At 34.9% G+C, this 126,377-nt stretch overlaps 1 protein-coding gene across 1 annotated transcript; it reads right to left on the reverse strand.

The window, feature by feature from the left end:
- Positions 1-17,994: 17,994 nt before the first annotated feature.
- On the reverse strand, positions 17,995-117,911 carry CDK15 (cyclin dependent kinase 15). Its single transcript, XM_074299044.1, has 14 exons — positions 117,795-117,911; positions 116,887-117,036; positions 116,611-116,705; positions 115,309-115,388; positions 102,469-102,563; positions 92,520-92,582; positions 88,852-88,975; positions 87,742-87,862; positions 81,486-81,579; positions 59,819-59,882; positions 45,237-45,285; positions 33,018-33,157; positions 18,636-18,779; positions 17,995-18,081 (listed from the first exon to the last, which is right to left on the reverse strand). The coding sequence occupies exons 1-13, from the start codon at positions 117,909-117,911 to the stop codon at positions 18,670-18,672; spliced, it is 1,302 nt and encodes a 433-aa protein (XP_074155145.1). The 3' UTR covers positions 17,995-18,081; positions 18,636-18,669.
- Positions 117,912-126,377: the final 8,466 nt, after the last annotated feature.

A 126,377-nucleotide genomic window follows, 5' to 3' on the forward strand; every position in this document is an offset into this window, starting at 1 on the left:
TTCCTTGATTCCCATATTCACATTTTTGACTCATACTGAGTTTACAATCCACCAAAAAACAAAACAAAACAAAACAAAAAAAACCCCCAGACTTCTTAAGTGGAATGGGCTAGGTTACCTCAAGACACAATGAGATCTCTATCACTGGTGGTTTTATAGTAAAAGTTGACTGACCACTAATGGGAGATATAGTGGAAATAATTCCTATATTATTGACTATAACAGATAGTATCTGAGGGGCTAGGCCAAGTGTAAGCTTTTGTAAAATATGAGAATAAATGAAAAAGTACTAATTGTATGCTAATGTGCACATTAGTGTGCTGGGGATATGAATAGAAATGCAAAACAGTCCCTGCTCTCAAGGATATGATATTTTAAAGGAGGAGACAATACATATAGGTGGTTTCATTTGAAAGTTATATAGGAAAGGTCCTGTTATCCTTAGGATCCAACAGCAAAGCAGATGATTATGCATCTCCTTTAATGACCTTTGCACTGATAAAATTATATGTATTTTAGATGTTGCATCATTTGACAATGGCAAGAACTTTGCTGGGAAGAACTTTTTTCCCACAGGTCTTCAATAACTGAGTATGCTGACAAGAAAGAACCTCACATCAGGGCAGAAAACTTTTACATACAATTGTCTATAGTAGATTCTATTTTCATGATCACACAACTGATAGAAAAAAATATGTCAAATACCAGAACCTGATATTTAATGTTTGCTGATTACATGTAAGGATGGGGTCAAAAAAATAGCTCTACCCTATTTAGCCCTAATTCATTTATCAGATGAGACTACATCTCGAATAATCAAAGACTTTTTAGACTATGTGCAAAATCCTTAAGAACTAATGGATGAATTGTAGTAACTATATACAGGAAGTCTGATTAGATGAGGAACTTGATAATGCCTTATAGAGCCTGTTTAAAACAAGGAAACTAATTAGAATCTGAGAGACTTAGATGTCTGATGATAGAAAAAGTAGTGAATTGCCCCAGATGTCCCAGAAAAATCACTTGGAGGGAAAGAGAATGTCTTGATTTCAACCTAGGTCTCTCCACACTCTCTCTTATCCCCTTTGTTCAGAGAAGAATAAGCCTTCTAATATCTTATCAGCGATATCCTAGCATCATCCTCAGAATTCGCAACAGTGTCTACATTGGGGGCTCTAACAAGAATTCAGCAAAAAAGCTACACAATTATGAGTTATATTTTTTCTACATGTATTCTTCATACTTTACTCAATTTCTCTCCTGAACTATATATGTATTTATGGGAAAATATATTACTGATTATGGGGATGTTTTTATACCAACTGTACCAAACTATACCATTGTAAGAAATATCACAACTTAAAAGCTAATTAAGTATGGCTGATTAACTGATAATCAAATGGTAAGCACACCATTGGGGGCTTTTTGGATATCATATTCAAAACACACTGTTCCCCCAATCTTTTCAATTTTAGAGCTATGAGGGGATATAGTTGTTGTATTTTGGGACCCAAATTGGCAGTAAGATTGAGAGTGAGAGTTAGGATGGTTGCACTTCAAAGCATGCAAAAAAGGAAGAAAGAAATTTTATTTTATAGAGCAAAATGTTGCTTTAAAGTCTCTATTCTAACAAAGAACTTTGTATGCATATATTAAGAATCATTGAAATATAACACAGATCGTTTTGTTCAGGGTTTTCTTCATGACAGTAATGAATGCTTGACTTTCAATGTCACAGAATCTCATATTTGGAAGGGACCTCAGGGACCATTTAATCGAATTTGCACTGAATAAGAATCTTCATTACAACATACCCACCAAGCCTCTAGAGTGACTAGACTTCATGGAAAAGGTTCTATTATACCAATGCTAGAGGCCATCAACACTATGTTATCTACAGATAGGATCATTAGAAAGCATTCACCATTTATGGATAATTCCTCTTCTGTTTGGACTCTTCTCTGACAAACATATGTCTCCCTTGGGCTTAACCACAAATTTGCCTAACTGCTCTTTAAGTAAAAGCTAGTCAAATTAATAAGATTATAAATCCTTGAGAGTATTCAAATGTAAGGGACACACATACATACACACAGTGTAAATTTTCATTTATATTTTTATTTGGAGAGATATGTTTATTAAAAGATATGTCAGACAGCCAAATCCTCCCTTTAACTAGGTTTGCTGGCACACTATTCTATCTTCCCTTTAAACAATAGTCAGGAAGCAGTATTTGATTATTATATACTTAAATCTGAGGGGTTTCTGACTGAGGTTTCCCCTAGAGTTCCTGGGAATATTTAAAGATCCTATACATCCCAGAATTTTTAGCAAGACTTAATCTAGTTTCAATTCAACTCAACAAACTTTTATTTTCAAGAGATTTCAAGAATTTCAAGAAAGTTCAAGGAAAAAATGGGTGATTAACAACAGAGGATTTTAAGAATTAATTTTTTCTAATTTTCAGAGAGAGCTCAAAGAAAAAGTTTTAATATTAGCTTCATTGATGTAATGATAGTTTCTATCTGATCAAATTTATTGGGCTTTGTAACTATGCATTATTTTCAGCCAACTTTGTGTTTTGTATATTATGTTGTATTTTAATTTATTTTGTTAAACTTTTCCCAATTACATTTTTTTGCTATGCAGTATTTTTATTGTTTTAAAATCATTATAATAACTTTTTATTTTTCAAATATATGCAAAGATAGTCTTCATTCATCTTGGCAAAACGTTGTGTTCCATATTTTTCTTCCTTCTTTCTTCCTCTTTAGACAGCAAACAATCCACTATAGGTTAAACATGTGCAATTCTCCTAAACATATTTCTATATTCCTCATGCTGCTCAAGAAAAAATCAGATCAAAGCGGGGGAAAAAAGCCACAAGAAAGAGAAAAAAAAAAGCAAACAAATAAATGCCACCACCACAAAAAAAGGTGAAAATACTATACTTTGATCCACATTAAGTCTACATAATCTCTCTCTGGATGTAGATGGCACTTTCTATCACAAGTCTATTAGAATTGCCTTGAATCACCTCATTGTTTAAAGGAGCCAAGCCCACCACAGTAGATCATAAGATGAGCTTGCTATTTGAATTGTTCTCTTCTTGTTACTTCTTGTTACAGTGTTCTCTTGGTTCTACTCACTTCACTTAGCATCAGTTTATGTAAGTTTTTCAGGTCCTTCTGAAATCAGCTTGCTCATCATGTCTTAAAGAACAATACTATTCCATTACATTCATATACTATAATTTATTCAGCCATTTTCTTACTGATGGGCATCCAGTTTCCAGTTTCTTGCCACTACAAAAAGGGCTGCTATAAACATTTTTCCACATGTGGATCCTTTTTTTCTTTTTTGTGATCTCTTTGGGATACAGACCCAATAGAGATTCTGTTGGATCAAAGAGTATGCACAGTTTTTATAGTCCTTTACGCATAGTTCCAAATTTTTCTCCAGAATTATTGGATCAGTTCACAACTCCATCAAAAATGCATTAGTGTTCCAGTTTTCTCACATCCCCTCCAACATTTATCATTATATTTTCCTGTCATCTTGGCCAATCTGAGAGGTATGAAGTAGTAACTCAGAGTTGTCTCAATGTTCATTTCTCTAATCAATAGTAATTTAGAGTAATCTTATATGACTAGAAATGACTTTAATTTCTTCATCTGAAAACTGTCTGTTCATATCCTTTGACCATTTATCAATTGGAGGATGGTTTGTATTCTTATAAATGAGTCAGTTCTCTATGTTCTAGAAACTAGGTCTTTATCAGAACCTCTGGATGTAAAAAAAAATTTCCCAGCTTTCTGCTTCTCTTCTAATTTTGGCTGAAGTGGATTTGTTTATGCAAAAATATTTTAATATAATAAAATAAAAATTATCCATTTTGCATTTCATAATATTCTCTAGTCCTTCTTTGACTATAAATTCCTTTCTTCTCCATAGGTCTGAGAGGTAGGCTATCCCTTGTTCTTCTAATTTGCTTTTAGTATCACCTTTTATATCAAAATCATGAACTCATTTTGACTATATCTTGGTATAGGGTATTAGATGCTGGTGAGTGCCTAGTTTCTGCTATTCTATTTCCCAGTTTTTCTAGCAATTTTTCTCAAATAGTGAGTTCTTATCATAGAAGTTGGAGTTTTGGGGCTTATCAAACACTAGATTACTATAGTCATTGACTATTGTGTCTTGTGAACCTAATCTATTCCATTAATCTGCTATTCTATTTCTTAACCACTGGTAAATGGTTTTGATGACCACCTCTTTATAATATAGTATTAGGTCTGGTACAAGTAAGTCACTTTTGTTTGCATTTTTTCATTATTCCCCTGAAATTCTTGATCTTTTGTTCTTCCAGATGAATTTTGTTATCATTTTTTCTAGCTCTATAAAGTAATCTCTTGGCAGTATAATTGGTATAATACTGAATAAGTAGATTAATTTAGGTAGAATTGTCATTTTTATTATATTAGTTGGGCTTATCCATGAGCACTTGCTATTCTTCCAATTCTTTAGATATAACTTTATTTGTATGAGTGTTTTGTAATTGTGTACATCTAATTCCTCAGTTGGTTTTGGCAGGTAGACTCCCAAATGTTTTATATTATCTACAGTTATTTTAAATGGGATTTCTCTTTCTATCTCTTGTTGCTGGACTTTGTTGGTAACAAAATAACTTTTACAAAATGTTAAACATAGCTGACAGCTACATTTCTATCTAATATCTTGTTCTACTGAGGTCTTTAAGTTTTTTTTCCCCCATAGGATTAAAAGAATCCCATCTTCTTACTATCAGAGAGCTTATTAGATCATTACAATAGATCATCTTGTCTGTGAGAAGTTTTAATTGAAATTCTATATTGATTATCATTGATGTAATTTGTGAATTTATTAGCATGTGAAACTATTACTAAATTTTCTTGCTTATTTCTAACTAACTTTTTAAAAGAGCAATACTATAAAAATGGTTAAGACCTTATTGTCAGAGGCATATCATACAAGGTATTTTCTGAACTTGTTTCCTATTCTTTACTTGTCAAATACTATCACAAGACTCCATCACTCCTGAGCTCACAGTTCCCAATAAACAGAAAATTATTTCCAACGGGCTAACATGCTGTTTACTTTCCAGAAAAATTGCACTTTCCAATATGACATTTGATCAAGGAGTATCCCGCTGCTGTCATCAGGAAGGAGTGTTTAAACACAGAGATGGGAGTTTAAACATTTTCTCATTATCACAGAATAAGAGGGGGGAAAAAACCCACAAATAAATAAATAAAATAAATAAGTAAAAATGGCATTCTGACTTTCTCACCCCCTGCTGGGAGAATAATGAAGCTGTGTCACATGACCAGAAAAAAAGCGCTTTTATCTTTGGCCCCAATATCATCACTCAAGTGACACCTGTCACATGACCCAAGTCAGTTCTTTCATCTACTTTCTCCAGCTACCTTTTTTTGGTTATAAATTTTATAAAGGTGTGCTGCCCACTACTGCTACTGCCAGTGTTATGTCTGGTTTTTATTCAATCTTTCTGATTTTTCTGGAATATAGCAAGCGGACAGATACGTGGCTTCTTGCTTAAAACTAAGAAATCCCAAACCTGGTTTTGTTTGCTTTTTTAAAGACTGAAAAAGGCATTGATAATCAATGCAATTATTACACTTCATATGCATGTTATAAAAATGGAATTGAATAGGGAAAGAGAGGTATTTGATCTTTTAAAATTTATATCTGTTACCTTTTGTTCTGTTTGTTATAAAGTAATAGGCAAAGGGCTTTTCTCTCTGCACTGCTAACCTATCTATGTTCCACCAAACTGGTGTTAGATACTTGCTATGGTCTTGGGGAAAATGAGTGAGAGTAAAGAGAATTGTTCCTTAACAGCAACACTCCTCTCTACCCTTCTATCTCAACTTTGAAGAGCAGAATAAAAATTCCTGAAGGGCCGGGATTATTTTTTGACCCTTGAATCCCCAATCCCACTACAATGCTTTGAATATAATAGGCAATTTAAAATTTTTAAATTTAATTTTTATTAATTTTAATTTAATTTTTAAATGTTTATTTAATCTGGTGTTCTTCTCTTGAAGCTAGACGAAGCTAGCTAGCTTTTTCCAGAAGAAGAAACTCTCTTCTCCTAAGCCCCAGTAGTTCTCTGATCCTTAGGCTGGCCAATGAAGCATCATTCCTAGAGTTTTATTATAGTCAGGCACATAGTATTGGTGCTTAATAATTATATAATGGTTGATTGAGTCTTTCTACCAATAAAGAGAATCTTATGCCTTGACTTCAGCCCTGGGTTATGTCAATTGAAATGAATCATTCCCTAATCAATCTAGCTATATACTCTATTCCTTTCCCTACTCTTCTATCTCTTCCAGGAGAGTGTTTTTTTTTTTTTTCCTAGTGTGACTTTTCCTCAACTTCCTTGCAACTTTTGATGCAGCTGACTGTCCCTTCCACTCAGAAACTTCTTTGGATGTTCTGACTCTCTAAATCCTCTTCTCTGTTCTTCTTCCTACTGCCTAAATGGGGATATTCTTTAAATTTCATCTTAGGCTTTCTATTTTTTCATTCTTCTTCAGTGATCTCATTTGTTACTGTGGCTTCAATGATCACCTCTGGGGGGATGACTCCTCAGTCTATTTCTCCAGTCTATCTCTTGTTGCTGGACTTTGTTGGTAACAAAATATTTAACTTTTACAAAATGTCAAACATGGCTGACAGCTACATTTCCATCTAATATCCTGGTCCACTGAGGTCTTCAAGTTTTTTTTTCCTTTTTTGGTCCTTGAATCCCCCCCCCCTTTTTTTTTTACCCTGGTTTCGAATCATTCACTAAAACATGTTGATTTTAGCTCTCTCTTGGGATTTCAGGATCATTCAGTGTTGATCTATGGTCTGGATTTTCTTAGGAAAGGCAGTGGTAGTCTAGTTTGTAGGCATCACTATTGCAACAAACGAATCCATCAGCAGAACACATTAAATCTACACCACCAAGAAAGGTCAAACATTACTGGGGACTACAAGTTAACCCACAATCTAGTAGGATGACTTGGGGATAAAGAACTGGGATATAAGCAAGAAATATGAATGAGGCTAGAGATGAAGATGGAAAAAATAAAACCGAGGGAGTTAAATACCAAAGTAGACAAAAGCAGTAATAATAATAATAAAAAAAGAATTAACGTGCTTCATTCACCTTTTGAACCTTTTGAAAATGGTTCAAATGTGATCCTAAATTCTTTGATACCATTTATTCCTAATCAAAAGAATTACTTATAGAACAGTATTGCCCAGGAGGTTGTGTGTAGACAATAGCAAAATCCATAGGAATAGTCAATATTAAGAAGAGAGCTATTCTTTTGTGACTCTAAAGGAGGCATTAGATTAAAATACTAAACAATATTGGCAAAAAAAACCTCCAACAATATTGGCAGATGTTAGAAGACAGGATTGCAGGCTCTTATAAAGTCAGAAGATTCATTTTCTCAGGCTCCTCAAAGAAACCTAAGATATCAAATCCAAAGACACATATTCACTATCGATAGTTTAATTTTCTCTCCAGCTTAAAGTACAAGAAAATCTAAAGGTGTTATGCTCTAGTTTGGTTTTCTTTGCTGCATATCACTGTATTAATCTTGTTGCTACTTTTTCTAAATGAAAGGGAATGAAGATCTGAATGACTTTTATGAATCTCTTATGTACTTTTATAAAGTTTTTTTGAAAAGGGGAAATATAGTCACCTTTTGTCATGTCAAAATTCAAAAAGAATACATTTGTTTTATATAAATCAATTAAATTGTCAATTCTCATTTTTTAAAAAAATCCATTTTAATGGAATGAGGTTTATCCCAATTGAGATTTCATCACAATTCAAAGTTCTAGTTTTCCCTCTTGGTAAACAACATTTTAGAAAATGTGAATTTTCCACTAAATCATAGAATGTTAGGCTCCTAGACCAACCTCCCAATCAGGGCAGAAATTTCATCATAATTCAAAGTGTTAATCTTCCTTCTAAGTCTCTTGGTAAGCAATATTTTAGAAAATGTGAAACTTTCCACTAAATTCTAAAATGTTAGGTTCCTAGCCCAACTTCCCAGTCAGGGCAGAGATTGCCTCTCTGCCATCCCTGGTAATTGGTCCTCTAGGTTCTGTTTGAATAAGGAGCATCCTATTCTTTTTTTTTTTCAATTTTTTTATTAATAGTTTTTATTTACCAGATATTTGCATGGGTAATTTTACAACATTGACAGTTGCCAAACCTTTTGTTCCAATCTTTCCCCTCCTTCCCCCCCCCTAGATGGCAGGTCGATCAATACATGTTAAATATGTTAGAGTATAAATTAAATACCATATATATATACATGACCAAACAGTTGTTTTGCTAAACAAAAAGAATTGGACTTTGAAACAGTGTACAATTAACCTGTGAAGAAAATCCAAAATGCAGGTGGACAAAATTAGAGGGATTGGAAATTCTATGTAGTGGTTCATCGTCATCTCCCAGTGTTCTTTCACTGGGTGTAGCTGGTTCAGTTCATTACTGCTCTATTGGAACTGATTTGGTTCATCTCATTGTTGAAGAGGGCCACGTCCATCAGAATTGATCATCATATAATATTGTTGTTGAAGTATATAATGATCTCCTGGTCCTGCTCATTTCACTCAGCATCAGTTCATGTAAGTCTCTCCAGGCCTTTCTAAAATTATCCTGTTGGTCATTTCTTACAGAACAATAATATTCCATACTATTCATATACCACTATTTATTCAGCCAGTCTCCAATTGATGGGCATCCACTCAATTTCTAGTTTCTGGCCACTACAAAGAGGGCTGCCACAAACATTCTTACACATACAGGTCCCTTTCCCTTCTTTAAGATTTCTTTGGGATACAAACCCAGTAGCAACACTGCTGGATCAAAGGGTATGTGTTTGATAACTTTTTGAGCATAGTTCCAAATTGCTCTCCAGAATGGCTGGATGTGTTCACAATTCCACCAACAATATATCAGTGTCCCTATTTTCCCATATCCCCTCTAACATTCTGCATTACCTTTCCCTGTCATTCTAGCCAATCTGACACATCCTATTCATTTTTAGACAAGTCTTTTTTAGAAGCAATATGGGAGAAAACATGGTATAATAACCAGGAAGACAGGCCTAAATCCTGACTCTGATGCATTTATTAGTTATGTGAGAGTAGGAGAATCACTTGACCTCTCAAAGTTCCAGGAAACTCTAGTAGTTACATATGAGTTGCTAACCTGTATCCATGGGGAGAGTTGCCTGACTTGGGATCACAAATCTACCCTCCTCTTCTTTTCATGAAACATTCTTCCTTCTTTAAGTTGAGCTAAAAATCTGCGTTCTTGGCTTATTTACCATTTAGTCCTAGTTCTGCTCCCCTGGAGCTACACAGAATAAATCTAATCCTTTCCCATATGACTTTCAAAGATTTGAACAGAGCTACTACATTCCTTCTAAGTCTTCCTTTATCCAGGCTAAACATTCCCAGTTTCTTCAAAAAGTTTTCATATGACATTATTTCCTAACTTTCCAAAATTCTGTTTACTCTCTGGGTTGTCAATGTCCTTTAAAAATGTCCCACACACATACACACACACAATGAACATGATACATCATATGTAGTCCAATCATTATAGTATAAGTGGAACTATTATTTCCCTCAGTCTAAATAATATAGACTTCTAGCCATGCAGCCTATGAGTACACTAGCATTTTGAGTGGTCTTATTATCAAGTTGACCCATGTTGGGCTTGTGGTCAACAAAAACTCTAAATCTCTTTAGCAGGAATTAATGTTAAGCTGAGTTTTCTCCATTTTAGACTTGCAAGACAAGTAAAAAGTTGAGGGAAATAGTGGTTCCACTTTTACTGTAATGATTGGAATACATCTGATGTATCATGTTCATTGTATGTATGTATGTGTGGGGGATATTTTCCAACAACTTGTAATTGTTGTTGTTTTCAATTCAGTTACAGGAGTTTATACTTTTTTCAATTTTATACTGCTAGTTTTTGCCTATTGTTTCATACTATTGGGATCTTAGTGAATTTCAATTCTGTCATATGTAATATTAGAAACATTTCCCAACTTTGTGTTAACTAAAATTTTTATAAGAATGTTTTGCATGTGTTTTTCTAATATGTTGATAAAAATGAACATGACAAGGCCAAAGATGGAGTCTTCAGTATGCTATTAGCTACTTCTTTCCAATACAACATCATTCATTTAATCAGATAACCAATCTATTTAACTATGCACTTTTTACTATTTAATAAACTTAGTCAGGAAATATTTATTAAGCACCTACTCTGTGGCAAGGTTTCTTCTTATAAACAAGATAGACTGAATACCTTGGAAGACTTTGTCAAATAACTTCCTAAAATCTAGATCCACTATATATTTAAGATATCCCCCTTAGTTCTGATATTCTGTTTAGTTCAGCCTTTTCTCTTATTGAAAAATTGAATTCTTCAGAGTATCTACGTATTCTTTTCCTCCCATCACCTTCTACTTCCTATGATGTCTTCAAGAATGAAGAACAAACAACAACAACCACCTTGTACTTCCTATGGACAATTACTAAGTTTTTATTCTTTTAAAACTAGTTTTACTTTGTTTTTCTAAGGACATGTTGAATTCTCTGGCTTCCTGGACATTACATTTTCTGTGAGCAAAGAGCACTGTCTCTGCAAGTTAAAGAATCTGGGTTTGAATCTCACCTCAGGTTTTTATCTGTAAGACTTTGGGCAAATCACTTAAATTCCCTAAGCCTCCATTGAAAAGGACTGGATAGGTGGCATCTGGCATCTGCGTTTCTTCTAGTTCTAGATCTATAAACTCTTGATTCAGACAAATATATGAGAATACCAGCAATAATGGAATGGAAGTTTGCCTAAGTTCTTCCAAAATCTAGTGTTTAAAATGGTATTGACATGTTAATTAAGAGTTCTCATTTCATTTTAAAATTTTTTTTATTTTTATGGTTTAGTAACTAAGGTAGAAATTAGCTTTTGTTATTTCTTTGAAATGCATTTCCTCCCCACTACTAGGTCTATATCAGAAAAAGATCAAAGGAAAAGGATTTATATAAACAAAAATAATTGTAGTAGCTCTTTTTTGTGGTGGCAAACAATTAGAACTTGATGGAATACTCATCATTTGGAGAATGAACAAGTTATGGCATATAATTGTGATGGAGTATTATCATGCTATAAGAAATGATGAGGGAGTGATTTAAGAAAAAACATGGTAAGTTTAGGTGTAAATACATAGGAAAATCAAGGGAATTTCTGCTACTGGCTGCTTAGTTACCACTTAATAATTCCATATGAACTGATACAAAATAAAGTGAGAAAAACTGGGAGATAAATATACACAGTAAACGCTTTGTATAATGATAACCAACTAAGAAAGACTTGACTACCCTGATCAATACAATGATTCAAGATAGTTACCAAAGAATTACTAATGAAAAATGCTATCCACCTCCAGATGTGCAGTTGTCTCGTTTTATTTTTCTTGCTTTTAAAAAAATATGGCTAATATGGAAATATGTTTTGCATGAGTTCACATGTATAATTAATATCATATTGTTTGCCTTTTCAGTGGGTGGGAGAGGGGATATGAGAGAATCTGAGAATTTGGATCTCAAAATTTAAAAAGAAAAGAATCTTTTAAATAAATATATATTTTTTAAAAAGACATGTCCTTCTGATAATATAATGCTTTTTACTATCAAAATTAGAACTTGGGTTCTTCATCTCTCTTGCTTCTCATCTCTCATCTCACAGTCATTTAGAATTCAGAACAAGAAAGTGGTTTGAAATTCAATTCAAACCAGAAGGTCCACAATGCAAGTCCCAAATGGAATTGAGGTTAGGGGTGGGGGTGGTAGACGAAGGGGGAGGGATATAACCAGTATTCCAATAATCCTGTTAGTGATGGTAGAAGCACCCTCTAGGAACCTATAACAAATAGACTTAAGCAATTCCTTTTGTTGACAACTTCATCCAAGAAATCATCTTCCCTGGAGACTTCACTAAACTTTAGATTAATCCTCTCCTTGCCACAGGAGCTTTTGTCAAGGGAGATTGTAGGCAGGCTCCAGGAGTGACAGGACCAGCTCAGTCTCTACATTCTTTCAATTGTCAGTCCCCCATCTGTCCTGTTGGGAAATCGATCTTCTGGTCCAGGGATCTCTCTATTAGATGATAAAATGGAGAGGATTATTCAGAAGGCCCAGTTCCCAGACTATCCTAATCTGTGTTGATCACTGAACCAATCAGAAACTGAAAAATCCTTTGGAATTATTAAGTGATAAACAAACAGCCAGTAGCAGTAATCTCCTTGATTTCTTTATGTGTTTCCAACTAAAAATCTGAACACTTTCTGCACTGTTGGTTTGCTAGTGAGAGGGGATATTTAATATATGCCATATCTAAAATCTAGGGACAAGAGTAGAGGCAACCTATCAAACAAGGCTGAAATCTGAGGAAAGAACACAAGCTAGGTTAAATAATGAACGAATGAACAAATGCAAAGTGATCATTTAGAATAGCAACACTAAGAAAAGCAGCAAGGCTAAGAATCCATTCAGCAGAACTGAGAAGAGAGATAATGAGTTATCATGAAGAACCTCTTTTCTCATAGTCTTCAGACCATAGTGGGCTGCAGATAAGACCATAAAAACAAAAAAGAACATGGGGAAGAGGAATCATTAGAAACACCAACTCTTCCTGTAAGCTTAAGCATTGCTGATTAGTAGACAACTACAAAGATAGCGTTGAAAAGACTCACTTAGTTATCCCAAGCCCATTTCCATTTATGAAAATAGTAATAAAAAATTTCTCTGTTCTGCCTGTCCACCATACCTGGACCAAAGTCCCTCTTTAGCTCTGCTTGTAAAATCCTATCTCCCTTCAGAACTCAGCTCAGGTGCCATCTTGTATAAGGTGTCTGTCTTTCTTGTCCCTCCCAGCTGCTGGTGCCCTACCTTCAAACCACTGGTTTATCATTTTCTACATGTCTACATGTAGGGCTATTGTCTTCCTTATTAAAGTTAGAATGTAAGTGTGTTGAAGACAGGAGTTGTTTCAGTTCTGGTTTTATGTTACAGTGCTTGGTATATGTTGTTGTTCAGTCATTTCAGTCACATCTGGCTCTTTGTGACTCCATTTGGCAAAGATGCTAGAATGGTTTTCTAGTTCCATCTAGTTCCTTCTCCACTCCAGAAACTGCAGCAAACAGGGTAAAGTGACTTGCCAGGGACACACAGCTAGAATTCAAGAAGATAAGTCTTCCTGACTCCAACCTCAACACTTTATCCACTCTGTCAATTAGCTGCCCATAGGTAATAGGCACTTAATAAATCCCCGTCGATTGATGCATTGGACATAATAAACTGCAACTCTCAAAACAGGTTACAATTTGTTCTCAGATGTTGTAATCAAAATTTTAGCATACATTTAACTTTAAAAAAAAAAAACAACTGATATTTTCCACTTAGAATAACCATCTTTGGATATGAACAATTTTCAGATGAAGAAATTAAAGTCATTTCTAATCATACAAAAAATGCTCTCAATCACTATTGATTAGAGAAATGTAAATTAAGACAATTCTGAACAGGAAATAAAAAATAACAGGAAAAAATAATGACAAATGTTGGGGGGATGTGGAAAAACTAATAAACACTAATACATTGTTGGTGGAGCTGTGAACTGATCCAATCATTCTGGAGAACAATTTAGAACTATGCCCAAAAGACTATAAAATCTGTGGCTCTTCTTTGATCCAACAGTAGCTTTATTAGGTCTGTATCCCAAAGAGATCACAAAAAAGGGAAAAAGGACCACATGTGCAAAAACATTTTTAGCAGGCCTTTTTGTAATTGCAAGAAATTGGAAGCTGAGTGGATGCTTATCAGTGGGGGAATGATTGAATAAATTATGGTATTTGAATGTTATGGAATTTATAGTCCTATAAGAAAAAATCAGCGAGATAATTTTAGAAAGCTCCGGAGAAACTTATATGAACTTATGCTAAGTAAAGTGAGTAGAACCAAGAGAACACTACATGGCAACAATAATATTATGTGATGATCAAGCATGATGGACTTAGTTTATTTCAACAATGAGATGATTCAGGCCAGTTCCGATAAACTTGCAATGGAGAGAGCCATCTGCATCCCAGAAAGAGGATTATGGAGACTGAATGTGGAGCACAACATCATATTTTCACCTTTTGTTGTTGTTTACTTGTTTTTTTCCTTATTTTTTTCCTTTTTGATCTGATTGTTTATGGATACAGCATGATAAATGTGAAATATGTTTAGAAGAATTGCATATGTTTAACCTATATTGGATTACTTGCTGTCTTGGGAAGGGAGTAGAGAAAAGGAGGGAGAAAAATTTTGAAACACAAAGTTTTGCAAGGGTAAATGTTGAAAACTATCTTTGCATGTATTTTGGAAATAAAAAAAAAACCTACTATTAAAAAATTTTAAGAATTCCAAGCCAAAAAAAAAAAAAAAAAAAAAAAAAGAATAACTATCTTTGGTAGACTCAGAAGACCAGAATTCAAATTCTGCCTCAATCGTATTATTTAACTTCCTTTTCTTCTCTGGAAAATGGAGCTGGATTAGACGGTATTTGACAAACTAATTCTATTTTCCAATGAGCAAGATGTTTGTTTGTTTGTTTTTTTCCCTAGGTGCCAATGAGAATATTGGAGGCAATTCAGTTTCATTCAGCTTTCAGGGTTCAATTTCATTCACTATTTTCTTTTCCATCTCTATTTTTGAATATTAAATTCCTGGACAAATAGATTATGCATATTTATTGTCCCTTCTTCAACTTCATAAATCTTGGGTATTAAAAACAATCATTTGCAGTATAGGGGAAAGAACACCATTCCTAAAAAGCTGTAACCTTGGACAAAAAAAAATTCTCAGGGCCTCAGTTTCCACAGTTGTAACTTAAGGATGATTGCTCCCCTCCTCACTATTCCCTAGAGTTGTGACAATGATATGAAACAATGCTTTAAGCCTATACAAAGGTATTTATTATTCATGATAATGGTCCACCTCCAGGGTTTTTTATAGCTAGATGCCTGGATATTGACAAGCACTCATGATTTACAATTTCTTTTAAGCAATTTTCTGAAGGATGATTTTCACAAGCTTCTTGGGATACAGTTGAATTTGCCATTTGGTAACACAGGACCACCTCAGCAATACAGGTAGCATGAAATGGCATCATTCTAGGAAGCAGTATCCTCAGAAACATGTAGTCAAGATGGTCTCAGACTGGTAATGACAATGGCAATAACAATGTTATTTCTATTCTGGCTGAATATTAATACTCAGTAATAATATGGTGCTAATCTAGATACTTATCCTGCCTCTCTATGGTCCTCTGAGGTTTAATAGGAGAGATCCCAGCTTATGATAATGATCTTTTGTTTAGTATATCAGTGAAGAATAATTTAACAAGCTTGTGGTCATGACAGCTTTTGAAACAATTAAATCTCCCCTATACCCCAAACAGTTCAATAATCTCATGCTTTCCCTAAGACCCAACATCAGCCTAGGAAGCAAATTATGAAAGATAGCAAGGAAAAGATCTAGCATTAGAAATATTTAATAAGAGGCAGGTGCAACTAAAATCAGACATCCAGGGCTAAGGGAGATAAACTCATGGGCCATTTAGGAATTGAACATCTTTCCCACAGCATGGAAATAATTCTTTATTCAGATCACTCAAGAATTAGTTTTGGGTACAAGGACTCAGAAGTCATATTTGATTAACATGGTAAACTGCCAAAGATGGCTGCCCTAAGAGATAGGACTTCATAAGACAAACCATCTAGTAACATTTTGACATAAGCTGATGTAGCCCCATAAAGGGTACAACCTTTTTTCAAATCTTTAATTTTATTCAAATCTAAAGGTGCATATCCTCTCCTTTTTTGACCTACAGAGTCAATCTCTTCAATCACAGGATATGCATGTATAAAATCACTTATATCCTGTCTTAAAATGTCAGCTCAGTAGGTAAAATGTATGATGAAATTTAATGAGTCTAAGATAGAAGAACCAGGTTAACCCATTTTTTTTTTTTTGAGTAGCATTCTGTTGTGTTCAAGCAAATAGGAGTTTATTAAATTCCTGATTACTACTATGATAGCAGTGGAGGCCCCATTGCAAAAGTGAAGCATTCCTGTCTTCAAAGAGCTTATATACTTTTTTTTTTTTTTAAGAAATCGTTGTTTTTATGTTAAATCCAATATATGCATGCATATTTATACAATTATCTTGTTGCACAAAAAAAAAATCAAATCAAACCAGAAAAAAGAGAAGCAAAATAAAATGGAAGCCCACAACAACAAAGAGTGAAAATGCTATATTGTGTTCCATACTCAGTTCCCCCGGTCCTCTCTCTGGATGTAGATGGCTCTCTTCACCACTGAACAATTAGAACTGGTTTGAATCATCTCACTGTTGAGAGGTGCCATGTCCATCAGAATTGATCGCTGTATAATCTTGTTGTTGTCATGTACAATGATCTGGTTCTGCTCATTTCACTTTGTATCAATTCATGTAAGTCTCTCTAGGTCTCTCTGAAATCCTCCTTCTGGTCGTTTCTCACAGAATAATAATATTCCATAACATTCATATACCATAATTTATTCAGCCATTTTCCAATTGATGGGAGAGCTTATATTTTAATGGAGGAAACATTCTAATTAATACATAAGCAAGTAGGTATATACAAAATATCATTGAAATGCTTTGGAATGAGGGGAGCAGCAGCTGTGGGGGACAGAAAAGACCTCTTACCCAGGGTGGCAATTGAACTGTGTTCTGAAGAGAGACTAGGGATTTCATAAACAGAGGTGAAGAGAATGTTTGTTCAAGCATGGAGGAAAAGTCCTCTTGCTATTCTTAAACCCGGTTTGGGTAGTTTTGAAAAGTCTTTTTTCAGCTCTGTCTTTGTAGTTGCCTACTAGTCAGCAATGCTATAAGCTCATGGGGATAGTTTATGTCCCTAGTGGTCTGCCTTTCCCCACATTCCTTTACTTTTTTACCTGCAGCTCAAAAAGATGGTAATAGTTTCAAGATCGTGGAAGAGGTAGTATCTCCGTGATAACTCATTATCTCCCTTCCCAGCTCTGCTGAATGTATCCTTAGTCTTTCTGTTTTTTTGTTACTGTCTCTATTCCAGATGATCACTTATTTTGTGTTTGTTCATTCATTATTTATCCTGAGTGTTACATTCTTTTGGTGGAAGATAGACAATTCAATTAGATCCAATTCAACAAGCATTTATTAAGAACTTTCTGTGTGCCAGGTACTGTACTAGGTGCTGAGGACAAAAACACAAAAGTGGAAACAGTCCCCATCCTCATTGGGGCTTACATTCTACTGACAGGAGCCACATGTGTTTACATTATTAAGCACAAAAAATACAGAAAATCAATATAAAGCAATTTTTGGGGAGAAGATTAATATTAGGGAACTCAAGTTAGGGCCTCAGGTAGAAGGTGATACCTGACCTGTGCCTTCAAGAAAGCTAGGACTTGTATGGTTTTCAAGGGAGATCCCAGGTTATGGTAACTTTTGGGTACATAGAATAATTCAATGTGTCTCATTAAAACATTCCTTCTACTAGTCTCTTGTATACCCAATCCCCAAAGGGCAATGAATACTTGAAGGTAAGCCACCCACCCCTGCATTTTTGTCATCATCATCCCCTTTGAAAGACTGGGTGATTCTGGGAGTAGTATGGGGAAATTCCTCAAAGCAGCCAAGTTCCTAAAAAGATCTCCAGTATCTTCAGATAACTTTGCTTTCTCCAAATAGTCTTTGTGACATTAGGTATGTCTGTTTGGAATAATTTTAACCTTTATGAGAGGGATCTCCTTCAGTTTTGTTGAAAGTATCTGTGCCAGACAGAGTCCATGAAAAGGTTACTTCAGCCTTCCAAGCCTTCTGGTTCATTTCTGGGATAGTTGTATCCTAAAATCAGCTCTTCTAAGGCACCCCAGGAAAGAAGAAGAATAAAAAGAGCAAAAGTGAATAAGTACCTCCCTTCTCCTAGGTGCTTAAGTGTCACTTGTCAAAGACACAGAGCACCCCAATTTGGGAATAAAGCAAAGTCAATTCTACTACTTTGGTGGGAACATGTGGATGAAAAATCCCCAAGTCCAGGGGTAAATACTGCTTTTTGAGCCCTCTGTGATCTTCTTTAGGAATGGGGCAAACAGTTTGCACATATCTCCAGAGATATAGGAAAGGGAAGTGAGACTTGAAGTAAAAAAACCTAGGTTTAAATACCAGTCGTGCCATTTTTTTGTGTGAATCATTGATCAAACCCCTTTATTTTACAGATGGGAAACTGAGGTCCAACTCTCAAATCCTATGATTCCTAAGGCAATTCCCGAACCTCCACTTTCTTAGCTGTCAAATAAGTCATCAGTAGTGAGTGGCTAGAAAAGGAACAAGGAAGCTTTGAGTGCAAAATAATGCACAGATATTTGTATTTCAATTTTGCTTATAATAAGCAGAATTGCCCAGAGTTCTGTTACCTGGAAGAATAAGTGATTCTTCTTAATTCTCTTTTCACCAACACTTGCTAAATCGATTGGTGTGATGACTTCTCTGGTAGGAGGCCAAGAGGTTGCAGATTTCGGGTTTAAGTCTCACTTCTGGAATTGTAAATAAAGATTCCACTATGGAAGAAGTGAAAGAGGGAAAGGGAGGAAAGAGAAAAAACACACAAGGATGAATTCTTGAAAGTTTGCTTAGTGTATTTTTTATACATTTTAATATTACATAACTTGAAGATATGTCAAGAATAAGCTGAATTTATCAATAAATTATACCAATACAGGAATATCTCTCTTGTTTTCAATCAATGAATATCTATCCATTATGCTCATTATTCTCATAGTACATGTCACATGGTACTTAGGTTTTCTCAAAAAGTTGATTGTATTCAACATGACAAATATAGAAATATATTTAACCTATATCATACACTTGCTGTCTTGGGGGTGGGAGAGGGAAGAGAAAGAAGGAGAAAAATTTGGAACACAAACCAAATGTTGAAAACTATCTTTACATGTATTTGGAAAATAAAATACTATTGAAAAAACTTTAAAAGTTGAGTACTTAATATAACAAAATATAATAAAAGTTATGTATATTTATATTTATCTAATAAATTAATATTTATGAATATTATTATGTTTATATAACAAATATAAATGTTTATTGTAATATTTATAGATTATATGTTGGATATACTAAAGGATTTCACTGTTCAAGGGAATTTCCTAAGATACATCTTTTGGTGAAGCAGAGTTCTTTTGTAATGTAAATACTGTCTTTCCCTCTCTGGTTATTTATATAGTGAGTTCATATTTTTTATATTTTGGGTTTTTTTTAAGGTAGGTATGGTGTGCCAGGCCCTCCCTATGCAAGGGTCTTGGCTTCCAAGACCCTTTTAAATTATATTTTAAAGGGCTCACCACTTGACTTCTTAAGACTGAGATGAACGGGGGTAGAAAACCCTGTATCAATAAAAAGCATTCCAGGCAGGTTATTGCCACCTACTTAACCAGGGTCAGGAGCAACCTAAAACCCTGACGGGAGAATTTCTCCAGCAGTATGTATTTTTACAGGATAAAAACCTCTACAAATCTGAGCAACTCTAACTCTATTAGCCCTCAACAAATAAATAATTACAAGAGGATGACACTTTATAAGGAGGAGAAGCAAGAAATATTTTAATAACACTACTTACTGAAACTTAGTAGCAGTCAATTTAAAAAAAAAAAAAAAAAAAGAGGGAAATTCCCACTAGGAATTAGCTTCCACTCTACCTAGAATCCTGCACTGGGTAGCTGGTGCCCCCTCCCCTCTGGTATGGAATTTCATCTCTGCAGAGCTGGAGAAGGGAGACATCGGGTTGCCTAGCTAAAATAAACACTATGTCAACTTCACAGATAACTCCCTCTCTAATCAACTGGAGTCCAGATTCCCTTACAAACTTCTTCCTGCAAGAAAGGGTCTCTTTCGCCTTTTGGGCTAGTGGGAGGGGCATTTCTCCCCTTCTTAGGCTTCCCTATCCTTAAAAAGCTCGCTTATGGTTGCAATGAAAAAAAAAAGGGGGGGGGGGAGAGCGCGAGAGAGACAGCAAACCATTATCTGGCAGAACAGCAGTGGGAAAGCAGCTAGTTAATCAAAAGGATTCCAATCCGTCTGTGGGCTGCCGCACTCTCCTTCCCACCCGGTAGAGAAAGGGGAAAAAAAGAAAGAAAGAAAGAAAACCGCTTTGGAGCGGAGGCATAAACCTGCTCTCCTTCAGCAATCTCACAAATGCAAAACCTTCCACTCGAGTGACTCCTCATTAACTTACTGAATCTGACAGTATAATTATCGCAGCTGCTTCGCGCTTAGAATAAATAAATACGAAAGTGGGTATTTAAAAAAAACCGAGAGGGGAAATTCAGTCATCTAGACAGTCAATAGAAAGAGTTTATTTTAAATTTTTATATTCTTATGTATTTGGATCATTTGGGGGAGAGATAATGAGATAGTTGTCTTTCAGCCTAATTGAGTTCCTAAGCTCATGGCTGCTTGCTGTCACCTCCTTTCAAACTTCACTTTAACTTTTGTTCCTTAGAAATCTGAGATCTCTGTGTCTCCATTTACTCCTCCTCCCTGCTGATAACCAGGTGAAGGCTCATTGGACTGAAGTGCGGAAAGTGACTTAATGGGATTGAGGATCTAAATAACCTTTCACAGGAAACAAGATAATCAAATCTCTCACTTGCCTTGAACAGCCTTGAGGAGGAGCAAGCGCGGGTGAGCAAAAACTCGGAAGCAAATGGAAGTTAAACAGTATTCAAAAAAAAGTCTTGTAATTTCCCTTGTCATGTGCTGCCTGTATCGCTCACAGGCATCAACAAACATCAGCCGGAGTTGCTTAACCCATTTAATTTTCCAGAATGCACACTGCCCGATGATTATTCGGTAATTTTAGCTCATGTGTATGTATATGGAGTTTGCATCTTCAAAGCCCAGAGGATCACACAGTGCTTTAAATTGGAGTTGCTATCTAACATGAGCGCACTTATGACTCTGACTGGGGGCACATCATCCAAGCTTCCGATTAAAGCAGATGATCTTTCCTCTTTTAATTAATTAGTGACTATTTACCTTCCCCTCGTTCCTTCCCCCCCCCCCCCCTCAGAGGATCAAATTTATATAGAAACTTTCTTTCAGTGAGCTCAAAGGGTTTTAAAATAAATATCCTCCATCATCCTCCCTTCTAGGGAGGGAGGGAAATTTTTTAAAATTTAATTTGGGGGGGAAAGGAGAGAAAAATTTAAAATTATCATCGTATAAGATGTGGAAACTGAGGCTTGTTGAGTTCAAGGTTGCATGCTAAGAGAAAGTAAAGAATTCTCGTATCTTCTTTTAAAAATAGAGGTAACACGATCCTAACTGAACAGGGAGGGTTAAGAAACCAAAGTGTTTCTTATACAAAAGATAAGAATTTAAGTTTCAAAGAAGCATGTTTTCAGAATTTTTTTTTTTTTTTCTGAGCCAATTGGAGTTAATGGACTTGTCCAGGGTCACACAGCTAGGAAGTGTTAAGTGTCTGAGGTTAAATTTGAACTGGGGTCCTCCTGACTTCAGGGCTGGTGCTGTACCACTGCCCACCTAGCTGCCCCTCAGAATACTTTTATACCTCTTCTAGGATATTTTATGTTGTTATGTAATGAACCCAGTAACGTTTGCATACTCTGCTATCTCCTTCATCCATGCAATGCTTGTATGTACCCAGAACTGCAGTGGAACTTTCCGACACTGTGGGTGATGATATTCTTGGATGTATTTGTGGATGCACTGATGGCCCTTTACATATATTGTTTCAATTTAATCTCACAGATACCCGGGGAAGGAGGTGCTATTATTATTCCCATTTTATAGAGAAGGAAATTGAAATAAAGATTAAATGACTTACCTGGCACCATATAGCTAGGAAGTATTCAAGTTTGAATTAGAACTCCTGTCTTCTTGAATCTAGTACTCTTATCTACAATGACCCCTAGCAGCCTATTTCTTCTACACATTCCCTAGGTGCTTATTAAGTATATAAATACAATACCTCCCAGATCCATGAGGAGGATGAGGGAAGATAGGAAGCAGTGATTAATTAGTGAAAAACTTGTGGGCAATGAAAAATCATGATCACCTAGGCATTAAGAAAACACAATTCTGGACTTTGGGGGAAAGAAATGAGATCTAAGAGGAGGCAGCGGGAAGGGAAGCTACAAGATTTCCACCCTAAAGCTCTTTCCCACATAATTTCAAGGATCCTGGTTGTCTCCGTAAAATAGACCCAGGTAACCAAAAGAAAAGGGGGCTCCAAAATTCTCTTTTCTAGATTGTTTAACTCCACTTTTGCCTAGAAGCCCAAAAATGAGCTCTGGGTCTTCCTTTTAGTACTGTAACTTCTCTAGAGCCCAACACACAGACCCTGCGGTGCTTGAGGAATATGACTAGCCTAAGCATTTCCTGGCAACCATAGTACATGGAAACATATCCCCAGCCCATTCCAAGCAACAGAAGATTCTTAGTTGTGTTAATTTTTCATGTAAAAAGAAAAGGAATGAGATAGTGAAAATAAAGAGATATATCAGGGACATATTGTAGCCACTTATGGAATATATAAGTTCTGATCACATACATACATACATACATACATACATAATGTATTACACAGTTATATGTTTAAAGCTAAGAGGCAATCTGGAAGTCTAAGCTTTGCCCAAAGTCATGATTTTGAACTCATATCCAAAGCCAGCATTCTTTTCACTAGACTAAATAGCTTTCAACTATGTTCCTGTGTATGTATATGCATATATACATATATACATATGTATATATGTCTATGCGTGTTTGTAAACATACACATATGTATAAAATACAAATGCATATATTGTATATATGTGTACATATGTATATAGGTCAAGTAGGTAGCACAGCATAGAACATCAGTCCTAGAGTATGGAAGACTCATCTTTCTGAGTTCAAATATGAATTGATGATGTTTGCTTGCATTTTGTTTTCTTTCTCAGGTTTTTTTCCCCTTCTTGATCCAATTTTTCTCGTGCAGCAATTAAATATGTGTACATATATTAGAGTTAACATATTTTTTAACATATTTAACATATATTGGACTACCTGTCATCTAAGAGAGGGGGTGGGGGGAAGGAAGGGAAAAGGTAGAACAGAAAATTTTGCAAGAGTTAATATTGAAAAATTACCCATGTGTATATTTTGTAAATAAAAAAGCTTTTATAAAATTTAAAAAGAGAAAAAAATCTGAACGGAGACACTTACTAAGCTGTAACCTTGGGAAAGTCACTTAACTCTGCTTCATCTGTTTCCTCATCTGTTAAATGAATTAGAGAAGGAAATGGCAAACCACTCCAGTATCTCTGCTAAGAAAACCCCAAGTGGGGTCACAAAGAGTCAGACATAATTGAAATGACCTAACAAAATGTGTGCATGCACATGCACACATACATATTCTTTTCACTGTACCACATAGCCTCCAAGTATATTTCAGGGTGTATCTATGCATATGTGTATACACATGCATATTTTATATATTTATATATTTATATTCATATATATGATACTCATGATCTGTATGCACAGTGGAAACATTATTTATTATATCTATTATAAAATATATTATGTATATTATATCTATATACATATACAAATGTATATAGGTATATAATATGTGTATATTTTATATGCATTATATGTATATATCTATATATGCAATTATGTATACAATAAATTTTCAAGGCTAGTTACTGACATTGAACCAGACTTGTGATCTTTTTCTGAAATCAACTATAAAGCCAAAAGATTTAAAAACATAAATTCTGAGAATTCAGATCTAGAGCTGGAAGAGATCTTGGTTGCTGTGTCCATCTCCCCTCATTTTACAGATGGGGAAACTGAGGTCCAAGGAACTTAAGGTCAGATAGGTAGAAAGTATTATTTGAACACAGTCTTTCCAATTGCAGAGGCAGAGCTTTCTATTGTATCAGATCTTAAAAGCAAGGGGATGAAAATAATACCTCCCAAGAGGGTTTCTTTCAACCCCACAACAGTGAAGTATAGTTCTTGAAGCAAGTAATAAAAGATCCCTGAAAACCAGGCCCTCTAATGTATAAAAGCACAAAGATGGAGCCATACTCTGCTTTGTTTATGGATGCTTCTTGCTTTGTACTGTGGATAAAGTAGGACTAAGAACATGCCTTTCGAAGACAAAATAAGCCCTAGAAATTGAAGGAGCAGTGGAGGGTCTGAAGTGGGGGGGCAGTCACGTTTCAGGACTGAGCATGTAAACTCAACGAACTGTTTATTTAAGAACCAAGAATAAATAAGTATGCATGCATTATTTTAACTTCTATGTGGAGAGAACACATTTTTTTTTCACTGAGGTACAGAAACTGGAGGCAGGAAGAGATTTTTCATCCCTACTAATCTCGACAAAGGCTGAATATAGTTCCTGCTCATTTCTATGCATCTGTGAACAGCTTCCTATCAGTCCAATACAGAAGAGTAGCCACACAAATGAGGAAGATTTGAAGATAGAAAGTTAAAAAATGTTAGTCCCAAAGAGTTTATAATTGATATCTTCTCCTTCAAAGTTTATATGGTGTCCTTATACAGAGACATCTTAGCTATATCATAAATAGTTGTTTGACTTAAGATTTCACTTTTGAAATTTGTGCTGATACATGCAAGTGCAGAGGGGTATCACACAAGGCCTGGTTTTGGATTTAGTTATTACTGTTTTTTATTAGTGACTTTGATGGAATACAGAACACACTTATTATGTTTGTAGGGGACACAGACACATAATACTGAATCTTGTCTCTCCTTATTTTTTTGCCTCAACATTCTAAATGGAAGGTCACTTCTTTGGGAGGAGGAAAGTAGATAAAGAGTACATTTCAGAAACTTTGATACAGGGACACTGAAGAATGTGGCGATATATCTACACACTGAAATAATACAGTTTACACAATATTTTAAGATTTGCAAAGTATTTCTATATACACTCTTTTATTAGATCCTTCCAGTAACTCTGTGAGTGACAAATGTTGTTATTCCTATTGCATATGAGGAGATTAGGGGTTCAGAGGGACTAGAAGACTTGGCCAACATCATTTAGGTAGTAAGTATCTGAGATAGTATTTGAACAAATATTTGATTCTTGATCCAGTGCTCTGTTCTTTGAGATATACCATGCCTTGAAAGCATTGCTGGGGTAAGGGATGTTTTTTCAGTCTTACCTAGGGAGTTTTCTACCTTTCTGGAGATGAGTTCTCAATTATCTTGGGACTCCTGACCATGGGAAGACATCATGATGGATGAATGTAAAATTAGAATATAAAACGTCTTTATCAAGAAATATGTCACAATTTAAGATGACAGGAACAAATAATGATGAATGTTGGAGGGGATGTGGGAAAACTGGGACACTGATACATTGTTGGTGGAGTTGTGAAAGAATCCAGCCATTCTGGAGAGCAATCTGGAACTATGCCCAAAAAGTTATCAAAATGTGCATACCCTTTGACCCAGCCATACTACTACTGGGCTTATATCCCAAAGAAATACTAAAGAGTGGAAAGGGACCTGTATGTGCCAAAATGTTTGTGGCAGCTCTTTTTGTTGTAGCTAGAAACTGGAAGTTGAATGGATGTCCATCAGTTGGAGAATGGTTGGGTAAATTGTGGTATATGAAGGTTATGGAACATTATTGCTCTGTAAGAAACGACCAGCAGGAGGAATACAGAGAGGCTTGGAGAGACTTATATCAACTGTTGCTGAGTGAAATGAGCAGAACCAGAAGATCGCTGTACATTTCAACAACAATACTGTATGAGGATGTATTCTGATGGAAGTGGAAACCTTCAACATAAAGAAGATCCAACTCACTTCCAGTTGATCAATGATGGACAGAGGTAGCTACACCCAGAGAAGAAACACTGGGAAGTGAATGTAAATTGTTAGCACTAATATCTGTCTGCCCAGGTTACATGTACCTTCGGAATCTAATGCTTATTGTGCAACAAGAAAATGGTATTTACACACATGTATTGTATCTAGGTTATATTGTAACACATGTAAAATGTATGGGATTGCCTGTCATCGGGGGGAGGGAGTAGAGGGAGGGGGGGATAATTTGGAAAAATGAATACAAGGGATAATATTATAAAAAATATATAATAAATAAAAAAATTAATATAAAAAAAGAAATATGTCACAATTAACAGAAAGGACTTGAAGAAACATGTATTCAAAAGAACAGATAAGGAGAAATAAAGCAAGTTTTTAAGCATGAGATGAATAATGTTAAATGTGGCAGAAGTGCCTGGCACATCACAATAGCTTAATAAATACTTTATCTAAATGTGGCATAAAAAGGATATGAAGGGTTATGGTGGCACATGAATCAGCAATATGCTGCTGCTATCAAAAAAAGGAAAAATATGTTAGAAAATATTAAAGTAGTATGACATGCAAGAGCTGAGAAGTCATTCTTTTAGGCAGAGGTTAAAAGTGCTATTAAAAGAAGAGACAGACTAGATATATTTCTCTTTCCTGGGGGTGGAGTAAGAGGAAATACAAAATATTCCCAAAATCTTGCTGCAGTTTTATGATGCTAACAGATTTTGGGGACATTTTTAATTATATAGAGTGTAATTCTCACATGGGAAATCTGGGTTTGGCACAATGAAGAACTTTATACTCCTGGTAATACATGGTTTATATGGCTTCTGGAGAACCCATCCATACAGCTATTTGGCAAATATATAGCTCTTATTCAGGAATGTCCTTCTAGACTCCATCAAACAATTCCAGCTCTTCAGCATTTTTCTAAGACACTCTGAAAGACACTTTGACCAAATCTGTAGATTTGTAGACCACACCGAAATGAAAAGCAGCCTTTTGAAGACTAAGGTACAGAATCAGAACTAGAAACCCAAATAGTATTTACTGCACAATTTTTTAATGCTCCTATGGATCAGGATCTGTGGTCCAAAGTGGCTATGTTTCAAAATTAGTCTTAGGGATCTAAGAACTGTTCCCTGCAAAAAATGGACAGATTCCTTCTCCAAGGAAAAGCTTGGTTATTCTCCCCTTTCCCTTCTCTCTCCCTACCCCTCACAAACCTCCTCTCCCCCAAATCGTTAAAGAATGCTTCTATCCCAAAGTGCAAGTTCATGCTGAGGGCAAAGGGAATTAAATGAAAAGCCTGAACCTGAAGCTAAGATTAGAGAGTTGTGGGGAACCTAATTTTAGGCCGTTGCTACAACAGCTGCCATCCTGAGCTGCTGCCTCAGCCTGGAAGACTATGAGTGTGGCCATAAGCTGGTGTCTGTGTAGGAAGAACAGTCCACCCAGGCCATCTGGAAAAGTAATTAGAGAGCCTTAACTTGTATGCTTTTTTGGAGAGACTACAGATAATTTCTCCTTCAACAAATGTTTCTCCAGGTGTTCTAGAGTTCAGTAGAAGAAAACGCCAGAGCAAACCAAAAGTTACAACCCTCTTGCCCATTCTCATGCTCATGTTTACCCTCTTAAATGCATTCTTGATAAAGGAACTGATCCTGGAATTCTTGGCTCCTCTTATTTTTTTTTTTTTCTCATGGAAAGTGACCTCTAAAAAATGTCCTCTGGCTATATAAACTTACTGCAGCAAATTGCAAAAAGAGTTCAGAACATGGCTGCTTAATGAAAATAGAAAAATAGAGCAATTCTTTAATTTGGTGAGGGTTTTTTTTTTCTCCTTTTCATTGGGATTTAGACTGGGTTTTTTTTTTCCTTTTGATACATCCCCATTCACAGCCTTCATGTTTTAACTTTCTCCTTCAGAGGACAGAAACTAATAGCCGGCATTCTCCAGAACAAAGTGGGGACAGAATAAATTTAAAAGTGACAACTGTGTCAATGTAACAACCAGAATAATAAAATGATACAATTAAGCCCCCAATGATGTAATCCCAAAATCCCAATAGAGGACAGCTACCTTGCACAGTTCTGGCTGTGGAGAGTTCGGAATTACCCGTGAATACCTCTGCAGTCTTTGCACCTTCCTGACAGTTGACTCATTTAGTGCATGAGTGTCTATTCTTATGACATCCTATATGTGTTACCTGAGTACCAAACCAAGAAAGGTTTTGATTTTCTCCCCTTCTGTGTCACTGTTAGAATTCACTGCCCATAGAAGAACCTCCTAATATAGGTGAAACATCATGGGTACTGAAAAAAATAGCATGATGGTACCAGGCAAAAGGAATTTGTCCCTTGGCAGCAAATGTGTCCTTGGTTGGAAATCCTGCCCCAGAGATGGGCACATTGGGCCAAGGTAATCTAAAAGGCTCATCTTTTTAGGCTCAATTCTTCCGGACTTGCTTTTCCTTTCTAACTTCTTAGGCTCAGTGCCCATTTTTTCCAACTGTCTATCTGTCTAGATGTCTGTCTGCCAATCTGTCTGTGTCCCTTTCTTTCTCTCTCTCCTTCCTCTCTCTCTCTCTCTCTCTCTCTCTCTCTCTCTCTCTCTCTCTCTCTCTCTCTCTCTCTCTCTCTCTCTCTCTCTCCCTCTCTTTCTCTCTCTTGGCACTAGCCCTTTCATCTCCTCCCTTGGGGATTTGAGATGTCACTGCAGGAAGTGCTTGTCGGCCTCTCAGGCAGCAGCAGAGCCCCGTGGCTTTGACAAACCTCATTTAATTGGGAGGAAGCCAGGAGGGTTTGAAAGAACTGAAACATCCACGAAACTCCTTTTATCAGGCATAATTTAAACTCTGCATGGAAAAACCCCTATATGTATAAAGAAAAGTCAACTTCCCTCCCGCTGTGAGCGCTCCTCTCCTCCCCCCCAGCACAGGCAGGCTCCTTCGAGATTCCATCTTTTCATTTTTCTAAAAGTGTCAAAGTAGATTTGTGCTCTGTGGCTGGGTGAACAGAAAGGGAAATGCAGATTCTCTCTCTCTCTCTCTCTCTCTCTCTCTCTCTCTCTCTCTCTCTCTCTCTCTCTCTCTCTCTCTCTCTCTCTCTGTCTTCCTCTCTCTTTCTCTACTTCTCTCTGCCTTTCTTTGTCTCTGTTTATGTCTCTCCTTGTCTTTGTATCTCTATTTCTCTCTGTGTCTCTCTGTCTCTTTGTGTCTCTGTCTCTTTGTCTGTTTGTTTCTCCTTTCTTTCATCTCTCTGCCCCTGTTTTTCTCTGTTCCTGTCACTGTCTCCCTCTCCCTCTGTTAATGTCTCTGTTTCTGTCTTTCTGTCACTGTCTCAATCTCTCTATGTATATCGGGTTCTCCCCCTTTCCCTTTGTCATTTTCTGTCTGTCTCTGTCTTTCCATTTATTTCTCTATTTTTCTCTCTATCTTTCTTTCTCCCTTTCTGTCTATTTTTGTTTTTTCTGTCTTTGTCTATTTCTCTCTTCCCCTTTTCCTCTGTCTGTCTGTTATTCTGTTTCTGTTTTTCTCTCTCTCTTTCACCCTCTATCTGTTTCTCCCTATCTCTCTTTGCATGTCTGTCGCTCCCCCTTTCCCTCGTTTGTCTCTGTCTCTGTCATTTCTTCTCTCTGTTTGTCTTTTCTTCCCTCATTTTTTCTGCCTCCATCTCTCTCTGGCAAATGAGCATGTGCTTATACACACCGGGCCACGCATGCACATACTTGCACACAGGTGGGCACAAGCACGTGGGCACCCAGCTTCTCTGTGAGGGTAGCAATTTGGAAGACATAGAAGCTGTCTGGCACTTTCTCTGTTTGGGATCTGTCAGGAAAATCAAAAAACTCAAAGTTTCAAACAATGTGTCAGTTTGGACAGTGACAGTTTCCTCTTAATTACCCTCCCCTAGGCAAGGGATGGGTGCCCAGAAAGCCCTCTTTGAAGAGCCCTGGAAAAGCTCAGCATGATAGACTAATGGGTAGAGGTGGGGCTACAGAGGAGAAGTGCCAGCATGGGGAATGGACCTTATTTCCCTAAATAGTCAACAGGGCGCCCTAGCACGTGAAGATGTACACACATGAGAAAAAGGCACACTTCTTACATATAAGACAAGAATAAAAGGAAAAACTTTTAAAACTCCTTCCACCAAACTGTGACTTTTTCCTCTTCTAAATGGCTCAGACTCACCTCTCTCCATACAGACAATTCCCTGAATCAATATTCCTTCTGGTCTCACTGCTAATTTCCCTGAGGTTTGTACAATAATCACAAAAACTCAAATAAATATTAAACTTTCAGACTTGCAAGGCACATTCCTCACAATAGCTCTGTGAGGTAGGAATTACCAGAATAATCATTCCCATTTTACAGATAAAGAACCTGAGGTTTTGAAAAGTTCAATGTTTACCTCTGGATCTTTGGGTTTGTTTACATAAGCATTTTAAATGTCTATTTCTGTCTTTATGTTTGATAAGGATATTATTGTTCTTACTCATTTGGAGTTTTCTTGGCAAAAATGGAGTGCTTTAACATTTCCTTCTACAGCTCATTTTACAGATGAGAAAACTGAGGCAAACAAGGTTAAGTGACTTGTTCAGGGTCATACAGACAGTAAATATTTGAGGTCAAATTTGAACTCAGGAAAATGTATTTTCCTGACTTCAGGCCTGGCACTCTTTCTACTGTGCACCACCTAGCTGTACTTTCATAAAGATATTTACATTTTGCAAATTTATTTTCGCTTTATGAAGGAGACAATAAAAGTAACATCTCTCTTTTACATGGAAACTTACATTTAAATGAAGGTTCAGCCAATCAAAAGGATTTATTCAAGGTGGCACAATTAGTTAAGTTGGGGGAGCCAAAATTCCTAGTTGAATCTTTTAACAGCAAGTCCATTCCTGAGAAATTCAAGACCCTTTTTCAAGAATGGTAAGCTGGTGTCCAAGATCACACATTACCATATGTAAGCTCCTCCTAAACCTGCATTCCAGAGGGTCATTTGTCCCTTTCTCACCCCTCCCTCCCCCAGGACCTAGACATTCATTCTCAGTAGTAGTTGAAGATATTTTCAGATCTTGGAATAGGGTGATAAAAAAACAAAAGATAAAATTATGAGAAACAGAATGTCATTCAGAGTAAATTAAAATAATTTAAATCATAGAATTCAATGTGTAAATGAGAGTTAGATTGTGACTTTAGGTCAAGAAGGGTGACTCCAACAGAGAAAATTCTTTATAAAGTATTTTAGATGTACTTCCCAAAAGGAATTCTTCCTCTTTTGTCCCACACTCGGTGCCCATTTCCATCTCTTGGCTATGGCAATTTAGTAGTATAATTTTGTCTAATAAAAAGCTTGCATTTATTTGTCCATCTTATCTTTCCTCCCTAGATGTAATAAATATATAAATAGATATATAGTAGTATTATAATATATTCACCAAAAGGGCAAATGATATTATGCTTTTTACTAGTATACTATATAGAGAAGTAACTAGGGTAGCTAGCTGGCTCAGTGGATTGAATGCTGAGCCTGGCACTCAGGAAGAGCCGAATTAAAATCTGGCCCCAGACACTTACTAGCTGTGTGACTCTGGGCAAGTCACTTAACCCTGATTTCTTCATTTTCCTCATCTGTAAAACACATTGGAGAAGGAGATGGCAAACCATTACAGTATCTAATGACCCTAATGAGAATGACACGAGTCATTCACAACCGAATAACTAAAATATATAGAGACAGCTGTGGCTAGAGAGCAGATCTTGAAGCCCTGAAGATCTGAATTAACTCAAGTCCAGTCTTTGAAACATGCTGGCTGTTGGTCCCTGGGCAAAATATTTAATTTCTTGGCATCCAAGGCAATTTTCTAAGACTTGAAGTTACAGAGAAGGTGCTGATATGCTTTGGTAGAGGGAGTTACCTGTGCTAGTGAAATCACAGATCAGCCTCTATTATATTTATTTTACCATATATCCATTAACATGTTCTTTTAGTAAGTACTGATGGCCTTTTCTATCTGTCATGGAAAAATTCATCACCCAAAGATTGGTCCCCAGGTGAAAAATTCTTGTTACTACAGAAGCTAATGAAGATTGTCTTATAAGGCACAGAGGGGCCAAGATCCATCAGTGAAGGAGGTAGTTATGCTGAGGAAATCATGGATCCTTTAACAATGAGGCAGTACAGTACAATGGATGGTGTAGTAGACTTGGAGGCAAAAATCTGGGTTCAAAACCTGAGTAATGGGCAAACCATTTAATTTCTCTTAGGTTCTATTTCTTCATCTTTAAAATAAAGAGGATAATGGCATCTGGATTGTCACAAGGATTGGATCAGAAGAGATAATGTACACAGAATATTTTATCAGCTTTAAAGGACTGCAAAAACATGTGCTACTGTTATTCCTAATGGAATTATCATGTACATATGTAGAATGCCATTTGTAGAATGTTTATATCTGATATAATATATATAAAATATATAGTGTATAATACATACATACATTTGTATATATGTAAACACGCAAAATGGGGAGGGTCAGAGACTGAAAACTTGGTTTTGATTTTACCGATATCCTTAGCAGCAAAGCAACTTTCAGGCATCCTTTCTATCTCTTGGATATAAATGTATGCATGAAATGTTCAGACTATAATTGAAAGCATATTGGATATTATGGCTCAGGAGGGCCTTGTTAGCCCCACTCCATCACTACTTTCAAATTTGATAGGCTCATAAGGAAATCCAACAAGCTGTGGACCCTATCTTGGCTCTCCCAAGAAGGCTCATCTCAAAGGTCTCTTTCCTGCAAATACACTAATCCTTTAGCATCTAAAAATAGTTTGTGTGTAGGTACACACACACACACACACACACACACACACACACACACACACACATACACATACCATCTGGAAGCTGGTATAACTCGGCTGGTAGAGTACTGAAATAATCATGGGCGAGAGCTTCTTGGGCGGAGACCCGATCCCTTGGGAAGCCTCTGAGCATTTGAGAGGCTAGGTCTTCAGCTCCTGGAATTTTGCCCAACCTGGAAAAATAAGAGAGAAAAATGAAGATTCTCTAGAGACCTTCCTTCCAAAAGAAACATCCCTTAGCAAAAGGGGGAAAAAAACCCTAAAAAGTAAGAGGCAGCAAGATTCAGAAGATAGTATGTATGTGTGTGTGTGTATATGTGTGTATGTGTGTGTGTTTTAAGTTGAACTTTCCAGGGATTAGTTAATATGCAAGTGAGAAAATAGCCTCTCATCCCCTTTTCTTCTATATTGCCTCAACCAAATCCTTACCTACCCTATTAATGAGATAGAAGAGTTGACAAGCTTTATTCTTTTATTTCATTTTGTTTCCCCATGTCTCTGGGCACTGACTTGCACGCAGGATTGTAATTATAAAAACAGAAATCTATAATTAACAATTGAAGTGTGACAGAACGTGTACCAGGTCAGAAACCCAATTAAGTAGATGGTCCTGGCACAGGTTGTCAGGGTCAGCAGATTCCATGTTTGCCCAGCTCAAGAGCAGGAAAATTTCCAGATGGCAAATCCCAGGTAAAATCTACAGTGCCTCTGAAATCCAAATCCCAGGGAAGATCAGTAATGAAATCATCTTATTTCCCCTATGATAGAGTAGAGCAATAATAATGAAAACATAATAATAGTACATGTTTCTACAACATGCTAAGGTTTACAAAACACATTCCTTACAGGAGGAATCACCAAAATAATTAGAACCCTATTTATATGATAATGCCTTGATGGTCCACATCCACTGTAACTCAGCCTTGTATGAAGTTAGGTATTCATACTTAATTATAACTTTTGGAAGTGTGTACTTCATTCATGGAATATAATTATTTTTGTACATTTAACACTATGGTTTGCAGATAAATTTAATCACTGAATGCCACGCTAGGAAAACTCTGCTGTCTCCTATAGTCAAAATTATTAAGCATTCATTGACCTCTGAGTCTCAGTCAAGGACTACCTAGAACTAATTTTCATTCCAGTGAAATACTCTAGCAAATGCACAAGTAAATAAAATTAGAGCAACTTTTTAATCCTAGGATTTAGATTTCTATTTTATTTTGATATGGAAGACAAATTAAATATTTTTCCCCTTTCCTGGAATTCCTCTTTCAGTCATGTCAGAACCCTTAGCTCAAAGAGTTCAGATTACATCATCTCATATAAAATTTACCTATTAAACTAGAGAATCTTAAACTCTTAGTAGCCAATATTTTTTTAAGTGTTGTTGTTATACTAAAGTTGTTAACAGAAGTAAGTTGTTATACTAAAAACTATAAAAGCCACATCTCAAAGCCACATTAAGAGTGACCCTTCTGTATGTATGTAATAATTTATAAATTAACAAACATTCTCTTCATCATAGACTGAGTCCATAGAGAGAGGATTATAATTTACAAATACTAATTCATTAGATCTTGCTATAGTCTGATAGGAAGTATACTGGCCTGAGGAATGAATATCAGGACACTGCCTAGGGGCAGTAGATGTGTTACAACAAGGTTCAATTTAATAGAGAACAGGCAGCTTAAGGAAGTTGCAGCTGATCATGTAGAAACAGAACCATGAACTTATTTGACATTTTTTTGTATTATATATATTATAAATAATGATTTTCCCATATTAGATGAAGGAGCATTGAAAATAACATATACTATGCTGCAACCTCAGTCACTCCTCTCACTCCTCTCTTGCATATATGGCCCTCAGAGAAGCTATAGCAAAGTTCAAAGTCCTCTATGGGTCTCAATCCACTCAAAATTCTCTTATTTAAAGAAGTTTTTATTTTTCCTCCCTAGCCAGAAGGTACAATTAGTTCAAAGCCAAAGCAAGGTCATGAAAAAAAACACAGTAAGAAAAATATTGTTGGGACATTGCTCCTCCTAAGCTGGGGCACACATGCAAACAAATACTTACACCATGCGGTCTGTGGACATACCTTGCAGACACGCATACAGGGGCAAACACAAAAGGAAGACATGTGGCCAAATCCCATATGTGAGAGACAATTGTGCTTCAGATGCTGGAGGGTCACCAATGTCTTTTTGGAGATACTTAGATTTCCAAAGGGTAAGTTAATATCTACAGGTGTATTATTAGCCTCCTTTTCTGTCACCATCTGCCACCACTATTACAGAAGCAGATGGAAATCTCACAGAACTACTGACCATTTTATAATTGACTTAATCCTTACTTCTTCCCCATCACCAATTATAGCACTCTGCATAAAGATAGAATGGCACCAAAATTGTGATTGCATAAGTGAGAGAGCTCCCCATAAAGAACTTCCCTATTAATGTATCTTTTCTATAGCCTCTGGATAAAAAAACAAACAAACAAACAAACAAACAAAAAAAAAAAAAAACCCTCATTCTACTGATGCAGTTGCCCCTTATATTCTTAGAGAGTTCTTCACAGCACCGAGAGATTATGAAACTTCCTGAGGGTCATACAGTCAGTTTGTGTTAGATTTAGAAGTTGAAATCAGGTCTTTGTCACTTTGAGGTTGACAGTTCACCAAGATAACCCATTAGATTCTTTGCCTTTTATAAAAGAAGCAAAGTTCCATAACAGTAGATCATCTGATTTATCCCAAGGGGATCAGTTCTGTTTTATGTTTTATCAATACACAGTTTTGTTCTCTCTGATCTAAAGGAAAGATGTCTGCCACTTTCTTATAGAGATTATTCCATGACTTGATTAGAAAGTCCCTGGAGGGTGGTCCTAAAGCCTAGAGGGTCTTTCTTTGATTTCAGACCATCCCTGCCTTTGTATTTTTCAATTGTTTTGATCAGACTCTTATTCCTATAAATCTTTCTAAAATCTTGACTTTTGATAGATAGATTCTAATCTTAAAACCTTACCAATTCAGTTTCTAGACTATTATCTCTATAACCTTTTTCTCTACAATTGTTGTCTTTCTCAAGAATTTTTGTGGGAAGAGAAACTATCAGTGCCCTTTTTTGCTAACCATTGATACTCACAGATTCCATTCATCCTTGCCAATGATCAAAAGAGTTCAGGGAACCCAAAAGTCATTCTGTAGTCAGGAAAAAGTAAGGAAGCCCTGGTGCAGTTACTACTTACAAGTAGTTCATTAAATTAAAATCCTTTGGGAGTTCATCCATTCATTATTGTTTAGACAAGTGAAGAAATAGCAAGCAATATGGAATAGTGAAAATAATGAATTTGGAATCAGAGGTCTTAATTTAAAAATCAGCCCTACCATTCACTTAACTTACTAGGCCTTGGATAAGTCACTTTAAAGAAAGTTTACTCTTTCTTGCTTTAGATGAAGAAGTATTGGAAATGGGCTATACTCTATCTTATATATTTCATGACCTTATGTACTTCAAAATGTCAGCTTGAGTTTCCAGAATTTACAGTCTTCCAGCCAGCCCCAGATCACCAGTACTGACTCCAGTCATGATGCTGGATCTTACAACAGAGATGGTCTTATCTATTGGCTATGTCACATGAAGAAGTTAACTTGGTGGGGAAAATGTTTATGCATTAATCCACTCGCCCCAGACACCAAAGAGGTATAAAGGAGATTATTGTCTTTTTGCAAAAGCTAAATTGTTTGATGATCCCAGGGTGGTAATCATTGGTGATTTGTTTTGGAGAACATATTAGAATGAGGGTCAAGTCAAAAGCATTAAAGAACACACCTCCTAATCTAAGAAGTATTCCTAAGAGAATTAAATTTGGCTGATCTGGTAGATCACAAACTCTAGCCTGGATTCTAGTGCTTAGCCCGTTGGCAACTCACTTTTCTTTCTTTTTGAAGCTGTAAGATTGCAGTCTGGTACATTATATCTTAAACACTCCTTTACCCAAATGGGAAAGAATAGACACAAGAGAAATGAAAACAACAGCAGAGCCATGTGCTTATGGGCCACATGGAGGAGATTCATGTAGAAAAGAAAAAGCCCAAGATATCTATCCCTATCAGGCAGTCCTTACTTCCTCCCTTAAATACAGTCACTCAAGAAAAAGAAAAATGTTCTGTTCTTGTAAATACTCTCAGTTATAGCTAAATATATAAGCAAAAAGATCTTACAGAAACAATATCTAAGTGTGTTCTGGATTCTATATAGAGATTGTATTAGCAGAGCACACTGCATAACAGAATAAAGACGGCTGACTGGCCAGTCCCTTATTAACATCTAAAATTATGAGATAGGTTTAGATGGCTTGTAAAGTCCCTTGAACATCAAACCAAATATTCAGAGTTCATTAATAATGAGGGGGGAGGGGAAATCCTACCATGTATCTTTCTTTCCATTATCATTTCAAGGATTTCAGGGTACTTTAGATATATTTCAATTAGCCAAAATTTCAGAAGTAACAACTAGCAACCAATGATTATAAAACTTCTGATTCAATTAATCAGGAAGTATTTATGAAAACCAAGATAGCAATATAGTGTTAACATTATAACAATATAGAGTAACAGTTAAATTCTTATTACATTTCCCTCTAAGCAACTTTAAAATATAACATATAATAATAATATGTAATATATTACATAAAATAATAAATGATCTCTACTATGGTGATAGGGAAGATCAAGACAAACTCAAAAGAAGATAATGTCAAAACAGCTACAAGCAAAAGCTCAAATTTTAAAAAGTACATTGTTCACAAACCTAATAAGAATTACTGGAAAAGTGAAAAAAATATTTTAAAAAGTCAAATAAGAGTGAAGGGCAGAGGAAAGGCTGGGGGGGGGGGAATGAGAATGGTGCAAAGAAATTATGAAAAAAAAAAAAAACCAATTAACAACTTAGTAAAAGAGGCACAAAAAATAACCATACAAAATAACTTCTTAAAGAACTGGCCAAATGGAAAAAAAAAAAAAGAGAGAGATAAACAAGCTCAATGAAAAATATTATTCCTTAATATTATTCCTTAATTAAGCAAGTGGAAACTAATGACTCCACATGACATCAAGAAATTATAAAACCAAATCAGAAGAATAAAAAAAAGAAAACATGAAATATCTCATTAGAAAAATAACTGACTTGGAAAATAGTTTGAGGAAAGATAATTTAAGAATTATTGGATTATCAGAAAGCCATGATTAAATTAAAAGCCTAGACATCATATTTCAAGAAATTATTAAAGAAGACTACCCAATACCATAGAATCAGAGGATAAAATAAAAATCAAAAGAATCCACTGATTACCTATTAAAAGTGAATTTTATACTCAAATATATTATACTCAAATTCCAGAGGTCCCAGGTCAAAGAGAAAATGCTTTAAACAGCTAGAAAGAAACCTTTCGAATATCATGAAGCTATAGTCAGGATTGCACAAAATTTAGCAGTTTTCATGTAAAAGGATCAGAGCTTAGAGTATGATTTTCCAGAAAGTAAAGGACGTAGGAATAGAACCAAGAAAAACCTACCCAGTAAAAACTAAATATAATTCTTCAGGAGGAAAAATGGATAATCCATGAAATAGAAGACTTTCAAGCATTCTTAATGAAAAGACCAGAGATGAATTAAATATTTGACCTTCAAATACAACACGCAAGAGAAGCATAAAAACATTAAAGGAAAAATAAAAGGGCCTCAATAAGGTTGAATTGTGTATGAAGAGATAATATATGTAGCTCCTAAGACGTTTCTAATTATTAATGCAATTAGAAGGGCTCTACATAAACAGAGAATAGAGGAGTGAATCACTTATATTGGAATGATCACAAAAAATGGATGGGTAAAAAAAAAAGAATGAAGAGGAAGAAGGGGTGAAATTAACTTATTTATAAAAGCCATACAAAGAAGAGCTTTTATAATGGAGAAGAAAAAGTCGGGGTGGGGAGCAATGCTTGAATCTCACTCTCATCTAAATTGGTTCAAGAATATATTTGCACAGTCATCTGGATATAGAAATGGAAATAGAAGGATAAGAGGATAAGAGAAAGTGGGGAAGGAGGAAGCATTAAATGGGAGATTGGATTAAGAAAGGAAGCAGTCAGAAGCAAAGCAGAATTTTGAGAAGGGACAGGATAATGATCAAAAGAGAAAAAGGGGAGAGAGAAAAGAGAGACAGAGAGAGAGAAAGAGAGAGAAAGAGAAAAAGACAGAGACAGAGAGAGAAAGGGAAGGAGGAAGGGAGGGAGGGAGGAGGGGAATAAAAGAAAGAGGGATAATAAATAGTAATGAATAATTGATTTAATTGATTTTAAAATTTAAATAAAATGCTAGCAAGGAAATTGAAGCAATATATCATAAAATCATATACTCTGACCAGGTGGGATTTCTATGAGTAATTGAGGGTTGGCTCAATGTTAGGAAAACTAAAAGCATAATTAACCATATCAATAAGAAAAACAAGAAAAATCATATGATTATATGAATGGAGGTAGAAAAAAGCTTTTGTTAAAATACAACATCTATTCCTACTAAAAAATACTAGAAAGCATAGAAACAAGTGAAGTTTTTCTTAAATAAAATCCATCTAAAATCAAGAGTAAGCATTTTCTATAATGGGAATAAGCTTGAAGTCTTCCCATTAATATCAAAAGTGAATGAAGGATCATTCATTATTGTCATTAGAAATGCTAAAGAAAAAGAAAGAAAGAAAAATAGCCAATGAGGAAAGAAAACTATCTTTGAAGATGATGTGATGGAATATTTAGGGAATTCTAGAAAAGAAAAACAGGAAATGGAGAAAAAATTTACATCAAGTTTCATTGATAAGGACCAAATTTCTCAAATATATAGAGAACTGAGACAAATTCATAAAATTAGGAGCTATTCTCCAACTGATAATAGTAAACGGATATGAACAAGTAGTTTTCAGGAGAAGAAATCAAAGCTATCAATATTTACAAAAAATTGCTCTAAATCAATACTGATGAAAGAAATGTAAATTAAAGAAACTCTGAGAAACCACTTCACAACCATGGGCTTGGCTAACCTGACCAAAAGATAAAAGGACAAATGCTGGAGGGAATGTGAAAACTAATGCATTGTTGGTCTCACCATTCTGGAAAACAATTTGAAAGTAAAACCAAGAGGCTAGCTATAAAAATGTGCATAATTTTAGACTTAGCAATACCATTACTAGGTCTGTATGTCAAAGAGATCAAAAAAGAGGGGAAAAGGACCTATATGTACAAATATATTTTAATAGCTCTTTTTGGTGGCAAAGAATTGGAGATTGTGGGAATGCCCATCAATTGGAAAATGGTTGAACAAGTTGTGCTATATGATTGTGATGGAAAGCTATTGTACTAAAAGAAATGATGAGGGGTAAGGTTTCAGAAAAATCTGGGAAGACTTATATGAATTGATGCAAGGGAAATAAACAGAACCAGGAGAACACTGTACACAGTAACAGCAGTATTATAATGATCAACTGTGAAAGACTTCTACTCTAATCAATATAATGATCATTCAAGACAATTCCAAAGGACCCTTGATGAAAAATGCTACACATCTCCAGACAGAGACGAATTAGTGTAAATTGAAGCATTTTTTCACTTTCTTTAATGTTCTTTATTATTTATTTATTCATTTTTGGCAACATGGCTAATAAGGAAATATGTTTTGCATGCTTTCTTATATACATATAACTTACATTATATTGCTTGCCTTCTTAATAGGTAGCAAAGGTTGAGAGAGAGAAAGAAAAATAGGAACTCAAAATTTTAAAAAAATAAATGTTAAAAATAAATAAAAGAACAGCGTAAGGGAAGACTAATTTGTTAAATGATTATTATGTGCTAGCTACAGTGGTAAGTGCTAAGGATATAAAGAAAAATATAATATTTTTTCTCAAGGATTTCTATTCTAATGGGAAAGACATCAGATAGATAGGTACAAGATAAGTAGGTAGGTAGGCAGATAGATAGACAGATAGACAGATAAATAGATGGATGGATGGATAGATGTAGAAGATCTATGAGGAGTGATATGAAGACTTCTTTTCAGTTCTGTCCATCTCACCTAGGGATATGTCTCATAAAAGTTTTTTGGTACTCTTGACAATAATTCCTAACTTACTCTTACAAATCATTGCTATTATGCACTTATCTCTTCTACCAGGTGACTGCCAATGATAGAGCCATAACTAGGGTAGGACAATGAGAGCTTTGCCCAAGGGTGTCCAAATTTAGAGGGTATTGACAATACTTACATGCTAGGAGTATAAAAACAACGGGGCTTAGCACATAGTAAGAATAATTAGCAAGTTAACAAATGGCATGCTTTCCATCACCACACCTCAGGCCACCAAGCTTTTGCACTTAGGCGAGTTCCTCTTCAATTTTGTTCCATCCACTTCCCTCTTCTCTCCTGTGGTTTTCCCAGCAGCAAATTTGAGGTGGATCAGGGTTTCTTTCTTCCTCTCATCCCATCCCATCCCATCCCATCCCATCCCATCCCATCCCATCCCATTCCATCCCATGAGGCCTTGGGGTCTAGCGTCTTTTTTCTCCCCACAATTTGAATGTTTCTTTAAGAGTTTTTCTAAGAGTGTATTTGTGAATCTTGTGCCAAGAGCCAAAGGATCAGTGTGTATTATTGATGCCAGTGATCTGTGCTTCGCCTTTTTATTTTATGCTTCTCCTCCATGTTTCATGATATGAATAGAAAGCCTTCAGCAAGAGAAGCCCTAATAGGAATTTCATGGGCTAAAATCTTGATCCCATTAGCTCCCTCCAAGTACTATATTCTCTCTAAAGATTATTACCCATAATATATATTATGGCTGCACTTATGGAAAAAAAGTAAATCCTCCTAGGAATAAATCTCTGATCTTGTTTTCTCCATCACTTTTCCTATTGACTTCTTGCTATCATCTTCTGAAATATGTTGTACAAAGAGTAGAAAGTACCTTCTACTTTGGGACTAAAAAAAATGACAAAACTACGGCTGTCATGAAATTATGTCATAAATCACTATAATCAACTCTATCCTCAAATAGCCTTCCTGCTAAATCAGGAGTGGAACCTGCAGGACAAAAAAGTATTTAGCAGGGCAAAGAAGGTCTACCCTATTATTAAAAGTTCATTAATAAAAATTTCAAAAGAATCCTGTCTTGGACTTTTCCTTCCAATATCAACTCAAAGGACATGGCACTCTTTCACCTGGCTAAAATTTCAGAAGTGATAGCATCCAGTGCTTATTAAAATTTGGAAATATTACAATTATACATGTAACTTGAAATTTCTTCTGTGTATAAAGATCTTAGTGTCTCATTTCAGAAGTTAAGAAGAAGAATTATGTGTAACAATAAAATTCAATTCAATCTCAAGTGACTGTGGAAAACACTAGCTGGTTACTACAGAACATATCTAGAATTTGGATACTCTTAAGGGTTTACGGCAATATCCTTGATTTCTTAACAAATAGATTGGCTTCAGATGCAAGGATTTCTCATGGGTATTCAGTGGAATCCCATTGACCACAAAGACACAGGAGCATAGTTTTTAGAGCTGGAAAAAGCCTTGGAAATCATCTAATCTTGGAATTTATAACCTGGGAACTGAGAACCTGTTTTTTTTAAAAAAGTATAAATTTTCACAACTTTATTTTAAAATAATTGATTTTCTTTATAATCTGGTATATTTTATTTTGTACATTTAAAAGCATTATTCTGAGAAAAGGTTCATAGTTTCAGTAAAGTGAATCCATAATATGGAAAAAGGTTTAGGCCCTCTGCCCTAGTTCAAATTCCTCATCTTACACACGAGGAAGCCAGAGCTCAGAGAAGTTAAGGGATACTCGAAGCATTGTCAGAATTTGACTCTAAGTTTCTTGCCTGTGAATGAAAGAGCTCTTTTTCCACCAACCTCGCTCTTGTTTACAGGATCTTTCTTAGTAGGAGATCATTTGTTCTTTGGGCAATCATTCTTCCAAGTAATTCATAGGACCACAGTTTCAGAACTAAAAGGATCTGTAAGTTTCATGGGCCAGAAATTTTGATCATAGGACTATAAATTTAGAGATAGAAAAACACTTAGAAGTCATTTCACATTTCTTATCTTCCAGGCAAAGAAACTGAGGTTATTTGGAGAAGATCATACAGGTTGTGAGGGAGCAAAAGTGAGTCTGGAACCTAGATCCACTCACTCCAAAGCCAGCACAGTACCAGGCTGGAAAGGATGACTTTTAATGCTCCAAATTCTGTAGTATCAATGAAGCAGCTGCTCATAATAAGACAACGAGCCTGTCACACACATTGCTATTTCCCAATCAGAAACAACATGGGAGATGCTTTGTTGTTGCTTGATGGTCAGGGCAAGGAGCATGTGGGTGGTACTTGGTTAAGTATAAAGTGAGTGATTGCTATCAAGCCAGGGGCATTTCACTCAAGAATTTACAGGCTAATTCAGTCCAGTGAACACCATGGCTCCTCTCAGAAGCCAACATGATACCCCAATGAGATCAAATGATGGTGACATTTTTTCTCAGCACACTTTCTAATAGCAGATGTAAAATCTTTTGTAAGCTTTTCATGAGCTCATACATGCATTGTTCCATGAATGAATCAAAAAGCATTTTAAGCCCTTACTATCTCCTAGGTACATCATTAGAACCGAGAATTTGTATTTTTGTTCAAATTCAAAAACAGGTGACGGTCTTTGTTCTTACAATCTAATGGGGAAAACAACATATATAAGGGAGTGGTTGCCAGGGAAAGAAGTTTTGGTCCCAGAAGTCAAAAGGAGTATGAGTGGAGCCTAAAGGATAAAGTATCAATTAGATAGTGCTATAAGCAAGAGAAGATGTTTAGTTCTGATGCTACAGGAGGAATAAAAAGTGGGACAAGCTCAGAGAGGCATTCAAGAAGATGCCATCCTGCCTACCTCTAGGAGCAGCAAAATCCTCTCCTATGTTGTAAGATGTAAATTTTGGGGTGCTTTGTGTTTGGGGGGTGGATTGTTGTTTTTGTTTGTTTTTGGAGAGAAACATCTCAGCAGCTGAGGGAAATAAAGGAATGCAACCTTAACTCCAAGTCAGTGGGGTTAGGCAGCCCAGGCATGCAGACAAGTGGGTGTTTACAGAGCTGTGTTCATGCCATCCCTGGAATGAGATGATAAATGAAAGTCCCTTTGAGCCTACCTCCAAGTTGGCTGTGTAAGTGACACTGGATCTCGGGCCCTACTGAGCTTTTAAAAAACAGTACAGAATCATGATGACATGCTAGCCAGAAGTCCCTCTGATAGCTTTCACTATGTATGTGTGTTTGTGACATACACCTAAGCTGCTGAATTGGCTGCCCCCCTCCCCAGCCCCCACTCTGTGCTCATGAACTTTAAAAAGCCTTCAAAATGCGCAAAGAGCAAACTCAGTTTGCCTTCCTTCAAGTGCACGTGATTTTCAGTGGAAAATATTCCCAGGTTTAGATAGGATCTTTGGCAGATGAAATCCTTTTCTCCATCTCCCCACCTGTGAAAGTGTGCTTTCCTTTGACATCTGAGCTCCTTTTCCCTGGATGTGCTTTCTGTGACTTCAGTGAAGCAAAAAGAACAGGGCCTTGGCTAATTAGTCTCCGATCAAATAATGCCGGTTATTGTAATTGGTCATTGTCCGAAGACGCCGAGTTCTTCTCCAGCCTTTAGGTTGCCTGGCACAGCTTAGTTAGCTAACTATTCTGGGAATGTTCCTATTATCTGTTTTTCTTTGCAAAAGAAACTGGGGTTTGTTGAAAGCTGGTAATAAAAGTCTGCCGTGGTCTGAGCTGAGACTGCGCAGAGAGGGCCTGGGAAAGCATGACCTCCATGAATCAAGTGCCCCCCACCCCAAATAGCCACTCAATGATGTTTAGTTTCCATGTATATGAGAATAATAAACCCACAAGGTTTTCCTGCTAGCTAACACTCCCTCCTCTGAGGATCTAGTGCTCTAAGGAGAGGGCACAAAACAAATTTAATGACCGAAAGCATTGAGGGTAAAATGGTTATACAGAAAAATCAACAACTCACAGACAATTTCCTATCAATCGCCGCCTTCATTTCCATAGTGGCTACGGTCAAAAGATGCAGGTGCTCAGTGACACTACTGGATGCTAGGTCCAGTTCGCTCTTTGGTTTCTGCTTAGAGAAAGGGTGTTCTAGGTGGTTTACCTGTTCCAGACGACCTGAAGACTCTGGGGCTTACTCAGCAGGAACCACTCTGGAAAAGGAATTCCACAGAATGATTAAAAATGAAATGGATGGGGGGGGGAACATTCTCCCTCACCTAAAAACCAACTAATCCTATGCCAAAAACGTTCTTTAAGGCATTGCCAACTATTTTATGAACATTCTAAAGGCTTTAGAGAAAGAATCACTAAATACAGAGCTAACAAGAAATTCTCAAACACCATCTATATGCAGAAGGCTGTGTTGAATGCTATAAGGGACACAAAAGAAGTCAGGCAAAGAAGCATTTATTTATGTCTTCTCTGTGCGAGGCTGAGTTCAACGTACTCGGAATACCAAGGGGAAAAAATGAAACAGTATCCTCTCCCAAGGATTCTATATTCAATTGGGGAAAGGGAGGGAAAGAGAGCCAAAATGCCCATGTATAAGTATTTATCAAAAATAAATACATGTAACAAGGCAATTTGGTGGGGGAAACTAGTAACTTAGATCATTAACCTAGAAAGTTTTCTATTTTGTTGCTGGAACAAAACATGAGTTCTGTTGCAGGGCAAAATAGAAATAATTCCAGTGATAAATGAAGTAAAACTATAGCAAAAGGAGGAGAGGAAGAGAATGAGCATTTACTACTATGTGCCAAACACTATACCAAGCACCATTTACAAATACTATCTCATTGGACCCTCACAATAGCCCTGCAAGGTAAGTGCTGTTATTTCCCCTATTATGCAGGTGGGAAACTGAGGCAAAACAGTGGTTGAGTGACTCATCCAGCTAATATCTGAAGCTACACTGAACTCAAGTCTTCCTGACTTCAGAACCAGCACTCTATCCACTGTGCCACTGCCCCCTCTACGCAATGCAATAAGGTGAGGCAACTTTTAGAAGTTTTCTTTCTTTTTTAAAAAAAAAATAATAGCTTTTTATTTTCAAAATATATGCAAAGATAGATTTCAACATTTATCCTTGCAAAAACTTGCATTCCAAATTTTTCTCCCTCCTTCCCCTTCACCTCCTCCCCTAGAAAGCAAATAATCTAAAATATGATAAACATGTACAATTTTAGAAGTGTTCTTATTATCTTAAGGTAACTGTTCATATAATCTGACCTGCAACAATAGAAAGGCATTCTGCTAGGGATAATCCAAAATGGATAATCAGAAAATCATTTTTATTTGCCTTTGGACAATGTTTGGTACTTATATTTAAATATGGATGAGTAATGGTACCTATATACTGCTTTAAAATGTTTCAAAGCATTTTCCATATGTTATGTCCTCTGAGCTTGACCACAATCATGTCAAGTAGATCCTATTGGTATAGTATTATGTTTATTATTCCCATTTTATAGATGAAGAAACTGAGGCTCAGAGACTGAAGTGACTTCTCTGTAGTCATACAGCTAATCAATATGAGAAATATAATCTGAACTCATATGTTCCAGATTCTAGGTGTGGCACTTTATCTACCATAGTTACCATGCTGATATGAAAAAAAGGAATGGATATAGATTACAACCTGCATTAATGGTGCCTATTCATGGATCTATAGAAGTACTATATAATAGATTTTGCCAGCGTTTTAAAAATCCAAACACCATACTACAATGATCAATTTCTAAAGTTATCACTCAGCTATTCCCTCATTTTTTAAAATCACAGATTAAATAAAGTATTTTCATGCTGTATACTTACAAGTTTTCTCTGATGACACCCCCCCCATTCCATAAACACTCATTCAGTTCCCAGTGCCACATAAACACAATACTGAAGTTCTCATTCCTTCTCTTTCTTTTCCCCTGGATTTTTAGGGTTTTGTTTTTTTTTGTTTGTTTGTTTTTTTTACAATCTGATACTTTTTGCTTTATTATATGACCATACATAACAATTATTCCTCACATTAGCCTTGAGATCTTTGAGGCTTTTTCCTTCCCTTGCCCCTGATACTTTTTATTTCTGACTGAACTTGTATTTTTTTCTCATTTCTTCCCTGCATTTCTACATTTTTTCATCTGCATTAGATCTTTTTACCTTCTTTTCCTCTTCCTTTTTTCCCATTCCCTCCTTTCATTCCCCTAGATGTTCTCTCTCTTCCTCCTCATCATAATATCGTCAAATGAAGCAGTTATTCCAAAGCAAAAACTACACTGGCTTTCTTCCTCTTTTCCTGCTTTTGTGGTGCATCTTTTGTTCTTTTCTAGCTACTGTCTCAGATTTCAAGTGACAGAAGGTGAGTGGGGGAGGTAGAGAAGAAAACAATCTTTATTTTCCCCCTTCTGGAAACCCTCTTACATCATTCTTCAGAAGCTATTTTGCAGTAGGAGAAATGGATCAAGTAATTTAAACTCTGCAAAACAAATGAACATCATATATAAGTACCAAAGTAGAATCCAAGTTCCCAAACTAACTTAATGCTTAGCTATTGTTGTTCAGTCTTTTCAGTCAGGTTCAACTCTTTGGGACCACATTTGGGGGTTTCTTGGCAAAAATACTGGAGTGGTTTGCTATTTCCTTCCGCAGCTTATTTTATAAATGAGCAAACTGAGGCAAATAGGGTTAAATGACTTGCCCAGAGTTACACAGTTAGAACATTTCAGAGTCCTTTCTGACTCCAGGCCTGATGCTTTATCCATCATTGTATGACTTAGCTGCCCTAGGACAGAGTAGTCAATTAATAAATGGTTATTGGTTGATTGTTTCCATTAGCTTATACTAGGAGTACATGCCATTTGATTTCTTATCTATAAAAGACAGAGTTGAGGTAGATATTGAAACTTTGCCTTCTGGAACAAAGATCATTAGAGTTGATTAAAAATTGAGGTTTGTAAGATCAAACTATGCTGAGTAAATCTGAGGCTTGGGTAATTGCTTGAAGTTCATACTTAGAGAATCTCCTTGGTCAAACAATGCAGTGACAGTGATTATAAAAAACGCTATTCTCCAAATCTCCTGGCATGAACTCAATATTTCCAAAGAGGACAATCAGGGTATGCAAGTTATTGGGAGAGAAAGAGGCAGGGCCCTAAACCTGTCTTTCAAGTTCAGGGCTCCAAACTTAATGACTCACCATATTTTCACCAGCCAGGCTTTCTTCTACTTAGTAGTATCATGAAAATGATGTATTTTCTGAATGTGAGCATTTTAAAAAATGAATAAAATAATAATAGGCTGGAGTAATGTGCCTTGAAGTTAAACTTTTGTATCATATCTGATAAACTTAGTTGGTACTCCCAAAGACTGGACTTGAAGTCACATACTCTTGAATTGCAAGGGTCTATGGAGGCTATATAAATTCATAGATTTAGAACTATGAAAACATAGATTTAGAGGTCAGTCCCCTCATTTTATAAATTAACAAACTAAACCTGCAGGTTAGGTGACTTGCCCAGAGTCAGACAACACAGTAAGTGTCAAAGGCAGAATTTGAATACAAGCCCTTTGATTCCAAAATCAAAGCTATTTTCATTGTATGATAGAATAAGCTTTATCTATACAACTTGAACCTAAATAAGATACCCTTCTATAATATCTCTGACATGTGATTGCTCAGCCAACTTTTAAATATCTCTAGTGACAGGAAAGTCATCCCTCAAAGCAATATATTCTTCTTTTAGGCATTCCTAATTGTTAGAAAAAATTTTTCATATTGAGATGAGATCTGCCTCCTGATTGCTGGAACCAGCTCATACTGGTGCATAAGAGATGACTGTTATTTTCAATGAGAACATTTGCACCTCTGCAATCAGCAATCCTTCCTGTAAGATTTAATTTATTTTGTATTGAGGTTCAATAGTAATGGGAAAATGTTAATAACACAAAATAAACTTAAAAGTATGTCATATATACAATTTTTTGGGGGGAGAACCAGTGCCAAACATTTATCTATACACCTCTGCATACACCATAATTCCACTCTAGTTGGCAGGATACATGGCTATGGAAAGGCTCATTGATGTGGCTCAATCATGGTCATGTGATTATATTCATTTTCTATAAAAAGGACAAAATGGGCTTTTTCTTTTTTAAATCAAGTATGCAGATTTTAAGTTGTGTCTAATGAAATGGAAGCATGATATCAAAAGCAGAACCCAATTCTCATAAATTCTTTCAGCAAAAGGGAGGTTTTATGTTTCTTGATGATGATTAAAGCTTCCTAAAATTACAATTTTGGACCTCAAAGCACAATGTGTTGCACATAGTAGAAGCTGAATAAATATTTCTCAGTTTCCTGATTAACTCTGAAATATTTTCCTCCTAGGTCTGTCTCATACTTGGATAAACTGAGGGAAAAAGTACCTGTTCAAGATCTGGGAAGCACAATCAAGTCTTTTAAATCTCAAAGCTTTTATCTCGCTAGACTAGCCCACCCTCCCACTCCCATTCAGATAACCTGATGAAAGTGACCTTGCATCTCTCATATTGATTTTTCATGTAGTTAAACTGCCCCAATCAATGAGAGAATGCTCCCCCAATAGACAAGTGTTTTACCCAACACCATTCCAGGAGGAATTGGTTCTTCTGTTTTCAACCTCTTCTAAAAATAACAGGTCTGTAATGTGGCCTCCTCTTCATTCCTATCACAACTATTTTGTAGCAAATCATTGGCAAGACTTTAGCTCTCTTTCCTTTCCAAATCTTTTTAGGATTCCCTTTGAGAACAATGGAATTTTTGAGAAGAAGAGACATCAAAAATTTGCAAAAAGGAACCAATCTACCATTGAAGACCTTGATAACAATAAAATAAAAACAAAAGTTATACTGTTGCTATCCTAATAAAAGGCTATATTTTACATAAATGTTTAATGAAGTCAAATACACAACTAATGGAAACTTGGTTACTGCTTAATCAACAAACACTTGCTGATTAGTGGCTAACATTACCGTGGTATCACTATTTGAACTCTACTTAAAACATTTTCCAGTTACTATGGTTTTGTCATAGTTGACCAAGGTTATCTTGTCAAACTGTCTCCCACTATTTATCAAATTCAAGACATTCTCAAGATACCATATATTTGAGCAATTAATAATGTTGCTACTCTTCTTTGGCTATATCTTAAAAGTAACTTAAAAAACACCCTTTAAACTACTGTGAAGTGCATATATGTATGCATATCTGAATGTTTTGTTAAAGCTGAAGTAGCATTATGAAAATATGTGGTCTATTTGTGTCTATCAAAGCAATTGCCATATTTCTTGAGTAGATGAAATTGTTTAAAATCTCCTAGGCTTATATAGTCTCTTCTTGTATGGTCAGGATGCCAAAGTATTTTCAGGCAATTTTGAAGAAGGTATCCTGTGGAATGGAGCTAGGGCACTCATGTTTACATTTTCCTCCAAAGATTTAAAATCAACTTTCTTGGGGCATCAGAAAGAAGCTATTGGGAAATTTATGATCTATCACTAAGAACTTGATTCTAAGGAACAAACAGTAGTTCCTATACAGTATAATTGAAAGTGTACTGGATTCAATTAGAGGATGTGATTGGAATCCAGACCCTTCTACTTTCTGAGTAATTGTGGTCTCTCTTTTCAGTCTCATTTTCATCATCTGTAAAATGAAGGGGTTGGACTAAATGAACTATCAAGTCTTTTCTAGATTGTAATTCTATCTGTTCAAATAATGAGGAGATGAGGAAAAATCCTAGGAATAATACCAAGACATCCCTGTTGCCTTCCAACGGGAATCCTGCCTGTTAAATAGGGACTCTCAGAAATCAAACTAATTCCTGGATACATCACAACAACTAAAACCATTTATTCTGCAAACTTTTTAATCAAAAGTTTAAAAATCACAAGTTTTGATGGTCAAATAAAAATTCCTTGAGGACAAGGACTACTTCTACTTTGTCTTTGTAACCCCAGGACCTAGAACAGTGGTTTCTGGATGAAAGAATCATAAATTTAGAACTGAAAGATAAATCATAAATCATCAAGTCTAGTATCTCCATTTTACAGATGAGTAATTGATAAAAACCTTCCTCTATAGAATATTTTGGCATCTCAACCATACAAGAAGAGACTATAAGCCTTGTAATGCCAAACATTCCCAGTATACAATAATATGGTAATGTTTATTCAAAAGGAAAGGAAGCTCATCTTCTCAAGAAAGATAGCAGTTGCTGTGGTAGACACAAACAGGCTACAAATTTTCATGATGCTATCTCAGCATTAGGAAAACATTCTGACTTGCCCATGGTCAATTATACAGTAAACATTTAAAAATATTTGTTGAATCGAATTTATTTGAAGGTTAGCAACAAAGATTCATTTATCAAAACAGTATCATCATGCCTTTAGTATAACACTGAAGGGGGCAATTTAAGATATTTCTTTATTTTAGAGTTTAGTTGAGGATGGAAATTATCTTAGAAATTGAACTAGCACCATACTTTAGGCCCAAAGCACCTCCCTGGAGTTGGAAAAAAACTTGACTGTTTTCTCCATAAAATCATTTTACCTGCTTTTGATTTGCTATGCTTTTTCCCCAACTCTAAAATCATGTACTTCTACTCAATATAAACTAATAATTGCCACAAAATAAATTAAAGATGAGAAAACTAAAAATAAATGTAGGGAATAGGAGAAACTATTAATGAAGATCAAAGTGGAATGTGTATCTAAATTAATTTCAGTGACTGATTTGGGGAATGGGTTAATAAAGATGTTAATAGTAACTCCCCAGGAGCTTTTTTGCTAAGCTCTAGGACTGAAATAGTAATGAGCCCAATCATGGTTCATAGCATCTCAAATGCTAGGCCTTTCATTAGCATCTGGGAGGAAAGGCTGCTGGAATTCTGACTCAAGAGTAGAAAACTATGATTCTACTGATAGGGCATTTTAGAAACCTGTTACCAAAATGTCTTAATCATTTTAGGACAGAGATTTCAAAAGCAGTATGGGCTTAAAAGCTCAAACCACAGAGTAGGTTTTCTAAGTAAGGAGGATGGGAGTTCAAATACGACATCAGACACTTAACACTTACTGTGGAACTCTGGACAAATCATTTAATCCTAATTGCCTGCTCCTGTCCTCCCCACCCCAAACTCCAATAACAACTTGGATCTGGGTGACAGAAAGGAGGACAATTAATTTATAAAATGGGATAATCAGAAGAGGGTGAAAGGAAAATTATCAGCTATTCAAATTGATTTGGTGTTGATATTTGAAGCTACATATACAACTGTATTTCAATATGTTTCCTTTGTCTTCCCATGTATTTTATTTTATGCATTTTAAAATATTAGTCAGAGAAGAGGTTCCTAGGCTTCACTAGGCTGAAAAAGGATCCAAGGCACAAAAAGGTTGAGAATCCCTGTTTTAGACCAAGGGAAGGACTGACAAAAATGATGTCAGTAGTTCAGAGGCAGAAGAGTTGAAGGTGGGAAATGGGGGGAATAGTGAAATAAGAGATAGAAATACTGGGAGGCATTAGATCTCAAACAAGCCACTCAGAGTAGGCAAGAAGAGTTGTATTTCCTGGTAGCATCACATGAATTACAGAATTGGAAGGATTCTTAGTGCCATTTAGTACAACCCATATATATAAAAAGAATCCCCAGTATAACACATCTGACAAATAGTCATTCAGCCTATGCTTAAAGTGGGAGACCAACTCACACAACTCTAATTGTTAGGAATTTTTTTTTTGAGATCAAGATTAAATTTGCCTTTGTAACTCCTACCATTGTCCTTGGTTCTACTCTCTGGGGACAAACAGAACTAGAGGAAACCTTCTGCAAAACAGCCCTTCAAATACTTTTCCCTACTACCACCACTATGACCCTAGGCTTCTCTTCTTCAGGCTAAATATCCCTATTTCCTTCAACTGATTCTCATATATCACAGCCTCAAGGCCTTTTATCCTCTTAGTTGCTTTCTTCTGGACACCCTTGGGCTTATCAGTGCACTTCTAGAGCCATAATGCTCAGAACTGAACACAATATTGCAAATAAGGTCAGCACATAGTGGGACTCCTATCTCCCCATGTAGCCTTAAATCACATTAAGTTTTTGGGCTGCCATATCATACTTCAGCTTCTAATGAGCTTGTAGTCCACTAAGACCCTATTATATCTCTAGATCCTTTTGAGAACAACTACTGTCTCATCTTCCCTCCCTCCTCCCCATCTTTTACTTGTGAAGTTGATTTTTTTAATCTAAGTAAAATTTATTTATCCCCTTGAATTTAATTTTATTATGGAATATTATATTATAATGCTCTAGCTTGTGAAAAATCCTTTCGTTAATCAATGAACATTTATTAAGAGTTTGCTATGTCAACCTAGGCACTGTGCTAAGTGCTGAAGATAGGAAGGTATTCTCAAGGAACTCATAGACTAATGGAGAAACAATATGCAAACAACTGTGTGAACAAACTATATCCAGAGTAAATTTGAAATAATCAAAAGAGGGAAGACACTAGAATTAAATTGGATAAGGAAGTTTTCTTGTAGAAAATGATTTAATTGGGACTTGAAGTTAGGAAAGCCGGGAATCAGAAGTAAGGAAAAAAGAGCATTCCATATATGAAGGCAACCTGCAAAAATACCCAGATTCAGGAGATGGGCTCTCTTTTTTGAGAAAAGGCCAGGGGACTAGTTCAAGAGTTAAGGGGGAAAAAGAGTTAGGGAGCTGGGAATTAAGATATAAGAAGATTACAAACTGAGGCATGCCTAGATTATAAAGGGCTTTGAGTGCTAAGAAGGATTTTATATTTGATCCCAGAGTCATTGTATTTTACTCAGGGATACTGTTTGTAACATGGTTAGAGCTTCCATTTAGGAAGATCATTTTGAAAGCTGAATGGAGAATGTACTGGAGTGGAGAAGCACTCATGGCAGAATCCATAGTTCAAGTGTGGGAAGATGAGGATTAAGACCATAGTAGGGACAGTGCCTAAGGAAAGAAAGGGGATGTGTGTGAGAGATGTTTCAAGAGTAAAAATAAAAAAATCATGGCAACTGATTGGATAAGGGGTCGAGAGAGGGAGAAGTCAAGGTTCTGTACTCTCAACAGTAATAGTAAAGATAGGAAGAGGAGTGGGATTGGGGAAAAAGACAAACTCACTTTTGGATATGTTGAGTTTAAGATATATAGTGGATATCCAGTTCCAGATATCTAACTGACATTCATTGATGCAAATCTGGAGGTTATCAAAGAGGTTAGGGATCCTAACTGTCATTCATTTTGATAACTTCTTGCTATTAATTAATTCCTATAGTTAAAATAGCACACAGCTCTGGTGATCATGAATACCACTGTACTAACAGACCATTCCAGACAGCTATTAGGCAACTTGTGAGCTACAAGTCTGATTGTATTCACATGTATAACCACACACAGAGATGGTCCAAACCCTTTGGGTTCAGAGCATTATGGCTTTTTATCATCACAATAGGGGCTTTCATCATTTTAAATTTCAATCTTTATCTGTCCTATGGAGAGTGAAACATCCATCCTGGAATTCAGATCAAAACTGAACCTTCTGAGAGTGGAGATTGTCACTGACAAGTTGCCATCTGATACCATTTGGAAGTCGCTGGCTATTTCTTGCTTCCATCTTGTGGTAGAAAGCTGAAAACACAAGAAAGGAATCTGGGAGCCTGCTGTAGGTAGGATTCCCTTTGCTTCCCTCTAATACATGTGATTGTCAGTCCCTGCAGAGCCTTTTGTAAAAACTGTTTCCAGGCTTTCAGATTTCCACCAAAATCTTCCCATTTGAAAACTTCCAGGGTGAAGGTTTCCTTCCTCTAACAACTGAAAGAGCACCAACCAGGATAATCCCGGATGCTCCCCTGTTGCTGGACTCATGTCTCCAATCAGTCATGACTTCAGCAGCAGATACTCCTTTAAAAGTTCCAAGGACTCTCTGGACTATACTCTCTTCCCTATGGGAACAAGCATCAAAGAGACTGGAATAAAATGCTTTGCACACATCAGGGACTAATTGCCAATTTGGCAAATGCATTGACTAATGTCATTCACTGTTATTTCTAAATCCTCTCCTGTCCTTGACCCCCACTATCTAGATGTAAACTTGGAACCATTAGTGGAGAAGGATAAAGTCTTCTGGTACCACGAATGGAATTGAGAGGGATTTAAATTCAGTGCTTTTGAGTGTGGTGAAATGAACACAGCAGTACATTAATGCTAGGATTTGAGCTCACACAGCATGAGAGCTTTCAAAAACCATGTTTAAGGAAGCAAACAGAGCCACTACCAACCCTTTCAGAGGAAGCAAAAGAAGTCGGACAAAACAAGTGAGTACAAATAAAAACTGCAACTGTGCTGGAATTAGGTAGGAAGAAAAAAGACTTTCTTTACCAAAGAAGATTCACATATGGGATAATGACAGTACACCCTGCAAAAAAGTTGGTAAGCTTTGGCTGGTTAGATGCTGCTAGATGCTTGGAAGCATCTTCAAACTGCCCCCACATTTGGCTGACAAAACTGGGTCAATTGTCAGGGTGGAATCTGGATTAAAATTCGGTAGGAAAGGAAATTTGGGAAATGTGAGCAGGATACCAGGACCACTGAAGTGTAAATAAAAAAATCAAAAAACCTATACACCCTAATTTTCTCTCAAAATTAACTGTTTTTTATGTTCCCAAGAAAGGCAAATTGCTTAATTTGGGATCAGTTCCCTTTTACTGTAGACTTTTTTTTTTTTTTTTTTTTTTTTTTTTTTGGTTCTAACTGGTTCTTCCAGTCCCCGTGTGAGCTATGATCAAATCAATAATACTTTTTAAATGTAGAATGTTCTGAGAGCCGTAGGTCCTGTGGGAAATAATACTCTTGGTCCTCAAAGGAGAGGTGGGTTCCAAAGTATGAAGCCAGGATTTTCTTGGGGGGAAGGTATTTTGCAAAAAAGGGGAGAGGATAAAAAGTCCCAAAAGTAAATTAATATCGTACTAAAATTCTATATTAGCAAATTTTAATGAGAAAAAAGTTTCAGCTTGCTCTGAACATCTGGATTTCTTTCTCTATGCCAGCCTCCCAGGATCCACTTATCCACCTCTTCCCAGAATTGAGATTTTTAATATCTTCAAATTTTAAGATGATAAACTCTCCATTCTAATCCCATGCCATCCTTGTTTATTTCCCGCTAACTCCTGATAATCTTATTCACCGAAAACCCAAATTCTTCCCCAGTCCTCTTCCCCTCCCCCACCACAGGCTGGTTAGTTCTGGAGACGACACATTCCCAGTTCTCCCCGCCAGTTTGATTAATGTGTCTTGGCTAATTGTGTGAAAGATGGCAGTCCTTTAGCAAGTGTGACCAGTTTATTGTTCAGCCAATCACGGGAGCCTCAGTTAGCATGTGAAAGGGGTGGGGGGAGGGGGGAGGGGGAGTGCTCTATCGGCTGAGTCAAAGGAGGAGCATTTTGGGGGGTCACAGGGCAACACCCACTTCTTTGAGGGGATGTTACTATGCTCTACTAAACCTGTAAACCTCTTACTCAAAGCACTTTTTTCTCCTCCCTCCTTTTTCAAGTAGATCTTTTTTTCCCATGGTGCAAGCAAGCAAGACACTGGCTAGTCTGCAGACGGATTTCACGTTCCAGGGTTTTTAATATTTCACTTTTATATTTCGGTTAGAGAATGATCCTGCTGAGAGGCTGGGAATCCGTGCTCATCAGATCCCCTCGCTGACACTTGGATATATTGCTCTGAAAGCTATCCCAGGAGAAAACATTAAACAAAAAAAAAAAAAAAAGCCTACTTTTCAAAGCCTACTTCTCAATCTGCCCACATCAAAATAAGACAACTGGCCCTTTGAAGTTGAGGACACAGACTTCTCAGCCAGCTTCCAAAAAAAAAAAAAAAAGAAAGAAAGAAAAAGAAAGAGAGAAAGAAAGAAAGAAAGGGAGAAAGAAAGAGAGAAGGAAAAAGAAAGAGAGAAAAAAGAAAAGGAGAAAAATGAATCGTTTCAATTGTATACTCTTCTCTCTTTGCCCACATCAAAATCAGGGAGAATATCCCTTTAAACCATGGCCAGAAAGCCTTTCAACTTAATTCTATTAATAAAGGTCATCAGGAGAGCAGGGAAAAGATGATTTGCCACTCTGTGTTGCCTTGCTATCCAGTGTAAAATGTCCATCCCCTAAACTATGTCAGCCCCCTGTGCGGTACTATCAGTACTACTGAAGACTGATTTTCTTTTTACAAATCAATATTGAAATGGAAGGAGCTGAGTTCCTAGAAGAAGAGGGGGACAAGCACAGGTGCTTATACCTTTTAGTGATTCCTTCAGCGTTTCAAGCAACACCCTGCACCTTTTCTGTGGAGAGGAGAAAGTAAATCTTGGGAAAGTGGAAAGTACAAGGTCAGGGATGATGGTTCTTTGGGGATACTTCTGAGTTGACAATAGATTGGTCTTGGGCTGTGTTGTTGCTCCCTTATAAATTACTACCTGTTGTGAATTGTGGTTTGTGTTACTGATGTCATTGGTCCTGTGTCCAAGACATGACAGATTCTTCAATTTTCAATATACAGAATTTCTTAAAAGTCTTAGTGCTATCATGTTTAAATAGCTTTAAAAACTTAAAATGGCACTAAGACTTCTGGGATACCCTGATTGTACCTAGAATATCTTACTAATAACTTGAGCAGAAGAGTTAAAAAGGTTTCACCTTTTGAATGAGTCATTTTGAATACTTGGTTTTAGTGTGTTACCACAGTCTTAAAACAAAGAAGAATTCTTAACAGTGTGCACCTTGGCCAAAAGAGAGACTGGATAAAAGACTGGATGAGTTACTGCAAATCCACCATCATTATTTGAACAAAATGCCTAGGAGATCCAGAGCCCTTTATAAAACTTAAATCATTACATGAATGTTAGCTATTATAATTATAATAATAATTATTGTTAATTACACTCATCAGGATAATTAATTAATGAAGGGAATCTGGTGGCAGTGATCATTGCAGTGGTTAGAATAATGTTTGTTTTATCTTCCATAAAATAACTGTGCCCCTAAACTTCTATCCAAGTAAAAACTGTGGAAACTTAAAGGGACCATATTTCTGATTGTCCTAGTGCAAGAGAGGAAGCATGAAGGGAGGGAGAAAATGAGGAGCCATTTTTCCTCATTCTTTCTTGGGAAATGGCACTGTTTTCAAGGCCTTGGTTTTTGTGAGGAGCCTGTTAGTGCCTTTCTTCACTGAGCCCTAGGGGCTGGGAGTAGGATTGGGGAAATGGCCCTATTCCAAACCCACTTACTTGCTGGGGTGGAGATTGATTTTTTGTTAGGATTGGAACTCCTGGATTCTAAACTATAGCTCAATTGCTAAGTAATTATATTTAGCATATTATCATTCAGTTTGGATATCATAATTCTCAAAGCAACCAAACATATTTTACAGTTATTCCCTCTCCTTCAAGGCCAAGGAAACCTTATATGAGACTATAAAGTATCTGTATAAACCTTGTTGATTAAACCAAGATGTCTATTGGTTGATGTGCATCTGGTTGAGTTAGGATAGTAGGAAAGCAAAAATACTCAGCCTTCTATTTCTCTCATTCTCCTCCTCACTTTCAATTTGCCTACCCCTCCTCCATCACACACTATTTCCTGCTCTCTAAGAGCCTCTCTCCAGGGTAAGCTCAAACCAAAGGGGGCAAAAACAACATTGTTGAAGTGTCAGACAGAAAGATTAAAGAAATCCAAGTGATCTGTGGGTCTAAGTAGACCTGCTCTGTTTCTCTTCTCCATGAAATCCCAGATCCTTGAAGTATTAAGATGAAGTAATTGCAAATGCACTCCCTCGACTAACAATGACCACAACCATTCCACAACTAGATATAAGCTTTCCCAAACTTGGGTTGATTCAAAAATGATAGACATATGCTATATGATTAGGTCCATAATGGAAGTCTACCTAACTTGATAAGAATCTACAGAACTTACATTTCCACTGGCAGAGCTGCTGAGAATTCAGTGTCCCCTCCACACTATGATGACGAAGAGACCTATAGCTTACTTCAGGACATGCATAGAGGTTTTTTCCTTTAGTTTTCTTTCTATATTTTACATAATGCAACTGTCCTAGGACTTAAACAAAGGAAAATTTAGTGACCTCCACAGGTTTTCCTTAGCTAGATATCTATTCTCTATGTGACCCTTATTAATAGAACTTATTTGCAAGCCTTCTGAGTCATGATTTAAAGGATTTTGCTGTCCCTGATTTTGATATGGGCAAGGTGAAGAGTATACAAATAAAAGGATTGATTTCTTTCTTTCTGAGGTCATATCCTGCCTTCATATCCAAAGCTGAATGAATTAGGAAATGGAGACAGAATTAACCAGTATGTTAGTTTCAAATATCGATCAGCTCCAATTTTTATTTCCTATGGTTGAGAGAAGTCAATTAACTCTACCTCTTGCCACAGAGCTCTTTCTTAGAAAAGTGAAAACTCAGACAAATGTCAAAGGAATAAAAGACCTTGACTAGCCCAAATTTCAATGGACAGCCGACAGAAGACTCATATCTGGTACTTAATGGCCATTGTTGTATTTACATGGTTTCTCCTAAGAACATTTTAAAGTTTTGTCAGTATTACCTGGATTGTAGTTAGGCAGCTTGGAAACTCCAGGCCAAGTATCCTCAGTAGGGACTCCCAATACCTATGAAGCCAAAGGAAGAGAAATAAAAGGCAGAGAGGACAGATGAGTAGGGCAAATTGTAAGGGAAACAGTCTAAATGAGATAGAATGAGGGAAGAAGTTGCTATGAGTTATAAACTCACCAAAAAATAAAACAAAACAAAACAAAACAAAAAAAACAAAACCCAAGCTTTGTATTTGACTTAATTTAGGAAATTATTTCTTTGGAAATACTTATGGCCAATATCAATGCTTGCAAGAATAAATTATATACATTACCACTAATTTGTTGGTTAATCTTGAGATTAAGATCATAGAATCTGTAAGGCTTTATCTCTTATTATTCCTTTTCAGGCATTTTAGCACTCCAAATAAAATGACCTACTAGATATCCCCCAAATTTAACATCCCATCTTCTACCTTCATGAATTTGCAGAGGTTCCCTTCCATGTGTAAAATTCACTTAACTCTTCATCTTAGAATACTTGGCTTTCTTGACTAGCCTCAGTAGTGCTCAGTATGGAAACCTTTCCTAACCCCCAATTGTTAGCACTTTGCCACTTAAATTATCTGTTTTTCTCTGTATGTTTTTTATCTCCACAGTAATAATTACCAATGCATATGAATATGACACACTTGTGTATATGTTTAAGAGAGACAGAGGGAGAGAGAACTTTAAAATTTGTAAAGGACTTTACATGCTATTTCATTTGATTTTTTTTCAACAGTTATTACTATCCCCATTTTACAGATGAGGAAACTGAGGTTGATGTTAAATACCTCACAACAAGCCATCCACATAACAGTCTCATTTGAATGAAAGCCACTCAAAAGCAGAAGCTCTTTCATTTTTGTCTCTATGTCCTCCAAACCTAGTCTAGTAGTTGCTTAACATGTTTGTTGAACTGATTGAATCTATGACATCACACTCAAATTTGATACATGCTCATAAATATAGATATTACTTTAATTTTCCAGCCTGGTTATTACAAGCCTACAATCCACCATACTCAACTCACAATTCCCTTATCTCCTCCTACCAATCACAATTAACATTACAAAGAGTTAATTGGTAATGGTTAACATCTATATTATTGACATGTAGAAATCTCTCAGAAGTAATGAATATATAAGTAGGAGATATTTAATAGCCTTAGACTATTTAAATCTGAAGGCCAATCTGAACTTCTGTAACAGAATACAAGCAGCCTACTTATAGAAGGATATAATAAGTGCAGCTCTTAATGGTTTGGGGCTTGTCTCACAACAAGGTAATAAAATGCTGGGGGTTTTTTGGTGTTTTTTGGTTTTTTTTTTTTTTCCCTCGTTAAAATAGGACATAAATGGTATAGGAGAAAGAGTGCTTGGTCAGCAAGATAGAATATAGAGATTCAAGTCCCATTTCCACTATTTACTCGATATGTGACTGTGGGCAAGTCACTTTTTCTTTTTGAACTGCAGTTTCCTCATCTTAAAAAAAAAATGGGGTAGAAATAGATGATCTTTAAGGTCCGGTCCCCTCACATTCTCAGTTTTCTTATGAAACCTTCTACTCCCTTCACTAAGCAGATGAAAAAACACCTGGAAAACTTATAGGTTTTTCCAAACACCCTCCTCTAGGCTAAGGATAGCTCAGAGAATCTTGGAATCTATTCTGAAAGAAAAAAAAAAAGAATTGGGCCAATTAAAAATGAAAAACATAAAAACAACTACCACGCACTGATTAATCTCTCAACTCCCTTCCAGCTCTAAAGTTCTAAGCTCTCTATGTGTAAACAAGTGGGTGTGGCTCACTTGTGCCCACAAGTTTTCATTTGACTGATGTGCCTACCAGCTGGTTGATCACAATGAAAAGAAACAAGAAAGTCAACTGCTTGACTGTGACAAGATAGCATCAATAGTGAATTCATACTCCTAATGACAAAAACAAACAAGCATCATTTTCATAGTTGTGTTTTGTTAGAATAATTTGAATTGTTATTATTTATTCTTCAGTTTCAAGCAGGAATTATATATTTATTTTTAACTATTAAGGTATGGTTCAGTGATTCCATTTTTTAATTTTAATTTTTAATTATTTTTTTTTTAGGCAATTGGGGTTAAGTGACTTGCCCAGGGTCACACAGCCAGGAAGTGTTAAGTGTCTGAGAGCAGATTTGAACTTGGGTCGTCCTGACTTCAGGGCTGGTGCTCTATCCACTGCGCCACCTGGCTGCCCCAATTCCATTCTTTTAAAAAAATACTTTGTTGTATCATCAAAAATTTTATTGGACCTTTAGGTAATAGTATTTGTACTATTTATATCCACTGCTTGAGAAAATAGCATGATGACAAAGATATAATAAATTCATTAATACTTTAAAGTGAATTTTTATTTTATTAATCATAAAAGCATCTACCTATATTTGGAACACATATATATATGTATATATACATATATATACCAGGTTCATTATTTATTAAGTCTATGAGAGATATGTTTGCTTATGTTTATATCTAGTCTGTACCCTGTAGGTTCAAAAATATGCTATTGTTTTTTAACATGACATTTTAAAGTTCCAATAAGATTTCTAAACAACATTTTCGATCTCTGATAACTTCTTGCCTCTTAACTTTCCCTGAAGATGACATTGAAAATTTTCCTAATGTAATTCAGTAAGAAAAAAATCTTTAGCATGGTTTACAAGAAAAGTTAAAGATCACAGATTAAAACTTTGAGTCAATGAGTAGGGTTTCTTTGTTTTGGTTTTAACCTACTATGAGCTGGTGTAACTAATACTTTTATTTTATTTACATTTCTAAAAATGGGAATTAAAATTAAATGCTAATTTCCATTGATAAATGGAAAGACAGTATAATTCATCTTACTTTTCCTTGAACAAGGACTAGATCTTTTGCTACAATATTTATGCCCAGTAAAATAGTTTGATCAGAAAGACAATGGTGATAGGAATTATGGAACAAGAGAAAGTTGTTCATAGGAATGACATTTTAGGAAGTTAGGTGACTGGAAATACAAGTCTTCTCTTTATATGTGTGCCTCTGATACTGGACATCTTTACACTTACACAGTAAATTAAAAGGGAAATGATAGTTAAAATTTGGGAAATTTGGACCCACATCAGAAACAGTTGATTTAAGAAAAAAAATTGCTATATCAAAGACGATTATTCATTTTTGTCTGTACCTGTGATTTCACTGGTACTGGGAATTATCTGTAACTCAGGTCTAAGAGAGTTGCCTGGTACAAAGGTGTTAAGCAATTTGCCCCTGATCCCACAACTAATATACATCAAAGGAACAATCTGAATCTAGGTTTTCCAGACTTCTAGATTGATATCTACCATATTGCCTTTCTAATATATTACATATCTTGAAATTCCTAGTCTCCTTTGAAACTCAGCTCAATGGTCCCTTCAGCTGTGGGTGTCTTCCTCTACAAGATTATCTTGTATCTGTTTTCTATGAGTCCTGTATATCGTTATCTATGTGCATATTATCTCTCTTGTTTGAATATGAATTCTGTGAGATAGAAACTGTTTTGTTTTTGTTTTTCTATTCCTAGTGCTTCTTACACTGCCAAGCACATAATAAGTACTTAATAAATGGATCTTGATTCATGGCAAGAATTTTTACAAACTTTAAAACTCTATAGAAATGGTAGTTATTATTATTTATCATTATCATCTCTAAAGAGTATTGGGGGAACATCTAGATGGCACAGTGGATAGAGAACTGGCCCTGAAGTCAGGAGAACCTGAGTTCAAATCCAGACTTAGATACTTAATACTTCCTAGCTGTGTGTGACCCTGAGCAAGTCACATAACCCCAATTGCCTCAGAAATTATGCTTCATTTATTTAATCCACTTAACATGTCACATTAAAAAGGATGAGTTTATGACTTTGTCTCATTATATCAAAGATTGAGAGTATAGATCCCACAAGTCTTCTACATCAAGATAGAACAAAATTTGAATAAGCATTTGAATTCCTTTTCTGTGACTTACTCACTCAATATGGACAAGTCATAATTCCTTTTTGGGATTGTTTCCCTATACATAAAATTGGGGGTGGATTAAATTTTTTGTGGTCCTTTCAGCATCTCTGATCTATCTGAAAGATTTAGAAATAAAAACTACTCTCTACATGCTAACTTTATTTTTTGTACAAGATACTGGGGAACAATATATCAAGGAGGAATGTTCAAGAGATATATAATCATTTTTTCTCATGACTTTAAAAGATAACATTATTTTTAAACAATAGTATATAGGTCAGCAATGGGATTTGTGAGTCAATAAAACTTTTGGAGAAGAGCAATTTAATGAGCAGGGAAGGATATTGATTTTTTTGAAAGTGGAAGCTGAGTAATAATAGCATGTACTTTATGCTTTGTTCAGTCTGTTGCTGTTTAAGTGGTCTAAAATTTGGATGCATTTTCATAAACATTGTGTTATCATAAACATTAAAGAGAAGTCCCCATGTTTTATTACATTGATTATAAGACAATTTCCCAAATAGAAATGGCTCTTATGGCATAACCCTGGATATTGGACTGGCCATAATGATATTTATTTATTTATATTATGTATGTATATATATATATATATACACATATATATATATACATATATATATGACTCTATGGTATATGAAAAAGCTTTCTTCACAATGATCTTTTGGAGGAGAAAATGCAAATATTATTATTTCTGTTTTGCTGATGGGAAAATGGAGGTTTGGAGTCTATAACTGTCTTCTGACTTGAGAGCCAATGTGATGAACTTGGAGTCAGGAGATGAATTCAAATCCTACTTCAAAAATTTACCAATTGTGTACAAGTCATTTCTTAAACTCTCAGTTTCCTCAAATAAAATAGTGATGTTAATATTTTTATAGTGTATTTCACAGGGCTACCGTAAGAAAGTGCTTTATAAACTTTGGAAAATGAGAATAATCATTATTTTTATTATTCAGGGCCAGTGCCCTTTCTAATGTTCTATATAACAATGTAGCAAGAGCAATTTACTTTAACAGATTAACATTTAATATCTTTAGACTATTGTCATCTATTTAATTATCTAAAATATACCTTTTACTGGTTCTGTATCCCAAAGAGATGATAAAAAAAGGAAAAAGGACCCACATGTGCAAAAATCTTTTTAGCAGCCCTTTTTGTAGTGGCAATGAACTGGAAATTGAGAGGATATCTATCAGTTGGGGAATAATGGAATAAGTTATGGTATATAAATGTAATGGAATATTATTGTTCTATACAAATTGATGAGCAAGCTGATTTCAGAAAAGCCTGTAACCACTTATATGAACTCATACTAAGTAAAGTAAGTAGAACCAAGAGAACATTGTACATGGCAACAACAGGATTATGTGATAATCAACTGTGATGAACTTGGCTCTTTTCAACAATAAGGTGATTCAAAGGCAATTCCAATAGACTTGTGATAGAAAGAATCATTTGCATTCAGAGAGAGAACTATGGAGACAACTGAATGTGCATCCATTAGAATGTCATTAGAAAGGGATATTTTCACCTTTTTTGTCATTGCTAGTTTCCTTATTTTTTTCTTTCTCATATTTTTCTCCACTTTTGATCTGATTTTTCTCATGCGACAAATTGGGAAATATATGTAAAATAACTGTACATGTTTAAACTATATTGGATTACTTATTGTCTAGAGGAGGGAGAGAAAGGGGGGAAGAAAAATCTGGAACACAACGTTTGTCAAGGGTGAATGTTGAAAACTATTTTTGCATATATTTTGAAAAATAAAAAGTTATTTTATCATCATTAAAAATGTACTTCACAGGGGCAGAGTCAAAATATGTCATAAGAGGAAGCATTTTTGCTTTAGCTCTCCAGCACACCTCCTTTACAAAAACCTATAAAATGGGTCAGCCTGAATTCAGAATGAGAAAACCAAGAAAGTCACAGTGAATCACTTTTTCCAGGTCAGGGCAGCATGATAGGGATAAAGAGAATTCTATTGCCCAGGCTCTCCCAAAAAAAGAGCCAAGAAAGAATAGAGAGGCAAAAAGCAAATCCATAGGACCCCTGAACTAGAGTTAAAAGGTGCTATCTGGAAGCTCTGTTGCCCATTACCCAGATCAAAGTCACAGAAACAGGGGAAAGAGAGTGATCATTAGAAAGTGGGGCCCTTGCTGGTACTAAACACAGAATAAGTTCCAGAAAAGTAGCTGTGTAGTTTTGAATCCAGCATAGAGAAGTGATTCAGTTTTAATCTTTAGCCCAGTACATAAGCTTTCATTAGAAAAACTAGAGTAGAAGACCAAGACCAAAGGAGAGCCAGAAGTTCAGTCACTCTGAACCTGCAGAACCTCCCAGAGAGCTAACAGTCTACTGAAACTCAACTAGAAAACAGATCCAGCTTGCAGAATTCAAATCAGGAAGACAGTGAACAGATTTCTCTCTGGATCACACCATTTTTAGAAGCATCAAAAATTTGTTGGCTCAGGAAATGAACTGTGAAAGCTGAAGAAGGATATAAAAAGACAGAAACTAAGCCAATCATCCCACATCCATTCCCTCCCCGAAGTGAACAAAACCCAAGATTAACATTGTTAGGATTACTAAGTGAGAACTGAGGTTGTCTGGATAGTTACAAGGTGAGAACTCAGGTTGACTTGATAAGAGGGGGCAAGCTCATTGGCTGAGGTGGTTCTTCCCAGAAGCCCTTGCATTATCCCACGCCCATTCTCTGGGAGAATAAAAGAGAGGACAGCACTGGGCGCAGAGCAGATCGGCCTGGAGAAGGATAAGAGCTGGAGGAGATTCAGAGCCACGATTCAAGAAGAAAGACTCTGCATTGCATCAGGCTTGACGGGGCTCTCTGCAGGAAGGGAAGTCACTTCTAAGGACAAGAGTTAACAGCAACTGCCTGGAGACAACGGTTCACTACAGGAAGAAGAATCTGTCGGAGAGATTTGAGTAGTAGACACAGCAGATCTCTTCCCAGAGAGCGATCTGGCAGCTTCTGGAGACGACAGCACGAAAGTCCAAAGTAAAGAAAAATGAGCAACAAAAACACAACCTGACCATAAAGAGCTACTGAGGAGACAAGAATACTCAAAATTCAAATTCAGAAGAAGACATTGAGTTAAAAACATCTCCAAGCAAAATTCAGATTGGAAGTTCAGATTGATCACAACAATTCCTAGAAAAGTTAAAGAAAAACCTAATTATTATTTGAAAAATTAAATGACAGCTATTGAAGAAAGTTATGAAAGGAGAATTAATTAGCAGTGTCGTTTAAAAAAAAAAAAGGTACAAAACTTTACCAAGGAAAATAATCCTTGAAATTTAGAATTGGCCAAATGGAAATTAATGACTCCATGACACATCAAGTAAAAAAAAAAACTGAAAAGAAAAAAGAAAATATTTTTCAAATATAGGAAAAACAACTGATCTGGAAAATAGATCAAGGAAAGATAAGAATCATTGGGCTACCTGAAAACCCATGAAAACTGTTGTCATACAGGAGCCACCTGACAGTGGCTGCTGAAGATCCAACCCAACAACAAAAGAGTCTAGATCTCATATTTCATAAAATCATAAAGGAAAACAGCCCAGATATCTTAGAACCAGAAGACAAAGTAGAAATTGAAAGAATACACCAAAGCTTTTTTAAATGTGCGTTGCAACCACATGTAAGGATCACAAAAAATTTGTTGACAGAAAAGGTTTCTGAATGCTTCACATCCTGCAATATCAAACATTCTACCAAGATTTAATTCTTTATGTAAAAATAAACAAGCATGTTCATTAGTATGCAAATTTGCTTTTAGCTTTAATAAATAGTAAAATTATATGCATACCAAAGAATTATTTTAAAGTGAATTTATGATTTATTATCAGTAAATGTTTTCTTTGTATACTTATTTTATATACCTATATATATATATAACACATGCTGTAACTTTATCATCACCAAGAGTCTTAGAAGGAGTATAATTAGAGGGCTTGAGTGTGACTCTATTATGTTTGGATTATCTCAAAAGAAGAATGGAAGGCTGAAGGTTGCATTGGAAGCAGAAGAAAAACATAGAAAGAAAGGGATAAATGGTTTCACACACAAAAAAAAAGGACATGCAAAGAAAGGTTTCTACAATGGAGATCAGGCAACACTTAAATGTTGCTCACATCTGAACTGGTTCAAGCAGGGAAGAATGCATACATACATTCATATATATATATATATATATATATATATATATATATATATATATATATATATATATATATGTATATATATACCCTATATATATGTATATATACACATATACAGAAACTCATCCAATAGAGAAGTAGAAAGGAAAGGGATTTAGAGAAAGTAAGGAAAGAAAGATAGGAGGGAATATAGCTTAAGGGAAGCAATAGTCATAAGCAAACCCAACTCATAAAAAGGGAATAGTGTAAAAAAAGAAGAAGAAAGATAAGAATAAGAAAATAGGTTTCAGGAAAATACACAGTTTTTGGTCAGAACTGTGTGAATGGGATGAATTCAGTAATACAACAGAATAGGATGGCATAATAGATTAGAAACAAAAATCCAATATTGTTTTTTATAAGAAATTCACTTGAAATAAATATACATATAAATTTAAAATAAAATCTATTATGCTTCAAATGAAATAAAAAAGGCAGGAGTGGGAATGATAATCTCATACAGAACGAAAGCAAAAATACACTTAGTTAAAAGAGATAAACAAGGAAACCACATCTTGTTAAAAAGAACCATAGACAATGAATTAATATCAATACTAATCATGTATATACAAAATGGCATAGCATTTAAATTCTTAAAGGAAAAATTAAATGAGTTATAGGACAGTAAAATATAGACACTAAAATTCTTACAATGGGAGTTCTAAGTACATTTCTCTCAGACTTAGATAAGTATAACTATAAAAGAAATAAGAAAGATTTTATGGAGTTAGGAAACATCTTAGAAAAGTTAGATATGATAGCTCTCTGGGGAATAGAAAGAAATATATGTTTCTCAGCTATGCATGGCATAGTCACAAAAATTGATGATTTAGGCATAAAAATGCCTTAATGGCATGGAAATGGAAATGTTAAGTCATTGTTTCTTGATCATAATGCAATAAAAATTACATTAAATAAAAGGCCTTTGGACTTTAGATTATAAATTAATTGGAAATTAAATAATTTAATCATAAAGTAAAAGTGGGTAAAAAATTATAGAAACAACCAGTAATTTCATTAAAAATAATAACAATGAGACAATGTACTGAAATTTGTAGCCAAATTCTAAATTCTCACATATAGAAAAGAGCAGATCAGCAAATTGAGCATGCAACTAAAAACATTTAGAAAGCCAACAAGTGAACACTAAAATGAAAATTCTGAAAATAAGTGATTAACAAAATTGAAAGCTTAAAAAACATTAAATTCATAAATAGAACTAGGAACTATTAAGTAAATAACAAAATAGATAAAACACACAATAAAAGAGATAAGCCTTTGATTATTAGAATCTTAAAAAGGGAAAAGAAAACAAAATTACTAGCATCAAAAATAAAAAGGTGAATTCACAACCAATGGAGAGGAAGTAGAAGCAATAATTGGCAGTTATTATGCTCAACTATGTGTCAATAAAACTTGCACTCTAATTGAAATGGATGAATATTTGCAAAAATATAAATCACCAATATTAATAGAACAGAAAAATGAATATTTAAGTACTGCTCTCTTAGAAAAAGAAATGACCAAATCATAAGTGAACTTTCTAAGAAAAAAAAAAAAAAAAGACTAGATGGATTTATAAATGATCCTACCAAACATTTAAAGAGCAATTAATTCAAATATCATATAAACTTGAAAAAAATGTAGACAAAGAAAGAGTCCTATCAAATTGCTGCTATGATGCAATTATAATCTTAATATTTAAACCAGGGAGATTCAAAACAAAAAAAGAAAACTATAAACTAATTTCTCTAAAGAGTATTGATGCAAAAATATTGAAATACAATTAAAGATATACAAAATCTTTACAATACAATATACAATATATTGTAGCAATATATCACAAAGATCATATACTGTGACCAGGCTAGATTTATACAACAAAGGCAGGACTAGATCAATATTAGGAAACTTTAGTGTAATTGACCATACTAATGATAAAACAACAAAAAGCATATGATTATTTCAAAAGAAGCAAAAAACCCAAACCAAACTTTTGATAAAATACCATACCCTTTCCTGTTAAAGATAAATAGAAGAGAGCACAGGAATAAATGAGGTTTTCCACAAATTGATAAATAGTGTCTATGTAAACCAAGCACAAGCATTATCTAGGAAATAATAAGCTGGAAACCTTTCTGATAAGATCAGGAAAGAAGAAAAGATGTCCACCATTACCATTATTTTTCAGTTTCATACTAGTAATGATAACTATAGCAATAAAAGAAAAAAAAAAAGTGGAACGAATAGACAAAGAAACAAAGCTATCACTTTTTACATGTATGATAGTTTACTTAGAGAATTCTAGAGAGTCAACTAAAAAAAATTAAAACCACTTGATAACTTCAGCCAAATTGAAGGATATAAAATAAATTCACATAAATCATCTATTCACATAAACCATCTACATTTATGTTTATTTCCAATATAATCCAGCAGGAAGAAATGGAAAGAGAAATTCTATTTAAACTAAGTACAGGAATTATGAAATATTTGGGAATATACTTGATAAAACATACTTAAGAACCATATGAACAAAATTTCAAAAAAAATTCACACAAATAAAAACAGATCTAAATAACTGAAAAATTATTAATTGCTCATGGGTTGACCAATGCAATAAAATAAAAATGATATTATACCTCAATTAATTTCTTTAATTCAGTGACATACCAATCAAATTATCAAAGAGTTACTTTATAGAATTAGAAAAAAATAACAAAATTCATCTGGAAAAACAAAAGGGTAAATATCAAAAGAATCAATGAAAAAAAAAAGTGGAAGGAAATGAGATTAGAAGAAACAGACCTTAAACTATACTACAAAGATAATAATAAAACAATTTGTCATTGGATAAGAAGAATTATAGTGATGGGTCAATAGAACAGATCAGATGTAGAGAAACAAATGCACATAGTAGCATGATATTTGATAACCCCCAAAGATCCTATCTATTGGGACAAAAATGTATTATTTGATAAAAACTATTGCCTGGGAAATAGTATGGGGAGAAACTAGGCATAGACCACTACTGCACACCACATACCAAGATAATCTCAAAACGGATACATTATTTAAATAGATATTAAAAATTATATCATAAATTAGTAGAGTACAGAAGAAATTACCTATCAAATCTATGGATAGAGGAAGAGTTCATGATGAAATAAGAGAAAAGTTCACAGAAAGTAAAATTAACAATTTTGATTACATAAAATTAAAAGAAATTTGAACAAACAAAACTAATGTACCTAAAATTAGAAGAAAAAGAAGAAACTAGAAAAATTTACAGCAAGTTTCTCTGATAAAGGTCTCATTTCTAAAACATTTAAGAACTGTATCAAATTTATAAGAATAAGAGCCATTCCTTAAATGATAAATAGTTGAGGGATATGAACAGTCCATTTTAAAAAGTATAAAATCTATCAATAGTCATATTTTTAAATGCCCTAAATAACTGGAGAAATGCAAATTAAAATGACTCCTAAGGTATTTCCTCATATTCATCAGTTTGGTTAAGATGACAGAATAAGAAAACAATATGTGGAAGGGGATGTGGGAGAATAGAGACACTAATGTACTTTTTCTTCCATAGATCTAAAATTATATTCAATTGGATAAATTTTAGTTGTTTTACCATTAGTGATTTGGAGCATATTTTCAAATGGTAACTTATAATTTGTTATTCTAATTCTTTTTATGAAGATTTTGTATCCTATAAGTAGTTCTCTAATAGGGAATATATATTTTTGTTGATTCTTTATGGATCTTGAATATGAAACTTCTATCAGTGACAATTGATGCAAATATATTTTCTCATTTAACAGTTTTTCTTATTATCTTTGTTGATTTTGGTTATGTAAAACACTTTTTTTTGGCTGTTTTATGTAATCATAATAGCCCATTTTAATCTTTTTGTAATATTCTCTACTCCCTGTTTGGGTAAGAATCTCTCCCAATCATAGCTTTAATTGGTACATCTTCCTGCCTCTATTTTTAAAAAAAATGTTTTGATCTTTCATATTCAGCTAACATATCCATTTTAAGCTTACTGTGATATTTGGTATAAGATATTAATCTAAACCTAATGTTGGCCAAACTGTTTTCTGGTTTTTAAAGAAGTTGTTCTCAAAACAGTAATTCATATTTTTTAGTTTATCAAACACTAAGTTGTCTACCATTGTTTTTGTTAATTACTTTTCTGGTCTATTCAACTCCATCCACATTTTTAAAAAGTTAAATGTTAATAATTTTAATGATTATTGTTTTTTTGTATAGTTTGGCTCTAATAATGTTATACTCACTTCACTGGTAGTTTTTTTTATTTCTCTTGAGAATCTAGTGCTTTCATTTCTCCAAATTAATTTTCTTTTCATTATTTTACCAAGTTCTAGAAATTATCTGCTTAGTAATTTGATTGGCATAGTATTATATTTGTAGATTAATTTATGTGGTGTTATAATTTTTCTTGTTATGTTCCAACCAGGAGCACTGAATATCTCTCCATTTATGTCTTTCTTCATCTCAGTAAAGTGTTCTGTAATGATTATTTTTATATTTCTTACATGTATATTGGTAGATTAATCTTGGTAGAATATTACCATAGAAAGTTATTATGCTGAGAAGGGAAGACCAAGAGACAAACTCAGAAGAGGACCACAATGTCAAAACACCTATAAACAAAACCCCAAAGAAAAATGGGAAGTTGTCTCAAGTGCCAGAAAGAACTCATGGAAGATCTCAAAAAGGAGCTTAAAAATCATTTAAGAGAGGTAGAAAAAAAATTGGGAAAAGAAATGAGAGTGATACAAGAGAATTATGAAAAAATTAATAGTTTGAAAACCTGCTTAAAAAGTAGAATTGGCCAAATGGAAAGGAGATACAAAAATCCACTGAAGAAAATAACTCCTTAAAGAGTATAATTGACCAAATAGAAAAGAAAGTACAAAAGCAAATTTAAAAAAGCAATATCATAAAAGTTAGAATTGGACAAATAGAAGATTAATGACTCTGAGACATCAAGGATCAAACAAACAAACAAAACAAAACAAAACAAAAAAAAACAAGCAAATAAAACTTTCAAAGGAATGAAAAAATGAAAGAAAATGAAAATTTTTGGGGGGTAAAATAATTTTGGAAAATAGATCCAATAGAGATAATATCAAAACCACTGTACTACCTGAAAAGCCATAATCAAAAGGATGAACTGGATAACATCTTTCTTTTTTTTTTTTTTTAATCAACTTTGTGATTTTTATTGATGGGTGACAACTTTATGTTTCTAGATATCACTAAACTGTGTACAATTAGAAACTCAACATTAGAGAAGAGCAGACAGCAAAATTAAACAAAGCAGACAAAGAAATATCAACTCTCATTATTTTGCCCATTTTTAAATCTTGTGTACACAGAAGCATAAATGCAGTTTGAAATCTTTAATAGCAATAAAGTTATAATCACCCATCTATTTAGCTAACATCTTAACTCCAAATAGTTGATCTGCAATGTATACTTCAGCAGTTTCCCATCGCATAATTATTAAAAATTATTTTCCTATTTAGAACCAGCAACTTTATTTTTTGTTCTTTCTGTACATTTTCTTTCAAAGTAAGAACTCTTTCTCCTCTAAGGACTGGTTTATATTTTTATCTTTTATCAAAAACCAAAGGGGGTAGGGAGGAGAAGGTATTTTAAAAAGTTTTTCACTTTTACAAGGAAAGATAAAATTCATTCTCACAGAAATTCACAAGTTTTGTTGCTGGTACAGGATTTCTTCTACTAGGCAATTAAACTGGGAATTAGATGCAAATCCCCCTTTATCACCACAGGAAATCAGCATTATTCAGAAATAAAGGGGCTTTTGTACTTTTTAAATCAAGCAACAGTCTTTCAACCAAATGATTTTGATTTGGAAGTTAAAAAATCAACATAAACTATGCTGTGCACAAACTCCAAGGGAGTTAATTTCTTTTCCATTCTATCCCATAGTTGTAAAGGAGAAATAAAGTTTCACTCAATAGAGCCATTAGAGAGAGGGAAAAAAGTTAGTAAGTGTTGGTATTGTAGAAAGCAGGTATCTTGCACACACAGCACAGAGAAAAGTTTTAGAGCAGGTCAACTCGGCAATAGTACAGGAGGTAGGCTGTGCGTTCAGCAGAAGGCTTCACCACCTGATACTGGTTTGGATAACATCTTTCAAGAAATTATCAAGGAGTTTTATGGAGGCAGAGCCAAGATGTCAGAGAGAACAATAAGGAGGAGAGGGACCTTCTCCTACAATCCTCAGACTAATTAGCAAATCCAGCCTCTGAATAAGTTCTGGGATGGCAGAATCAATGAATATTGGGAGTGTAACAAATTACCAGAAGAATATAATTTTCAAGATCACAAGAAAAGATCTATTTCAATTGGAACTGGAGGGATGTGGGCCAAGAACAAGCAGGCTGAGCACATATGCCAGTGCAGACAGCACAAAGTTCCAGGGTGGTGCAGATTCCTTGGGTTGGAGAATCTATGGGGAGGAATCGACAGCAGTGTTGGCTACTTTACCTAGTTGCAAGCCAGTAGATCATCAGAGACATTATAAAACATCCAACACAAACACAAAAGGTAAATAGTGAACCCTGAAATGCCAGAATCTCATGGGACATGGCCATACCCCCTCAGCACCAGGAGTGAGTCAAGTCAGACTCAACACAGCCATAGCTGCTAGTAGAGAAAGTTGCTGCTGCTTATAGAGGAAATTTGGAAAACCTCCCCTGCCCTAAAAGCAGATCCCAATTAAAAAAAAAAAAAAAAAAAAAAAAAAAAAAAAAAAAAAGAATGAGTAAAAAAAACAAAAAGAACTCTCACCATAGACAGTTTTTATGGTGAAAGAGAAGAACAGATTTCAAACCCTGAGGAGACTTAAAGCAGATTGTCTTCAGATGAAGCTCCCAAAGGTGATATAAGCTGGTCCCCATAATGCAAGGCTCTCTTAGAAGAAATTTAAAAGGATCTTAAAAGAAAGCTAGAAAAATGGGAAAAGAAATCAAAACTTTGCAAGAAAAGGCATATAACTCATTAAAAGATAGATTTGATGAAATGGAAAAAGAAAACAACTCCCAGAAAAACAGAATTTGTGAAGCAGAAAAAAAAATAACTCCTTAAAAAAACAGAATTGGCAAAATGGAAAAAAAATTCCATATAACAAAACAATTCATTTAAAAATTCAATTAGACAAATATGAAAAGAAGTAAAAAAAACTAAATAAAGAAAATAATTCACTAAAATTCAGAACTGAACAAATGGAAAGAATGACTCAATGAGATATCAGAATCAGTCAAGCAAAATTTAAAAAAAAAAATGAAAAAATAGGAAAAAATGTAAAATACCTACTTGGGAAAAAACTGACCTGGAAAATAGATCTAGGAGAAACAATTTAAAGATTATTGGACTCCCTGAAAACCATCATGAAAAAAAATGAGCTTAGATTGATTATATCAATAATCAAATTAACAAAAACCATATGATTATCACAATAAATGCAGAAAAAGCATTTGATAAAATCTAATACCCATTCCATTAGAAAACACTAGATAATATAGGAATAAATGTCATTTTCCTTAAAACAGTCAGTAGAATCTATTTAAAATCATCAGTAAGCATTATGTGTAATGGGTATAAACTAGAACCATTCCCAATAAGATTGGGGTAAAACAAGGTTGCCCACTATCACTATTACTATTCAGTATTGTATTAGAAATGCTAGCTTTGGCAATAAGAGAAGAAAAAGAGATGAAAGGAACTAGAATAAGTAACGAGGAAACCAAATTATCACTCTTCACAGATGATATGATGGTATACTTAGAGAACCCTAGAGAATCAACTAAAAAACTATCAGAAGAAATCACTAACTTTAGCAAAGTTGCAGGATACAAAATAAATCCACACAAATCATCAGCATTTTTATACATCACTAACAAAATCCAACAGCAAGAGATAAAGAGAAATTCCATTGAAAATAATTGTTGTTAGTATAAAATATTTGGGAATCTATCTGCCAAGGGAAAGTCAGAAACTATATGAGCAAAACTACAAAACACTTTTCACACAAATAAAGTCAGATTTAAACAATTGGAAAAATATCAAATGCTCTTGGATAGGTCGAGCATATATAATAAAGATGACAATACTACCTAAGCTAATCTATTTATTTAGTGTTATACCAACCAAACTCCTAAGAAACTATTTTACTGGCCTAGAAAAAATAACAACAAAATTCATATGGAAGAACAAAAGGTCAAGAATTTCAAAGGAATTAATGAAAAGAAAAGCAAATGAAGGTGGCCTAGCTGTACCTGATCTAAAATTATATTATAAAGTAGCAGTCATCAAAACTATTTGGTACTGGCTAAGAAATAGAGCAGTTGATCAGTGGAATAGTTTAGGTTCACAGAACAAAATAGTCAATGACTATGGCAATTTAGTATTTGACAAACCCAAAGACCCCAACTTTTGGGATAAGAATTTACTATTTGACAAAAACTGCTGGGAAAATTGGAAACTATTATGGCAGAAACTAGGCATTGACTCACACCTAACACTGTATACCTAGATAAGGTCAAAATGAGTTCATGATCTAGACATAAAGAATAATATTATAGACAAATTAGAAGAACACAGGATAGTTTACCTATTAGATTTGTGGAGGAGGAAGGAATTTGCAACCAAAGAAGAATTAGAGATCATTATTGATCACAAAGTAGATAATTTTGATTATATTAAATTAAAAAGTTTTTGTACAAAGAAAGCTAAAGCAGAAAAGGTTAGAAGAGAAGCAATAAACTGGGAAAACATTTTTACATTCAGAGGTTCTGATAAAGATCTCATTTCTAAAATACATAGAAAATTGACTCAAATTTTTAATAGTTCAAGCTATTCTCCAATTGATAAATGGTCAAAGGATATGAACAGACAATTTTCAGATGAAGAAATTAAAATTATTCGTAGTCATATGAAAAGATGCTCCAAATCACCATCCATCAGAGAAATGCAAATTAAGACTACTCTGAGATACCACTACATGCCTGTCAGATTGGCTAAGATGACAGGAAACAATAATAACCAATGTTGAAGGAGATGTGGGAAAACTGGGACACTGATACATTGTTGGTGGAATTATGAATGGATTCAACTATTCTGGAGAGCATTTTGGAACTCTGCTCAAAGATTTATCAAACTGTGCATACCCTTTGATCCAGCAGTGTTACTATGGAGATTATATCCCAAAGAGATCTTAAAGGAGGGAAAGGGACCCACATGTAAAAAAATGTTTGTGTCAGCCCTTCTGGAAACTGAGTGGATGCCCATCAATTAGAGAATGGCTGAATAAATTATGGTATATAAATGTTATGGAACATTATTATTCTGTAAGAAACAACCAGCAGGATGATTTCAGAGAGGCCTGGAGAAACTTAGATGAACTGATGCTAAATAAAATGAGCATAACCTGGAGATCATTATACACAGCAATGACAATGCTATATGACACTCAACTCTGATGGATGTGGCTCTCTTCAACAAAGAGATGATTCAAACCAGTTCCACTTGTTCAGTAATGAAGAGAGCCATCTACACTCAGAGAGAGGACTATGGGAACTGAGTGTGGACCACAACATAGCATTCTCACTCTCTCTGTTGTTTGCTTGCATTTTGTTTTCTTTCTTAGTTTTTTTTCTTCCTTCTTGATCTGATTTTTCTTGTACAGCAAGATAACTGTATAAATATGTATACATATAATGAATTTAACATATATTTAAACATATTTAAAATGTATTAAACTACCTTCCAGCTAAGAGAGGGGGTGGGGGAAGGAGGAGAAAATTTGGAACAAAAGGTTTTGCAAATCAATGTTGAAAAATTACCCATGCATATGTTTTGTAAATAAAAAGCTTAATTAAAAAAAGAAAGAAAGAAATTATCAAGGAAAGCTACTATGATGTCCTAGAACCAGAGAGCAAAGAATTCACTGATCGCCTCAGGAAAGAGATCCCAAAATAAAAATTCCAAGGAACATTTTAGCCAAATTTCAGAATTATCAAGAAAAAAATACTACAAGCAGCCAGAAAGAAACAATTCAAATATTGAGGAGTCACAATTAGATTATACTTGGCAGCTGCAACATTAAAGGACTGGAGGTTATGGAGCATGATATTGTGAAAGCAAAGAAGCTAGGACTATAACCAAGAATCATTTAATTCAGAAAATTAAACATAATACATCAAAGAGAAGGAAATGGTTATTCAGTGAAATAAAAGGATTTAAAACTATCATAGGAGATCAGAACAAAATAAAAAATGTGACTTCCAATATCAAAACCCAAGAGAAGCATAAACAAGTAAAAAGAGAAAAGAAAACATAAACAATTCAATAGAGCTTAACTGTTTACATCCCTACAGGGGAAGATGATATTTGTAATTCTTAAAAACTGTGTTATGAATAATACAGCTAGAAGGAATATTCATTGACAAAGTATAAGGTGAATTTGAGGGAATGGCATAACAAAAGTTAAGGAGTGGAAAAGAGTGCATGGGGACAGAAGGAAGGGAGAAACAGAATGGTGTAAATTATTTCTCATGAAGAGGTACAAAAGATCTACTACAATGGAGGAGAAGATGGCAAGGTGATCACTTCAACCTTACTCTAATCAGTATTTGATCAAAGAGGAAATAATATGCACAATCAGTTGAATATAGAAATCTATTTTGCCTGACAGGGAAGTAGGAGGGGGAGAAGATTAAGTAAGGGAGAGGGGTGCTGATGAAAGAGAGGGTAGATCAGGGGAAAGTGATAGAAGCAAAAAACTGGTGAGGAGGAAAAGGATGAAAGGAGAGAAAGGACAAAGAATAAGATGGAGGGAAATACATAGGTAGTCATTGTAACTGTGAATGTGAATGGGATAAACTTTTTCAAAAAACAGAAGCTGATAGTACAGTGAATAAAAAACCAGAATCCTATAATATGTTGTTTATAAGAAATATACCTGAAATTGAGACACACACACATAGACTAAAGGTAAAGGACTAGAGCAAAATCTATTATGCTTCATCTGTCTTGAAATCAGAGAAAGAAAAGGCAAAAATAACTTAAGTAAAAGAGATAGTAAAGTAGCATAGACAATGAAGCAATGTCAATAGTAAACATATATGTACATGATGTAGCATCCAAATTTTTAAACCTAAGTTAATTAAGTTACAACCAAACAAGAGATTGAGAACATTATAAAATGTAAAATAGATAATTTTGATTATATTAAATTAAAATTATTTTGCACGAACAAAACCAATGCAATTAAGATTGGGAGAAAAGCAGAAAGTTGGGAAACAATCTTTATAACAAATATCTCTGATAAAGACTTCATTTCTCAAATATGTGGAGAACTGAGTCAAATTTATAAGAATTGATAAATGGTCAAAGGATATGAACAGGCAATTTTCAGATAAAGAAATCAAAGCTATTTATCCTCAGGCATATAAAGAAGTTCTCTAGATAATTTTTGATTAGAGAAATGTGAATTGAATCAAATTTGAGATATCACCTCACATCTATCACAATGACTAGTATGACAAAAAGAAAATGATAAATTTTGGAAAGGATATGGGAAAACTGTTGATGGAGTTGTAAACTTGATCCAACTATTCTGGAGAACAATTTGGAACTATACTCAAAGGGCAAACATACCCTTTGATCCAGCAATATTATTATTAGGTCTGTATCCCAAAGAGATCATAAAAAAGGGAAAAGACCTATAGTAAAGTATTTATGGTGGCAAAATATTTGAAATTGAGGGGATGCCCATCAATTGGGGAATGGCTGAACAAGTTATGATATATAAATTTAATGGAATGCTATTATACAATAAGAAATGATGAACCAGCAGAGTTCAGAAAAACCTGAAAAGACTTCTCTGAATTAATATGAAATTAAATGAGCAGTACAAGGAAAACATTGTGCATAATATCAGCAACATTGTGTGAATGATCAACTATGAATGACCTAGCTCTTCTTAGCAACACAATGATCCAAGACAAGTAAAAGTACTCATGAGGGAAAATGCTATGTATATCCAGATAAAGAGATGATGGACTTTGAATGCGGACGGAAGCATAAGTTTTTCGCTTTATTCTTTTTCATAGGTTTTCCCCCCTTTTGAGCTGTTTCTTCTTCCACAACTGTGACTGATATGTTATTATGTTTCACATAATAGCATATATAAATGATATCAAATTACCTGCCATTTTCAGAAGAGGGAAAGGAAAGAAGGAAAGAAGAAAAATTTGCAACTTAAAATCTGGCAAAACTGAATGCTAAAAACTGTCTTGACATATAATTAAGAGAAAAAATTAAAATACTATTTTTAAAAATGTATTGTTCTTCAAAAGACAAAACTTTAGAGGCATTAAATAACATTGAGAAGCAAAGTGCTAAAGAAATTGAAAGGCTCTAAGATAACAAACTCTGTTGGGAAACTCCAGGTAATATTCATAATCAAGATGACTACTCAAAAGTTGGCTGCCTCCTTATCAAGTTCCTAAATAACCTGGCAGAAATTATCTAATATAAAACATTTGACCATTTAAATAAATCTATTTTCCCTAAGTTGTATATAACACCAATTGAGGGGAAAATATTAGGCCAATAGAATTACAATAAATAGCACATTTTTACTAAATTCAAATCCTTGTATTTAATAAACAGGAAGCATTTCTGAATACAGGCAATGGTGTGAATGTGTGTGAATTTTAATGGGTGGTACAAATGCTGGGGAAAGAGGCTGGGTAGTATTCTATAGCAAAAAAATTAGTTCTGGGAGAAAAATCACGAGTTGAAGTAATGAAAGAAAACAGGAAGACCTGACCTTCAAGAATAAGGAAGGTTCATGGACCACTGTAAGATCACAATAGGAATACAGTGACCTTACTCTTAGAAGGTTTATAATTGTTGCATATATGACAGTTGCCATTCATTTATTTCAGACTGGTTTTCCCTAGTTTACCCAAGCTGGAAGTGTAGCAGCTCTTCTTTGATTGGCATGGAAACCTTGACCTGCTCCATTTCCAATCAGGTCATTTTCCACTCCCTGGTTCTTCCCTCCATCTATGCTCCCATAGGTTCACCATATTAATGACACAGTGTGACACCTGATCAGCTTTAGCTTAGAATTCCCAGATTCAAGGGATCTACCAATCACAGGCTCATTTAACATAAAATGCATGCATGCCATACTCTTAATCAAGCCCTATATACAACCATACCTTAAATACAATCCTACTAAGGGTAAATTTGGTCCAAAGTTTGAAACTTAGGTTTTCCCCTAGGAATAGGATATATTTTTTTCTTACCGCCCAGATCTTCTCTAGTTGTTCAATGACATCAGAAACTCCAGGAAATAAAGGTTGGCCCTGGAGCATTTCAATAAAAATGCAGCCTGCACCCCTAGAAAAGAGAAAAAGGTGAATTTGGTACCTCTGAGGACAATACATAAATTCCAGGATGTCAGAGTTGGAAGGGATCTCAGAAGTCAAGTTCGTTCCATCCTGAAATGGAAAGTCTCTCTATAACACATCTGATAAGAGGTTACCTGACCCTTCCTTAAAGACTTTTAGTAAGGAAGAACCCACTTCCTTTGAGGTAACCCATTCCAATTTTGAATAGCTCTACTTATAAAATTCTTCTTTACCACAAATTAATTCAGTACTGTCCTAATTCTACCCATTTCTCTTAGTTATGCCCTCTGGGGCCAAACAGAACAAGTATAATCCCTCTGCTACAGAACAGCCCTTAAAATACTTAAAGACAATTTTCCTATTTCCCTCAGCTCTTCCTTTCTCCTTTAAAAAATATTTATTTTAAATTTATAGTATAAAACAAACATTTTTATAACATATAACATTTTATAGCATGTTCTCCTAACAAAATTTCAGACAGTTATTCAAGACTACCTATTGTTAGAAATTTTGGACAAATAGCAATTATGGTAAACAAATTAAGGTTCTGTAAGAAAAGATGACTATCATGAATTTGTAGAAGTGAAGGACATTTCTATGAAGCAATGCAAAGTGAGGTGAGTGGAATCTAGAGAACAATACAGACAAAGCTACAACAATGTAAATGGACAGAAATACCCCTACCATATCAAAAAACTCTAAAACAGAAAGTAATGTGATTATAATGACAAAATGTAGCTCCAAAAAAGATGAAAAAGAGTACTTTTCTCCCTTCTTCACGAAGGTGGGGATTATAGGAGTAGAACATGGGTAATAAGGTGTGTTTATATGTTGACTAGTTTCGCTGAATTTTGCTTCCACTCTTCACCAACCTCCTTCTCCATTTTAAAAATTCTTTATTATTATTTTAATTATAATTTAAATTCTTTATTATTATTAAGTGAAGAAAAATAGTTGTTCCTTGATAATAAAGGACTTATGTCCCTTGAAAGTTCATGTTTTAGAGAATTCTTTAGAAAAAAAAACAGCTAGGAATATGTAACTACAATATGTAACTACAATAACAAAAACAGCAATAATACATTTTTTAATTATTCAATTTCTGAGAAGAAAAGCAAACTGTTTAAACCAATGCAGACAAAATTAGAAGGGAAACAATAAACTGAGGGAAAAAAAATTACATTAAAGGGTTCTAATAAAGGTCTCATTTCTAAAACAGATACAGAATTAGCTCAAATTTATAAGAATTCAAGCCATTCTTTAATTGATAAATTGTCAAAGAATATGAACAGGCAATTTTCAGATGAAAAAATTAAAACCATTTCTAGTCTTATGAAAAGATGCTCTAAATCATTATTGATCAGAGAAATGCAATTAAAACAACTCTGAGTTACCACTACACTCCTCTCAGATTGGCTAAAATAATAGGAAAAGATAATGATGAATGTTGGAAGGGATGTGGGAAAACTGGGACACTAATATATTGTTGGTGGAGTTGTGAACTGATTCAACCATTCTGGAGAGCAATTTGGAACTATGCCCAAAGGACTATCAAACTGTGCATACTTTGATCGAGCAGGGATCGAGCAGGCTTATATCCTAAAGAGATCATACCCGTTCTGGTTAGTTATAATAAAAAATGTTTCCAATAGGCCAAAAGTCACTGGAATATTTTTATTATTAATTCGAGTTCTTCTTCTTCTGAATCTTCTGAGTGATACGGGGAAAGAGGATTCAGGTGATTGACTACAGGAATTAATCCTTAGACATTTGAACAAGACTCAAATAAACACATATGCATCAGTCTAGGGCTTAAACTTGGGTTCTTTTTAATCCTCAAGAGATTTTTGTTGCATGTCTAGGAGAGGTTTGTTGCCTTTTAATATTACTTTCTCATGAAGGTAACTGCTAGGAACTATTCATGAGGCTCTTTTGTTATAGTGTTCCTTAATCCAATTAAAAATTTTAAACTCACTAGGTTTGTTGTGCTTTTTCTGGAACTATTTGATTTTTCACTTTTCATCCAGATATTTGACACCATGAAATTAGTTATTCAGGTACTGCCAAACATGGAGTTGTTTGTACTGGTGAGATATGATATTAATGTTTGATATTTTTTCCATTTTCAACAAGTAAATAGTCACAAGCTTTTGGTTCTTGGTGGGGAGAGTCATGTCGAAGATAATGTTTTCCATCAGCCAAGAGATCTGACACCTCAGGAAGCACTATCTCATAGTCTCAAGGTATCATTGATTTAGTCTATCCTTATATATAGGATATCCTCAAAGTACCATTTTTAAGCTTTAGAAGCAGTTTAAAACCTTTTAAAACAGTTTAAAACACCAAGACTTTGGGGATACCCTATATTACATATAATTCCAAAAATGCAGATGATTACATCAAAATCTAAACTATATCTAACAATTATATTTTAGCACTGGAAAAGTTCCAAAGGAGATTATAGAAAAGATTTCCTCAATACTCTGGCATGAAAATTTACATTTGCCTTCATTTTTTAGATTTATTTTTCCCCAGAGATTATTAGATACTCTACCTTTATTATTTTTTACTTGTTCACAACAATTTTAGTTTTTTTTTAACAAATTTCTGTTAAACTTTCCAGTCTAAAAAAATATATCTATCATACATTTTCTCAATAGTTCCATACTAAATATTACAAAAAATTAAGTCCAAATATAGTATCACAAAGGTTTCTTCATCATTTTCATTATCTTTCTCTTTTTTCCTCTTCCTTCTTCCCTTTTTTTCCTCCTTGTTTTACCCATTTTTTTTCTTTCTCATGCTTTTCTTTTCCTTCTTTTCTTTTCCCTTTTTTTTTTTTTTTTTTTTTTTTTTTTTTTTTTTTTTTTAATCTTTCCCCTTCTTCTTTTTCTCCTCTCCACCTTCTTTCTCTTCTGGAATTTTCATTTCAGTGGCTCTCCTAGCTCTTCATATCTTCAAGGCTTCTCAGAGAATTTCTGTTCTATAGATCTACTTACTTCTAGGGTAAGGGACAGATAAAATGTTAGCTGGCATCCAACAATAAATCTTTCCAGCAGGAAGAAATGCATTGAGTTCTTTGGTGCTTCATTTGTACTTTTACCTTCAGCAAAAGATAATAACTCAGAAATTCTTTGCTATGTTCTTAAATTTCTCTTTAGTCTCACTGAATAAATCTTTCATTAAAAGGGAGCAACACTCCTTAAATTCCTAAGTCAAATTCAAAAGGGAGGAAGCATTTTAGGTGTTTTAGTCTCCACATTTTACCCTCCCTTATTGCCCCTCCACCTCCACCCTGCTAAGTACATGTAGCATATGCTAAGTTGTTTCTGGAAAAAGAGGAATTAATATTTCTTCTTCTTCTTCTTCTTCTTTTTTTTTTTTTTTTGGTATTGAAATGAATTTGAAATCGCACAATATTTGTAAATGGCAAAGTATTTCAAACAATAAATGGTACTGCTTTTCTTCCTTTTTTTTCCTTATTTTCCCTTTACTTTTGAAAGCTTGCATAACTGTAAAAGGCTTAATTGTATATAACATATACATAACAGACAATCTAATATTTTTCAAAAAGTTCAGTAGCTGCCTAAAATCAACTATGTGTAGAGAATTTTGTATTCCAAAGCAAAAATATTCCCTAAAACTCAATGTAATCTTCCTAAAATACTGTTATCCTTGTTAAAGCTTCCTAATTGGATCTTTTAGGGCCTGAAAAGGGTATCAAAAAGAGAGAAAGGTACTAGAGGATTAAAGAATTCTGGGAGTGTTAGTAAAACCTACTTATGTATGATTAAATATTTTCTACAATCTATTAACCTGTTAAATTTACAAATACCCCACCACTGACAATGCTGCTATGAAATAACTTTTAAAAAGCACTTCTTATTAAAATTAGTTTTTTTAAGACAAAAAAGTTAACACCCACTGTCATAAGCCTTTGCAAATGGAATTCTATTTAAATTCCATGGGGATTACATGGCCTTGTAGAATAGGATTAGGTTTTTTTCCCTTTCCTTCAATTAGCAATTCTCTTCTTTCTCCATTCCTCTCAAGTCCTTTCTCACCCAGACTCACACTCTCCCCACAGTAAAAGATCTTAACTTAAATCTAGTATCCTGTGATTGCCCTGTTAATAGAGTTTTAATACAATAAATTTATTAGAAAAATGTTGATTTTTCTAGTCCCACATTGTATTTGACACATTATGTTGTTCAATTCTTTTTCAGTCATATTCAACTCTTCATGATACCATTTAGGGTTTTCTTGGCAAAAATGCTGGAATGGTTTATTATTTCCTTCTCAACTCATTTTACAAATGAAGAATCTCAGGTAAACAGTTAGCTTTGCATTCAGGAAGATGAGATTTCCTGATTTCACTGCATCTTCTAATTGCCTCAATATAGGCGCTGTCACATTATAGGGGCATAATAATAATAATGATGCTAGATGATAACAAAACTTCAACACTTCTAGAGTCTGTGATTTCATCATCCGTGGATGCAAATTATAGTCTTTCTATAATTCAGTAAATGGGCTTTTAATCTTCATGAGTTGGTATGGTCCTAAACAGCTAACAGCAAGTGGATAACATTCTGAGGATGAGACCCTCTGAAAATAATGAATAATATTTCTTTACCCTGACATTCAGAGGATAAGCAAATACTATTCCTGGGTAGACCCAGAATTTAAGTCTTTCCAGCTAAGTAGGACCTGCCAGTGCTGAACTTCTATGATAACTCTAGAAATCTCAGGGTCAAGCTTAAGCCACAAAGAGGCATTGAGGTAAGAGTTTAGTGGAGGAAGATAAAAGTACTAAGAAATAAGGACTGGAATTTCTACTTTTCAAATTCATTTTCATTATTCAGGGACAATGATGCCACAGAACTCACTGGTGGAGGGCATCTTAGCTGTTTTACTTCCTAGTCATTCTCTGCACTTTCATTTTACTTAATGTATAATTATTAGTTACATTTTGGCAGTAGTACAAAATTCCAAAGTGCCAAAGAAATCTTGGAAATGTCATTGGAGAGCAGTACCAACTGATGGATGCATCTGATATTTGAATATCAGATTATCTTTCGTGAAATTATATTGAGATGTTGATTAATCAGTATCATCAGAGGCAACGGTGTAGCATTTCTGCAGTCCTTTTCAAGTCTCTGGGAGACCAGGTGGTGCAGTGGATAAAGTGCTGAGCCTGAAGTCAGGAAGACTTATCTTGAATTCAAATCTGGCCTCAGACACTTCCTAGTTCTGTGACCCTGAACAAATCATGTCACCCCATTTGCCTCACTTTTCTTATCTGTAAAATGAGCTGGAGAAGGAAATGGCAAAACACTACAATATCTTTGCCATGAAAACTCCAAATAGGATCACAAAGAGTAGGATACAACTAAAGTGAATGAACAACAGAAAGATTTATATTTATGAGTAATATCAATAATGTCTTGTGTTTCTCTAATATTGTTCTCCCAAGGGACTCAAAAAAAAGCCCACAAACATTGTAATTGTTTTTCTTATGAGAAATTGATTGCAACTCCAAATCATAATATGACCAAAAGAGAGAACTTTAAATGGCTAGGATAGTTCTGGGTGTGCAATACAAATGATCTTAAAATATTAATCTACAGAGACAGCTTTTAATGTCCTGAACTCAACACTCCATATCATGACGTTCCCCAGTTCCCCAGTTCTACAATAAAGTCACCAAAATAGTTGCCACTGCTGCATGGAGAAAATTCATTTCTATGTTGTCTGTGAGAAGAAGGCAGGCATTATAATGTCATCTTTTCAAATCAAGAAACCAACAGTTAGAAAAAATAGGTGACATACAAAATAGTGTTTAACAAATACTTATTGATTGATACAAAATCTCATTACCAGTGATTTTAGAATTAGGACCTAAAATAAGGGTTTCTTAATTTGCTGTCTTTGTAGTGTTTTCCCCCAATAGCTTCTGATGGATTAATTTTTTCTGTGTAGTTCTTATTTTTCTTAGATGATAAATGATTATAGAAGACCACATGCTTCTTGCCATTAAGGAATTAAAAATATAAAAACATAATACCATGATAGATCCAGACTTTACAGGTAAGCATTAGACTACATTTGCATATTTTTGGGACATTAAATGCCTTAGTATCAATCTTACCAGATATCCAAATCAGAGGAGTATTCCGTGGCTCCTAGCAACGCATCTGGAGGACGATACCAGAGTGTCACTACTTCCGAAGAGTATGTCTGACTGGGAATGGACTTAGCTCTAGCAAGGCCTGTCAGATCATATTAGAAAACACACATATACATACAAGTAATTATATCTCATGTCCCATAGAAACATGGTAGTTGATTTTGCCCCAGAACCAAACAAATGAACCGAGAGTACAAATAAAAAAGCAAACTCAAAAAATAAATCAACAGTTCTAATTTGTAGAAACCTAGTTGCCTTATTTCATCAGTTTTTCTTTTTATAATATATCATTCTGGTAGTATTCTATTTTGGGATTTTCTTCAACCACTATACTTCCCCTATGAATCAGGTTGTAATGGACAAAGAAAAAAAATGTAGACATATTTGAGACATAAGACAAAGATATAAGGTCAAGAGGGGGCTCTAACACTTTAATACCTCTTTTTCTGAAAAAGAAATGCTCTGTAATGTTAAATTGAAAAATCTTAACTTAATTATTAAATTAAATTAAATTTAATACTTAAATTTAAAAATTGGCAAACATGCCAAAAATCCATATAGCCTCTACTAGAACTAGTTCTTTTATTAAGACAGGTACCCAGACCTTGACAGATATACAACAATATAATTTTGGAGCAATATAGTCAGAGCTGACTTCTTTATTCTCCCTTTCTATGAGATGCCCAAATTATCGGTGAGTTAGAATTTTAGCTTAGATTTATGATTTTCAGTGGATGAGGGCCTCTCAACAATACTATAGTTTGGAACTCCTTCAAGCTTGAAACTCTCATACATTTGGCTTGTTGCCACTATTAAAATAAAGAAAATTGTCTTATAGACTCAACTCCGACTTTTAGCCTCTAACTAGAGAACTGACACTAAAGGAGTTCCATCTCTATCTCTTTCATGCTATATACAATTTTGATATGCTCACTAAGTAATATGTCTCCTGGGGCCCCATGTTTCCAAAGGTAAGATCTAGGCAATGCATTGGATAAATAAACATGTGCACACAAAAGCATCATTGTTCATAAATGAGAATGAGACCCAGGGAAGGAGAGATTGACTCACCAAAATCAGCTAATTTGAGTTCTCCAAGATAACTGATGAGTAAGTTTTGAGGTTTCAGATCTCGGTGAAGAATGTGTTGATGGTGGATATAAGCCAGGCCCCGCAAAAGTTGAAACATGAAGAGCTGGAAAGAATAAGCTTCATACCTAAGCAGTTTTATGTTATCATATGTTAATATCCACTCTAAATCAAAAACAGTTTTCTAAGAGAATGGTAAAATTATTCTTTGGGAGAAAAAAAACACTAAAATACAAAAAGTAGCAGAAGATCATCCATGACAAAAACCCAAAAATAATTCTAATTTTTTGGCTTTTCCTTATTAATTTCTATTCACTTGTTAGCATTTGACTAAATGCAAGGCTCTGCATTATAAATCAGGGATACAAAGGTACAAATAGTATAAGCATTGCTCTCAAGAAGCTTAAATTTTAATGAGAAAGGAGGAGTCAAAGGTTGGATGTATAAATAGCTACGTTACATAGAAAAAGATAATCTGTGAAAAAAAAAGAGATTTGGACAGTATTATTTTCTCATTTGAGGAAGGTGAGTCCCATCACTTTTATATAATGGAGTAAAAGGAAGTTACAGAAGAATTCATAGAAGAGGTAGCATCTTTGTTGGGAAATTATTTATTAATATAATCTTTGGTCAGCCTAAATGGTTTGTGAAGTTCCTTCCAAATCAAAGATTTTGCAGTTCTGACAATGGACTGGCAGAAAGGGAAAGCTCGATTCTGGACTTAGGGACAAGTAAGTAATGAAAGATAGGACACTGAGGTGAACAAAATGAGATAAGTCTAGAAAGAGAAAATAGAGGCAGATTGTAGAACCCCTGGTTTTCAAAACATTTTACAGGCAGTTTGTTCTTTGCTCAGCAGGCATATGTAAGTCACTAAAAGTTTTTGAGTAGAAGGATGCATGAGATCATATCTGTGCATTAGAATATTACTTAGATGATGACATGAAGGATGAGTTGGAAAGGAAAAGACTAGAGAAAGGAGGCCCAGATTAAAAAAAAAAAACATATTATTAAAGATGAGAAGAGGCAGAGGTTTCAGGAACTGAGAGAAGAGACAAGGGTAAATATGAAATATTGTAAAAATAGAAGCAACAAGATAGAATTCTTATTTAATAAGGCTGGGAGATTTGGGAAGATGATGCTGACATTATCAGAAACAGGAAGTTGAGGAAGAGGCAGACTTAACTCCTTAATAAGGAGCTAATTTTTAAATTTTCAGCCTAACTTCTGTATGTCATCACTTTTCTAAAGAAAAGCATCACCTGAAGAATCCAGAGAAGCAGGACTTTCCCAGTATTGTACTTAGCTTGAATGCTAACCTGGAAATTGTTCTCCAGGGTTTAAATTTTAGTGTATTTTAGATATCTTTAAAACAACAGACTATGGGCTGAGAAAAACATAGTCAAATATAGTCTGGGAACTGGAGTCAGTTATCTTTTTGTCTATTTTTTTAAACAATTCTAAGTTCATATTTCAAAACACAGATGATGGATTTAAAAGAAAAGAAAACTAAAAAGAAAAGGAGACATTATGAGGGGGGAATAAAATGAGACATAGAAAAAAAAATGAATTAAGAGGGGGAAAGGAGAAAAGAAATCATTTCTATACCAAACAGAGAAATGTTTCATGTGGTTATTTATTGAGCCTGGGAATTAGAAAAGTTATCAGCTTCCAATCAGTTTTCCACAAGTACAGAAGCCAACAAGGGGAAAAAATATATAATATCCTAAGTGTCTTTTGCTATTTCTTCCAATGCCACTGGCAATGGAGAATTTTAAAACTAACTCTGGTGTTTAAGGAGATTATGCCATCCCAGAACATGTTCCTACAATTCTGAAAAGAAAGTGCCAGCTCTCGCATTCCTGGTGACATGGAGACAGTGGCACAATTGGATGGATGAATCAATTTTTCCATCCTATCAGGGAATCTAGGCATCTCAGAGACATGCCAAGTCCAGTGCTCAGCTGTCAGTAGCATGTAAGACTTTGAAATCAAAGTTAATGAATAGAGTGCCCTGACCCAGAAGCAAGAGCCAAAAATGTATAAGCCATTAGACATGCTATATGCTTTGGGAAAAACACTTAACTTACCTGCTATAGGTTACCTACAGAGAAATAGTTATCTTATAGCAGGTTTGCTGGCTTTTCATGTTCACATAATATTCAGTCCTGTGAAAATTCCCTTGTTCTCTCTCTCCCCATGCCAGATTACCACTAATTCCATGATCTTTGCCAATGCCTGGTATATATAAAGAATAGTGGGATGGGTAAAGATGGACCAGAAGTGAATTAAAAGTGTCAAAAATATAAATGACTGTGAAAAAGGTAATGAAAAGAAGCTATAGAAGAAGAGGTAAAAAGAAGGATAGCAGAGAAACATGCTTCAATATAAAACAGTTCAATGTGAAAGGAAGAAGAAAACTAAATGGATGGGATAAAGAAGAGGCAAAGTAAGAAAGAAGGAAAGAAATAATCAACATATTTTTAAGCATTTACTATATTTTAACCAAGAATAGTGCTTAGCATTAGGGATGCAAAAAAAAAAAAGACAAAATTTTGGTCCTTCTCTCAAAGAATTCTGTCCTAATAAGAGAAACAACATTTACACAACTACGGACATATAAGACATAGAGAGTGTAAATGAGAGGCACTTTCAAATCAAGTGGGGGAGCAGTGGAAATGCCTCTTACAAGAAAGTGGGAATTAAGATGAGATATGACAGAAGCCAAGGAAGCCAGGAGGCAGAGTAGGAAAGGTTAAGAAAAGAAGGACAGAGTAGAGAAAGAGAATAAAAGGAAAGGGAAAGAACTCATAGAATGGACCTATAGTATTGTTCCTGGCCCAGCCCTTCTTCATTTTCTGTTTGGAACATAGGTTATGAATGCTAGCAATTAATCTCTCTTATTCCAGCATTTTCAATCTCTTCTTTTCTGGTCCTTTTCACTTCTGCCCATAATGTATTCAAATTTCTCCTGATTGAAAAAAAGGAAAAAAAAAAAAAAAACCTTCCCTCTAATATGTCGCTTCCTCTTTCCTTGCTAGTATAGACAGAGAGCTATGTTCTATCTGCCATCACATTCTTAGCCCATATTCTTGCCTTATTCCTCTGCAATCTAGCTTCTGTCCCCACCACTCTACCAAAATTACTCTCTTAAACATCACCAATAAATTCAGTCACCAAGACCAAAAGCCTTTCTACTGAAATTACTCCTTCAACTATTAACAAAATCACCAAATCCAAAAGCTTTTCTTGAACTTTGGACACCATTTTTGGTCACTGGTCCTTTCCCTCCTCCAGTGCATTTTATGCACTGGTGCCAGATCAATCTTCCAAAACAGGTCGATGATCATGTCACTGAAAAACAAAATGAAACTAAACACCTTCACAATCTCCTGTTTTCTATAACACAAAGTAAAAAGTTCTTAGTTGGCAGTCAAGTCCCTTCTTAATCCAATGCCAACCTAACTGTCTAGTATTATCTCCCATTGCCTATTTTATATTTGTTCTAGTTTGGTTAAAACTGGGTAAGGATAACAGTGACCTCTACTCATTTGTTTGGTTTCACGAGAATTGACATGACCTGTTTTGAGAATGAGAATGCATTTCAAAATTCTTCTATTTCTGAGAAACCTGTTATCTAAAGTACTTACCTTGACATTGTGAGGATGAAGACCTCCTGGATGTTGAGACATATATTGGGCCAGGTCAGTATGCTAAATGAAATAATGAGAGCGGGAAGAAGGAAAGGATCCAAAGAAAAATAAAGTTAGAATATATAACTATCAGTTTTTAGGCAGGTAGCAGACAACCTTCAGAATATATTCTGAGAAATCAAATGCTGTGGGAATTTGAAGACAAACTGGTTTATAACAAAAATTATTTTCTGATAAAGATTTCATTTCCAAGATATATATGGAACTGATTCAACTTCATAAGCCATTCCCCAATAGACAAATGGTTAAAGGGTATGAACAGGTACTTTTCAGGGGAAATGCAAGTTATCAACAATCATATATAACTGAAAGAGTAGAGTAATGGGAGTATTGCAGGGTGCTTCCCCACCCATTCCCCCCACCCCAATCTTCCAAACAGATCTAGAAAATGTACCAGCCCAATTCCTAATGGGAAAATCCAGAAAAAATCACAGTGAATTCTTTGTCCTGCTCAGCTTAACATAGTAAGACAGATAGGAAAGTCTGTGCACACTGAAGATTGGGGTTGGACTAGGCACACATTCAGAAACAGGCTATACATCAGGGCAAGAGAAGATGCTATGACAGTGACAATTGCCAACTGGCAGTTCTGTTGACCACAATCTAGTTCTGGATTACAGATCCAGGGCAGAATAAGAAAACCTGATATTCTCTTGAAGGGAGGTCATGGATAGTATATGGAAAAAGACAGCACTTTAGAAGCTAGTGATAACAGTTTATTTCAGCCCCAAGAACAGAGCTGTAGCTCAATTCTAATATCTAGATCAGTCTATAGAGAGGGAAGTCCAGTCAATGCAGGAAGTCCAGACCAAAAGGAATCTTACACTTCTATATCTAAACCAACAGAAGTTCCTAGTTAACTGATAGAGGAGGAATCCAGTGGCAGTTCACTCTTGTACAAACCCAAACACAGGTCCGAAAGTTACAGAGTTTAGACGAGGGGTCAGTAAGCAGACTTTTTCCTGGATCAGACCAGTGAGGGGGACATTGAAGCTTGCAGGTACTCAGCCTTTCCCTGAGATCCTGCAATAGCACTTAATACTCAGGAAAGTAGCAATAGGACCAACCCAGACCTTGCCTCTATAATTGGCATATATCTTTGCCCTAATATCAAATTCCAAATCACGAAGTAGTTTGAAAGAATGGACAAATGAAAAAAAAAATACATAATGAGCTATTTTGGTGGCAAGGAAGCTCAGGACACAAATCTAGAAGAAAAGAATAATCTCTCAATATCTATAAGCAAGACCTAAAAGGAAAATATACCTTAGGAACAAATTCAACTAAAATTCCTGGGAGAAAGGAAGCAAGAATTTTTTTAAAGTTAAAATATTTTTAAATTTTTTAAAAATTGAAAAAGTGCTTATAAGTGAAATGAGAGCACTCGAGGAAGAAAATTAAAAAGAAATTAGAACTCTGGAAGAAAGAAGTGGAAAGTAGATTAATAACTTATCTCAAGAGTTACCAAACCTTGTCCAAGCAACAAACATGAAAATTAGAATGGGCAAATAGAAGCCATTAATATCATAAAGCAATAAGAAATATTAAAACAAAGTCAAAGGCTAAAAAAAATAGAAGAAAATGTATGATGTCTTATGGTAAAAAAAACTACCAACCTAGGAAACAAATTGAGAAGGAAAAAAATTAAGAATCACTGTACTATCTGAATATCATGATAAAAATATGAGCCTGGATATCATATTTCAAGAAATATTAAAATGCCCATATCTCGTAGAACCAGAGAGCAAAATAGAAATAGAACAACCAATCACCTCCTGAAAAAAATCCCAAAATTAAAACTCCCAGGAAAATCATAGCCAAAATCTGAGCTTCTAGATCAAGAAAAAAATGCTAGACATAGCCAGAAAGAATTCAAATACTAAGGAACCACAGTCAGAGTCACATAAGATTTAGCCTCCCTAAAAAGAAACAAAAAACTTAGAATATGTTGTTGCAGAAGACAAGAATATGGGCTTACAGCCAAGAATAACTTATCCAACAAAATTTATAATGTTGTAGGGGAAAAATGGATCTCTAATGAAACAGGGGGCTTCAAAACATTGTGGAAAGACCATATCCACAGAGACTTTTGATTTTCAAACACAAAAATGAAGAGAAACAGGGGCAACTAGATGGTGCATTGGATAGAGCACCAGCCCTAGAGTCAGGAGAATCTCAATTCAAATGTAGTCTCAGAAACCTAACACTTATTAGCTGTGTGACCCTGGGCAAGTCACTTAGTCTTAACTGCCTTTAGGGGGAAAAAAGTAGAGAGAAATATAAAAAGGTATGAATGTGAATGTACAATGTTAAAGGACTAGATCAGTATAAACTGCTTATATTCAAATATGGAGAGATGATTAATATCTCCTCTGAATCTTATTATCATCAAAGTTCCTAGAAAAAAATCCAGTTAGATAAGGCCTAGGAATTGTTCTATCTTGGTGATTTTAATAAAAGAGTGGAAAGAAAGGGGAAGAGGAATATACTGCAGGAGAAAGGAAAGGAAGATTAGGGGAAATTATCTAACATAACAAGAGTATGCAGGTTGCTATCTACAAAAACAAGAACTAAGGAAGAGATTGTTCACGACTGACACTTGAACTTCACTCTCTTCCGAACTAGTCAGAAGAAAGGAGACTACACACACACACACACACACACACAGTTATAGAATTTCATTTCATTCAATAGGAAATAGGAAGGAAAGAGGAAAAGAGACAAGGAAGAATTACAGGGAGAATACATTAAGGAAGGGATTATTCCTAACCAAAAGAACCTCTAAGAATGTGCAAAAAAATTATAGCTCTTTTTGAGGTCTCAAAGAATAAGAATTACAGCTAGAAGCTCATAAAATGAGGAATAGGGAATGGATAAATAAATTATGATAGATAATTGTGGAAATATATATAGAAAAATTGCACATATTTAACATATTGAATTACTTGCTGTCTAGGGGAGGGTTGGAGAAAAGGGAGGGAGAAAAAATTGGAACATATGGTTTTACAAATGTAAAAGTTGAAAACTATCTTCGTATATATTTTGAAAATTAAAAAAAAACTACTATTTAAATAAGTAAATTATGATAAATAAATGTGATAGATACTATTATACTGAATTTTATTAGCATAATGATCAATTAGTATTTTACCAATTACATGTAAAGGTAATTTTCAACATTCATTTTTATAAGATTTTGAGTTCCAATTTTTTCTCCTTACCCTCTCTCTTCCCAAAAACAGAACTAATCTGATATGGGTTATATATGTCCAATCATGTTAAACATACTTCCATGTTATGAACAAAGAATCAGAATTAAGTTTAAAAATCACAAGAAAGAAAAAACAAAAAACAAGTGAAAATAGTATTCTTCAATATGCATTCGGACTCCATAGTTCTTTCTCTGGATATTTTCAGCATTTTCTATCAAAAATTACTTGGAATTGTTTTGGATCATTGCATAATTGAGAAAAGCTAAGTGTATTATAGTTATCTTCACGCAATGCTGTTATCATGCACAATGTTCTCCTAGTTCAGATTATTTCACTCAACAGCAGGTCATGTAAGTCTTTTCAGATTTTTTCTGTAATCTGCCTGCTTATCGTTTCTTATAATATAAAAATATTTCATTACATTCATATACCACAACTTGTTCAGTCATTTCCCAACTGATGGGCATCCCTCAATGTCTAAATCTTTGCCACCACAAAAAAAGAGTTGCTACAAACACTTTTTGCACATGGGGTTCTTTTTTCTTTTTTATGATTTCCTTAGAATACTGACCTGGCAGTAGTATTGCTGGTTCAAAGGATGTGCTCAGTTCTATAGCCCTGTAGGCATAGTTCCAAGTTACTCTTCAGAATGGCTGGATCAGTTCACAACTCTACCAACAATGCATTAATATCCCAATTTTCCTACAACTCCAATATTTATAATTTTTCTTTTCTATCACATTAGCCAACCTGATAAGTATGAGATGGTACCTCAGAGTTGTTTTAATTTGCATATTCTTAACCTTTGACCATTTATTGATTGGGAAATTATTTGCATTCTTATAAATTTGACTAAATGCTCTATATATTTGAGAAATTAGGCCTTTTATCAAAAACACTGACTATAAAAATTGTTTCCCAGCTTTCTGCTTTCTTTCTAACTTTGGTGACCTTGGTTTTGTTTGCACAAAAACTTTTAAAATTTAAGTAATCAAAATTATCCATTTTGCATTTCATAATGTTCTCTATCTCATGTTTGATCATAAATTCTTCCCTTCTCCATAGTTCTGGCAGGCAAACTATTTCTTGTTTTTCTAATTTGTTTATGCTATCATACTCTATTTCTAAATAATGTCATTTTGACCTTGTCTTGGTATGATATGTGAAATGCTGGTCTATGTTTAGTTTCTGCCATACTATTTTTCAGTTTTCCCAGAAGTTTTTGTCAAATAGCAAGTTCTTAACTCCATACATTGGAGTTTTGGGGTTTATCAAACAGATTAATATAGTAATTTACTATTATGAATTATGTATCTAACCTGTTCCACTGATCTATTACTCTATTTCTTAGCCATAATCAAACAGTTTTGAAGATTGCTGCTTTATAATATAGTTTTATATCTAGCATAGTAGGTTACCTTCATTTGCATTTTTCCATTAATTTCCTTAATATACTTGACCTTTTATTCTTCCAGATGAATTTTGCTATTATTTTTTCTAGTTATATAAAATAATTTTAAACAATTTTATTGGTATGGCACTGAATAAGCAAACTAATTTAGGTAGAATTGCCATTTTTATTATATTATCTTGTCCTACTCAAAAAGAATTGATATTTTCCTGGTTGTTTAGATATGATTTTGTGTGAAAAGTGTTTTGTAATTGTGTTCTTATAGTTCCTAGGTTTATCCTGGCAGATAGATTCCCAAATATTGCATATTATCTACACTTATTTTATTTTATTTTATTTTTGAGGCTGGGATTAAGTGACTTGCCCAGGGTCACACAGCTAGGAAGTGTTAAGTGTCTGAGACCAGATTTGAACTCAGGTCCTCCTGAATTAAAGGCTGGTGCTCTATTCACTGCACCACCTAGCTGCCCCATCTAAACTTATTTTAAATGAAATTTCTCTCTCTCTTGTTTTTAGACTGTATTGTTAATATGTAGAAATGCTGATGATTTATGTGGTTTTATTTTATATCCCACAATTTTACTAAAGTTATTAATTATTTCAAGTATTTTTTTAGTTGATGCTTTAAGATTCTCTAAGTGTGCCATCATATCATCTGCAAAGGGTAATAGCTTCATTTTCTCATTGCCTATTCTTATTCCTTCAATTTCTTTTTCTTTTTTTATTGCTAAAGCTAACATTACTAATATAATATTGAATAATAGTAATGATGATAGGCATCCTTATTTCATCCCTGATCTTATTGAGGACTCTTCTAGCTTATCCCTATTATAATGCTTGCTAATGATTTTAGATAGATATGCAATAACATATCATTTTAAAGAAACTTTAATTTATTCCTAGATCTTCAATGTATTTAATAGTATGGGTGCTGCATTTTGGCAGAAGTGTTTTCTGTATCTATGATGGAATTATATGATTTCTGCAAGTTTTATTATAGATCTGGTCAATTATGTTGACAGTTTTCTTTTGAATCAGCTTTGTATTCCTGATTTTAAAAAATCCCACTTTGCAATAATGCATTATCCTTTTAATAAATTTCTGTAATCTCTCTGCTGATATTTTATTTGAAATTTTGAATAAATATTCATTAGGGAAATTGGTTCATAATTTTCTTTCTGTTTTGGTTCTTCCTGGTTTAAGTATCAACACCATATTTGTAATATAAAAGGAATTTGGTGGGATTTCTTCTTCACTTATTTTTCCAAATTGAAATTAATTATTCTTTAAATGTTTGGTAGAATTCACTTGTAAATGTATCTGGCCTTGGAGATTCTTTCTTAGGGAGTTAATTGATGATTTGTTCATTTTCTTTTTCTAAAATAGGATAGAGTATTTTATTTCCTCCTCTGCTAATCTGGGCAATTTATATTTTTGAACATATTCATCCATTTCATCCTACTGGTCATTTCTTACAGAACAATAATATTCCATAACTGATTGATTTTTCTTGTGCAGCATGATGAATATGGAGATTGATGTAGATCAAAATATAGTATTTCCACCTTTGTTATTGTTGTTATTGTTTTTTTACTTGTTTTTTTTTCCTTTTCATCTGATTTTTCTTGTAGAGCATGATGAATATGAAAATGTATTTAGAAAAATTATATGTTTAACTTATATTGGATTGCTTGCTATCATGAGGAAGGGGAAGGGAGCAAAATAGTTCAAATATCAAGGAGCTACAGTCAGGAGTACAAAGAACTTAATAGTGTTTACATTAAAATATCAGAGGGCTTCGTATATGACATTCCAGAAGGCAAAGAAGCTTGGATTATAACTAAAAATCAACTACCTAGCAAAATTGAGTGTAATCTTTTAGGAGAAAAGATGGATATTCAATGAAAAAGAGGACCTTTACATGTTTAAAAAAAAAAACTATTACAGTAGAGGGAAAAAAGGGAAGGGGTGAGCATTATTTGAACCTTACTTTCATTGGATTTGGCTCAAAGAAGGAATAATATAAAGACTAAATTAAGTATGAAATTTATCTTATCCTATAAAGAAATAAGAGAGGAAAGGGGAAAGAAAAAGGCAAAATAGAAGGGAGGGGAGTGGAAAATAAAAATTAGGGGGGAGGACAGATTGAGGGAGGCAGTGATCAGAAAGCAAAATGCTGGTAAGAAGGGATAGGGTGAAAGGAAAGAGAAAAGTATTGGAGAAACTTACATGAACTGATGCTGAGTGAAATGAGCAGAACTAGGAGATTGTTATACACTTCAACAACAATACTGTATGATGATCAGTTCTGATGGAAGAGGATCTCTTTGGCAATGAGAATATCCAATTCAGTTCCAATTGATCAGTGATGAACAGAACCAGCTACACCCAGAGAAAGAACACTGGGAAATGATTGTGGACTGCTTGCATTTTTGTTTTTCTTCCCAGGTTATTTTTACCTTTCTAAACCCAATTTTTCTTGTGCAACAAGAGAACTGTATAAATATGTACACATACATTATATTTAAGATATACTTTAATATGTTTAACTATGAGACTGCCTGCCATCTAGGGGAGGGGGGGTAGATGGAAGGAAGGGAAAAGTTGGAACAGCAGTGACTGCAAGGGACAATGTTGAAAAATTACCCATGCATATATTCTGGCAATAAAAAGCTATAATAAAAAAAAAAGAAAAAGAAAATAAAGGAAGACAAAAAAAAAAGAAAGAAAAATCAGATCAAAAGGAAAAAAACAAGTAAACAAACAATAACAACAGTAACAAAGATGAAAATGCTATGTTTTGATCTACATTCAATCTCCATAGTTCTCTCTGGATGGCTCTTTCCATTACAAGTCTATTGGAATTGTGTTGAATCATCTCATTGTTGAAAAGAGCCAGGTACATCACAGTTGATCGTCACATAATCTTCTTATTGCTGGTTCTACTTATTTCACTTAGCATCAGCTTATGTAAGTCTTTCCAGGCTTTTCTGAAATCAATCTGTTCATATTTGACTGATTCTTGATGTCTCATAGTCGTTAGCTTCTATTTGCCCAATTCAAATTTTTATAGGAATTAATTTCTTCAGTTAGCTTTTGTACCTCCTTTTCCATTTGGCCCAGCACTCTATCTGTGACACCTAGCTTACATTTTTTTGGAAAAAAAAAAAAAAAAGAAAGAAGAGATTCTTTGCCTCGGTTGCTACCTAGTCTTAATCATTGAATGGATGCAGCTTCAGTCAAACTGAGACCTATTGAAGACTTTAGCTTAAAAAGGTTAAGGTCTCCCATTGCATCCAGTTATACTGATCTATATGTGGCCACAGATTCCCAAATAGCTCTAGAGGGGAAAGTGAGGCACCTTTGGCAATATTCCTTCACTTAAATCCAATTCATTTGCATGTGATGGCATCACCTCCCTGATGTCATGGTCCTCTTCTAGAATGAAGAATAAACAACACCTACAATCCATTTGGTCGAGTCTGCTTTTTAAAGATGTTAATTCCTTCAGTGGATTTTTTTGTTGCATTCGGTCAATTGTATTTTTTTAAAACAAGGTTCTTTTTTTATTAAAATAAAACTTTTTTTTTTTCAAAACATATGTAAGGATAATTTTTCAACATTGACCCTTGCAAAACCTTGTGCTCCAAATTTTTCACCCCTTTCCTTCACCCCCCCCAGATGTGAAGTAATCTGATATATGTTATACATGTTGAAATATATGTTAAATTCAATATATGTAAAAATATTTATACAATTATCTTGCTGCACAAGAAAAATCAGATCAAACAGGAAAAAAATGGGAAAGAAAACAAAATGCAAGCAAACAACAACAAAGAGTGAAAATGCTATGTTGTGGACCACATTCAGTTCCAGTCCTCTCTTTGGGTGTAGATGGCTCTCTTCATCACAAAATCATTGGAACTGGCCTGAATCATCTCATTGTTGGAAAGAGTCACATCCATCAGAATTGATTGTTGTATAATATTGCTGTTGCTGTGTACAATGATCTCCTAGTTCTGCTCATTTCACTTAGTATCAGTTCATATAAGTCTCTCCAGGCCTTTGTGAAATCAACCTACTGATTGTTTCTTTTAGAACAATAATATTCCATTACATTCATTTACCATAACTTATTCAGCCATTCTCCAACTTACGGCCAACCACAGTCAACTTTATTTTTTTTAAGAAATTGTTTTCTTCAGTCAATTTTTTGGTCCTTTTTCTAAGCTATTGACTCTCTCTTGTACAATTCTCATTTGCTTTTCCGAGTTTTCTTCTATCTCTCTTACTTGATTTTAAAAATCCTTTTTAAACTTTTCCAAAAATGCTTTGTGGCTTGAGACCAATTCATATTCTCCTCTGAGACTTCACATGTAGGCATTTTAACATTGTTGTCTTCTACTGAATTTGTGTTTTGATCTTTCCTGGCACCATAGTAGCTTTCTATGGTCAGGGCTCTTTTCTGTTTTTTGCTTATTTATATCCTATTTTGTGACTTTTCAAGTTGAACTCTTCCCAGGAAACAGTAACAATTATCTCAAGCTTCTTTTGCTGGAGGGCTGGAATTTGGTCATTGGCTTTCTGTGCCAGGGCTTCTGGAGCTCACAGTTTACACATTGCATTGGAGTGGCTAGTTCAGTTGTGCCTGTTGGGCTAGGGTTCTAGGGCTGGCAGTTTGCTTTCTGAGATAGACAGGGAGGCCTCAAAGCTGGCTTGCCATGCCACTAGCCTACTAAGCCAGGACTGAGGAGCCTTGGCTACTCCTTTGTGCTATAGTGAAGAGACTCCTGCTGGCTTGCTTGGATCCCATCTGCATTGGGCTGCAATCCTCTTTTATCCAAATGAGATTGACCTTTTCTGAAGTCCTTCTAAGTTATATTATGCTAGAAATTTGTTTCACTCTGTCTTTTTGTGGATTCTAGGTCTCTAGAATCATTAGAGTATTTCTACCATGTTCTTATTAAGGAAGTAAAGTGGTAAAAAGACATAATCATGTTAAAACATCTTAAGTGTTCCCCAGCAAATGAGACTTAAGCACTTATTGAAAGAAAGGGGAAAGAGGGCTGAAGAAGTAGAGGATAAAAAGTAAAAGGAGAGTGGGAATGAAAGCAATCAGGCACTGCTAATCATAGTAATGAAATTTTCCATAATACCTTCCACATTGTAATAAAAGTTTTATAATGCCATAAAATATTAACAGATTCATTATACAAGCACCAGGCCTTTTCCTTGTGCTTTGTAAAATGCTAGAGCAACTCACCATGTATTCAAAAACAAAAGTCAGGGTCTCTTTGGTGTGGATAATGTCATGCAGGAGCACAATATTGGCATGCTTCAAACCCTTCAGGAGGGAGGCTAAAGAAATTAAAAAATAAAATCAATCCATTGATAATAAAGTTAATACTTTGACATTTTCTATAATAGATTCAGTTTGTTATCTCCCACTATCTCTTCTAGCTGTCTGAGAAAGTCCCTTTTCCTGGAAAATGGTGCTTATCATACCAAAGGACTGTATCATTATTTTGTGCAGGATAAATCAATAAAAGTTTGCTTTTCTTAGAGGCTGCCTTGGTTGCATTGGGTTCAAATAATTATGTGCTTCCATCTATCCAATCAATTTCATTCTAGTATTCAAAGAGCTTTGTAAATTTTTTCCATTGGGAACGTGATCATCCCTGTCATAGAAACAAAAGGGTAAAGTGACAATCCCAAGTTTACCAACTGAGGCAGGGGTAAAATGAAGAATTACTTAGTTTCTGCAGACTCTAGAACAGGATTTTTTAACCCTTTTTGTGGCATGGACTTTTCTGGCAGTCCTGTAAAATCTATGGAGCCCTTCTCAGAATGATCTTTTTCAGTACATGAAACAAAACACATATAATTATGAAGAAAGCCAATTATCTTGAAATATAGATATATTTTTTCCCTCATTCAGTTTCACAAATAAAATCTTTCACAGGGTCCATGAATTTCAGGTTAAGGACTGAAATCTACAATTTGCACAGATTTCTTTTTTTCTTTTCTTTTCTTTTTCTTTTTTTTTTTTTTTTTAAAGGATTTTCAAGTTATGGTACAACTGGAGGACAGGAGAGATCAGAGCAAGGAATGGAGCATTTTTTTTTTTAACATGGAGTAAAATGCCTTTCTATGGAATAGGTTTCTTGAAAGGAATGTTGTACCAACAGACAATTATTTGTGAAGAGAAAGGAGATCCACGTGTCTCCACCTATTCATCCCTAAGAAATGCAGAGTCAAGGGGCAGCTAGGTGGCACAGTGGATAGAGCACCAGCCCTGAAGTCAGGAAGGCCTGAGTTCAAATGTGGTCTCAGGTACTTAACACTTCCTAGCTGAGTGACCCTGGGCAAGTCACTTAACCCCGATTGCCTCAGCAAAAAAAGAAAAGAAGCTCCTTGTGGCAGTTAGATGACACAGTGCATAGAGTACCAGGCCAGAAGTTGGAAAGACCTGAGTTCAAATCTAGATTTAAACAGACACTTAATACTTCCTAGCTGTGTGACCCTGGGCAAGTCACTTAATTCCAATAGAAGAAGAAGGAGGAGGAAGAAAAAAAAATAAGAAATAAGCTCTTCTTTATGAAAACTTGTCTGATCTTCACCATAGCTGTTAGTTCTTTCCCCCAAATCACCTACCTACTTCGTTTATGAATCTATATGTACATATTATCTTCCTTAGCTAGACTATAAGCTCCTGGATGACAGAGACTATTTTCATTTTTTTTTTATTTCCAGCACCGAGCACAGTGCCTGGCACCTATTCAACACTTAATAAATGTTTGATTGATTGATTGACAGAGAATGAAATGTCTTAGAACACAGCCAGAATATAACTGAGTGAAAGTCTTAAGTCTGGGAAAGCAGTAGGAAAAAATATTAATTATTGTAAATAACTTCCTGGTAGGATGGGTTTCAACTCTACCCTAGCAGATGTTCTTCTTTCTTCCTACTTCTATCTTCTTCACAATAGTGGGTGTTTTTTAAAAGTCCCTTTCAGAAATGATACCCATTATACTCACTCACACAGACTCTTAGAATGAGTTCTGAAAGGTTTATGATACAAAAGAGCTTACAATATAGTTGAGGAAACAAGTAGTTCCACATGTATAAGTTTTAATATTTACAAAGCAAAATAATATAGCAATATAAAAGTCAGTATATAATTATTTGAAAAAACTCAACATTTTATAGCTTAGGAACACTACCCTAAACTTAGTAATGTGATTTCTTAAAAAATGCTTATATAGATATTTCTTGGATTACATTCACTCAAAATCATGTCATGAGCCCCTATCTAGGTTCACTTTTAATAGCTAGTCAAAGGGCATAATTAGTTTCAAACAAAGGCATTTCATAAAATGGCATAGTAAGAAAACTAGCAATAAAACATTTCCCTTTAAATATTTCAAATGAAATATTTAATGTGACATCATATGAATATTTGTACCATTAATAGGAAGAGTAGATAGGAAGAGTAGATATCCATAGGAAACTTACATGGAGAAACATATACTAAGAGGAAGGACATTTGAGTCCAGATTATACAATAAGACACTAATTTGGAAAGGCAATTCTGATCTCTGATTCTAGATAACTACTAATGTCTTCTAATAATATCATCATGGAGTACACCAGGTAATTCCACCAGGATTACTCCTCATTGGTCTTTACTAGATCCTATTCTACTGTATACAGTTCTGCCATTGGATACTATTCTGTTGGATAAGTAGCCCCTACTGGTTATTGATCACCTGGATTCTGGATATGTAATTTCTCCTGAATGTTACTCTGCACATAAGCTGGTAAACACATATACTCTCTTCCATATTCTATTCCACTGGACAAGTAGTCTTCACCTGCCATCAAAAGACACGACTCCATGAACAAAGCACTTTGAAGCCTCTCTGCTTCCAGTTTTTAACTGTTGTTGGTCTTTAAATATAGGATTTTTTTTTTTTACTATGCTCCTCAAGGTCAAATCAGAAGGGTTTTAATGACTCTTTAAAAAGCAGCTACTCTAGTCATGGACTTTAAAAGTGCTTGGAAACAAAATTTTTCTTGAATCATATTTTTAGTCTTAACTCCTTTTATAATCTTTATTATCCAGTGGAAAAGTCTAAGTCCCACATGAAAAAAATCCCAGATGCTAAAAGTATATATCAGAGTTTTTAATACTTAAAATTTCCCTTTCTCTGTTGCTCTATAGTCTATATTTCTTCATCTACAATCATTCCTAGACTTCAGAGACCAGTCATCCTAACTTCACTCATTAAGTAAGCAGAAGCTACTCAAGCCAGGAAGATAGGCAATGGATCAAGATAAGTCTGTTGCAGGTGGAAAGACATAAAGGACCAGCATTAAAAAGGACAGAAACAAATAACATATAGTTATCTCTTTCACACATGCTTGATTCTGTTCTAATTCCTCTTCTCTTTTCTCTCTATTTTCTTTCACTATGTGACCTCATCAGCTTTGACGAGTTCAATCAGATATAAATCTGGGAAGTATCTGTTTAAAAATAATAATTGAACTCATCAGAGCTGATGAGCAATTCCTTCAAAATCTCTTTTCCTCCTTAACGTGAAAGGAAAGAATCGAAGCAGAAATTTTTTTCTGCTCCTGCGGTCAAAACAACCACTGCCAAACACTATAGTCAATGAACTATATACCTCTTCCCCATTTTGTCCCATCCTTGCATCAATTAATTGTCTGTTTCTCTTTATATAAAATTAATGCTCAGCCACTGAATCTGGTTACATAATCAAAACCAGCTTTATGAATAAAAGTAAAAAAAAATTAATCAGTCTAGGAAAAGTAGGAGATGCATTCAGCCTCTACTTTGACATTTGAAGTGGCAGAGGAGTAATTATTTCTCTTCCAAGACATCTCAAACTTTTTTGGTCACTTTACAATAATATTTGGTTGCTTCAACGTTGGCTATAAATAAAGATATTTATAATAATTATGTACAGTATTATAAATATGTAAAATATTATTAGCAGAGACAAATAAGGAACCTAAAATGATTTTTTAAAATTGAAGTTCTTCAACCTGGGATGGAGACTAGGAAGGAAGGATGAGAAGAATGACTTTTGGGAGCACCTTATTGGTCCCTGTTTGGATTCTTTGATATTTCCCCCAAACTCCCCATTTTCCCCTTTCCAGAAACTTCTCATTGGGTGAAGACTTTACAGAGTGAAGGATTCCCCTCAGCTTGCTCACTCATTAATTACCATCATATCCATCACCTCTCCACTGGCATTCCCTGTGTGAGAAGGCAAAGATTATATAACAGGTTAGAGGCTGTGTAGGAAAATAAGGGTTTCATAGCAGGAAGAATAGTATCCAGAAAAATAAGAACATAAGAAAGACAGAGAGGGAAAAGAGAAGAGGAAATCGCTGGGAATCTGTAGAATGATTAAAGAAATAGCTAAGGATATATTTGAGGGGCTATAGGAAGAATGGGAGAGGTGGCTAAGGAGGAGAGGAAGAGACAATTCTGAGATTTTTTTAAAAGCATTCTACTTATTCAAGTTGATGCACTTTTTTCATGTCTCTCAGATCCCTTCTTTTATCTCCATTTCTTTTGCCCATTATCTTTCTGGTCTCTGTGCCTCAGCTGAATTATTATATCTCCCAAATGATGTCCTTGCTCCCAAACTTCCCTTTCTAATCTGGCTTTTGGTTATAGGATCAATTAAATCAGGCAGTATTTATTAATTGCTTCTTATGTGCCAGGCACAGTGCTAAGTACTAGGGTTACAAATCCAGAAAGAAAGTAAGAAAGAAAGAAAGAAAGTGAGAAGGAAGGAATTTCAGCCCCACTCAATTCAGATTAAACATTTACTGTGTATGTGGAATATACTGTTTTCTCAAAATAGCCACAAAACTCCTATTTCTGAGCATTTGTTATCCTATTTCACCCACTCTGTAGTCCCTTATTCACTTTATCCAAATTCTATTCATTCCTCAAAGTTCTAATCTGACCTACTCCATTAAGCCTTTCCTACACATGCAGATTGCAATGAATTCTCTTGTCTCCTCTAAATTTATACTTTTTTGCCTATCCCACTAAGTATATAACTGCAATTTGTAATACTTTGTAATATCTCTTTAACTTCTCACTTGTTTATATCTTATATTCTCAAATAGAAAGTAAGTTCATTGATGGCAAGGGTTCCTAAAATATTTTTTATTATAAGAATTTACTATACTCTTGTTTGTAAATGAAGGAATGAATGAATGAATGAAGAAAAAAGATTCAGGGATCTCTGTGAATAAAGCTTTGTAAAAACCTATTGAGATAGTTCTAGTAGAATAAATCTATTTTATTAGAATGTAATTTACTTGAGGACAGGTACTATTTTTTCATCTACTCTGTATCTCAGCACTTGGCTCAGTGATTGGCTCATCATAAGCATTTAATAAATGCTTTTTATTCAGACACAACACTTCCTAGCTAAATGACTAAGCTCAATTGCCTTTCCCAAAAAGAGCTTACATATTTTCAGTAACAATTAATATCCAATAGTTAATATATTTATGAGATGAATTAAGAGAAGATTGCTACAAGATGACCAAAGTTGAAATGTTTAAGATTGTAACACTCCCCCCAAAAAGAAGCATATGTGAAATTCTTTCCAAGTTTACTAGGAAATATTCATTAGTGTTAAGGAAGTTCCCTAAAAACTTTATAGTATGATGAAATAAACATTGAACTTGGAATGGGAAGACCAAGTATTTCAGTTCTGAATTGATCACATACTCATTATGTGACTGGGCAAATCATTTCAGCCCCATGATCATCAGTTTCTTCTTCCATTAAGTGAACATAACATTCATTCGCCTAGTAGGAGAGAGAAGTGCAATGGGATCATGGGCAGTAGAAAAAACAGTAGATTTATCCATCATCTGTGGGTGACTGCCCTGAGAATTTTCAACTATCCTGAGTTTAGTGTTTATAACTAGAGTGAAGCCATAAAATTGTCTCAGGAATTCCATTCAGAGTGGATAGATCCAGGATATTTAAGGAAATGATGTTAGTATATTCTTATGAGACAGATCAAGGTAATCTGTGGTTTAGAGAGAGCTGTGTGAGGATGGAGTGAAGAAAAAGCTAAATGAAGTCTGTGGATGTGCCCCTTGTGTGACATTAGTATTCTCTTCAGTGTCCTCCTTTTGGGAATAGCATCAAGGGAGTTATGTATTTGTCTCTGAGGTGATATGTGTCCTTTTTGTGCCCATGCTATTGCATTTCTCCCCATTCCACCCCCAACAATGTATCTGCATCTAGAAGACATCAAATGTTATGACATATCAAATGTTGAATCTCTAAGAGGACATCTCCCTTCCCTAAGTGCATATGAGTACTAGTTGGTTTCAGACCTGAGCACCCAGAAGCCAGAGATACCCATTACCTCACAGTATATAAAGCATTTTCACAACTATCAAATACTATATAAAATATTAAACTATTATAGTTAAAGACAAATTTGGAGAGGCAAGCTAGAATTTAGCATCTTATTGAACCTAAAATTTTCTTTTAATGCCAGATGCTATAGGGCCTGGATTAGATCAGAGAGAAAAATATTATTTGCTCATGTGCCCCTTCAATATGTCTTCTACAAATCAGAAACTTTTGTGACAGTTAGATCCCCTTATGACCTATTTCTTCCAAGGTATTTCCCCCTTCTAGTCAACTATTCAACACACCAATTTAAGAGTAAATTTTTTGTTGTATTTGTTTTCTTCACAAGGGACTCACTGCAACCCAATTTTTCAGTAGACTAGTTTTATAATATAAGAGGAGTCAAGCCTTGGGCCCTGTAAAACTTAGGACCTTACAGGAAATAAGTCAATCAGTGAGCACATATTAATCTCACAATTTGTGACAGCACCATGGTGGGTCTTGGGAATACAAAATTAATGGGGAGATCAAAATTGAAATAGTCTTTGCCCTCAAAGAGCTTGTATTCTATCAAAGAAACATATCCACTGTAAAAACCATAAAAAATACAAGGTATTTACCAAGCAAATACTAAGTCACTGGGGAAGAAAAGGGAAAGCAGCAACAACAGATAGGGAGCAGGAAAAAAAGTGAGATACAGGATTTGGGATGAGTTTTGAAGAATAGCGATCCCTAAGAGCAGAAGTAAGGAAGGAGTGCATTACAGGATACAGCTTGGGTAAAGCCTTGGGGCTGAACTAGAAGGAGAATGGCACATATGGGGACTTCTTTTTTTCCCCTTCATCAAATTCACTTCTTGCCTTGAAAACACTATTCAAAATTCACTGCCTGTACAAAACCTTCCCAGAAATGAACTGGATCACTTCAATTACTTTAGTAACCCCACATAATCATTACCTATCTTTCTGGAGCTAGAACTAGTTATCCAAAGGACTGGCGACTAATGAAGGCAATGGTACTAACTTTTCATTTCTCTCCCTCATGTGATTAGGAACATTTCAAAAGCAGAAACCATGTTTCCAGTTTCTTTGTCAACTCCCTTCTCATTGCTAAAACAGTCCTCTAAACACAGGGGACTCTTAATAAATGCTGCTTAATGAGCAGTTGAGAATTCACATAAAGGAACAGATGGGAACCCCCAAATCACAAGCCCTCTCTAAGGGCATTGTCCATGCACTGGGTTACTTTATGGAACCACAGAGGGACTGGAGTATGTGGGGCTGATCCCTGTGCAAGAAGGACATGTTTTTGTTTCTCTGGGTTTCAAGACTAACTCATAAACTTTCACAATAGGAGACAAGGTGGCTTGCAAAGCAATAATCTGAGGGCTGAGAAAATCAAATCATCTATGAAGAAGAAAAATCCTTAAAGTTAGAATGTTCAAGTTCCCATGCAACTGTCACTCTCCCAAGTCCCCATACTAAGTCAATGACCAAGGCACACAGAAGCAAGACAGAGCAGTGAAATTTTTTAAAATAATGTGGTCTCCCCATGAGTGAAAGTTTGAACAGTATTTGAATCTCTAAAAAGAGTAGATGTAGGTATGTGTTTACTAGTCACCAGAGATTTGAGATTTTCACATGAACATGAACCTTGATTTATTATGAAATATTTATCTTCTAAGGAGAGTGGAATTTTCTGGCATTGAGAGATAAATTTATTTTTTAAAAAATCTTTGTTTCTTTCCCATAAGAAATGACCTACCTCTAGGCCTGGCCCTCTAGGCATAGATGATGCACATTTATGACATCTACTTTCTTTTTTCAAAGTGCTCATTTTGGAGTCTTTAAATAAGATTATTGATATTCATGCCATTTTAAAATATTGTGGCCATTTATGATAGTTGGGATGTTCTAGGCATCAAAATGAATGTCAGAGAAAAATAATGGAATATAACAGATCAAAAAAGATTTCTAGGGAGGCAGCTAACTGGTGTAGTGGACAGAGCACCAGCTCTGAAGTCAGGAGGACCTGAGTTCCAATCTAGACTCAGACACAACACTAAACACTTCTTGGTTGTGTGACCCTGGGCAAATCATTTAACCCCAATTGCCTTAGACAAAAAAAAAAAAAAAAAAAAAAAAAAAGAAAAAATTCTAGGATATGAGCTTAGCCTCTTTCAGGCAGGGAGGAGGAAGAGGAAAGGTTTTCTTTTTTTTCTCCCATATTACTAATAAAATGTTCAGACAGTCAACTGATTTTCCTCACATTTTATTAAGAAAATGTTCAGAATAGTCAACTGGCTTTCCAATAGTTACATTGGACTTTGATTCTTTTAATTTCCCTTTTCAAAAACTTTCCAACTTTAGTCAAAGGGCATCATTTGTGACTCTAATGCAAAGAAGATGCTTTTCATTTTCATTTTTAAACCCATTCTTGTTATCATGGAATAGAATCAAAACCAATGCTTTTGTGATATGGTGGGTTGGCTTCTCTTTAAGATGTTTCTTATTTTTTGCAGCTTACTTCCAGTATATGTCTATTGTCTTATTCTTCATCCTCAAAAAGCATTGCTAAGAGAAATACTTGAGTTAAGTATTTACAAATTTAATAAGTTAGAAGTTATCCAATTCCTGATTCTTTCCAAAAAAACAAGTGAACCAATTCATTACAAATTGCATTTGGATTATGCTTTGAACAAACAAAAAAGGTTAATCATCACAATAATATCTTTAAAAGTACACATATCTTGAAAGTCTGACCCCAAAGGTCGACTAATGATATAATCAGGCAATCCCTGATAGGCATATGCCTGGCTCGCCTCTCCCCAATGCTAGTTGATTTAATATAGTTTGCTTAGGCTAATATTAAAATTAATAATTAGGAGAATAAATCATATAGTTGTGGAGAAAAAAACCCAACACATATTTGCTACCAAAATAATTTATATTTGGCTCTGAGACAATCTGTGGTTTTGAATCACTTGGACCACTAGTCTTTTCCATTAGCACAGATAATACTGCATAGGGAATTGACTATTATTACTCCTCCTAGTGTTAATTGTACCCTAAAATCAAATGAAAACTAATATTAACTTAAGTGACCAATCTAATAAAATGATATGTGTGCTGTGCCAATATACAAAGACCCCATAAATGGAATAAAATCCTACTCAATAAATTTCTGGCTGCCATGGCAAAAGAACAGCTAAGCTGTTCAGGAAAATTCCTGCTTAAGGCTTTTAAAGAGGGTGCATAACTCTTTGAATTTTCTGCTTAGAAATTATGCCTTGCACAGGCTAGAGAAAATGCATGTTGTATTTTCTGCTGCCCTCTTTATGCTAGTGACCCTGAATTTCAGGTAATGAACCACAGCTGTACTACTTTAAGTTTCCAGCCCTTCTCATTTAACCTCCTGTCTGTCTGATCTCACAACCTTAAAGCTCTTTTAGGAAAAATGGGACAATGCCAAAAATTTTAAATGAGGTCTGATATCTCTTCAAGGGGGAATGCCTCCCTTCATTATGACACTCCTTCTTTGTAATATAGCTTATTATGCAGATGATCACTTCATAGTCAGTACTTCCAGGATCTGTAATATCATCAGTAATGGTATTCTTCCACCAGTGAAGACTGTAATCCCTATTAATAGATGTTCTTTCAGAATTGTTATGGCAGAAAAAAAAGCCTCCTCCCTTCAGTCAATCTGCAGATGTGTGTCTCTATATTTTTCTATGGTGGTGGGTAAAAGACAATCTATCACTGGTCTCGACTCCCAGTCTTTGCAGCTGGAATGGACCTGCCAAAGCTTATGCTCTGTTGGAATAACTTTCAAGAATGTCAGGTCACCTTCATAACTTAATGAAGGATCATAATAGGACTTTTGTGGAAATTAATAAACTATGCTTAAAAGAAATTTGCAATTTTACACACAATCCTGAGACTTTGATCCACTTTATACATGAAAATATTCCAATCATTTTCTATTTGTTAGACAAGTCACCTAACTTTTCAAAATTCAGTTTTCTTATCTATAAAACAGAAATAATAATAATACCTGCCTCACAGGGTTGTTGGGGAAACACACATACACACAAGTATATATACACACACACACACATAAGGGCCACATAAATGTTAACTATTCTTATTATAAAAATTAAATTTTAAAAAGAAAAAAAAGATAAAGTATTTTAAATGGTCTATTTGACTCCTACAGATTTTAATGTGTTAAGTTTGCTTATGAGTTTTAAAATAATACAAAGCAAAGACAATCATTAAAATAAACAACAATTATTCAAATTTACATAGCATTTTCAAGTTGACAGTTTGCTTCTTCACAAAATTCCTGTGAGTGCTTGTCACATAGTTAATAAATAATTATTAGTTTCCTAAAGTCTGATCATCTCATTCCTTTGCTCAGTACATCACAATGGTTCCCTGTTGCCTCTAGAATCATATATATCCTTCTCTATTTAACGTTTAGAGTTCTTTACAACCTAGCCCCTACCTATGTCTCCAGTCTTATTCTATATGTAACTTCCCTTTCTGTACTTTACAGTGCAGCCAAAATGGCTTGTTATTTCTCACACATTTCCTATCTCCATGCCTTTGCCTTAGACATTTCCCAATTCTGGTACCTTACCTCCAACTCTCAGTCCCATGTTTTCTTCAAAATTCAGCTCAACTATCACCTTTTAAGTGAAGTCTCTTCTGATCCCTCACTAGTATCCTCTTCCCTCAAAAAATTACCCTTCATTTGCTTTCTATATATTTACATACTTTTTTTCCCCTCTTCGGTAGAAGGTAAGCCTTCTGAGGATAGGAATTGTTTAACCTTTTTGTTTGCATCCCTATCATCTAGCACACAAAATGCAGAGGCAGATGAAAGTATAGTAGATAGAAGACTGGCTCTGCAGTTAGGAAGACCTGTATTCAAATCCTACCTCAGAAATTTACTAGCTGTGTAGACCTGGCTAAGTCACTTAACCTATGCCATAGTTTCTCATTTGTAAAATAATAATAACACCTATCTTCTAGTGTTTTGTGAAGATTAAATGAGATAATATTTGTAAAGACTTTGTAAAAGTCTCTAAATACTCTAAATGCTAAGCTATTATTACTAGCCCAGTGCCTGGCACAAAGCTAATGCTTAACCATTGATTAACTGGTTAATTCATTTTAACTGAGCGATTCATTTAGCCTTTCAATGCTCCATGTAACTTAGCTGTGCATTCATTTCAGATCTTCATGGTATAGGGAGGCTTACTCACTGGGTAATCACAGGTTCCCACTCCCATGCCCCAAAACCCAAAATAAAAAAGAGTTTGCATTAACATAATTGTATTTTAGGTGCTCTTAAAGAATGTAGAAAAATGGCATCAAATTTGACTCCGACCAGAAGGGCTCTGGAGACAGCTTGATCTGGCTCACATGCAAATAGACTGTTGTAGTATGAACATTAGCCCCTCAAAAATGAGCAAATCTATACATGTGGGCTTAAAAAAGTGTTTTGTTGATCATCTAAACATAAGAAAGGCATGGAGAAAATGTTAATGATGCAGATGAAACTTACAAATGTGCCCCAATGAACAAATTGGTCAACATTTACCCTGCTACAAACCCACTTTCTATATCATTTTACTCATATGTTCTTTGCACAGGGTTTAAAATAAAAAGGGAAATGGTAAGTAGAAAGAATAGAGACAGTAATGATTCCATGGCAACCTTGTTTCTGTGGATTCCAATTAAAAATGACACCAGGACTATCATCAATTTACTTCCTATCTAAATGGGAAACAAAGTGCTAAGAAGAGTTAAATCAATAAATAAAGTGCATTTATTTTTGTTCATTTATTTTCAGCACATCAATAGCATCTTGGTAATGCTTTTTTTTTTAATTATGAATCATCATTTCTCTCTGTGGCAAACAACCTTCCACAAAAGGACAGAGGGAGCAAGAAGGAAACTAGAAGCACAAAACTGAAAATATTGATTATTTCCTCCTAAAGTGCTTTAGAAAAGCTATTGGGGTAATACATAGTGATAGATGGCAAATGTAATTATCTGCAGATATAACTCACACTGAGAGACAGAATGGCTGGAAGTCTAGTCTTACAATTAAAGATTGGAACTACAAAGGTATCTTTCTACCCCTGCAAATTAGATGACGCTCTAGAGATGGATTAAAAAATGAACATTTATGTCACTCACTTTGGTGTTTCCAAGTAGAGTACATACACACAAAATTTCACACACACACACACACACACAGAGCTAGCTGACAACAATAAGCAAAATATGAATGACTAAATTTTCCTTATTACATATGTTTTCTAATGTCATAAAAATAAAATCACACAGCCTATCCCAATGTTAGGCACATAATAAGTGTTAAATGAATACTTATTAATTTGAATAGTGTTGGTTAAAAGGGACATCATCTTTAAGTAGCTTATCTTCCTTATTCACAATCAATATAATAGAATGCAAATACAAAACATCTTATCCAAGAAGGTTGATGGCAGTTTAGGAGAAGAGGAATGAAGTATAAAATCACTTTGGAAATATTGAATATGAGATGTTAAATAACAGTGTCATTAGATAATCTTAATAGAAATTTGACACCACAAAAACTTCAAAATAGATGTCCTTCTGACAGGTATGTTGCATTCCTTACCTTCTCGAATGGCTGTGAAAGGGACCCCTTCTTCAGTGTTCATACTGATGACTTTTAAAGCAACGAGCTGACCATTTATCCTGCAACAGTGTGAGAGTCATATACTCTTATTCAAATAGTCATCAGCAGTACCTTATATGAAAATAAATTTATTCCCAAATTTCAGACTTGTTCCCAAATAATTACTACGGTCTTGAAAGTACTTTCCAATTTGTGGATTCTGTGGTTATGATCATTCCAAACTTTTCTTAAATACATTTAAACCTATCTTATATTTATGTAACACAATTAAAGTGAGGTATTCCTGGAACTCCTGTATTTCAAAAAACTAACATAAGGACTAAAAAAAATGTGATATTTGCCCATATATCATATTTTATATGACATTTTAATTAATGTTTCACCAAAATGTGAACTATAATTTTTCCTTATTTTAAAGACTTTTTAAAGGAAAAAACATCTTTGGGAAAAATATATTATCAATAAATCAATTGGAATTTAATCTCTTATGCATTTCATATGTACACAGAGTGTCTTACAAAAAACTACTTAGTTCTTAGGAAGATAGAATTATATTCTGTAGTCTTTTTGTTGAAACAATACAATCAAATTGACTTAGGTTGTATCTATAGAGAGAGAGTAGAACACTGAAGCAAATATATGAAATATTCAGTCAAGGATGTCTATTATTATAATTAGGGGATGGAGATTTAAGAGCCCCAGATCTGTGGTCTGAGGACCTATGTGTCTCAGTTTCCTTATTTGTAAAATGATATTAGGCTAGACAAATGACCCCTTAAGGCCTTTCTATGTCTCAGTATTTAATCTTTTCCTATGGCTCCTGACAATAGCAACTCATCTTCATGCCCAGAAATAGTAAACCAAGATCCCAGTATCAGAGGAAATCCATATTCTATGTAAGTACATTTTTGCCTAGGGAAAATAAGGCTGGCAAAACAACAACAACAACAACCAAAAAAAAAAAAAACCCCACCACCATCACAACAACAAAAACTGTATCATGGGTTGATATGCATGGAAAGAATATAACGTTGATTGTGTGTGTGTGTGTGTGTGTGTGTGTGTGTGTGCCATATTACTCTTTATTTCTGAAAGGACTTGAGGATTTGGGGCAAGAGTTTTTTTGAGGGGGGAAGAGCCAGAAGAGTTCTTTAAACAATAAACATGAAACTCTAGAGCATGGCATCCTGATTATATCCTAAATAAAGGGATTCTTGGACCAACTAATGGAGTATTTTGCTTCTGCACTCTAATTCATAAATATAGATGGTGGTCACTCACCGGCTGATCCCCTTATAGACTGTAGCATAAGTGCCTTCACCTAGCTTTTCCAAATTCAAGTAAGATGAGGCAGCTCCGAAAGGAAGACTCTTCCTCTGCTTTGAACAGGGGAGGAAAGGAAAGACAATTAGTTCTGACATTTTCACAGAGAAATTAAACAATAATTGCCCTCCTGAGCTTTTACGGAATGCCCAGTATTTGTCCTGCAAGTAATGATCAACATCCCCAGACAAAACTACACTAAATTCACTGTGATCAACTCAGCTGCTCACTCACCCATGGAAAACCTTGTTCAAGGTCCTTTTCTTGGAAAGAATCACTGTTGCTCCTTGGCCTTTTACTCCTAAGTTTCCGGGCCTGGGATGCATATGATCCCTTGGGATGCAGTGAAGTCATGGAGCGTGATGCTTCTCTTAGGTCGGTTAGCTGAAAGGAACATACAGGAAGAAAGTGAATTTGAGGCAAGATTCCAAAGGTGATGACATTTTCCTTCTCTTTGCTTGCCTGACTTTTCACTTCAGGTGCCTGAGAGGACCTCCTCAAGGCTTAACCTTTCCTGACAGCTAGATTCTTAAAAGCCCATGATGGCAGCTGGCAAAACACCAAAGCTTTTATTTAAGAAACAGCCTCCATTTAAAAATACATCCTTGGCACTTAAGGTCATTTCAGATACAATGATGGATGTCTTCCCTATTCCACTCTTTCCTTACCCTAACTGACCAGTCACGTCTCAATTCTTCTAGCATGGAAACAAGGAAATTCAGGTGCCCACCAGATACTGAAAAATCAATACTCAATATTGCAAGGGGCTAAGTCAAATTCTAACTAACTGCTGCAACTGTCTGACTTTCTCTTTCTGGAATTTGATACTGTAAATCTACTAACTCAGAGATCTAAATTACTCACTGCAAATCATGTCAAGGGAGTTCAGCACAGCCCCCCTCCCCAACTCTCAAAGCCTGGGATTAGTACCTTTCTCATTTTTACAACAACATACTCATCTGATTAAAACAAAATAAAACAACCCACAGCCACAAATCTTTGAGGCTCTAGAAATAATTTGTTTTTGTTGGTTTAAATTTACTGCAGAAAATTCGGCTTTATCCACAGAACAGAAGACTAATTGCTGCTCGTTTTGGCACTAGCTTTTTGAGAAAGATGCTACTGGCTGGGAGAAGAAATACCTCTAATGCAGAATCCACGGCCACAGGCTGACTCCTTTGGCAGCTGCGGGCTCTTCCCTCTGAGCGATAGCAGCTGCATCTTGGCTGGCGAGCATTTGAACACAGCTCTTGACCCATAATTGCCTAGGTGAGGGGGGAGAATACATTCGTAATTCTCCCCTTCTTCCTCTGCTGCTCTTTGCTCATTCCTCTTTTGTCAGAGGTCAGTAATGCTGGAGCTTTCACATGACTCACACGAGGTCTCTGCCTGAAGCAGTCTCATTACTTCAGCAGTTTCTCTCCATTAGTGCAAGGAGCAATCTCTCTGAAAGGCTGCTCTATGTATTCATACGTGCTTATCCAAAAACAAGGTTGATGCATTAGGAGGGCTAAAAACTTTCCAGAGAATTTGGCAGTTTGAAAGTTCTTACACTCACATTTACCATAAGCCAGGGAACTCTTACATATGGACCATTTGCTTTAATGTGCATATTCCTGTTAATTATAATAATATGTACTGGGGATAGGGCAGCTGGATGGCACAGTGGATAGAATTCCAAGCCTGGAGTCAGGAAGACTCATCTTCCTGAATTCAAATCTGCTCTTAGATATTTATTAGCAGACCTGGGCAAGTCACTGGGCAGATTCTGTTTGACTCAGTTTCCATATCTGTAAAATGAATTGAAAACCCAACCTCCACTAGTATCCAAGAAAAGCCCAAATAGTATTAGAAGAGTCAGATATGATTGAAATAAACAAAAAACAATCAGCTAGCAATGATGTCAAATAGAGAAAGGTCCCTGCTGGTAATAAGTAGACTTAGAAAATGACAAATTACATTATTCATCTTATATTGTATTTTTATTTATTCTTAAACATTTCCCACTAACATTTTAATCTGGTTCTGGCGGCACTTGGGAGTTTTGCAGGTACAAATGTGGCATCTGCTCTATCTTCTGGTATCTACCATTCACCAGTCAGGGAAGCCTTTGGGTGATCCTCAATTTCAGTTCTTTGCCAACCAAAATATTCCATGATTTAAAAAAACCACATAACAAGATCAAAAATAATAATTTCTAACATTTATCACTAAGGTATACAACATTCTTTGCAATTCTCTCATTTGATCCTCACATAACCTGTAATGTGGATGCTGCTCTTATAACTTCCATTTTGCAGAAGAAGAAGCAGGTTGAGTTTAAGTGACTTTTCCAGGACTTTTTTTTTTTTTTACTAACTGTAAATGTTTGAAGAATGATTTGAATTTGAACTCAGATCTTCCTTATTCCAAGTCCAACAGGACTGACTGATTGAACCATCTTCCAGAGTGATGATCTCTTTATAGAGGTTTGAAGTATTGGAGCTATTTTAAATAGGCTTAAAATATAGTGTACTGGGTGGGAGGTATGAAAACAAATTCATTTCATGCAAAAACAACAAAGTACAATTCTTAAACTACCTCCTTCCTGCATTTTTTAAATTTAAATTTTGCTTTGCTAACAGTGCCCTCTGCTGACAATCAAAATTTTTGCTTTGCTAACAGTGCCCTCTGCTGACATTTAATAGTACTACAAGACAATAAAATCAAGGATCAGTGCATCTATAATTTTAAAAATCATAGACTCACTAATTTAAAGTTGCCAAGAACTTAAAGATTATTTAGTTCAATCTACTCATTTTACAAAGGAAAAAACAGATTCATAGAGTTAAAAAGATTTATCTAGGTCACAAGTTAATGGAGAAAGGACTTGAATGCAGATTTTCTGATATCAGATTTAGCCTTGCTTCTTTTAATAGCTGCTTTATAGGCATTTAAAATCATGCACTTACTTTCAATAGACTTGGGATGGAAAGAGCCATCAGCATGCAGAGAGAGAACTGTGGAAACTGAATGTAGATCAAAGCATAGTATTTTCACCTTTTTGTTGTTTGTTTGCTTGGTTTTTTTTTTTTCTTTCTCATGTTTTTTCCCTTTTGATCTGATTTTTCTTGTGCAACATGACAAATGTAGAAATACGTTTAGAAGATTTGCACATGTTTAATCTATATTGTATTTCTTGTTGTTTGGGAAGAGGGAAGAAAGGAAGAAAATTTTTAACAAAGTTTTGCAAAGGTGAATGCTGAAAACTATTTTTGCATGTATTTGGGAGAATAAAATACTATTAAAGTTTTTTTTTTAATTTTGCACTTTTTTACTAATGTATTTAATTATTGTTTGACTGATGTTGTGTATTAACCACAGAGTGCAGTGGGCAAATTGTTGGACTTCGAATAAAAAAGACTGGAACTTAAATCCTACCTCAGATACTTGACTAGCTGTAATACTTAACCTCTCTCAGTGTCAGTTTCCTCATTAGTAAAATGAGGATAATAATAGTGCCTACCTTACAGGGTTGTTGTAAGTATCAAATGAGACAATCTACATAAATATTTTGTAAATCTTGAAGCACTATGTAAATGCTAACTTTTTATTAAAATTATTATCATAATAAATGTGATTCAAAAGTTCCTATAATTATTTCCCACATCTACCTCCCGTGGGAAAGAATGAAGGAAGGAACCTATTATGTGGAACAAGGTGATACATCATCTCTCCTACTATCCCAGAGAATTCCACCCAGTCTTAGGTTCAGGTAAATCTTTCCCGGTTGTTCTTCTATTATTCATGTCCTGTTGTTGTCGTTCAGTTACTTCAATCATGTCCAAGTTTTCATGACCCCATTTGGGGTTTTCTTGGCAAAGATACTGGAGTGATTAGCCATTTCCTTCTCCAGCTCATTTTACAAATGAGGAAACTGAGGTAAACAGGGTTAAGTGACTGTCTAGAGTCACTCAGCTAGTAAATGTCTGAGGCTAGATTTGAACTCATGAAGATGAGTGTTCCTGACTCCAGACCCAGCACTTTATCCACTCAGTCACCTGAGTCCATTCATACCCTGCCATTTTTTAAACCTGAGTCATCCTCACCATCTTCCTTAGCTTCTTCTTTGATGCCTATAAACATGTCCAGGTCATCCCCATCCTAAAAACAAAAACAAAAAAACCCCAAAACTTTAATTTAACCTGACATCTCCTTATTCTATATCTTACATCTCACTTATTTTTCACTGACAATATTCTAGAAAGAATTGTCTATTCTGTGTACTTGTCCTGCCTCACAATTCATTAGCTTCTTTACCCTTTTCAATCTGGCTTCATAACACTTTATTGAAACTACTCTCAAAGAGTACTGATGATTTCTTAACTACTAAATCTGATGGCCTTTTTCTCAGATTTCATCCTTTTTTTTATCTCATTGGAAACACTATGAATCAACACTTCCTCCTGGATACCCTCTCCTCTTGTCCTTCATCATATTAAGTTCTCTTAGTTTTCTCCTCCAGATCTGATTGCACACTCTCTGTCTGCTTTAGTGATAACTATCCATCTCTCATTCCCTAACCATGGGTATCCCTAAGGTTCTATCTTGGATCCTCCTCTTTTCTCTCTTTGCTCCCTCTCTTATATAGATGATTCCTAAATCCCTATCTCATTTCTAAACTCCAGTCCTGCAGTCTGTTAGACATGATCCTTTGGATATTCCACCAGTAGCTCAAACTCAACATGTCCAAAATTAAACTCATCATTTTCCTCTCAGGCTTTCAGATTTCCTTATTTCAGAGAATGATACTTTCAGTAATGCATGTTTATAACCTTGAAATCATCTTCAATTGTTCAATTTCCCTCTGCCATTCATTCCCTTTTTTATAGTCACACAAGCATCATTCCAGTTCAGGCCCTGGTGCGCACTCTCTCTCTTCTCTCTCTCTCTCTCTCTCTCTCTCTCTCTCTCTCTCTCTCTCTCTCTCTCTCTCTCTCTCTCTCTGTGTGTGTGTGTGTGTGTGTGTCTCTCTGTGTCTCTCTGTCTCTGTCTCTGTCTCTCTCTCCTTCTCTCTCTCTCTCTCTCTCTCTCTCTCTCTCTCTCTCTCTCTCTATGTGTGTGTCTTTCTCTGTGTATGTCTCTATCTCTGTCTCTGTCTCTGTCTCTCTGGCTGGTTGTATGTCTCTCAACTCTGTCTCTGTCCTTGTCTCTCTGTCTGTGTCTATCATTCTCTCTGTCTGTCTCTCTCTCTCTCTCTGTCTCTCTCTCTCTGTCTCTGTTTCTCTGTCTCTGTCTCTCTCTCTCTCTCTCTCTCTCTCTCTCTCTCTCTCTCTCTCTCTCTCTGTCTCTCTCCCTCTCTTGTCTCTCTCTCTCTCTTTCTCTCTCTCTCTCTCTCTCTCTCTCTCTCTCTCTCTCTCTCTCTCTCTCTCTCACACACACACACACACACACACACACACACACACACACACACACACACACACACAATTACCTCCTAATTACTCTTTCTCTTTCTAGTCTCTGGTCCCATCTCGATCTATCCTCCACACAGCTGCCATGACAATATTCTATTCACTGACTGACTGACTGTTTACTCTAGGTTAAAATCCAAACATCTCAACTGTCATTTAAAGCCTTTCACAATCTGGAACTAGCCTACAACTCCAGCCTTACTTTATGTTACTTCCCTTCGTGTACTCTACTCTCTACCCAAACCAGACTAGTAGCTAGTTCTTCTCTAATTCAACATTCTATCTCTACCTTGCATTTGTACAAGTCATCCTCCATAGGCCTGATATGAAGATATCTGTCTTCAGTTCTCAAACTACTTTATCTTTCTTCAAGGTTTAATCCAGGCATCATCTTTTCTACTAAGCTCTCCCTGGTCCCCCTAAATGAAAAGCTTTTGTATCTACCTTTCCAAATAGATCCCTCTCTCCTACCTATATATCTATCCCTCAGAACAAAAAATAAAGATGAAAAAGAAGTCAGTATAGTCCATGTTTCATACTTAATCCCCACCCTCCATCCTTTCCAATGAAGAGAAGAAAAAGTATTTTCTTGTCTCTTCTTCAGGGCCAAGAGCAGACATAATTATAACATTCCATTTTGGCTGGTTTAAATGTTATTTAATCCCATTATTTGATTATCTATGTACATATTGCATACCTCCTGCAGCATGTTAATTTCTGAGGGATGACTACTTTTCTTTTTGCTTTTATATCCCCATCATATAGTATAATGCCTTGCATATAGTTTGTGTTCAATAAATATTTGTGGAATTGGATTAAATGCTTTTCATTTAAACTACCAGACTCAAGTCTTCAGTTTCAACACCTATGATTCATGACATTGTTCTCAAACCCAGATTCTTATCTAGATTTTTCCTCAAATCTTTCATCTTTAAAATGTTACTTATGGGGTGGGAGAAATGTCTTTTTCTGAGCTCTCCTCATGTCCCTCAAATTAACAACAAACCAAGCCTCTGAAGTGGTTTTGGAGTGGCAGAATCCACAAATATTGGGAATGTAACAAATTTCCAGCAGAAAATAATTTGGAAGATCTTCAGAAAAGGTCTGTATCAGCTGGGCACGGAGGGAGGAGGGCTGAGTACAGGCACCAGAGCACAGGAAGTGCAGAGACACAGGGTGCTGTGGCAACCTATGCCAGGGAATCTACTGGGAGGAATCTACAGCAGTGTTAGCTACTCTGGCCTGGTTGCAAGCCAGTAGATCAGTAGATTAGCTGTAACACATCCAAAACAAATACAAAAGGCAAATAGTGAGCCCCTAAATCCAGAATATCATGGGACCTGGCCCCATTAGTTAGCACTGATCCAGTGCAGCTGTTGTCACTTGTAGAGGAAGTTTGGACAATCTCCCTTTTGCCCTAAAAGCTGACTTCAACTTTTTTTTTTTTAATAAGTAAAAAATAAAGAAGAACTCTGACAAAAGATAGTTTTTATGGAGAAAGAAAAAAAACAAAACAGATTTTAAACCCTGAGGACACTAAAAGCAGATTGTCTCTAGATGAAGCCCCAAAGGGGGATATGAGTTGATCCCCATCTCACAAGGCTCTCTTGGAAAAAGTCAAAAAGGATCTTAAAACAAAGTTAGAAGGAAAATGGGAAAAGAAAATGAGAACTTTGCAAAAAGGTTTAGAAAGGGAAACACAGAAATTATCTGAAGAAAACTTACAAAATAGATTTAATGAAATGGAAAAAACATATAATTCCTTACAAAATAGATTTGATAAAATGGAAAAAGAAAACAATTCCTTGGAAAATAGAATTTGTGAAATGTAAAAAGAAAATAACTCTGAAAAACAGAATTTGTGAAATAGAAAAAAAAAATCCATAGAAAAAAACAACTCATTTAAAAATTCAATTGGTCAAATACAAAAGGAGCTTTAAAAAAATAACTGAAGAAATAATTCACTAAAAATTAGAACTGAACAATTGTAAATAAATGACTCAATGAAACATCAAAAATCAGTCAAAACCCCAAAAAATGAAAAAATAGAAGAAAATGTAAAATACCTCACTGGAAAAACAACTGACCTGGAAAATAAATCTAGGAGTGACAATCTAAACATTAGTGGACTTCCTAAAAAACCATGATGAAAAAAAGAGCCTAGTCATTATCCTTCAAGAAATCATCAAGGAAAACTGCCCTGATATCCTAGAATCATAAGGTATAATAGCCATTGAAAGAATTCACCAATCACCTCCTGAAAGAGAACCCCAAAATGAAAATTCTTTTTTTTTTTTTTTATTTATAAATTTTTTTTTATTATATATATATATATATATATATTTTATAATATTATCCCTTGTATTCATTTTTCCAAATTACCCCCCCTCCCTCCCTTCCCTCCCCCCGACGACAGGCAATACCATACATTTTACATGTGTTACAATATAGTCTAGGTACAATACATGTGTGCGAATATCATTTTCTTGTTGCACAATAAACATTGGAATCCGAAGGTACATGCAACCTGGGCAGACAGATATTAGTGCTAACAATTTTCATTCCCCTCCCAGTGTTTCTTCTCTGGGTGTAGCTACCTCTGTCCATCATTGATCAACTGGAAGTGAGTTGGATCTTCTTTATGTTGAAGATATCCACTTCCATCAGAATACATCCTCATACAGTATTGTTGTTGAAGTGTACAGCGATCTTCTGGTTCTGCTCATTTCACTCAGCATCAGTTGATTTAAGTCTCTCCAGGCCTCTCTATATTCCTCCTGCTGGTCATTTCTTACCGAGCAATAATATTCCATAACCTTCATATACCACAATTTACCCAACCATTCTCCAACTGATGGACATCCAATCATCTTCCAGTTTCTAGCTACAACAAAAAGAGCTGCCACAAACATTTTGGCACATATATGTCTCTTTCCGCTCTTTAGTATTTCTTTGGGATATAATCCCAGTAGTAGCGCTGCTGGGTCAAAGGGTATGCACAGTTTGATAACTCCAAAATGAAAATTCTAAGGAAAATTGTAGCTAAATTTCAGAACTATCAGACCAAGGAAAAAATATTGCAAGTATCCAGAAAGAAACAATTCAAATATCAAGGAGCCTCAATCAGGATTACCCAAGACCTAGCAGCTTTGAAGGGTCTGGAATCTGGAATTTGGAAAGGAATCCAAATTCCAAGAGAAAAGAAATAGTCAGCAAAACTATAATAGTAGGGGAATCTAAATCTTGCTCTCTCAGAACTAGATAAATCAAGCCACAAAATAAGAAAGAAGTTAAGGAGTTAAACAGAATTTTAGGAAAGTTAGTTTTGATAGATCTTTGGAGAAAAGTGAATAGAGACAGAAAGAAGTGCAGTTTTTTCTCTAATATTCATGGAGCCTATACAAAAATTGACCATATATTGGGCATAAAGACCTTAAAATCAAATGCAGAAAGGCAGAAATAGTAAATGCATTTTTTTTAGATCATGATACAATAAAAATTATATGTAATAAAAGGCCACCGAAAAATAGACCAAAAATTAATTGGAACCTAAATAATTAATCCTAAAGAATGAATGGATCAAACAACAATCATAGACACAATCAATATTTTCATTCAAGACAATAATGAGACAGCATACAAAAATTGTGGGATTCAGCCAAAGCACTGATTAGGGGAAATTTTATATCTCTAGATGCTTACTTGCATAAAATAGAGAAAGAGAAAGTCAATGAAGGGTTTACAATTAAAAAAACAAGAAAAAGAAAAAAATTTTTTTAAAATCCAATTGAATATTTGAAATTCTGAAAATAAAGGGGGAGATTAATAAAATTGAAAGTAAGAAAACAATTGAATTAATAAATAAAACTAAAAGTTGATTTTATGAAGAAATCAACAAAACAGATAAACCTTTAGTTAGCTTGATTAGAAAAAGTAAAGAAGAAAATCAAATTGTTAGTCGAAAAAATGAAAAGAGAGAACTTTCTACCAATTAAGAGGAAATTAGAGCAATAATTAGAAGATATTTTGCCCAACTATATGTCAATGAATTTGATAATCTAAGTAAAATGGAGGAATTCCTTTAAAAAATATAGATTGCCCAGATTAACAGAAGAAAAAATAAATTACATAAATAGTCCCATTTTAGAAAAAGAAATAGAATAAGCTATTAATCCAATCTCTAAGAAAAAATCTCCAGGCCAGATGGAATTTACATGTGAATTCTACTAAACATTTAAATAATAATTAATTCCAGTATTCCACAAACTATTT

This window comes from Sminthopsis crassicaudata, chromosome 3 (assembly GCF_048593235.1).
Source record: "Sminthopsis crassicaudata isolate SCR6 chromosome 3, ASM4859323v1, whole genome shotgun sequence".
NCBI classification, from domain to species: Eukaryota; Metazoa; Chordata; class Mammalia; order Dasyuromorphia; family Dasyuridae; genus Sminthopsis; species Sminthopsis crassicaudata.

What these genes read in the sequence shown, in the direction of transcription:
- CDK15 (XM_074299044.1), bottom strand. Translation starts at nt 117,911, where the DNA reads ATGGGTCAAGAGCTGTGTTCAAATGCTCGCCAGCCAAGATGCAGCTGC. An exon ending in TTCATCCTCACAATGTCAAG is followed by an intron (nt 88,976 to 92,519) that starts GTAAGTACTTTA and finishes TATTCTTTCCAG; the next exon opens with CTCTTCATGTTTCAACTTTT. An exon ending in CTTCAGGTCGTCTGGAACAG is followed by an intron (nt 33,158 to 45,236) that starts GTAAACCACCTA and finishes TTATTTTTCCAG; the next exon opens with GTTGGGCAAAATTCCAGGAG.